This window comes from Mastacembelus armatus, chromosome 13 (genome assembly GCF_900324485.2).
Source record: "Mastacembelus armatus chromosome 13, fMasArm1.2, whole genome shotgun sequence".
Lineage (NCBI taxonomy): Eukaryota > Metazoa > Chordata > Actinopteri > Synbranchiformes > Mastacembelidae > Mastacembelus > Mastacembelus armatus.
The window spans coordinates 25,232,976-25,356,664 of record NC_046645.1 but is presented as its reverse complement, the minus strand read 5'-3'; the positions used below and the strand labels follow the sequence as shown (position 1 = coordinate 25,356,664).

Sequence of the window (123,689 nt, the reverse complement as noted above, 5' to 3'; positions counted from 1 at the left end):
ATCACAGTGAACATCACGCCTGTGCTCCGCCGGCAGCTGCCTGCAAAGATCACAGGCCACGTTCTGCCTGCTGCGTTTGTTTGGGAATAATGTTGGTGCTCTGCCTCTAACAGTGATGTCATAAATCCTGCAGACACATCCAGGTGTACACAGGTTCAGCGTGACAGACTGTGCACAGGTAAGGAACAAAAAGTACAGTTTTACAGTTTTCATACCCGATTAAAGCATACAGAGTCCGTACAGTACAGAATACTGCAGATTAAACTACAGTGTACAGAGTACTGAAACAAAGATCTCCAGTACTGCGCATAACTTTAAAGGAGATGTGTTAAACCGCAATTACATTTATATGTTCTGTATTTACTGCAGTAATTTATGACAGCCACAGATTTACACACAAATCATTCACCGGTATGGTAGTACTGCAGCAACTACCAGAAGTTTCTAAACTTAAATGCACTATTTACCAGCTAAAAGCCAAAAAACTGTAACCCTGACAGGAGCCATTCTGTCACCTAACGAGTTACCCACAATACCTTAAATACATTTTACCGACAGTCCTATAGGGAAAGTTACTAATACAGGACTTATACATGTAATGCAGTACTTTGATATTGCAGTAGTTTTGGTAATTGTTCCACCACTAATCAGAGAAAGTTTGCAGTTAGAAGCTTTTACAAAATGGTTTAGAGTCAAACATGAAGTTTTTCAATTTTTATTAAAGATTTTACTGAAGTTTCTCTGTAAATAGTCGATATATGATCTGCAGGGTGAAATACTGCAGTACAGTAGCACACGGGTCTGTAGTACAGTGAGTAAAAGTACTCCGTTACTTCCCCTCAGCTCATTAACGCTAATTAACATCCGCCGATAATTATAAGTTATTTAACCGCTAATTAACATGAACAACTGATGATCGATCCACAGGTGGCTCAAAGCCCACGCGCACAGAGCAGCTCAGGTGAGTCACACAGGTGTTCCTTACCTGAAGGTCTCGAGCTCAGTCCGGAGCTTCACGCGCTTTTCATGTCAGAGTCGCAAACAGAAAAGTCTCACCTTTACCCGCTAAACTGAATCCGCGGAGCTGCACGCGGAAAAAAAGCAAAGAGCGGCAAACTCTGCAAAATCTCACTTCCGGTCCGCCTTCTAAACAAAAGCGTGATTTGTAAAGTAAGTACTTGTATTCAATTACTGTATTTAAGATGGGTATATTTCTTGGGTTTTGTACTTTACTTGGGTATTTCGATTTTTAGGTACTTCATACTTTGACTTTACTGCATTTTGAAGCCAAATTTTATGTCGTAATTCTGATGTATTCAGATTTACGAGGTCAAGTCAAACTTCAGCAGAACGTAGATTACTTTAGTTTTACTTATGCTTTATTTTGCCTTTTGAACCAGAAGCTTATGCTTTTCTAAATATGTTGCATTTAGAATATTTTTCTTTTATAACATTTATTATCACATACAGCATGAAGTGCTCAGATCCTTTACTCAATAACAGAAACAATCCCACTGTGGATAAATCACCTGTTCAAATTCTACTTAAAAGTCCAAATGTATTAGCAGTAAATACTTATATGTATACAGGGACAGAGTGGCCCATAGTTTTAATCGTATGAGCACAATTAGCCTCCAACTAGTTTTTATTTTTCAGCTGTATCTGGTTTGCTGGTACAGGAAGACCTCAGGTAAACCAGATGTTTTGCGTGTAAAATCAAAGTGAGCTGTTAGGAAACTGTAGTTGGTCAAAGTATAGTTCAGTCCCCGGACCAGCGGGATTAAATCTGGGTGGGATCTTAATCAGAGTTGAGCACATCAGAGTGCGTGAGAGACATTTATTTTGAAGAGCAGGAGCGGAAGTCCCTGTAATGGATGTTGCGGTTTTGATTGAGCACACTCTATACACATTCCGCAACAAGTTGTAGAGGGTGCCGGACCAGTCGCAAAGACCCCCCCCCCCCCCCCCCCCCTATGTGGACTGCACCGAGCCGGACTCAGCCGAAGTAAGGAGCCGAGCCGAGCCGAGTCCTGCGGGGAGTCAGCCTGAACAGCGTGGAGTCTCCAGGCGTCTGTCCGACCATGGAGGCTCCGGACGTCCCGAGGTGGAGGAGCGTCCCGCTGCTGGTTCTGCTGCTCTGCTGCTCCGCCGCTCCGGAATACGCAGAGGGGGTAAGTGAACACACCCCGCCGCATGCACACACGCGTACACGCGCTCACGCACATGTACACATACAAGCTTGTCTTAGGGTGTCTTCATATTGACTTCCACACAGCAAATGTTCACCCTAAAATGTACTGATTCGCATGCATTGCTGGAGATTTATAACTTTTTGGCAGTTTGAAGAAAACACTGATGTGAACAATGATGGTTGAATTCAGTCCTGACCCTCGTTCACGTGGTCTTGGTCCGTGCTAAACTGTGACCTGAAGAGCATGGTACATGTCTGCATGATCAGCACATGTTTAAAACTGACAGTACTGTATTGTGGTACTTCATTTGTACTGCATCAGATGCAGTAGAGCTGCAGGTTCAACAGCATCTCTGCCTCGTTATTGTCAGACTCAGAAATTAGATGAGACAAGTAAAAAAAGTGAGTTTGTGCTGGAGACTGTCAGATCTAAATTTAAAAAAAAAATAGAACGAAGTACAATATATACTACAACTCAGAACTGCTTGAGTAGCATTCTCTGTTCTTCTACTGCACTATGTGTGATGTTTCAGCTTGGACTTAGTACAGTAAAATTTTAAAATGTCCCCCAGCTCTGGCAGATACAACCTAACATTAGCTTTATCTATTGGCTTCACTGGACGACTTCTTTTATGTCTGACATTTTAGGTATTTTACTGATAATACTCATGTACTTTTACTGAAGTGACATTTAGCTTGTAGGACTTTTACTTGTGCTGTTCTGCAGTCACACACAGTCTGGGCTGTTGTTTTTAGTCTGTTTTCAGTTTCAGCCTTTTGTCCTGATCTGTTGTTATTACTGAGGCAGACACACACACACACACACACACACACACACACACACACACACGCACACGCACGCACACACACATACACAGAGTGAAGTCAGATTAGATCTTGTGCACAGAAAGCAGCAGAAAAAGTGGAAATGATCATCTCTTCTGTTTTCTAAGGCCACTGCAACCTGTGTGCAACAGGCCATGAGGGTCAGGTACCTGGTACATCATGTGATGCACAAATCAAGTTCAGGCACAGAGAGCGCAGCTCGTGAAACGGCAGAATCATCAGAGTGGGCACGTCCTGCCACCGAGGCTTCATGAGACAGGAATGGAGATAATGAAGCCTCCATCCGCCTGTCTGTGAGGCTGGCTGCTGGTTCAGGTTATCGCAGCATGTTACACCTGTAGGATACATAAAGATGTTTGGGTTAAAGATGCAGAAATATGTCTGACAGATAAAGACATCATGAAGCAACATGTTGAACAACAGTGCTACAGTCCACATCTGAGCTGAACTTCAGTCTGGCCTGAAACGGGAACATGTTTGTCTTTAAACCTGGGGACGTTTTTTTGGAATAGTAGGTCGATAAATTTGTTAAAGTTTGTTTACAGCAGCTACAAACCTTCTCCACCTTTCAGTCTTGTTCGCCCTTTAACCTGCTTTTATTTTTCTCTCACGGATATGTCTGGTTCACAGAACAAATTCTGATTGAATGTACAATTAGATTAGATTAGATAAACTTTATTGATCCACAAGGGAAATTCCTTGGTCACAATAGCTCAGTTACACACAGGCACTCTTGAAAAATTTTAAATAATGAGAATAGAATAGAATAATAAAGCAGAAAATACAATATTTTCATATGTACAATATACACACAGATAGAAATAAATATATACTGTATACAAACATAAACAGTCAACACCACCGAAGAGACTGCAGTGGAGGAAATGCAACTAGAATCAATGATTTTATTATTATGTTATTATTTTAAGAAGTATTTTCGACTTTTGTTTTGCAGCGTTCCGTGAGTTTGTGATTGTGGTGATGCTAGAGACTCAGCTCAGGGCTGACCCAGGTCCACAAGGTCCCACATAAAGATGAATATAAACTCTTCCTCTCTTTTGTTTCTCTGCAGCTGTCTCACTGCAGCGGGAAGTCTTTCTGCCACTGTAGCGGGGTCAAAGGTCATAAGGTGAGAAGATCTCAGCCTGAACACATATGTTTATCTTAATCTGCCCATAGATTGTGTATAATTATATATTAAGTAGGGATGTGACGACACCTAACTCTCACAGAGACAATATATTAACAGACTGGAAAATCTGTTTTATTCCACTGAAAGTGATGAAAGACAAAACAAATCAGGTGCATTTTGAAATGTTAACAAATCTTCTTGTACTGGATGTCACTTCAGGTCTGTTGTCTAAGATTATCATATGCAGTAAAAGACAGACCAGTCTGCATCTTCTGTGCTATTTCTCTGCAGCTTAAACAAGTTCATCTTTTGAGTACCACTAATGTGATGGAAACACAGACATCAGCTGAGAGTGAACGTGGTTCTTAATACATCACACTCCAAACATGATGCCTATGAGAAGTGTGTGTTTATTACACACGTCGCGTTTTACTTCTCCTGTAATTAAAATCATGTTTGATTGTCAGACTCCAGAGACACTTGTCCTTTGCTGCTTCATGCTGCACTGACGAGAACATTCACTGTGAAGTAAAACCCACATGAAATGTGGTTCTACTCCCTGGTCATAGACCAGTTAGTGTTGATACTAGACTGCCCCTCTGTGGCGACCTACTGTCACTGCAGTCTGAACATGGGCTCTCAGAGTCTGGGTTTTAATGTGGGTCTGGATGGATCTGTTGTAGGCCTGATGTGGGTTTCAGTGTTTACTGGGGTCTAATTTATGTCGGCACAGGGGTTCTGTGGGTTTGACTAGTCTAACAGGCTCTCTGACTTTCTCAGTCTGTATTTTTAATTTTTAAATCAAGCTTTTATGTGCTTTTTGACAGGAACAACATAAATTTCCAGCAACAAGACACACTGGTCTAAAAACTACACATCTGACCTACAACCATGATACATAACTACACTAATAATAATTGCATATATTGTACATAGGTATAGTATAGTGGGAGTATAAAAGACATACATACATATCCAGTATGACTCCATAAATACAACATTTATATAAGAAACTACAGTCGCCACTGATGCAACAAATCAACATTTGTTAGAGGAGACAGGAATAAAGAGAAAATAAATATTAATTAAAAATAATAATGATAAAAAAGTGATTGTCATTCTTCTGCCTTCCTGCCACTGTAAGCTGCATTTTATCATATCATCTTTGTGTTTGTGGGTGTTTAATATCAAAAACATGTATAAGAATAACAAATATAAGAAATGGTCCACTCTGTGTTTTGTCTGTCTTTGAGGTTTTATTTGTTTCGTCGGTGAAGCACTTTGTTCTGTGAAATAATGACGTTTACATACTGACCTTTTTCTGCTTTAACAGGTTTTATGGGTGAAAACTGTGGTCAATACAACCTTAAAAACAACAGTATTGGTAAAAATACAATTAGGCCTAAGTAATGAAATAATTCAATGAATAATATAAAATAGCAAGCTTGTTTGTGAACAAACAGAATGTGTTGTTCATTGGCTTTACTGGAAAACTCAGATTTGTGCACAGCTTGTCAGTGTTCGACTCGCCTGTAAAATGTTTTCAGTTCAGCTGCAGTGTAGTCTGAAGTCTTTGTGTGCTGCTTCAGCCTGATGTGGTGCAGGTGCGGCACCTGAGACCACCCAGGTATGTTCGTCAACAGGAGAAGAAAGGCTGGTTCCTCATTGCTGAACATGAAACATCCATCTGTTCACAAATGAACCTGAATGCACCTGGAACCCTGCCAAGATCACTGATACACCTGAACTTACCTGAGTTTGAGACCCACAGGCAGAAAACTGTCCAATCCTCACATCATCTGAGCTCTACCTGTGTCTTGTCCCCCACAGGGTGAACCTGGTTTACCTGGATTTGACGGATCTCCTGGAATAGCTGGTTACCCTGGAATCGAGGGTCCCCAGGGTTTACCAGGAGAAAAGGTAATGGCTGATTATTATCTTTATCCATCCATCCATTATCTATACCCCCTTATTCCTATTTAGGGTCACAGGAATCTGCTGGAGCCTATTCCAGCTCTCTTTGGGTGACAGGCAGGGGTACACCCTGGACAGGTCACTAGTCCATTACAGGGCATTATCATTGTTATTTCTATTATTATTATTTTTAATTGAGTACAGACCTTGACGTTCCTCAGGGTTCTCTCCTGGTCCTCTTTTTATTTTGAAAATGGTTTTGCTATTCTTCTCTTCACCTGTTGGATTGAACTGTGATCTAAGACCCTAAAAACAGCCTCTGATGTGTATGAACTTGACTACACTGATGTTTTACAGCTGTTTGTCACCGGCTGTTATTATTATCATAGTGAGTGAACTCTGCAGTTATTGGCTATTGAAAGGAAAATGTAAAAAGATAAAGTTTAACTCATCGCTGTTTATAGCAGAAGACTTGTGATGCATCGTAGGCTATAGCTTTATCTGAAATCCACTCTAAATGGATTAATGAACTGTGTTTACTTACTGGACCACTGTTTTTTTACTGGCAATCAATGCCAGTCTATATTTATACAGTCCTGAGGTATCACTCAGGCCTGGGGTTTCTAAGAAAAGGATTCTCAGCCCCCAAAACTCTTGCTGATGTGCTGGTGATATAAAGTATCTGACTAGTTTTCCATCCAAAGTCCCTTCAGGACAGTGAGCTGGTTGGTTTCCACTGCTGATCCTTTAGTTTTCCCATGATTCTTCACACCCTAAAGTTTACTTCTACTTCCCATTTTTCTTTGAAATAGGATGTGTTCACCCTGCTTAGCTCTAACAGGCATCTATGTAATTCTGAAACCTATTTAAAACCTATGTCGCCCCAACTTTCCAACATGTCTCACCTGTAGGAATCTTTTGTTGTTCTTGTGTTTCCAGGGTGAGCAGGGACATGGAGGATTTCAAGGTCAGAAAGGCTCTCTGGTACGACTGATGAAGACAAGTTCTTAATTTTTCAGCCTTCTTTATCTCATTTCCCATGGAACCAACCACAAACAACATGTTCTAACTTTTCTGAAATATCTGGTATCTGAACACAAAGATCCGACATGTGGAGCTAAACATGAGTCATTCAGTAACAGTCTGTCTCTATATTCTCCAGGGTCTTCCAGGAAAAACAGGTTATCCAGGACCTCCAGGACTGCCGGTAAAAACATTTCTACAACAATCACAGATGGAAACAAGTTGAACTACTCTCACAGCAATGACTGATTTTTTTGTTGCTTTTTAGGAAAATAAGACTTAATAACATTTTCTTGTTTCGTGTTTTTTCTCAGGGGCTGCCCGGACATGAAGGACCTATCGGCCGACATGGATTCCCAGGATGCAATGGGACAAAGGTAGAGCTTACCTGCTGAATCATCATATTTTTAGCAGTGTGAACGCTGCCTATCTGAAATCATGGAGTGGCGCATTGATTCTTGCCTTCCAGGGGGATACTGGTTACCCAGGATTCCCTGGGCCTACAGGACCTGTTGGCCCTCGAGTAAGTCCTGCCTACTTCCTGTACAAAGCATTGATCGGATGATCTGTGGCTGTTTATCTGTCACTCGTGCCGACATTTTAATCACTGCAGGTTGAAACTAAGCTATGCCTTAAGAAGCTAGAGCTAACTGAGTTCATGTGTTTCAGGGTTACCCTGGACCGCGAGGTGCAAAGGTAGGAGAGCAAAATGTTTTTATCTTGTCTGAGCCATAGATGCAGTTAATACTGAGAGAGAGCAAACACCATGGGGTGCGAGAACTTGTGTTGTGACATTTATAAAAGTATTCATGGTACAAAGTTCTTGGTATGTTTTTTAATCTGTCAGAAGTATTTTTGCAGACTCCTTCATTGCTTGGGAGCTAGTGAGCAGGAATTTGTTCAACATGACGCCGCAGAACATCATTTGTTATACGAACATGGAGCTCTTTCAAGTCATTACTCTTTGAAACCCTGTGTGGAAAAAGCTTGTTGCTTGTTTCAGGATGACAAATAGGAGACGAGAGATGAAAGTGATATCAAGCTCCTCATCTGTTTCTTTGAATCTGGTTTCAGGGAGACTCGTTTGTGTTTCCTGACACTGAGAGTATTAAAGGAGCAATAGGGTCACGAGGACCAGATGGAGAAAAGGTCAGTTTCTATTAGATGCTTTATCTTTTCCTGTGGAATGCCATATTTAGATGTGAGTATAATATCGCAGCACCTGTTTGCCATAATGACCGGTTGATTGTCTCTATTACAAAACATTTTTATGATATGTGTAAACCAATCTACTGATTAAGCCCAGCAGCCTGCTGTGGTACCAAAAATTAGATGTTCTTTCTGGTTGGCTGGTCGAGAGTGTGCTCTGATTGGCTGTTTGTGTTTTAGGGGCCGAATGGAGCTCCAGGTTGTCAAGGCCAGCAAGGACCACCAGGACCTGCTGGATATCCTGTAATCTTATCTGTCAAGCTTTACTTAAAGATCTGTAATGATCAGCAGTTTCTTTTTTTTTTTTTTTTTGTAATTCTTTTTTTTTATTGACTTTTCTCTCAAACATTGTTACACTTTACACATCGGTTATCTTTCAACAAAATGCATGTATATCTAAGCACACATACATCTGTTAGACTTGTGCGTACCTACATCATTACATCTTTATGTGCGTATTAGGGCTACTGTGTACATTCAAAAGCAAAAGAATTAAAAGAAAAACAGAATACAAGAAAATTATTAATAATAAGGAAAACATAGTCAAAAGTAAAACTATGCACAGACAGAGAGTGATCAGCTAAAGTCAAGAGTTTTCTAAAAATTGAGATCAGGTCTGTGGGATGCTATATATTTAGTCTATTTGTCCCAGTGTGATTCAAACTGTTCGGTTTTTTGGTTTATAAATGCTGTTATTTGCTCTATTTTGAAAATTTCCAGCTCAGCAGTTTCAACTGTTGTTTTTTTATTGATTTTGTTTCAGGGCAACCCAGGTGAACCGGGACTACCAGGAGAGAAGGTCAGTGTGCTGAGGCTGAACAGATATGAGAGCAGTTTGTACTTCATTTATTTTCACAGCTTATTATCTAAATCAAGTCTTTCATGTTTTACTTCTTCTTCTTTTCATTTTGGCTGCTCCCTTCAGTGGTCGCCACAGCGAATCATCTGCCTCCACTTAACCCTATCCTCTGTATCCTCCTCACCCACACCAACTATCCTCATGTCCTCCTTCACTACATCCAAGAACCTCCTCTTTGGTCTTTCTCTAGGCCTCCTTCCTGGCAGCTCTAACCTCAGTATCCTTTTACCAATGTATTCACTGTCCCTCCTCTGAACGTGTCCAAACCATCTCAATCTGGCTTCCCTGGCTTTTTCTCCAAAACATCTAACATGAGCTGTCCCTCTGATGGACTCATTCCTGATCCTATCCATGCCATCACTCCCAGAGAGAACCTCAACATCTTCAGCTCTGCTACCTCCAGCTCTGCCTCCTGTCTTTTTCTCAGTGCCACTGTCTCTAAACCAGACAACATTGCTGGTCTCACCACTGTCTTGTCCACCTTTCCTTTCATTCTTGCTGACACTCTTTTGTCACACATCACACCTGACACTTTCCTCCACCTGTTCCAACCTGCTTGCACACGTCTCTTCTCTTCTTTTCCACACTCTCCGTTGCTCTGGACTGTTGACCCTAGGTACTTAAAATCCTCCACCTTCTTCACCTCTACTCCCTGTAACCTCACCGTTCTACTTGAGTCCCTCTCATTTACACACATGTACTCTGTTTTCCTGCATCTAGCCTTCATTCCTCTCCTTTCCAGAGCAAACCTCCACCTCTCTAGATTTTTCTCCACTTGCTCTCTGCTCTCACTACAGATGACAATGTCGTCTGCAAACATCATGGTCCATGGAGATTCCTGTCTAACCTCATCTGTCAGCCTGTCCATCATCACAGCAAACAAGAAGGGGCTCAAAGCCGATCCTTGGTGCGGTCCCACCTCCACCTTGAACTCCTCTGTCACCCCTACAGCACACCTCACCACTGTCTTACAGCTCTCATACATGTCCTGCACCACTCGAACATACTTCTCTGCCACTCCAGACTTCCTCATACAAAACCACAGCTCCACTCTCGGCACCCTGTCATACGCTTTTTCCAAATCTACAAAGACACAATGCAGCTCCTTCTGGCCTTCTCTGTACTTCTCCATCAGCATTCTCAAAGCAAATATTGCATCTGTGGTTCTCTTTCTTGGCATGAAACCATACTGCTGCTCACAAATGCTCACATCTGACCTCAGCCTAGCCTCCACTACTCTTTCCCATAACTTCATTGTGTGACTTTTCTGCTTTATTCCTCTGTAGTTTCCACAACTCTACACGTCTCCCTTGTTCTTAAAAATGGGCACCAGTACACTTCTCCTCCATTCCTCAGGCATCCGCTCACTCTCCAGGATTTTGTTAAGTAGCCCAGTCAAAAACTCTACTGCCGCGGCCCTTTGTTCGGCCTTTGCCACCTCTACTTTCACCTTACACTGCATCTCCCTGTACTCCTGTCTGTTCTCTTCTGTCCTCTCAGTGTCCCACTTCTTCTTAGCTAACCTTTTCCTCTTAACACACTCCTGAACTTCCTCATTCAAGTCTCCTTATCTGCTTTCCTCTTTCCAGATGACACACCAAGTACCCTCCTACCTGTCTCCCTGATCACTTTTAGCCTGTTTCAGCTCCTCCCTGAAAGCCACACAACACTCCTCCTTTTTCAACTTCCACCACTTGGTCCTCTGCTCTGCCCTTGTCCTCTTCATCTTACTCACCACCAGAGTCATCCTACACACCACCATCCTATGCTGTCTGGCTACACTCTCCCCAGCCACTACTTTGCAGTCACTGATCTCTTTCAGGTTGAAATGTCTGCACAAGATGTAATCAACTTGTGTGCTCCTGCCTCCACTCTTGTATGTCACCCTATGCTCCTCCCTTTTCTGGAAAAATGTGTTCACTACAGCCATTTCCATCCTTTTTGCGAAGTCTACCACCATCTGTCCTTCTGTATTCTTGTCCTACATACCAAAATTACCCATCACTTCCTCGTCACCTCTGTTTCCCTCACCAACATGTCCGTTGAAGCCTGCCCCAATCACCACTCTCTCACCACTAGGGATACCCTGAATCACCTCATCCATCTCCCTCCAGAATTTCTCCTTCTCTTCTAACTCACATCCTACCTGTGGGGCATAACCACTGACAACATTCAACATCACACCTTCAACTTCCAGCTTCAGACTCATCACCCTATCTGACACTCTCTTCACCTCCAGAACATTCCTAGCAAAATCCTCCTTCAGGATAATTCCTACTCCATTCCTCCATGGCACCCTGTAGGTCAACAGCACCAGTGGCGGTCGTTGTTAACCCAGGCTGCGACGGATTCAGTATGGAAGTCATGCTTGTGATTCGCATGTTTGATTTGGCTTAAATTTTATGTCGGATGCCCTTCCTGACACAAGTCTCTGCATTTACCAGGACCTGGAATCGGCACATGAAGACACTGGATTGTGCCCCCCTGTGGTTGCATTAAATCTTTCATGTTTTACAGCACACTATTATTCTCTTCACGTGGAGCAGTTTTCGAATCAAAAATATTTCTCTGCACTTTGGCGGCTCTGAGGGATTTTATTTATTTCAGGAATTATGATTAAATCCAGCTGATGTTTGATGGACTAAGGAGCTCTGTTTGGTCATGTGACTTTAGCGATGATTTGGTCCTGATGATGCTGTGTTCATGTTTCAGGGTCAGGAGGGTCTCAGTTCAGTGATCTTGGGTCCCAGAGGACAAAAGGTGGGCCAGCTGGTCCTTGTTTAAATTTACTGACAGTCACATCTCACACTGATTGAAATGATTGTAAACATTTAGGATGTCATTCATAATTACAAATGTACCAACATTTCTAACCTGTGAAACACCCTCTTCACCATCATCATCGCCACCACTATCGGCTGTGTTTGGTTTTCAGGGTGAACGTGGACCTCCAGGGATCCCCGGAAAGAAAGGAATCAAACTGTACTTGGAAGGACCCAAAGAACTGAAGGTCTGTCAGTCTTTCTGTCTCTGTATGTGTCTGTCTCTGTTATCACTGATCAGAGATGCTCACAAGTCATTTCCTGCAAGTCCAAGTTCAAGTCAAGTCTCATATTGTTGAAATGAGTATTCTGTCACCTGCTACCTGCTGTCCAGTCCGCTCAGAAAACTGCAATGATGTATCCAAGGAGCTCAAAGGATGCACTGCATTATCACCACTCCTTCATCTATTAGAAACACTGTCAGCACTGATCAGTAGGTGATCAGTGTAAACAGGCTGCTTCAAAAACACACAGTCTCACACACAGGTAAAGGATGAACAGAAAATGTTCACCTGATTTCACCTGTAATGTTTTCTTCCTCTGCATCTTGGTGCTCAGAAGTTAACTCTGGTCAGTGTGTGGAATTGACGCATCGTGTCTGTGACAACTGGCACTCGGCTCATCACGCTACAAAAAATATTAAAAAGTCAAATAAAAGATTGTTCCCAAGTCCCATATCTGGATTCTAAGTCCAGGCCCAAGTCTTCTGAGGACAAGTCAGAACTCAAGTCTCAAGTCACTGTGTGGAACTTAAATGGCGTCCAAGTTTCAAGTCCACATCCCCATCTCTGTTTCTGATATTTTGTTGTTATATTTCAGGGAGAACCGGGTGACATTGGATTGAAAGGTTCTCTTGGATATCCTGTAAGTCATCACAGGCCACCTGACTCTGTCCCTCTGTGTGTCTGACAGAATCCATACTGTAACTTATCAGCAACAGCAACGCACTAAACCCATTTTTACTGTTTTTTGGCATCATCAGAGTTGCAGACTGATGTGTGTGTTTGTTTTCTCTTCCAGGGAGTGCCAGGAAAACCAGGGTATAAAGGAGAGACGGGCTATCAAGGTGACCCTGGCTCACTAGTAAGAGACAGAGAACCCAGAGCTCTATAATCAGATCGGTCTTTAACTCATGACCTACAGCAGAAATTAAGAGATTATTGATAAATCCACAAACAGGTTTAATAATTGGTCTCATGACTGTGTTTCAGGGAAAACCAGGAAAGGATGGATTCAATGGAAACTCTGGACAAAAGGTAACCAACCTGTGCTAATGTTAGCTTAGCATTCAGTTTAAAAGACAACCAAAACTCAAATCTGTGAAATGTTTGTGTGTTTCAGTAACTAAATATTTCTCATGTACTGTGCTTGGATATTAAGATATTAAGATATCCATTATCACCAAAAAGTTGGAAAACTGGTTGTAAACGTATTAAACTCTTGTCCCTAAACACTTATGTGCGTAATGTACCTTGACCACACAGCAACTACAGTCACTGCATCAGTTTCATTTTGATTTATTAAAAACATGAATCCAAGCAACTGTTTCATCACAGCGAAACAGACGGCAGAAATTCAGAACATAATTCATCAGTCACTGGTCAAAACATAAGACCAGACAAGTTAAATATCTTGCATTACAGCATTTTCAAGGTTTTCAATACAAACAAACTAACACACTTCATGACTGATCCTCTGTTCCCATCTGAACATGAGAATATTTCAGGGTTTAGTCGAAAACTGGTTATGGGCTGTGGAAATGAAACTGATATTTGTGGTGTGTGTCTACAGGGAGAACCAGGGAATCGTGGGAGCTGTGGTCCTCCAGGTATTGAAGGAACCCGGGTGAGTATTGTATGAAGTACAGTAAGTACTATTGCAGTACTACAAACAGTATTGTTTCACACTGTACTTTGCAGTGCTTAGAGTGTTTGTGTTTTTAGGGGCAGAAAGGTGACTCTGGACCTGCAGGTCTTCCAGGAGAGGTCAGTCTGAAGTTTTACTGGTTTTGTGCTCTATATTTGTGTGTGTGTGTGTGTGTGTGTGTGTGTGTGTGTGTGTGTGTGTGCGTGCGTGTGCGTGTGTGTGTGTAAGGAAGCATGTAAGCACCGAAGGACTGAATAACATTTTTTTGTCAGGCGATCTACAAACCCAAATACCTGAAGGGCCAGGTTGGTGTCCCCGGGACTCGTGGACCTCCAGGTGCCCCTGGAGAACAAGGTATCACAATATGAAGGGCTAAAAACACACAAAGGTTCAGGTTTAAAGGAATTTAAACTTTTATGTATATTTGCCAATATCCATTCATTGTGTTTAACAAAGGTTCATCTGTATAAATTAAAAACTGATGGATGCTATGTTAGCCCAAATTGTGTTTATAAAATTCCATCATAAAAATGAATTCACAGTTGGACCTTATTTAGGAGAAATTGTGAGGTTTTCATTTTATTTATAAAACAACTTAAAAGCAAAATGGTCCTGAAATTAGATTTAAAAGATGAAAAATTTGCTAAATAAATTATTTGAATTTCTATTTTAGTCTTACCAGTAGCACAATTCAGAACCCAATGGATACATTTTAAACTGTATCAGGGATTTAAAAATATTTGACCTCAAAAAATGTTTATGAATCAATATGTTCTACTTTCAGTCTGTCAGTCTGCCTGTTGCAAAAGAAATGTTTTGTTTAACCAGATAATCATCGTATCTTTTTAGACACCAGATGTTTGTTTTTTTAATCTGATCAGTAATGTTCTTTTTCTCTGCTTTCTTTCAGGCCCCATTGGTTCTCCTGGACTGCAGGGTGACCCAGGTATAGCCCATCTAAATCATTATTATTATTAATACTGACAGTTATTAATCAGATAACCATCATTAATAATAATAATAAGATCACATGATGGCTTGAACTATTTAGTCCAGTGTATATGTAATTAACACAAAAGTAATTCAGTAGTTAGTGTTCGGGTGCTTGTCTGCTGCACTGATGACAGGAAGACTGTGAATAAAGTGTGTTCTTTTCTCCAGGTGTGGCTCATAAAGGGGCACCTGGTACCACTGGACCACCTGGTTCAAGTGGCCCCAAAGGAGAACCAGGCAACCCTGGGCCCAGCATCAATGGCCCCCCAGGAGTGCCTGGAAAGGGAGGGGGTTATGGACCAGAAGGAGAACCAGGAGAACCAGGAATCCCAGGTGATATTTAAACTTTATTCATAATAACATCATCAAAAAAACAGAAATTACAAAATGCTTTAGGTGAGAAAAAAGTTTGGAAATTGTTTCCTAAACATATTTAAGCTAGAAGACCATTGAAGTAATGAAGACATGAGGAAATTAAGACATGAATTATTCTCAAAACATTTCTCCATTTTCATTAAGAAAAAAATCCGTCAGTAAATCCTCTCTCTCTTCAGTAGCACGTGGAGTCCCTCAGGGAAGCATCATGGAGATGAATGAGAAAGTCAGTATGGTGCAGATGTGTTTAGCCTAGTTTAGCCTAGCATAGCACAAAGACTGGAAGTAGGGGACACTGCCAATCTACCTTGATTAAAACCACTGTCTGATACTGTTTTCTGTCTGTCAGATTCAAGGCTGGGAAGTATTGGTCTTCCAGGGGCTAAAGGGTCTAAAGGTATGGTGGGAAATCCTGGGACCAGAGGGCAAGAAGGACCAACAGGTGAGAGTAGAGGGGAACTACTGACATTGGTTACCAATAGAAAGAAAACACTCAGTTTTCAGTTGAGGGTTTAGGATATTAGTTGCTTTTTAATAGATGTACAGTAGTTGTATAAACTTTTTTATGACAAATGATCTGTATATGTGGCGTATACAGTACAGTCCAAACGAGACTGTAATGAAAAACCCCACAAGTCATTATGTTACTTTTTGATATTGGAGTGTTTTGAATAAATTGATTGATTCATTAATTGGCATTTGTCAGGTGAGAAGGGGGAGATGTGCTTGGTCTGTGCTATTGTTGGCTCTCCTGGATCTCGAGGTAAACCAGGAGAGCAAGGTGAAAATGGAGTGGCAGGTAAGAACCACAAAACACCTGTCATACTGATTGTTTGCTCTGATCATTAGAGTATTGATCCTGAAGGAGTGAAAATTTCAAACTGATCAAACCACAAGACAGCAGGATCTGATCTGACCCAGTGTCCAGTGATGAGCAGGTAAAACTCACCTGTCTGTGTGATGTCATTCTGTTTCCAGGTCCTAATGGATTTCCTGGACCTAAAGGTCACAAAGGGGTTAAGGGCATCCCAGGACCACCTGGCCAAGAGGTGATGATGATTAAACTCACAATTTGTCACAAACCCCAAAAAGAAATGAATGAGCTCATAGAATCAAACCCTGGTCCATTTTGATCAATAGGATTTGTGTAAAATAAATTAAGAGCTGTGTAGAATACTGATGCAGAATAAAACTTGTACAATGCACATAAACCTGAGCTTTGAGTCTGCTGAGCTGACTATGACAAACCAATGACAACATTGTTTCCTCTCCAATCAGAAGGAGCTTGCTGTAAATCCACCTAACAGAAGTTCCTAATAGAGCGTTGTCTGACTGGCCGGTTAGTGTGATTGCCTTATCACTTTATATCTGTCTTCAGGGAGCGTTTGGATTACCAGGCCTCCCAGGGCCCCCAGGACCTGTTGGTGACCCAGGAATCATGTGGAAAGTGGGACAGAAAGGTGAAAAAGGGGCTCTGGGAGATTCTGGTCCACCAGGTGTTTTAGGAAAAGATGGACCTCAAGGAATTCCAGGACTGAAAGGTGTTCAGGGACAGAAAGGAAATCCTGTAAGTATCAGATTCATCATCTGTCAATCAAAAAATACATTTCTATCTGTAACAAGTTGTGGGACCACAGACAGGACTCTGAAAGGATGGTTTGTTCTTTCTCTACAGGGGCCTGTGGGTCCAAAAGGAGACAGGGGACTGCCGGGCGAGACTGGTCCTCAAGGACGAACTGGACAGAGGGGATCATCAGGACCTCCTGGTATTGGTGCTCCAGGGCCTGCAGGGCCTCAAGGCAATGTTGGAGTACAGGGACAACAAGGAGATCCTGGAAAACCAGGTGAGACTGTTAGGCTGAGTCTGTACAAGTGAGTCCATCTAGGGGAGTCCCTCCAGGTTACAGTATACAGGTGAGTCTTACCAGGTGAGTCTATCCAGGTGAGAGTGGCCTGGTGAATCTATCCAGGTGAGAGTGCCCATGTGAGTCTGTCCAGGGGTGCTAAGAAGCAGTCTGTCTGTGTCTTCATCCAGGTGAAAGAGGCTCTCTGGGTGAAATAAGAACCTTTCCAGGAGATCGAGGACAGAAAGGAGAGAAAGGTGTATCAGGAAACCCTGGACCTGTAGGTGAGATAGCAGCACACCTGTCTACCGACTGTCTCTGTATGTCATCTGACTTATTCATTTTTATAATGTGAATCATCTTCTTAGCTACAATGCAACCTCTAGCTGCAAACGTATGTGATCTCTGACTGCAGCAGGAAGTGTTCTGGCGGTCTGGACTCTTCATTTTAAACAACTGTTGATCCACAGTGTGTCTGTTCCAGCTTTGATTCTATTTCTCTTTCTGGTGACCTTCTAATTTACCTGCTTTCTGTTGGTCTCAGGAGGGACAGGACCTCAAGGTGTCCCAGGAGGTGTTGGTCCAGTTGGACAAAAAGGAAAAATAGGGTTTTCAGTCCAGGGGCCCCCAGGCTTCCCAGGGGTCAAAGGTCAGTTTAGTGAAGAGAACTCCTAGGGGTTTAGGTGAACTGAAGATGCTAAATAACATGAATACTTTCATTTTTACCTGGCCTCAGGACTGAAGGGACTTCCAGGAGCTCCAGGTTTACCAAGTTTTGGTGTGAAGGGACGAGCAGGGCCATCAGGTCCCCCAGGGATACCAGGCCCTAAGGTAACATGACTCAAACAGACAGGAAGTCTTCATCATAAAAATCCAGTTGATATCAGATGGATCTCCTGATTTTGTGTTTTCTTTTTTATATATCTGATGTCATGTTATCATGTGAATGCATCACCTCTTAAAGCACAAATCTTCCCTAATTTCATGATGATGATCTGTGAGTGTTCAGGGAACCAGACAGCTGAAGGTTGTGTGTCTGCAAAATTGGACATGTGGGGGTGAAAATCTTGTGGGTTCACAATAAAAAAGTTGATCTGGAAAAAAGGTGTCCATCTTTAGACCCAGTCGGATGGTGCACAGGATTCAGAAACATCAGAGGACCATTAAGATTAATCAGCTTTCTGCCAGTATGACATGAACACAGCATCACACTGCTTCCTGTTTTGGTTTTGGAGAAAAACAGAAGTCATGTTTAACAGTTTGAACTAACGTTGCCGTCTTCCTCCTCCTGTCTCCTTGTCTCCTGTGACCACAGGGTGACAGGGGTATTGGTTTCCCAGGTCAGCGGGGTCAGTTGGGCCCTCAGGGAGACACTGGTTGTTTGGGGCCTCAAGGACACGCAGGACCACAAGGAGCAGATGGAGCTCCAGGGCCTCCAGGACAAGAAGGTCCACCAGGACAGAAAGGTAGCTCTACTAGCTAGAAGTAAATCCACTGATGTCACTGAGAGACTCCTAGAAGTCCTCATAGAGACCATTACTGATTCACCTCTTCATTGACATGTTGGGTACATACTAGACTGTTTCTCATATCACACCAGTTCATGTTGCAGATGTTGTAGAGTAAGTAGTGCCTTGTGGCAAAGAACTATTGCGAGACAACCCAGGTCAAAAGCATGAAACTGAAGCTTTGGTCCGAATCAGTGGAGGAGTCGCTAAACCTGTTATGCTTTGGTTTACTTTCACACAGAAAAAATTAGTTCTCATAGGCTAGATATGTCTGTGGTGAGAAGGCAGCACCAGAAGAAAGTTCGGAAGAAGCTTCTCTGTGAAATATAGTCCAGGTCAAACTTAACATCTAGCAACTGATTTCCCTGGATGCAAAGCACAACTGGCAACATAAACATGTTTAAGCCTGTAGAATACACCTTGTATTTAAGTCAGTTTGAGGTTCAGTAACGCAGACGACCACTAGACCCAAATGAATCGTACAAGGGGAAAAACTGAATCAGATTCAATCAGACTGAACAACACAGGTTTGAAAATCCCCAAACTGAATCAAAGTGAACTGAACTGGTGTATCTCTCAGGTGATAGTGGTCCAGATGGTCCACCTGGTCCTGCTGGTATTGTTGGAGACTGTTCACCTGGAGTTCCTGGACCTAAAGGAGAGAAAGGACCAATGGGCGTCACTGGAATGCCAGGTGCCAACTTTGAGTTCATAGCCCAACACTGAAATATCTGACCACCTGTCTGTCAGACTCACAGGTATCTTGTCTTGCCAGGTGTCTGTGGCCTAAAGGGCTTGCAGGGTCACCCGGGGCTTCCAGGTGTGGGGGCTATGGGGTCTCAGGGACCTAAGGGGGCCCCAGGGTTTTATGGACCTCGTGGGCTGGTAGGTGGAGTTGGACTGAAGGGCATGAGAGGGGACAATGGGAAGTCAGGAACCCCAGGTGAGTAGATATATTAATATTTCTGGTATTTTTTCTGCTTAGAGTCAAACCTTCACAGGGATGAGTCATGAATATCATAATTCCTGGTTTGTTTCCGGTTTAGCGTTCAGCGTTCATTTTTTTAATGAACATTCTGATGAAAAATTCACATTGCCAATCGTTTCTGGGGGAAAATACCTCAATAAACCCTAGATTTAAAGTGACATTAGTTAAGAACAGTGTTAAACTGCATCACATTTCCCATCAGTGCATAAAAATGAAATGAAAGGACAAGTGAATAAATTGTGACTTTATGAAGATCTATGCATCAAACAGTTTAGCTCCGGATTAGTTCTTCACTAACCGAAGTCCAGGTGTCTTGTTTCACCTGTAGCATAAGTCTCTGTGTCTGACAATAGTAACAGATTTGTGTCAAAATGAATTTGACAAGTAGCAGCAACAAAACATAACAGAACAAAATGCACAGACAGCATGCTAATATTTCTACAAAGGTACAATAATGTACCTTATCAGGTGCTGTGGCTGTGCCTTCAGTCCAACATATTTCACATTGGTATTAGAAGGAATGATTCCAAGACTAATATTAATCATGTAAAGCTGTATTTTAGTGAATCACCTTCTGAATGATCAGCTGCTCTGTTGAAACTGTTGAAACTGGTTTATATTTCAGCTTTTGACTGAGTTGTGATTGTAAGTCTGCAGTCTCCTTGTAAATATCGTAACATCAACATATTTGTGTATTGCAGGTGTCAGAGGGGACATGGGTCCTCCAGGACCTCCAGGGGGTCCAGGGTGTGATGGGAAAGCAGGAGAGCCAGGACGACCAGGACCAAAAGGTTTAATCTATAATCTGTTTATCCATCAACCAACCAATTGCTTAGTCAGTCAGTCTGGCAGGTCTGACAGTAACCTGTAATCTGTTTCTCAGGTCAGATGGGTATAGATGGGGCCAGGGGCTCACATGGGCCTCCAGGGCCTCAAGGGGACCCAGGAGAACCTGGACCAAAAGGAGTCCTGACGACTGTGGAGATTTGTGGAGTTCCCGGAGATCCCGGAGAGCCTGGTGCTCTATTTATTTTTCTGTTTAATTTAATCTGTTTACCTGTTTTAGTTTTTACTTGGGGTGGGCAATAAAGCCTCAGTAGGCCCACTTTGTTCCTCAGAATTTTGTGCTGGGGCCCATTTTATTACCCATTTGTACCTTTTTCACTTTACTTTTTACTGTCCTTTACTTAAAGCTACAGCAATCAGCAGGTTAACTTATCTTACCATAAATACAGGAAGCAGGGAAACAGCTAGCCTGACTTTGTCCACCACTTCAAACATGTAAAAACCCCATTTTGTGGTTTTACCTGGGGTTAAACAAACCCAAGGTAAAAGAGATTAAACATCTGCATTTCATGGATCACTGTCAATATAGCTGTCTGTGATCTATCTGATTCTTGTCTCACTCAGGAAACATAGGTCACACTGGTGCTAAAGGAGACATGGGCCTCCCAGGACCTCAAGGACCTGATGGCAGCAATGGTATACTTGGAATCATTGGGCCACAAGGTGATTACAACTGCTAATACTGAGGTCTACAGCAAACCTAAAAGTAACACATAGCCCCTAGAACATTTACAGCTCGTTAATGTGTTTCTTCCTCAGGACTTCCTGGAGACCCTGGTAGAGATGGAGAGAGAGGTCCTCCTGGTTTGAATGGTCTCACTGGTGACCGGGGACAGATGGGGATGCCAGGTAATAACCCTTGATCACGAATACAGGCTGCATGCAGGGATTGAATCGTTTGTTGCTCAGTTATGAGATAATACTATTGCACCTGTAGATAGTTTACCTTTCACACCACAGTAATTAAATAACATTATTAAGATTCTTATTATTTCTAAACTGGAACTAAATTCTAAGGCAACATGAAAGGTCCAATCCAAAGCACAAACTTTACAGGGAGCAGAACAGAGCCAGAGTGCAGAAACAGGTTTGTAAATCCATACAGACATAAACATGAGGGACACTATGGGAGAGTGGTGAGAAGTCTAAGGCCATGGAGAGCACATCAGACAAAGACAAAGAGTTAGGAGAAACCTGCTGGAATAAGTGCTAGGCAGAGATGTAAGACTGAGGACAGAGGAGAAGGCAAGAAGTCTGTGGACATCTGGAGACTGAATGATGGAATGATGGCAGGAAATAATGAAGACCAAAACAAAAGTGTATACTTCTGTCCATGACAAACAGAATCTCACTTTAATTCACTTTAACTAACAGTATTTTCTGTCCAGGTTCTAAAGGTGAGAAAGGTTGTACAGGGCCTTCTGGGGAACCTGGTTCAGAGGGAAAAAAAGGACCAGGAGGAGCTAAAGGCCTTAAAGGAGAACCAAGTCCACGTGGACCAGGAACTAAAGGAACTACAGGAGAGAAGGTACCATACAAATAGTGACAAATAAAGATGCCTAATCCTAATCTGTTTTTATCATTGATGTCATCTTAACAAATAGCACCAATATCAAACCAACACTTATGTTTTTTATTCCTGAGTTGAAATTTGTGCTGTTAGTCTCACTGTCAAACTAGAATTCTAACTGTTAAAATGAGCTGCAAATAAGGAATGTGATTGGTACCAGATTCAATATTTATGGAGTTACCAATAATTAAAAAAATAATAACAAGTGAATTTTAACGTTCTTTTACCACAAACCTCCTATACCTGTACAGAGACATTCTGCCTACAGTTGCCATTACCCTGCATTCTTTACCAGTCAGTCCACAAAAAGAAACAGTCTGTTCATTTTTTATGCATTAGCTAGTGTAAATAGCCCCTTTAATAAAATTGTAAAATGTTTCCTCTTTTACACGTCCATGGTTCCCTTCTTCTAATTCATCCTCATTCTCTTACCTGATCTGCTAGCTCTCATTCCCACCAATAAAGACTGTATGGCATTCAAGATCAAGTTTAGTAAAAGAGGATTTAGGTTTTTGACACAGTGCCTTGAAGTCCTTTAAATAAATGGCCAATGATACAAAACATATTTAAATTATTCAGTGTCTTCATCTGCTCTCTCTTCCTCTCAGGGTGAGACAGGATATCCAGGATTTCCAGGTTCAAAGGGGAAACCAGGAGACTTTGGAAACTGTGGTCCTCCGGGAGGTTGTGGCCCCTGTGGTCCAAAAGGACCCCCTGGGCCCCCCGGATGTAGAGGTGTGATCTTTTACAGTTTCTACATCAAATATCTGCAGCTTATGAAGTCTGTATTTTATTCTGTGATACATACTGTATAGGTAAGGTGTATACAGATTGAGGCATCCTAAGTGTGTCCAAAGTCAGAATTATTTTGGTTTTGTGTGTCTACATGTGTTATATTTAATCAATTTGTGTTGTATGACAGAAATAAAAGAAAACTTGATGAACAGGTGTCATATGTCTGTGTGTAAGGTTTTTTTTTTCTCGTAACAGTTTAGCTGGGTAATAGGTTGGAATAGTTGTGAGAAGGACAGGGTATTCATATAGCATCTAGAATGTTTTACTCTACTACTACTGCAATTTAGTGTCCTTGCCTTGTACTTTGGTCTGCAAAACCAGTAAATTCATATTGAAGCTGGAATACATATCACTACGTTTTGCACAGCTTGGCTAACCTGTGTGCTGGTCTGCCTCAGGTCCTCCTGGACTTCTTGGTGAAAAGGGTCGTGATGGTCCTACAGGGAATGATGGCCCGCCAGGATCCACTGGGCTCACAGGTATAGAAACCAGAGCTTCACTATTAAATGTCATCTGGTGGCAGTACTAGTCACCCGCTGCAGGAACAATTCAACTAATCCAGAGGTTTCATTGTGGTGCCAGTGATCACTCTGCTTCCTGCCAGACTAATACCTGAGTACTGCACAATGGTTTTTTTAGGTAACAGGGGGGCTCCTGGAGATCCTGGTCTACCTGGTCCAAGGGGAAACCAAGGACAAGATGGAATACCCGGACGTCCTGGAGAGAAAGGAGCCATGGGAGGTAGGTGACCAAACTGGATGGAGCTGAATCTGATTGGACAGCGATTCACCAGCATCTTTATTCTGAATGAAGGAAAGTTTTGTAGCTTCAGCTCATGATCCAGATTGGGTTTCTTCCCCCAGTTCCCTTCGTCGGACCCCAGGGCCCAGAGGGAAATAAAGGTCCACCTGGTGAGTCCTTGGGTGTGATTATGAGTTCAGTTAGAATGACAAACAGACAAAGAAATAAAACACTCTGTACATCGTCTGGTCTCCTCAGGGCCTCCTGGGGAGAAGGGTTGTCCTGGTCCCTATGGCCCTCCTGGTCCCTGTGGTCCTGCAGGAGACTCTGGTTTTCCGGGTCTACCTGGATGTTTGGGTCCTCCTGGTTATCCTGGAAAAGAGGGATTCTGTATTCAAGGAAGCAAAGGAGAAAATGGCACCCCTGGAGGACAAGGACCAAAAGGTGAGGATATAGTTCATTATGAGTCAATGATAAAACGATCTTGGGGTTTATTTAGCAGCTGATCTGGAGCTTTTAACCATAATGTTTAATTACCTATAGCTCTTAGAAGAATTCTCATCTGTTTAGAAATTTAGAAGTTTAGACAATGGGAGAACGTCATGTGGCTGAGGTCTGCTGGTGACTCCTGAAAATCCTTGCGGATATATGTTGTTCATATACTGGTTAAAAATCTACTCTTTTGCTTGATTCTTTACACATGCCTTCTATTGCAGTTCTCTTTGTCCTGAGAGAGGGTTTCTTCCTCTGTTGCTCCTATTGATGATCCTTACAGGATTTTTTTCCTCATTTGAATCAAGATTGAGTGTCTCTTTGTAAATAAAAAATATTTCTGAAATATCTCAGCAACTACTGGATGTATTGCACTGAAATACGGTTCAGACATTCATGTTTCCCTGAGGATGAATTGTAATAACTTTTGATTGTCTGACTTTCCATCACCAGGTCAAAGATTTGTGTAATAGTTTGGTTGACTTTTGTCAGTGTTGACCACAGGTGTCAAAAGGAGGTCCTCGTGGTCCAGTCCTCGTGGGCCACTGCCTTGCTTCTTTTCCAACTATCCCTGCTCTACCCGCTGCTGATTACCAGGATCTAGTGTGTTCAGTCAGTCAAAGCTGCAAGATAGTTGGAAAACGTATAAAATTTTCTGTGCCCTGAGAAGATCAGATGTTGAGGAGGTCCACAGGGGAATGAGTGCAGCATCAGGATAGTAGGACATGGTCAGAAATGATGATACAGAGCTTGTTGTGTACTCTTAGAGGTAGTAGTTTCACCCGTCATTCAAGCATTCATGCTGCTTGGTATCATGGTGGTGATAAGCAGGGGAGTTATGAGGAACACATCACAGGACCTCAGATGGCTCTGGATCACCTAAGTCAAGAAAGGATAAATAACTCATTGTGGGTCCCTGTGCATTGCTGGACATAGCTCAAAAGCTAATTTTCGACCAAATGCCTGCAAAGCTAATGACATTCCCATCAGCCTTTTAACAGTACTGTAGTTGAAGCGCTGTTGTGCAGCTTCACTGAGCATTTGGCTGTAGACTCTAAAGTTTCAGATTAGTCTAGACTAAGAAAATAGCTGCTATTGTTGCCTTTAAATTTGGTCCAGGCTAAGCCAGCATAAATCACATACTCATAAATCACTGTCATCTGCATAAAGGTTGACACGTTTCCGAAACAGTGCTGAGTAAAGCCTTATGTGGGACTAAATATGTCTCTGTTATGGCTTCAGCTGTTTTGGCAGGAATTGAAGGTACATGTAGTGTCATGTGTAAGTATGTTGGAGAGAGCTGACATCTGCACTGAAGGGAGTAGACACAGCCTCCCCAACAATTCTGGACTTTCAGGACTTTGTAGAAAGTTTCCTAGAGTGACCTGTTGTGGCTATGAATTAATCTGCCACTGTTCCTCGTCTTGTATTAGATGTTAACTCACTGTTTTGTAGAGCTGCTGTGTGTTTGTATAGACTGTAGATGTGTAGCTGTGAATGGTCAACTCATAGGACACTAGATTTGTTGATCCTTTGTACTGTGTTTGTATGAACTTTGATTGTTTTGGTTTTTTTTGTTTGTCTGTTTTGGTAGGCCACCCTTGAGGTCATCAGGCCCAGTGCAGCCTTGCTCTGGGTTATCCTTTTGTCAGGCACATGGTCGTTGTGTGTTTGTTTCTTTTCATTGTCTGCTCTCTAAGTTATGTTTTCTTGGCTTGTTATTTCCATAGCAGTCACTTTTCACGTTTATTACTCCTGGTAATACACCTGGGTTATAATATTCTCTCACTCTCTCTGTAGGTCCCACTGGTTGTCGGGGTCCTCCTGGTCCTCCAGGTCCTGGTTATAAAGGAGATAAGGGATTTAAAGGCTCAACAGGTAACCAAGGAAAACCCGGCTGCCCTGGGGACCAGGGCCAAGAAGGCAAACTGGTCAGTTCATCATATCGCTACAACATACAATGAAAGATTCAACTTAATCTAAATGCACTTTGTGTCCAGTCTATCTTAGATCCAAGGACTGAACATATCTAGTACTTTGTGAACAGAAAGTGAGATTTAATACTGAATGCAGTTTCTGTTGGATTAATACTGAGTATTTAATACAGTTGTTGCTATTGACAGGGTGAAGATGGACCACGAGGCCCATCTGGACAGAAAGGCCTGTCTGGAGAAACTGGTATCCCAGGACCTGTCGGTGAGAACTCCAGCCAAATAACCAGTATACGCTACAGTAAAACTACTAACCAACAGTCAGCTCTGCCAGCGCTCCGCTTCATTTGTGGATTCTGAGCTCCTTGTGTGTGTTTCAGGTTTGAAGGGAGAGGAAGGACCACCAGGTAACGCTGGCTTACAAGGACCTCCAGGGATACCTGGGAAGCCAGGTAACACAGTAACATCACAGTAACCTTTGACTCACAGCTGCCAGACATCCAAGTGTTGACCCTCAATGACTGTGATTTACAATGTGCTGGTACTGCTCATACCTGTAGTACTCTCCTGTGCTAAGTACTCTGTGCTCGTAGATGTACTGCAAGTAGTCCTGAATATTTCCCCTGCAGGACAAAGGGGGGAGAGTGTAGATGCTATAATACATGCAGTGCCTGGACACAAAGGCGAACCTGGAGAATCAGGGCCCCTAGGACCACAAGGACACCCAGGGCTATATGGAGCACCTGGAGCCCCAGGTGAGTCTGGAATGATATTTCACTCTCAGAGCTACCAGCTTTCATTTTTAGACACAACTGTACAAACAGTGGAACAAAGAAACAAAATGGAGTTTCAGAAGAGCTGCTGTCTATTGTGGCTGCAGGTTGTAAGGGCAGCCAAGGGCAGGCTGGTAAAAAAGGACCAATTGGTAATCCTGGATTGAAAGGGGATCAGGGGGATCGAGGATTTCCTGGATTACATGGTACAAAAATCTGATCTACAAAAAACATTTTTTTTGTTGTGATACTTCTGGTTCTTCACATCGGGGACTGCTCTGTGTTGACAGGTGCCACAGGTGCACGTGGTACAGTTGGTATTAAAGGTATTCGAGGTCCACCGGGTCCCTGTGAAGAGACACGAAAGGGAGGCAGTTTCCTGTTCACCAAACACAGCCAAAGACACTTAATACCAGAATGCCCTACAGGGTCTGAGAGAGTGTACAGCGGATACTCACTGCTGTTCATCAACGGGAACAACCGAGCTCATGGACAAGACCTGGGTAATATTTTTACTGCTGGTGACATATGATCATTGTATCAAACAGAAATAGATAAAACAAAAAACTATGACTTTACATCACAAAGCACAAAACTGGCCTTGTCCTTGTGTCTCTCTGTCCCCAGGTACGTTGGGTAGTTGTCTGCCTCATTTTTCCACCATGCCCTTCCTGTTCTGTAACACTGAACACACCTGCCGCTACGCCTCCCGCAACGACTACTCCTATTGGTTGTCCACTGACACACCTCTGCCTGACGGCGTCCCATTCATCTCTGAGCAGGGTCTGAAAGATTACATAAGCCGGTAACACACACACGCACACACATGCACACACACAAAGACCAACACAAAAGCAACATGAACGTGTTTTACCCAGCGCTTCCATGTCACAGGTGCACTGTATGTGAGGCCACAGCCAACGTGATCGCTATCCACAGTCAGACCACTTTCATTCCCGACTGTCCCTCTGGGTGGGACTCTCTTTGGTCTGGGTACTCCTTCGTTATGGTGAGCTAATATTGTTGACTCAGGCCAATCATTATTTGATCAAAAACACGTTACTGGTTTTGATTATCAATAACCATCAGCCATAAACCAGAACCAGACATCACTGTTGTACTTTGTGTGTTGCTGCCTTGACCTCTGACCCCTGCTCACCCCAGGAAACAGGAGTGGGGGCGGAGGGGTCTGGTCAGCCTCTGGCCTCTCCTGGATCCTGTCTGGAACACTTCAGGAAGATTCCTTTCATCGAGTGTCACGGCAGAGGAACCTGCAACTACTTCATCGATGCGTACAGCTACTGGCTGGCTGCTCTCAACCCCTACGACATGTTCAGGTATGAGCACTGTACACATTTACCAGCAACACACTTTCACCACCATCTACTGAATATACATCAGCATTTAGATGTGTGGCTTTGGTTTTATTTAGTGAAGCTTCTGAAATCCTAAATTAATATCTGAAATATTCAACAAGCAATTTACTCTGGGAGTTCTTTTTGTCAGAGCTTTCTTGTCGGTAATTATCTGCTGGAGGCACTAACACATCCTCAGCTCATGTCTGGATTCAGGTGTTTTTGTAATCTGGGGTGTTTCTGTAGTTTAGGTTTTTTTTTAATCAAAAAGAGCAGATTTTTTTTTAAATTGTGTCTTCAGGACACTTTTAAAAAGTACAAAAGAAAAAACATCACAATGGATCAAATTTGGAGGTTTTGCAGTTTAGCCTGAAGAGGTGCAGGATGTAACGCAGCTGCAGTCCTCTGAAGCTCCAACAGAGGGCAGGGTCCCTGTTTAACCACAAGCCCAGGATGTTTAAACCTGTTGTTGTAACACATTTCAGTTTGTTCATGTTTCAGGAAGCTTCAGCACCAGCCTCTAAACTCTAAACTGTACTGAAGTATTTGGTTTATAATATCAGAATATTTTTATTATCCGGTACCAGCGTGTCTGTGTCTCCTCCTGCAGCAAACCGATGCCTCAGATCAATAAAGACAATCCAGCCAGTCTGATCAGCCACTGTCGAGTCTGCATGAAGAGGCTGTAAACACCGACGCTGCTGCTGAGAATGCTACTACTGTAAATACTACTAATGTAATACTGCTAACACTACTAATACTACTGCTACTGCAGTGCTGTTTCACACCAGCAGTGGGAGAAGAGTTTTAATTGTGATGTGTGACAGATTCACCCTCTGCTATAGTAATGTAAAGTACTGTGTAGTACAGGGGTTGGAACACTGCAAAACCTGCCTGAGAAATATCAGGTTTTTAAGTTTTCTTCAGTATCAGAGGTACTCACTGTTCGTTATCAGTACAGTCAATAGTACATTGCTAGAAATAGCAGTGAATATGTAGTTCGGCATATTTAATGTTCCACCGTGTAAACAAGTATAAGTGAAAAATGGGACCAATGTGGAAGAAAAGGTGTTTGTCCTGGTCTGAGCAACATGAACAGATTCTAGCAGGTTTAACTGCAACATCACCTGTAGCTGCAGTTTTTTACACAACTGAACATGATTAACAGGCGAAGGAAAAAATGTGACTGGCTAAAGGTTTTAATTTCTGATCAATTGTTCATTGAGACCCTTTAGTTTTACATAAGAACACCTCAGAGTGTAGTATAGTCTCTTCTGGTACTACTACAGTAACTACTGCAAATTCACCTGATACTCCTCTTGAAAATGCTTCTGATACTACCACTGATGGAAAATGTACTGCAGTCATTTAAATGACAGTAACAGTACTTTATTCTGCATATTTTTACTTCTACATTGACATTCTTGCACTGTAGAAGTAAAGTAGTACCTCTAAAGTGTACTCAGGTATTCAAAGTAAAAGTATCCATTCAGGGGATGTGTTCAGAGTAAAACTACTGATGTGTTGGAATAACAATCTACGCAGTTCTGAAAGTAAAACTACTACCTGGTAACATATACATGTACTACAATAAAAAGTACTAGTAAAAAGTACTTCCTTGTGAGATGTACTAGAGAAAAATTTTAAATACTTTACTGAGTAACTGTACCTGCTTATTTACTTCCACTATTACCAGCACTGCAGTAATACTGGTACTACTACCAGTAGGCATTAGTACTAGTAGTACTGCTTCTACTCATGGTACTAGTATTGTGGGAGTAATACGACTAGTATTACTAGTATTAGTATCACTCTGATACTAACAGGGCAATGAACAGGTGTAGTACTATGAGCTGCTATTACAGCTACAGTAAGGTGGTATTTTGTGTACAATACACGCCGTGAGTTTTTTTAATTTAAACAGTAATTTTTTGATATTCACCACAGTTGTTGATATAATCTACACAACCTTTTACTACTACTTCAATATAAGCACTGTCACTGCAGCCAGTACTACTACCATTAGTATTAATCCTAATTTAACTACTACTACTACAACTGCTACTATTATTTACTAGTTACAATTTCAAAGTACTCTAACTGCTACTTTGTTTGTTGACTTTTTTTTAACTTTTAAATACTATAAACGCTGGTCCTGCTAGTACCACTGGTAATACTACTGTAAGTCCAGCTACTGCTAGTACTTACACTCCTTATGCTTGACTATTTGGTACTGGACATAGTTCACCATTGTATCTCTAAATCTGTCAGAGCAACAGAGTCCTACTTTTTCTCTCATTATCTAGTATGTAGTTATAACTACTGCTACTGTAGTACTATTTCTCCCTCTACTGTCAACATTACTAATACTTCAGTACCAGTAGCACTGCTGCGGTGCTGCAGTTCCTCTTTTTGCCAGACGAGGGCAGCAACACCACAGAAGAAGATGATTTGCTGCAGCTGCAGTTTCTCTTAGAGCTACGAGGGGGAGCGCCAAGAAAACTTGAAGTTAACTAAGAAACTTAGAAAAACAAGATTTGTACTTTTTAATTTGCTGCACAGCAACAGAGGCTGGAGCTGTCTGATTGGATGTTTCTCAGACCAGTGCATCCTGGGATCTGTAGTCTTCATTATAAAGTATTTTTTCCCTTTCAGTCAAACAGAACCACAGATTTCAAAGCTTGTTTGTTTTCAGGTGTAAATATCCTTGCTCTGTGACTGTTAGACGTCAGAATTAGAGATAATTAAGCTTTACCTGTTTTGTAAAAATGATTTTTGTTGAGTTTAATAAAGGATTTTGTTTTACAGAATCAGATCAGTTTTTGGTCATACTTCAGAAAACAAAAACACTAATGGAGATGAGTCAGGGTGAAGGAAACACATCTTTCTCAGTCAGGTGTCCAGATGCACTTTCACAGAACTTTTTCTTCCTGTTCATACTGCACATTAACTCAATATTTGACTTGTCTGACTCCTGCTGGTCGAAACAGAGTTTGGAAGTGAAATTTAATTTAATATTCATTTATCATTCATCCATCCATCCATCCATCCATCCATCATCTATACCTGCTTGTTCATAACAAGGGTCACATGGATCTGCTGGAGCCTATTCCAGCTCTCTTTGGGTGAAAGGCACATTATTTATCATTCATTTACAGTTTAAATAACAACAATAAAAAAATAATACAGAATGAATGAATGAAAACTAAAACAGTCTATGAAGAACCTTCATTTCTCATATTTAAAATATAGTATTTACATATTATTTTCTACAGAGATAAAACTAAAGAATAACATTTTCCACAGAAATAGTTCAAACCCTGAAAAAAGCAGTTTCAGTTTTCACATGTAAATCCCATACATGCTGATGTTGAATATCTGGAAACTACGTCACATATGAAATAATGTTTGAAATGTATCTTCACGTTATTTTAACAATGTTTTCACATTGTTTTATACAGTACTTTAACTTTACAAGCACACTGACTTTTCCATGTACAAATATCACTTTCTTTGCTCCTACACACCATCAAACCTGTGACTGTCAACTTACAGTAAGAATCACAGCTTGTTTAGATAATAATAATAATAATAATAATCCCTAATCCCTATTATGATATTTGTGTGTATTTAGCTGCAGGCCTTTCTGAGCTGTACTGTAATAATGAGCAGTAATATTTAACAAATGCTTCAGGTAAATAAAAAACATGTTGCAGCTGAATCACTTTAAAGCTGAGTTTTAACTTCAGGTTAAGGAAATCATCATTTAATGATTGTGTGTCTTTGTTTTCACTCATTCTCATGTTTGTGCCGTCGTGACAGTGTGGAAAAAAAGTACACATCACAGAGAGGAAGAGTGAAATTCATTGCTTTCCCATCATGTCCCTGTGTATGTGTGTGTGTGTGTGTGTTCATTCCAGTGGCTCCTTAGCAGCGGCTGCTTGCGGTTAATATGTTACTATGGCAATCAGCTGTTAATGTGTTGTGTATTAGCATCCAGAGAAGAAGACAATGATGGTGTGAAGTCAGATTTATTTCTGCAGTCCAGACTCACTGAGGGTCCTGCCCAGGACGTCTTAAGAGCCTCGACCCAGAAACTGAAAACCTTAAAAACTGGTTGAAAGTTCAGGAAGATGAGTAGACATCACAGGAAACATGTTCACCGGAAGATCCAAACTTCGATGTATCTTCATCACATTCACACACCTGCTGGTCATAGTTTTCATGTTGGTCCCATGTGAAATGAAACTCATGTTTCCAAAGAGCAGCATGAGGGGACCAGAACCAGAGACGAACCCAGAACCAGGCTATGGAAGAACACAAAGTTTTTTTTTGTTTTGGCATAAAACATGCAGCGTCCATCTGGATTCAGATCAGCTGCACAGTCACTCAAGTCCAGTCACTTGAACCAGAAGTACATTTGACCTTTGGCTCAAAACTCTAAGAGTTCTGGAAAATGTTGAATTAGTATCAACTCTGAGCAGAGCTGATGAGCTCTCACCATCAAAATTTAAATATTAAGTCTATCCATCAATATTATGATTCCATCCTCAGGTTTTTCTAGACTATAAAAACAGGACTTTGGTTTTGATCAAATAATCAGGAGAATTTATAGGTTCAGGTACTGAAACTGTTTAGTGCGTCCAAATGAAATTGAAGGCTAATTTATTCAGGATCTAAATTCAAGAAACATTCAATGTTTAAATGCAGGTAATGAGTTAAACCTCTTCTGTTCTTCAGACTGTAAGACAACACGTCACCACTCACCATCACTGTGCTGATCTGAAGTCAAAATACAAAAAATACAGCAGCAGCCATCTTGTTTGTCTCACATATTGTCCCACCAGATTCTGAGCAGCAGTATCAGGTATCAGGCTGCCAATCACAGCTGTCAGTCATCTGAAATCCAGCTGCTTTTATACTAATGTCGCTGTAAAAATGACAGAAACCAGCTTTGGGAAAATGTGTTTGATTTGTACTTTGAATTTTTAGTTTGGCTCATGTCTTAGCTGCTGACATGGAGGGGGCAGGGTTTATGACCCCTAGTCTCTGCAAGCAGACTTATGGTGACTTCGCTTCTCGGAGCTGTCACTCATTCTCAGCTGTCTTCTTTTGAGGTTTTTGAGTAAAAGTGAAGGATTTTAAATTTATTTTTCATTAAAGTCTAAAATTCTTCTCTCAGCAGTTTGATCAAAGTAGTTTTGGTGGATGACAAACAACATATATCACAGATACATTGTGCTGCAACATTAAGTGACATGTTCATTTGTTAGCATCCAGTCTGGTGTTTGCTTCTAAAACTGCTGCAGATCAGAATATCCCTGTGTTTTTAGGTGGAACGGTTAGTGTCTGTCAACCCAATGTGAGTCTAGGCACATTAACTGACTGTTGGTAGGTATCATTCCCTTCTCAGGTCAGTACTTTTAGAAGTTTTCCTGGAGCTCATTCAGGTGTTTGACCTTTTTAACTCTTATTTGACACAAACATGAGTCATTCCTGTGACTGACTTTTGGGATTCCCTGATGTCATTTCCACTCCGTCTCTCTGCAGCAGAACATTTTAAACCAACACAAAGTCGTGTTGAGTGGGCGACTGCTGCTGCTGCCGCCTCTTTGTTTAATGGAGATATCAGCAAGTGCTAATGAAGTCTACTAATCCTCTGAATGCTTCGTTAATTCCTCCCCTCTTCAGCCTGACATTCTGCCGTTGTATTTGTTGTAGATGAACGCCAGAGGCTGTGAGACGCTGCTGCTGCTGATAGTTTTATTGTTTTACTGTTCAGACTCCATTTAAAGCCAATAAGGACTAATGGACGTCTGTTTAACTTGAATGTCTGCGTTCTTTCATCACCTTGCAGCCCGCCAGCTGTCAGTCAAACACACTGCATCATATGACTTGCAGGAGGAGGAGATTTAGGCTTGAAAAGAGCAGCACCACAGGACCAAATCCAGAGACAAGCCCAGAACCAGGACAGGACCAGCAGAAGACTCCAGACCAGCAGACAGTAGGAACTTCTTTTTGTCTTTCACACTTTGTTTCTGAAGCTTTTCTGCCCACAGTTGTAAACATTTTCTTCTCCTGATATTTCGGCAGGTATGCAGTGTGTACGTTGCCCCACCATCTTGGTTCTTGTGGCTTTTGTTCTGTGCGGTGTTTCCTCTCAGCCTGACAGAGACCAGGATCAGTACCAGGACCAGGACTTGGACCTGCAGCTGCGTCACCATCGGCTGCTGCAAAGAGCTCGGAGTGCGGGACTCCTGTCACAGGTGAGTTGTCCAACAACCAATCAGAAACATTAAAACAAAACACAAAGTAATCATAGACCTTTATTGATCCTCAGTAGGAAATTCCCAAACTTAGCTAAGCAAAGAATCTCAGTACCTCTTTCACCGCTGCTGACTTAAAAAAAAAGGTTTCACATTTTGGGAAATACAAAACCATGTGCCATACTTTTTGCAGCTTTAAGTCTTTGTTGGTTGATGGGCAGCTAAAAAATAACCTCTTACTGTCATTTTTACTTTTTTATTAAGTTTTTGTACAGATTAACAAAAAAGAACTAACATGGATATCAATGAGGCTTAGTGATGCAGGGATGTTGATTTTGTAACATTTGAATAGAACCAGACTAGCTGTTTCCCCTGTTTATTGTCAATCTTAATGCTAAACTAGGCCAACAAGACACAAGGAAGGATTTCACTAAATGCTGAACTAGTCATTCTGTTGGTACAAACCAAAGAGTCCAGGTTTACATATGGGGAGGACCCATAATCAAACCCTGAGGTTCTCCATTACCAAACGTGCTGAGGATAGTTTGACATATTTATTTGCACCCTGTGTTTAAAACTGTACAAATATAATTTGTACCTCTTGATTACTATATTTTATTCTATTTGTATCATCATGGATGTGACTAACTTGGACAATCTGTTCTGTTCACATGTATAAAATCTGTAAATCTGTTTGCTTATTGTTCGATCTTATTCACACACTTACATAAAGTCTTCAATCATTTTATGCAGTATACATTTTATTTTAGTGATTTGATGCTGCACATATGAACAAACATATTTCTCACTAACTTCTTGACATGAACACAATTCATGGGCAGGCAGGCGGCAGAATAGCAGTGAGGATGCAGCTCGTTCTCGTGTCAGTTTGAATCAGTGCTAAATGATGATATGTGCCAACTGTGGTGAGAGATACATGTTTTCTAGGATATATGGAATATGTGATTATAAAGTAATTTCCAGCCTGAACTACAGCGGGCTCCATCTGTCGTGATGGTTTACCATCTGGTTTGTGGCTTGAAAAGTTTTGTTTTCAACCCATTTTCTTCAAACACCAGTTAAAAGTAAACTTTGTACATAAAGCATATAGTGTATGTGTCTAATATTTATGTGTGTTTCATTTAATCTGTAATATTTTAAACATGTATGTAGAAAAGATACAACAAGCAGCTGTTCTGAAAACTTTTCAGTCATACAGATGGTCCCAGTTTTTCAGAAAATGTACAGAACAGCAACAGAGACTGACACCACCTACAACCTTATCTGGATGATCATGTGATACCATGGAAAGCTCCAGAACAGCTATGAAGTATGTTATGATTGAGGCAGGACAAAGTCTATACTCTGACATTTCCCAACCCAAACTGGTCTGAACTGTTCTGAGCTGGTGTAAACTGGTGGAGACCCGTTGCATGTTGTTATTTTTCAGGAGTGGAGTAAACGTGCGGTGGAGGACCTGCTGGCTCAGATGTCTTTGCCAGAGGCCGATGCCCAGCGTGAAGCTGAGATTGTTTCCATGGCAACAGGAGGGAGGATGAACCTGGAGCGGTCTGTGGACCCCTCTGACAACCTGCCACCCCGCGAACGCAAAGCTGGCTGCAAGAACTTTTACTGGAAAGGCTTTACTTCCTGTTAAAGCCCTGCCCAGGTATCTGACTACCTGTTTAAGACCCGCACATGTAATCTGGGTTCAGTTTCTCACCTGTCTTCTTTCTTTATGTGTCCATTTGAGGCCATACCTGTACTGGACCAATCCAGAGCCCCTGCTCTTCACCTGAGTGACTGCACGGACCAATCAGCAGCTGTGTGGCTGCAGTGTACCTGAATAATTCATGTAATTATAAATTAAAGAGAGAAATCAGTCAGATGTGTGGCTCCGGCTCCATTTGTCCCGAACAAGCATGAAAACAAAAAGGTGCACGTTAAATAAAAACACATCATTTATCACAGATCATAGAGCCAAGATCACTAAAAGCTTCAGAATAAAGACATCTCACATATTCACATTTTTCTATACTAAATATACACCAGTAAGATAAAAGGACGTGATGTGGTCATGACGTGTTCACATGCTGAAAATGTGTCCCAGCATGCAGGACTGGGAGCACTGGGAGTGATCAGTGTGTGGAGACAGCAGCACACTTCAGTGTTTGGACAGCAGCTCCAGTCTAATCAGCCTTTAATGGAGCTCAGAGAGAGAGAGCAAATATTGCTTGAAGACATTAAACACTGCTGAGTGTGTGTCAGAGCACTTACGGTGAAATATTAACTCAAACCAAAAGTGCCAGATTACTTAGATCAGTGCTTTATCATCCCACTCAATTTTCATTTCCAAATATAAGCTGAGTGTTCAGGGCTATTATTTATATATACACAGTATAATAAGTAAGTCAAGATTTATTTATACAGCCAAATATTACAACATACTTCACAATAAAAGCATTAAACATCAAGCAGCAAGAAGCAAAAAACGGACTGGCAGCTGATGGAGACAGGGCACACATACTGGACCATCTGTTTATCCACAGCTTTGGCAGGACTGTCTGTAAGGTCCACAGTGCACACTGCATGTCAGTACAGAAACCAGGACTTGAAGTCCGGGAACTCTCTGTGGTCTCTGTGATCAGACTCTGCTGAGACAGAGATCAGATAAACCTAGGCCTAAAGCTCTGAGTGATTCCAGAAGGACTGTCAGCCTTTTCATCTGCTTCTGCTTTCCTTACCTGTTGCCTTACCTGGCCTGCAGTAACCCCTAAGCTCACCCACTCATACACCTGTTTCCACTGGCCTTCGTTAACCACTCAGTATTTACACTAACCTGCACACTGTCATGCACCCACATGTTTTAGAGATGAGATGAGATCATCTGAGATGATGAGGTAAACTTTATACATCCTGAGGGTTAACTCAGGGGTTTTTGTTCGTTTTTTTCTCATCTTTTTTTACTGTGGACTTCTTCCACACCCGCCTGTGATCTGCTCAGTTTCTGTGGATCTGACCCTGAACCTGTTCATGTGCCTGCTTCAATATCTGGACTCGATTCTAACATCAAATGTAAAAGAAAATGTGCCTTCCACATCTCGTTAAGCTGTTTTTTTGTGCTTTGTGTTTCAGTGTTGTGTTGCGATGAGCGTCTGTCACTCAGCAGGTGATGGGGGAGCGGAGGTGATTACTGGGAGGGATGGCCTGTTTGTTTTCTGGAAAATTAAAAACAAAGACACAGCAGGCGTTTATCTTTTAATTCATCCTCAGGAAGCATGTTCTTTTTATTCGCCTTTTTAAAACCTTTTTTTTTTTTCATTTTTACTGCACTTAATTTGTGTAAATGTGTCAGCATCTGTGTGTGTGTGTGTGTGTGTGTGTGTGTGTCTGTCTGTGTGTCTGTGCGTGTGTGTCTGTGCGTGTGTGTGTGGACACTTTGGTTCATGTCCATCTGAAATAATGTGAAATGTTTTTCTGTGTGAACGTATTAAATCTTTAGTTTCCTCATCCCATGTCGGTTTAAAGGAAATGAATCACTGTGAGAGGAAGAATCACATCAGGATTGTATTGAAATGTGGGTTTTTCAGTAACAGTTTGTGCTTGTTGTGCAGTCTGTTGTGGTAAAATATGACTTATAACTACCTTTGAGCACAGAGCAGCTGTGTTTTTATATGATTTTGCTCTCTTGTCTGCACACAGGTCCAGAGTCACACAGATCTACACGCTTTTAATGACACGTTCACATGTGCATCATGGCTTCCTCACCGATTCTTCGTTTCATGTAAGTATTGGTTGTGCAGAAAGATGCAAGTCAGCACCTGAGGGGGGCAGAGAGTCCTGTCTGGACTGTCTATAATCTCTCTTTCTTCCAATGTTGTCAGGGATTCTGAGGGATTGAGGCCCTAAGCATGTGCATAGCAAACCACTGGTGAAAAGCAATGGCCTTACCATTAGACCTGACATGTGCCTTATTTTCAGGAGTGTCAGCAGCAGTGGCGTCTGCAGTGTTAAAGCTGGAGGTGACCTGGTGCTGCAGGAGGAAAGTCCTTCCCCTTCCCCCCCAGGGGCCCAAGAGGAAAACCCCAAACTTGACCAGCAGGTGAGACTGCTGCACTGGTTTTACTGGGCAGCTCCTTTGTAAATGTTTAGCTCCCGGGCTGACAGCAGTGAATTAACAGCTTGGATTCAGTGTCACAGACATGGCGGCATGATGCTGAGAGCGCTTCCTGTCTGCTGATCTGTCCTCACTCACTCTGTCCTCTCCCAGCTCAACTAATCAACATGTAAATATGGGTGACACACTCCTTTAATGGGTTCAAGGTGGGTGAGGGGACAGCAGGAGGTTCTGCGTCCTGCTGACACTTGGCCGAGGAGTTGACCAATAAAACGTTTCGCTGCAGGCCGACCAATCAAACGCACGGCTGGAAGTGAATGTATCTGTCAGTCCAGACTAATCAATGAGCATAGACACAGCAGGCGAGTGTCCAACACACACACACACACACACACACACACACACTCATACTAATTCACCTCATCCACATGATTAGCAGGTCAGCACACGCCATGGCTCCCCCACACTAACACCCAGGGGGTTCTGGGAAAGCTGTTTAGACAGTGAGAGAGGAAACATCCTGACATAAAGTTAGTCACACAGTGATCTGAAGAAGGAAAGAGAAGACAAGGAGAGAGGAAATGTCCTAGCACTCCTCATTACTGCAGAACTTCATTCAGAGTCCTGCTGTTTTTCACTTTCCTTAAGTATCACAGTGATCCAGGGACAGTTGTCTGTACATCCATGGCTTCACTGCAAACAGCAGCTGATCACATTGAATAACTTCAATAAATGGAGAAACAGAGCAGAGATCTACAGCACAGACCAATAAGCTGAACCAGGTCTGTACAGAACTGAAAATAAAACTAGTGATAAGTGTTACACTACTTCAGCAGAGCAGAACCAGAGGTTTCAGTGCAGTAACGATGAATGAATAATAATTTGAAATTAAAAACTCTGATTTGCTGCATATGTTCTCTCTGTCTCCCTGTCATCCTATAACTAAGCTCAACAGGCTGAACAAAGCAGCCATCAGAACCAGACAGCCTCTGTAATCCAACCAGTCACAGAATTGTTTCCGTGGTAACAGAGTCTGACAGGCGTGAAATGTGTCCTGTCACCTGCTGTTAGCTACCTGACAGCTGAAGTCTGGCCTGTCGACTGAGAACAGTCCGGACAGTGAAAACAAACAGTAGTTCTCAGTCTTTGTGGTTACTGTGTATCATCACTGTATTTGTTTTCTGTGTGTCTGTAGTATTGTTGTGTCTCCTTGGAGTTGCTTGTGTGGATGTTATGTGTCTCTTTGTGGTCAGTCTGCTTTGAGTCTTGGTGCTCAGACGGAGGTGAAGGAGAATAGAGCTTCAGCTCTGTGGTTCTGACTGTGTAATTCACAAAATGTCACTATAATATACCAGTTTATGCTTAAAGGAAAGTAGTGGAATCTGTGGAGCATCATTTCCAATCCAGTCTTCAGTTTCCCCAGGTTTCCCTCTGGTGCTGCCCAGCACACCTGCTACTCATTCCCTTGTCATCCAGTTCCCCCACTCACACCACACCTGTCTCTACTCCAGCCATCAGCTCCATCACTGAACATACTGGTCTCTTTCCTTTGTTTTGTTGCCTGTTTGACTTTAGTGCTGCTTGGTTCGAGCCCCTTGTGTTTTGGACTCTCGACTGCTCCTCAGGTATATTGGTTGGTTTCTGATGCTCTGTTTAAATAATCAGATTTTTTTTCTTAAAAGACCTGTTTCATATATTCTGACAGTTCTTTAAAAATTCATGTACCTGTTGTCTGGAAAATATGAATTTCAACCTCTTCCTCAAACTTTCCAGCATCTTTTCTCAAAATGTTTCTGCCTTTTTTAGTTTACAGTCCAACTTTAAATAATAAGTCAAATAATTCCAGTTTTTTTAAATATTCGTATAGATCAGTGATCTGGCAGACGACCAGACACTACATGCCCATGGCTCACCTGTCCTGATGTCCCTCAGGTAACCAGTTGTCCATCATTAGCAGAGGTTGTGTTTCATTGGTCAGGTTGAGGACAGACATCAGCTGTTGTTGGTCCAACTGAAGTGAGTAAAAAGACGTTGGGAGCAGGAATATTTCAGTAAATGCTACAGAAACAGTGACATAATAATTTGTGGAAGAATCTGTGCATAAATTCTGACACAGAAAAGAACCGATCAGAGGACGATCCTCAGTATGATGCTCACAGAGCAGAGGTGTGATTAGTGTTTGCAGTGAAACAGCAGGAAACTCTTTGTACATTTTCACTGCTGTGACTGAAGTTTCATTATTGAGACTCCCACAGACTGAACATATGAATGAGTATTATGACCTCAACAGGGTGGTCATATGGGTTCACTGGAGCAAAGAGAAGCTTGGAATATGCAAAATATCCTGGAACATATAAGTCAGGCTGTTAAAGAAAAGATCAGAGCTCCACACTCCGCTGCTGACAGGGATTGCCTTTCTCAACAAATTCTGGTCCTGTTTCCTTTCTTGTGCTGGTGTGTTCTACGGGCAGCATGGTGGCTTAGTGCTTAGTGCTTAGCATCGTTGCCTCACAGCAAGAAGGTTCCTGGTTTGAAACCCATCAGGGGCCTTTCTGTGTGGAGTTTGCATGTTCTCCCTGTGCTTGTGTGGGTTTTCTCCAGGTACTCTGGTTTCCTCCCACAGTCCAAAAACATGCATGTCAGGTTGATTGGTGACTCTAAATTGCCCATAGGAGTGAGTGTGAGTGTGTGAGGTTGCTTGTCTCTATGTGGCCCTGTGATGGACTGGTGACCTGTCCAGGGTGTACCCCTGCCTTGTAGGTGGTTCAGTCAGAGCAGGACAGCCGACTCCTCACACTTTGTCCTAGAACTATGGTCCCATCCCTTCTTCAGTAAGAGGAGCAACGCACAGACATGAAGAGTCCGAGCGTCTTTGTTTCTGCTGTGGTCAGGAGTCCGCGTGCAGCTCTAACCTGGTTCACCGGGATAACGCGACCCTGTCACTGCAGCAGTAACAGCGTCAGATCAGTTAATATGATCAACAACGTGCACACATACTGTACAGCTGCTGAGAGGCATGGATGCTTTCTTAGACAGAAGGCCCTGAGACTCTGTAGTTGTCTCTGTGGTGGTTTTGAGGAATATTTTGCAGGAGAAGCCCTGGCCCCCCCTGTCCTCTCAGGTCTCCAGGCCTGTACCCTGTAGGCCATTACAGGACTCCAGCCACGGTGACAGGATCTTCTGATTATCTGTGCACATTTCATAGGACATATTATATTATCTAATTTCTTTAGTGAAAAAGATTCCTGAAAAAGGTTGATAAAATCCTGGGAAATAATCAATTTCAAATGACAAGAAAACTGAAAACCCTTCTTCCAAACTTTAACTGATGAGCTGGGGTTTATGGGAAATGGAGTTCAATAAAGGCCTATACAGCAGAACATTAAATCAATACTAGATCATATTAGACCCATCTGGACCAGGACAATACCTTTCATGAGGATGGTTTTGGGTCCATGGTCAAAACTTATTATTATTATTATTATTATTTCTTTTTCCTGTTCCCTTTTCGTTCATGACCATTGAAAGCTGGATTGTATGACGTTTTGTATTTTGTGGGTAAAATGAAAAGAGAAGTACAATGTTATGTTTATAATATTGAAATGACATGAACATCCATCCATCCATCTTCTATATCCGCTTTTTCCTGAAAGCCAGGGTCACAGGGATCTGCTGGAGCCCATCCCAGCTCTCTCTTGGGTGAAAGGCAGGGGTACACCCTGGACAGGTCACCAGTCCATCACAGGGCCACATAGAGACACACAAAGACAGACAACCTCACACACTCACACTCACTCCTACGGGCAATTTTAGAGTCACCAATCAACCTAACATGCATGTTTTTGGAGTATGGGAGTAAACCCACGCAAGCACGGGGAGAACATGCAAACTCCACACAGAAAGGCCGGGTTGCAAACCCACGACCTTCTTGCTGTGAGGCAACAGTGCTAACCACTCACCCACCATGCTGCCTATGTCATGAACAAAATAAACAAATTCAATTCAGTTCAAGTATTATTATTAGATTAAGTGATTTGAGATTAATTTTTACTGAACCATGATTCAGTTAAACACACACACATCCTGTAGCTGTTCATTTATTATACAAACAAATGTGAGGAAACAATTAGCAGCTATATATGTGTGTGTGTGTGTGTGTGTGTGTGTGTGTGTGAGAGAGCAGGTTAACAGTGACACACCTACAGGCAGCAGGATGACAACATGCTGTGACGTGACAAACTGCTGTCATCAGTGCTGTGATAGGCCCCGCCCACAGACAACAAAAAAAGACGAAATTAATTTCACTTATTTAAAACTGATATTATTTAAGTGGTTGAGTCAGACATGGATGAAAATAAGCAAAACTGAGACATAATCGTGCCCACCACCCGTCCATGACTCTCTGCTACCTAGAGCCTTTCTGTTGTTATTCCAGCTTCTCTACCCTGTGTTGACAAAATCCGCTCCGTCAGTGAGCCCCCCCTGCCACGTGGCCAGGGTCAGAAGAAGCCAATAGTGGTTTCCAACAGCAGCCATGGAGGAGTCTCAGCAGCTCAAAGTGGGAAACAGTGGCTGCCAGAGCCAAGAGGCGGCGTTCTTTAGCACAACCAGGGTTAACATGGCTTTGGCTTTTTCACATGGAGACTGTTCAAAGCAGCCAAAGGACTCACACTGGATTCACATGTGGCCTTCTTCCTTCTGGATGTGTTAGCATCTAAAGCTAACCTGTTGGTTCTGGTAGCATTAGACACCTAGCATGGTCCTGATTGGACCTTTGGAGTGAATGAATCTGGACACTTAGACCCAACCAGGACTCCGTAGCTACAGGAAGCAGGATGGGATGGGAGGGGCAAAGAGCGGGAAGGAGGGCTTATGGTGGGATTTAGTTTGCTGTCATTAGACCCTCTAGAGGCCGAGGAGACATGAGCACCTTTAAAGACCTGAACTTGGTTTGATCCAATAAAACCGAAGCTGAGTCGACTCTTCATTTCATTTGGCCTCTGTAAAGGTAGAATTATGAACAAACCTGAACAGTGTGCCCAGGGCTCATCAACCTTTGCAGCATTTGAAATAAAAAGATGCACAAAATATTCAGTCTGAAACGTCACGGCTGCGGACCGCGAGCCTCGGGCTGAGAAACTCTGTCAGCGGAGCAGCAGGAAGGAAAGTGTCTCACAACGGGTCATTTCACTAAAGGGAGGACGTGAAAACATCATCATCATCATCACCCCCCCCCCCCCCCCCCAATCACACGCTGATCAGTGACGTTAGCAGGGCTTTATAAGAGCCGGTGTACCGGGACCGACTCAGAAGATCCGAGACCACAGACACGAGCAGACAGACAGGTGATGAAGATGCTGTCCTCCCCGCGACTCCGCTGCTTCTTCCTGCTCCTCCTCTCCCTCAGCGCCTCCATCAGCTGCTCCTCCGCCGCGCAGAGAGACTCCAAACTCCGCCTGCTGCTGCACCGGACCCCGCTGCTGGGCTCCAAACAGGTCCGACATCTGCACTCACCCACACCATCACCTACACATTTGAACAACTAAACACCAGAGCTCGTTTATTAATCACTGATTCAAACCAGGTTTGGCACAAAACACTGAAAGGAAAGTTTCCGTTCATGAATTAAACTTAACTCTTCTGTTAAACTCATAAAATATTTCTTACAAATACTGGAAACTGGTTTTCGGCAACAGGAACATGAGGATTTGAACATGTGAAAATCTGCTCATTTCTTTTCCAAAATGTCTTAATATTTAAATTCTAAACGCAGCTTCATCCATTTTCATCACTGACTGTATTTTGTTGGATTCATCTGATTCTGAAAAGGAACTAAAGTTATCAGATAAATGCAGAGCAGGAAAAAGTACAAGGTTTGGCTCTGACATGTAGTGAAGTCCAAGGATGAAGTAGCACAACATGGAAATACTCAGATGAAGTACTAATGCCTCAGGACTGCACTGAAATACAGCATTGGAGTAAATGTACACACTGACCTGAGACTTAAGGCTTTGGGTGAATATGATTTTCAGTTTTTTCATTTGGATCATTTGAATTCCTCTGCTGAAAACCTTTTCACTGAAGTTTTTATTCTACTGTCGACTACAGGACATAATTGAACTTATTAGTAGGTTAGTGACGACATCATTTATCATTCACCATGTGAAGCCCTGAGCTGAAAAGTTTCCATCTTCAATCAGGAAAATTCAAATGAGATTTTTGACATCAAATATGTTAAAACGAGCACACATCACATGTTGATCCGTCAGCGTTAAGAAAATAAAAACGATAAGTTCTTTGTTTAATATGAACTTCATTTTACCAGCAGCGATGAAAACAGGAAACAGACACGTACCCATCAAGCTTTAGGCAAACAATAAAACTTCTAACATTAAAATAATAAGATTAAAATAAACAACTTAATCACTTTGTTAAACAATTGAAAAGTTGGATCTGATTACAGTTTTGTGTACCTGAGCAGGTGTCTGAGCTCCAGCCAAAACTGAGGACGCTTTGTTTTTCATGATGATAATGAAACTGAGACTGAATCAAAAGAATTTTGGAAACAAGAACCAAGATGAAGTTTTACACTTTTGTTGACAAACAGAAACTAATCAATAATACAGATATAACATAACGACCATGTTGTCATGTAACCTGCAGCATGTGTGGAGCCATTTGGGTGCTTGGGCTGGGTCCTGCCCACACCAGGTTCACCAGATTCAGGGTCCATGACACTGTTCTCTGCATCTTTGACAGAGATAAATTCAAAAGATGAGTCTGTTCAAACTTTATTTTTGTTTTGGAGCAAATATTTGACTTCTAATCTTTAACATTGTTCTCGTTCAATTGTTTTGATTGTTTCAGGTTATTTTATTTCCTCTTACTCATATTTAAACTTTACTGTACTCCAGTATGTTCCAGTACATTTCAGTAGTGTTATTAGCATTTCCATATATGAAAACCACAGTATTTTTACAGAAATGTTGTGTTTGCAGGACATGTCTCGGCCTTCGCTGGCGGAGCTGCTCCTGTCCGACATCCTGCAGGTGGAGAATGAGGCTCTGGAGGAGGAGAACTTCCCTCTGGCCGAAGGAGAACCTGAAGATATCCGTGTGGATCTGGAACGAGCTGCCGGCAGCGGGCCACTGCTCGCCCCCCGAGAGAGGAAAGCCGGTTGCAAGAACTTCTTCTGGAAGACCTTCACCTCCTGCTGAGAACCTCCTTCAGCCTCCTTCTCCTCCAGGCCCTGTACAGACACTGGTCCATGATTAGTTTGGATGAGTTGTTTAGAGTTTTGATTCTTTCTGAATGTGAACTTGATGAAACTATTTTTAAATGTTGGTTTGAATAAAATGAGTTTGAGACAAACGCTCGCTCCTGTCTGCTGCTGGAGGAGAAGGAGAGGAAATAAAAACCTTCATCAGGACGAAGAGCTGCAGCTTTTTATTGGAGCTGATTAAAGTCAGAGTTGGGGGGACGGGGGACAGCAATAAAACAACAGTTAATGAAGGTTCATAACCACAAAGGAGACGTTTGTTTTTCTCATCCCTTCTTTGTGCCTGAACGTCACTTACAACAGATCAGATTATAAAATGAGATTTTGTTGATTGTCCTGTTGCAGCAGCACAGAGACAGAGCAAAATTAAAAACCTCACACACATTTCCTTGAAACAGGAAAGGCTTTCACATATGTTTTTTCTTTTGGACAAAAACATTTTTCTCATATATTTACATAAAAACACATAGTTGATGTATATAACAACAGAAAAGGACCAGAGAGACCAGTTACTGCCCAGTTACTGTCCAGTTACTGCCAAGGTACTGCCCGGTTACTGTCAGTAAGCCCAGTTATTATCAGGTTACTGCCTCGTTACTGCTCACTTAGTGCCAGGTTACTACCCAGTTACTGCCCAGTTACTGCCCAGTTACTGCCTGGTTACTGCACGGTTACTGTCTGGTTACTGCCCAGTTACTATCAGGTTACTACCTGGTTACTGCTCACTTACTGTCAGGTGACTGTCTGGTTACTGCCCAGTTACTACTTAGTTACTACTAGATTACTGCCCAGTTACTATCAGGTTACTGCCTGGTTACTGCTCAGTTACTATCAGGTTACTGCCCAGTTACTGTCAGGTTACTGCCCCATTACTGTCCGGTTACTGCTCAGTTACTGCCCAGTTACTGCATAGTTACTGCCTAGTCACTGCCTACTTACTGCCCAGTGGTATAATTAAATAAGAGGTGCCATGACGAAGAAATTAGGCAAAACATAAAAACCCAAATGAGACCCAGAACAGATCTGAACCACATTTCAAATCAGATCTGATGTTTTTACGCTGCTGAGCTCCAACTGTGTGACACTTGTCACAATGTCTGAAATGGAGGCAACTTTTTTATCCAGAAATATTCAAAGATACACGTCAGATATGAATAATTAAATTGTATGACACTGATAATTACATCTTTACGACATGCAGGATGAAGTTTATGGTGCAGGGCACAAAAATACAGTTTTACCATCATCAACGACTTGAGGATCTATGTCAGTTTCCATATTTTCCACTTCCATGACAGTAGGGAGTTATTGTTCTACAGGTTTAAATAAAATGGAGATGAATGACAGACAGGGAGGTGGCAGGAAGCCACCTGCTAAAATTAAAATTCAGTTTGCAATCACACATCACATTCACTAAAAATCCTCTCAAGGCATTTTACATAGAAATCCAAGTAGAAAAGCTGTTAGGATTCAGTCTTACCACGGTTTTTGGAAAAAGAACGGGCCTCCCATTGTTGGTGAGGAAGAACCATGTGAGCCAGGTCAGTGGTGTGGCTCCCTGCTGTTTTTAATAGTTTTTGGACAACAATGGAGGTCTACGGCACAGACCGATGAGCTGAACCAGGTTCTGGATTCACACACATTACACTGAGGACACCACATTCATTGCTGCCGTCAGTCTCTGAATGGGATCTGGACTCAGTGACACACAGAGTCAGCAGCTGTGTCCTTTAGACATTACATTTCCTTTAAACATTACATTTACAACTTGTACTTAGCATCACACAACTGTGTTTAGCGGTATAATAAAATATATGCAAAATCAAGCATGCAAACATTTTGCAGCACATACAGGGACTGATTGTCACCATCCTTCTTAAACCAAGAGGCATCAGACCATCACACACACACACACACACGCATGTGTGTGCGTGCATGCATGCGTGCACATGTCTAGCAGCTGCTGCAGTCAGATTAGCAGCTCCTTCCATTCATTAGCTTTTTGTTAAGAAAAGCTTTCAGGAATTAAAGCTTAATGAGAGCTGATGACTGACAGCTCAGACACACACACCTGACACTTAGATCATGTGACAGCATCTGAGGTCACATGACAGGTATGTGTTATGTGTGTTACAATGTGTGTGGGTAGCACTGCACAGAATTGTCTTGATGACTCAATAAAAATATTGATTGGAAATGTAAACGTTATCATCATGTAGAGTCTCATCACTGGAGGTTTCTCAGACAGGACTGTACAGGTATTTGAAGGATGTAAAGACAAAGTGACAAGAGTGAGTTACATTGTGAGCTTCAAATTGAGCCATGTTTATTTTGTCCTGTATTATCACAGTGTCTCCAGGTCAGCAGCAGAACTGACGGTGATCAGCTGCTGTTTAGATGTAGACACAACAGTCCAGGGATCACTGTGATACTGAAGGAAGCTGAAAAACACCAGGACTCTGAATGAGGTTCTGCAGCCTCTGTTTCCTCTGGTTTCTAAGTGGATTTCTGGAGGTTTATTGTGGAGGGACATCACAGGAAGCGCAGGTCACACTGAATCACATCCACATGTGTTTCATGTCTGTGTGACAAATTGAATCAGCCTCCAGGTGTTCTCATCACCTGACTCACCTGCACACCTGGTTTCTATTTCCTCATCAGCCTCAAGGTTCAAATAACCACCTGTTTCCTTTGTTCCCAGCCAGATCATCATGTGTGCTCTTTGAATCCTCACCATTTCAGAAACCTGTTCCCATATTCCCATGTTCAAGTTACTCACCTGTGTTTGGACTTTACCTAGGTTTTGGACTGTTTACCTGCTACTGGCCTCTCTACCTCTGGTTGTCCCTGCTCAGCTGTGTTTGCCTCATGGTAAGATTTATTCCTCTACTGTTGTTAAACTGCATCTGTCAGCACTGTGTGTCCTCCATTCTTAGTAGAAACACAACATGGTCTGAAAATCTGTGCTGTGAACAAAGCTGTTGCTAAGCAGCTATCAGACCACTTACACAGGAATGAACTATTTGAAGATTTCCAATCAGGATTTAGAGCACATCATAGTACAGAAACAGCACTGTTGAAAGTTACCAACGATCTTCTCTTAGCCTCAGATAATGGACTTGTTTCGATACTAGTCCTCCTAGACCTTAGTGCAGCATTCGACACCATTGACCACAACATCTTATTACAGAGACTGGAGCATGTGATTGGTATCAGAGGAACAGCGTTAAAGTGGTTCCAATCCTATTTATCGGACAGATTCCAGTTTGTTCATGTCCATGATGAACCTTCCACACGAACAAAAGTTAGTTATGGAGTTCCACAAGGTTCTGTGCTAGGACCGATTCTGTTCACCCTGTACATGCTTCCTTTAGGATATATCATTAGGAAGCACTCTATTAATTACCACTGCTATGCGGATGACACTCAGTTATATCTATCTATTAAACCTGTTAACACAAACCAGTTAACCAGACTTCAAGCCTGTCTAACTGACATAAAGGCTTGGATGACCAGTAACTTTTTACTTTTAAACTCAGAGAAAACAGAAGTCATTATATTTGGGCCTAAAAATCTCAGAAATAACTTTTCTAAAATTATAGCTACTCTAGATGGCATAGCCCTGGCCTCCAGCACTACTGTAAAAAACCTTGGAGTTATTTTTGACCAGGACATGTCCTTTAACTCACACATAAAACAAATTTCTAGAACTGCATTCTTTCACCTGCGCAACATTTCCAAAATTAGGAACATCCTGTCTCAAAATGATGCAGAAAAACTAGTCCATGCGTTTGTTTCCTCAAGGCTAGATTACTGTAACTCATTACTATCTGGATGTCCTAATATCTTAATAAAAAGCCTCCAATTAATCCAGAATGCCGCAGCCAGAGTCCTGACAGGAACTAGCAAGAGAGATCATATTTCTCCTATATTGGCTTCTCTTCATTGGCTCCCTGTAAAATATAGAATAGAATTTAAAATCCTTCTTCTCACATACAAATGCCTTCATAATCAAGCTCCTTCATACCTTAAAGACCTCATAGTACCATATTATCCCAATAGACCACTTCGCTCTCAGAGTGCAGGCCTACTTGTGGTTCCCAGGTTCTCAAAAGCAGAATGGGAGGCAGAGCCTTTAGCTATCAAGCTCCTCTCCTGTGGAACCAGCTCTCAGCCTGGGTTCAGGAGGCAGACACTCTCTGTACTTTTAAGGCTAGACTTAAAACCTTCCTCTTTGACAAAGCATATAGTTAGGGCTGGCTTCAGGCAACCCTGAACCATCCCTTAGTTAGTTATGCTGCTATAGGCCTAGACTGCCCGAGGACCATCGGTGCACTGAGCTCCCCTACCCTAACCCCCCCCCCTTCTCTCCCACCTCATGTATATTCCACCATTGAATGTTACTAACCTTGTGCTCTCTCTCTCCACTAGTTTGTGCTCTCTCCCTCTCTCTCTCTCTCTCTGTACCTTCTGCAGGTGTCCCTGGTCCTGGAGCTGTTTATCGCTGATGTGTAGTTACTGGCCCCACCAACTTGCAGTGTCTATTTGTTGTTTATTGTTGCTGTTCTTTTCTCTCTGCTCTATCCACTCACCCCAACCGGTCGAGGCAGATGGCCGCCCAAACTGAGCCCGGTTCTGCTGGAGGTTTTTTTCTTCCGTTAAAGGGAGTTTTTTCCTCTCCACTGTCGCCAAGTGCTTGCTCATAAGGGAATTGTTGGGTTTTTAGTTTTAGTTTTTGTAAAGTGCCTTGAGATGATTTGTATTGTGATTTGGCGCTATACAAATAAAATTGAATTGAATTGAATATGTTAAGACCCAACTGAGAAACAGCACAACATCTATTTATTTCAGCAAAAGTTAAGCCTTGAAGTTATGTCACTGATTTAACTCTACTATGCAATAGAACAGACAAAAATGAGACAGATCCAAACAGTGTAACTCAGACAAATGGACACAAAGTCTGTTGTTTAGTGTTCATGAAGCAGTTTACTGTCTGCAGTGTTGCAGTCATTCTCTGCCTCTACAGCATTTTGTCCTTTACTGTGATGAGAAGTTCTGGTCGTGTTGTTTCAGGCACAGTTCACATTTTTCAAACAGTCTGAGAACTACAGCGATGAAGAAGCAGTTTGCTGAGATGCTGTTACACCGATCCTACAGATGTTCGGTGAAAAATCGGTTCTGTCAATGCATTTGGCCATACATGACTCAGACAGTCCTGTAGTGACCTTCGACCCCTGCAGCAGCCGTTTGGGTCCTTGTGCAGGTGTCCTCAGCCTCCCACAGGAAGCTGTGATGTCATATACCTCTCCGTCTTGTTAAGAAGTTTCTTTAATGAACGAGAAGCAGCAGCTGTGGCAGCACAAAGAGCCAGGCAGCCAATGAGATGCCGGCGTTTAAACGGCTTCAATAAACGTAAATGAGGTCTAATTACAGCTGAAAGCTTCTCTGGAACACAACGTTCGCTGCCTTTTAGCTGAGCGCGTCTGAATGGAGGCTGATTCCACCTGAAAAAGACGAGTCATTGAAAACACAAAGACAAATCAGCTGCAACACACACACACACACACACACACACACACACACACACACACACACACACACATAAGCAGTTGAAGAGGTCAGAGGTCAAACAGCCATCCACAGGTGTGGACCAATCACAGAGTGACTGATAAAGCAGAGAGACAAAGCTTGTTGTCGTAGTAATGTTATCAACCGGCTCCAGGTCCGGAGGGGAAGTCAGAATGTCCCTAGTCTTTGTTGAGCCCAGTGCATGATGGGTAGACTCAGTGTGTCCAGGGTCCAGTCTGCAGGCGGCTGATACAGCCTGTGGGAGGGGATCCATGATCAATGCAACCTGCTGTGACTCATCTATCAGCTCTTATGTAACTGGGACTTTGAAAGTACCACTCTGAAGTTTGTACTTCCATTTGGTACAACTTTGTACTTTCTACTTCATCCTTGGACTTCACTGCATGTCAGAGCCAAACCTATACTGTACTTTTTGCTGCTCCACATTTATCTGATAACTTTAGTTCCTTCTCAGAATCAGATGGCTCAAACAAAATACAGCAGTATATAAAGTACTTCAAATTAGAAGTATATAAGGTAGTTAACATAAGCTACCCAGCAGTATATAAAGTACTTCAAATTAGAAGTATATAAGGTAGTTAACGTCAGCTACCCAGCAGTATTTAAAGTACTTCAAATTAGAAGTATATAAGGTCGTTAACGTAAGCTACCCAGCAGTATATAAAGTACTTAAAATTAGAAGTATATAAGGTAGTTAACGTCAGCTAAACAGCAGTATTTAAAGTACTTCAAATTAGAAGTATATAAGGTAGTTAACGTAAGCTACCCAGCAGTATATAAAGTACTTCAAATTAGAAGTATATAAGGTCGTTAACGTCAGCTACCCAGCAGTATATAAAGTACTTAAAATTAGAAGTATATAAGGTAGTTAACGTCAGCTAAACAGCAGTATATAAAGTACTTCAAATTAGAAGTACATAAGGTAGTTAACATCAGCTACCCGGCGGTATATAAAGTACTTCAAATTAGAAGTATATAAGGTAGTTAATGTTAGCTACTTCAAATTAGAAGTATATAAGGTAGTTAACGTCAGCTACCCAGCAGTATTTAAAGTACTTCAAATTAGAAGTATATAAGGTCGTTAACGTCAGCTACCCAGCAGTATATAAAGTACTTCAAATTAGAAGTATATAAGGTAGTTAACATAAGCTACCCAGCAGTATATAAAGTACTTCAAATTAGAAGTATATAAGGTAGTTAACATAAGCTACCCAGCAGTATATAAAGTACTTCAAATTAGAAGTATATAAGGTAGTTAACATCAGCTACCCAGCAGTATATAAAGTACTTCAAATTCGAAGCATATAAGGTCATTAATATTAGCTACTTCAAATTAGAAGTATATAAGGAAATTAACTTCAGCTACCCAGCGGTATATAAAGTACTTCAAATTAGAAGTATATAAGGTAGTTAATATTAGCTACTTCAAATTAGAAGTATATAAGGCAGTTAACATTAGCTACACAGCAGTATGGAAAGTACTTCAAATTAGAAGCATATAAGGTCATTAATATTAGCTACTTCAAATTAGAAGTATATAAGGTAGTTAACGTCAGCTACCCAGCAGTATATAAAGTACTTCAAATTAGAAGCATATGAGGTAGTTAACGTCAGCTACCCAGCAATATATAAAGTACTTCAAATTAGAAGTATATAAGGTAGTTAACGTCAGCTACCCAGCGGTATATAAAGTACTTCAAATTATAAGTGTATAACGTAGTTAACGTCAGCTACCCAGCGGTATATAAAGTACTTCAAATTAGAAGTATATAAGGTAGTTAACATCAGCTACTTCAAATTAGAAGGATATGAGGTAGTTAACGTCAGCTACCCAGCAATATATAAAGTACTTCAAATTAGAAGTATATAAGGTAGTTAACGTCAGCTACCCAGCGGTATATAAAGTACTTCAAATTATAAGTGTATAACGTAGTTAACGTCAGCTACCCAGCGGTATATAAAGTACTTCAAATTAGAAGTATATAAGGTAGTTAACATCAGCTACTTCAAATTAGAAGGATATGAGGTAGTTAACGTCAGCTACCCAGCAATATATAAAGTACTTCAAATTAGAAGTATATAAGGTAGTTAACGTCAGCTACCCAGCAGTATATAAAGTACTTCAAATTAGAAGTATATAAGCTAGTTAACATTAGCTACTCAGCAGTATATAAAGTACTTCAAATTAGAAGTATATAAGGTAGTTAACATAAGCTACCCAGCAGTATATAAAGTACTTCAAATTAGAAGTATATAAGGTAGTTAACATCAGCTACCCAGCAGTATATAAAGTACTTCAAATTAGAAGCATATAAGGTCATTAATATTAGCTACTTCAAATTAGAAGTATATAAGGTAGTTAACGTCAGCTACCCAGCGGTATATAAAGTACTTCAAATTAGAAGTATATAAGGTAGTTAATATTAGCTACTTCAAATTAGAAGTATATAAGGTAGTTAACATCAGCTACCCAGCGGTATATAAAGTACTTCAAATTAGAAGTATATGAGGTAGTTGACATCAGCTAACCAGCAGTATATAAAGTACTTCAAATTAGAAGTATATAAGGTAGTTAACGTCAGCTACCCAGCAATACATAAAGTACTTCAAATTAGAAGTATATAAGGTAGTTGACATCAGCTAACCAGCAGTATATAAAGTACTTCAAATTAGAAGTATATAAGGTAGTTAACGTCAGCTACCCAGCAATACATAAAGTACTTCAAATTAGAAGTATATAAGGTAGTTAACGTCAGCTACCCAGCAGTATATAAAATACTTCAAATTAGAAGCATATGAGGTAGTTAACGTCAGCTACCCAGCAATATATACAGTATTTCGAATTAGAAGCATATGAGGTAGTTAACGTCAGCTACCCAGCAATATATAAAGTACTTCAAATTAGAAGTATATAAGGTAGTTAACGTCAGCTACCCAGCGGTATATAAAGTACTTCAAATTAGAAGTATATAAGGTAGTTAACATCAGCTACTTCAAATTAGAAGGATATGAGGTAGTTAACGTCAGCTACCCAGCAATATATAAAGTACTTCAAATTAGAAGTATATAAGGTAGTTAACGTCAGCTACCCAGCAGTATATAAAGTACTTCAAATTAGAAGTATATAAGCTAGTTAACATTAGCTACTCAGCAGTATATAAAGTACTTCAAATTAGAAGTATATAAGGTAGTTAACGTCAGCTACCCAGCAGTATATAAAGTACTTCAAATTAGAAGTATATAAGCTAGTTAACATTAGCTACTCAGCAGTATATAAAGTACTTCAAATTAGAAGTATATAAGGTAGTTAACATAAGCTACCCAGCAGTATATAAAGTACTTCAAATTAGAAGTATATAAGGTAGTTAACATCAGCTACCCAGCAGTATATAAAGTACTTCAAATTAGAAGCATATAAGGTCATTAATATTAGCTACTTCAAATTAGAAGTATATAAGGTAGTTAACGTCAGCTACCCAGCGGTATATAAAGTACTTCAAATTAGAAGTATATAAGGTAGTTAACATAAGCTACCCAGCAGTATATAAAGTACTTCAAATTAGAAGTATATAAGGTAGTTAACATCAGCTACCCAGGAGTATATAAAGTACTTTAAATTAGAAGCATATAAGGTCATTAATATTAGCTACTTCAAATTAGAAGTATATAAGGTAGTTAACGTCAGCTACCCAGCGGTATATAAAGTACTTCAAATTAGAAGTATATAAGGTAGTTAATATTAGCTACTTCAAATTAGAAGTATATAAGGTAGTTAACATCAGTTACCCAGCGGTATATAAAGTACTTCAAATTAGAAGTATATGAGGTAGTTGACATCAGCTAACCAGCAGTATATAAAGTACTTCAAATTAGAAGTATATAAGGTAGTTAATGTCAGCTACCCAGCAATACATAAAGTACTTCAAATTAGAAGTATATAAGGTAGTTAACGACAGCTACCCAGCGGTATATAAAGTGCTTCAAATTAGAAGTATATAAGGTAGTTAACGTCAGCTACCCAGCGGTATATAAAGTACTTCAAATTAGAAGTATATACAGTGGGTACAGAAAGTATTCAGACCCCTTTAAATTTTTCACTCTTTGTGTCATTGCAGCCATTTGCCAAAATCAAAAAAGTTCATTTTATTTCTCATTAATGTACACTCAGCACCCCATCTTGACAGAAAAAAACAGAAATGTAGACATTTTTGCAAATTTATTAAAAAAGAAAACCTGAAATATCACATGGTCATAAGTATTCAGACCCTGTGCTCAGTATTGAGTAGAAGCACCCTTTTGAGCTAGTACAGCCATGAGTCTTCTTGGGAATGATGCAACAAGTGTCTCACACCTGGATTTGGGGATCCTCTGCCATTCTTCCTTGCAGATCCTCTCCAGTTCTGTCAGGTTGGATGGTGAACGTTGGTGGACAGCCATTTTCAGGTCTCTCCAGAGATGCTCAATTGGGTTTAGGTCAGGGTTCTGGCTGGGCCAGTCAAGAACGGTCACAGAGTTGTTCCGAAGCCACTCCTTTGTTATTTTAGCTGTGTGCTTAGGGTCATTGTCCTGTTGAAAGGTGAACCTTCGGCCCAGTCTGAGGTCCTGAGCACTCTGGAAGAGGTTTTCTTCCAGGATATCTCTGTACTTGGCCACATTCATCTTTCCTTCAATTGCAACCAGTCGTCCTGTCCCTGCAGCTGAAAAACACCCCCACAACATGATGCTCCCACCACCATGTTTCACTGTAGGGATTGTATTGGGCAGGTGATGAGCAGTGCCTGGTTTTCTCCACACATACTGCTTACAATTAACGCCAAAAAGTTCAATCTTGGTCTCATCAGACCAGAGAATCTTATTTCTCATAGTCTGGGAGTCCTTCATGTGTTTTTTGGCAAACTCTATGTGGGCATTCATGTGTCTTGCACTGAGGAGAGGCTTCCGTCGGGCCACTCTGCCATAAAGCCCCGACTGGTGGAGGGCTGCAGTGATAGTTGACTTTGTGGAACTTTCTCCCATCTCCCTACTGCATCTCTGGAGCTCAGCCACAGTGATCTTTGGGTTCTTCTTTACCTCTCTCACCAAGGCTCTTCTCCCACGATTGCTGTTTGGCTGGACGGCCAGGTCTAGGAAGAGTTCTGGTCGTCCCAAACTTTTTCTATTTGAGGATTATGGAGGCCACTGTGCTCTTAGGAACCTTGAGTGCTGCAGAAATTCTTTTGTAACCTTGGCCAGATCTGTGCCTTGCCACAGTTCTGTCTCTGAGCTCCTTGGGAGGTTCCTTCGACCTCATGATTCTCATTTGCTCTGACATGCACTGTGAGCTGTAAGGTCTTATATAGACAGGTGTGTGCCTTTCCTAATCAAGTCCAATCAGTTTAATTAAACACAGCTGGACTCCAATGAAGGAGCAGAACCATCTCAAGGAGGATCAGAAGAAATGGACAGCATGTGAGTTAAATATGAGTGTCACTGCAAAGGGTCTGAATACTTATGACCATGTGATATTTCAGTTTTTCTTTTTTAATAAATTTGCAAAAATTTCTACATTTCTGTTTTTTTCTGTCAAGATGGGGTGCTGAGTGTACATTAATGAGAAATAAAATGAACTTTTTTGATTTTGGCAAATGGCTGCAATGACACAAAGAGTGAAAAATTTAAAGGGGTCTGAATACTTTCCATACCCACTGTAAGATAGTTAACATCATCTACCCAGCGGTATATAAAGTACTTCAAATTAGAAGTATATAAGGTAGTTAACATCATCTACCCAGCGGTATATAAAGTACTTCAAATTAGAAGTATATAAGGTAGTTAACATCATCTACCCAGCAGTATATAAAGTACTTCAAATTAGAAGTATATAAGGTAGTTAACATCATCTACCCAGCGGTATATAAAGTACTTCAAATTAGAAGTATATAAGGTAGTTAACATCAGCTACCCAGCAGTATATAAAGTACTTCAAATTAGAAGTATATAAGGTAGTTAACGTCAGCTACCCAGCAGTATATAAAGTACTTCAAATTAGAAGTATATAAGGTAGTTAACATCAGCTTCCCAGCAGTATATAAAGTACTTCAAATTAGAAGTATATAAGGTAGTTAACATCAGCTCCATCTTTACCAGCTCCAACATTAAAGTGATCAACACAATAATCCATCAATAATTAGAATCCAATAATATCAGATACATTCATGTGAAATGGGCCATTCTGCACAATGACTACTTTTACTTTGGATACTTCAAGTACAATTGGATGATGGTACTTTTGGACTTTTAACAGGTTCAGCTCCAGATGTGAATATTTGTTGCAGGCCTCACTCTGGTTTTAATTTTTTATATTTTGAAGTACAACAGTGTGTTGGCTCTTCATTAGGTGCTGAGTTGTTCCTGTCAGAGACAAAGATCCACAGTGTCGGGGCCCAGAGGACAGAAGAGGCAACGGACGCAAGCAGCATCACATCAATAGTTTTCTGACTTTTTACACAGGTTTCAATGACCATGTGGTTTCAGGTGATATGAACACAGCTCATCTTCCTGACTTCTCTCAGCTCGTCCTGCTGCAGGTGTCCAACATCGTCGTCTTCTCCCTGAATCAAATCTGCCTGAATCAGAGGAGGGTTTTCATCTGAATTCAAGTGGAATAAAAAGAAAATTCATCTTTCATTCAGAGTCACAGCTGCTGGGAAGCTCACGCAGAGACAGGTTCACTTCACCTCCTCGCTGACAGCACGGGAGGGAGGAAGACGAGGAGAGATGAAGAAAGGAGGAAGACAATGATTTACTGGTTGACCTGTGCAAAACCAATAAACCCGAGAGAAGAGGGAACCAGCCCAGTCAGGGATGAATCACCATCCTCTTCATCATCTTTATCACCATCATCAGATGATGATGGTGGTGAGGATGATGAAGAAGATGGTGATTCATCAGCCTCCTCCTGTTTCCTGCCCCCCCGCCCCTTGTTTTTTGGATATTTGCAGGCCACCTTCATTATCTTCATCACCACCATCGATATCATCAGTCTGTCAGGTTGTGTTTGGGTTATTAAACAATAACAGAAAGACATTATCTCTGTGGATGCACATACTGAGCCTGTAAACCAAGTCCTGGTCCTGGTTCAGGTTTTACAGTCTGATGTGTTTCTGCCTCCTGCTGGACAAACTCTATATTACATCACCACCAATGATACACCGAGAGTGAATAAGATTATAAATCTTGTTTTTATTCTAACACACAAACATGTTTATTTTACATTTACCTCTGCATTCCTTTGCTGTTTGTATGAGGAAAAACAGAGTAAACGTGGACATATATATAAAAACATCTGCCTATGAATTAACATCTAAATTATGTTACTTATTATATTAACTGTATTATATAAATAAATATTTGAAAAAATATAAAAAATCTAGAAAATATTAATTACACTATTTAAAGTCCTCATGAAATATTTAAAAATATTTCTAGGCTAAAAATATTAGTACAATAAACAAAAACTACCATAAAATATTAGTAAATCTGAAATTTGAACATGTAGGAAAAACATATGAATCCAGAGATTTGATCGATCGATCGATATTGATCATTTTATTGGCACTGTATAGTTTTTGCTGAGGAGGCTGTACTGTGCATGCAATGGCAGCAGGTGGAGCTGTTGGCCAACACTGCACACAGCACAGACTTTCAGGACGAGATGGTTTGTCCTCACAGAAACAACAGGAAGGTATATAAGGAACAAAATAATTTGAACAAGAACAGGAGGAAACTCTACAACATTAAAATAATTCATATTAAAATTGTTTTCATTTTTTAAATATTGTTAAACATTAGCATTAAAAAATAAATATTACATTCAAATACTGTTTTAAAAATCATTAGTGACACTTTTGAAAAATATTGATTAAAAAATAGCAACTATTTTGAAAATAAATAGTGTAATGATACACTGCACAAATATTTTGAGAAAGTAAAGAAGGCATCAAAATATACTAAAAGTACTAAAAGTAAAAGTACTCATTGGGCAGAACGGCCCATTATTGATATGTAACATTAATTAATGTTGGGCAGCTGTTGTACTTATACTACAATAATCCTTGATCACGTGATACTAGTTTGTTATATATTCATAACTGAATCCGCAGAAAGTACAATACTGAGAGTTGTACTTCGGTACAGTAGTAGAGTGACTGCAGTTAGTGAGTGTCCAGATTTACAGTTTCCTGTGAAAAAGGAGTATTTTATACCTGATCCCCGTGGAACCAGTGGAACCAGTTCGCTGTGACCTGTGTTCACGAACAGATTTCAAACTGCTCCACCTGCGCCAGGTAACAGGAAACAATCCCACAATGCTGTGCGGTAAACCTCACTGAACTGTTCCGTCCAGTGTTTCACTTGATTTTGGTTGAACCACTGCACCAAAAACTTTCAGCTGAGAAAATCAGCACAACAAAGACCTGCCATCAACTCGTACCTTGAATACCCCGGTAGTACTGCTGTACTGAGAGGACCCCAGAGTACTGAAGTACAAATCAATGTATTTTACTTTCTGCCCATTTGGATGGACGGACTCACTGATCGATCGCCACGTGGATAGATGCATTTATCGACTGATAGATGAGATGGATGGAGGAGCTGGAGGAGGTGACGTAACGCCGTGCTGGTGACGTCAGTCCTCTGTGTCTCGGGGTGTGTTTGTTTGTGAAAGGAAGAGGTTGGTTGGATGTTGGGCGGGGTCTGAGGAGACACGGAGAGAAACGTCCCGATTCTCCTGCTGCTGCTGGACGGACTAAACCAGGAGGACAGTCAGCCAGTCAGCCAGTCAGTCAGTCAACCAGTCAGTCAGTCACAGAGGAGCGGACAGAGGGACAGACAGGCGGAACCGGGGAGGATGGGCCGGCGGAGCGGCCGTCGGTAGCGCTCTGTTTTCGGGGACGGAGCTCCAGGATGAGCGTAGCGCTGCAGGACCTCCGGAACACCGTGAGTACACGCACATACCCACCACAAGCACGCGCAGGGCCGCGTGCCCCGGGGCCACCGGGTCCGGGTCTGCTCCGTCTGCGGGCACTCGCGGATGCTGATAACTTGTTAATCACTGTGATTGATTGACAGGCGGCTGTGGCTGAAAGGTGGGAAAGCGCACAGCTCCGTGCGCGTGTGTTTGGTTGTATGAAGGTGTGTTTGATGTTTAAAAGCCTGACGCCAGGGTTCACCTCCTGATGACGTCACTGATCAGTTACCTGATCGATAGCAGTGCAGGCCGTTTAACACGGAGGCTGCGCGTCACAGGCCTGAAACAGATGTCTCTGCAGTTTCAGAACCACAGAAGAAGAGCCTTCCTGTCCACAGAATAAAAGCCTGTTCTTCACGTTATTGATCCTGTGGAGAAGAAACGTGTTGCCTGACAGGACACCACGACCTCATCATTTATTCATCACAGCAGACGAAACGAAGACTCTGTCTCTGCCAAAATTTTATTCTCTGAGAAGATGAAAATCAGCTTCTTCTCCTGATTCCAACTCAAATCGGCCTCTCTACTTAAACTCAGTCACACTAACGCGAAACAATGTGGTGAGGAACCGCTCAGGTCCTGTTTAGATTTTCTCAGATCTTCACTTTCATTGTCTTCATGTTTCAGCTTGTAGACGTAAAACGATGCTTTTCAAAGACTTAAGGTCAGATTGTCTCCTGACCTCCTGTAGGGCCCTGCCCCTTAGTTTGGATACCACTGTGTACTGTAGTACTTGCTGTTTGAAGTAAAACTGCAGCACTGTTAGATCAGATCTGTGATGAACTGAATCTCTGACAAAAATCCTGTTTCCAAAAAAACTGCTACAGTGGAAATGGGAGTAAATTTGACCCGTTTGTCTGTTCGATTAGTCTGAATTATTTGATTATCATTATTATAATCCCACTCAGACTAAAGCTTCAGCCTTGACAGCACAACAGAAAGGTTTCTACACAAGCTCCAACATAAACCTGCACCTTCTCCTCTGGTTCTACCATCAGCCTGGTCTCTGCTGAATGCTGACTCTCCATTTACAACCTAAAAGTCCAAAAAAGCAGCAGAGAAGCTGAACCAGGGTCACAGAGACACAGACGTGGGACAGATGGAAGTTTGGTTGTTTTTTGGCAGAATAAAGAAAATCAGGCTTGTAGGAGAAGCTTTGGTTTGGAGAACACTTTGGACTCTGGACCAGTTCTGGGTCAGTATCCGGGATGGACTGAAGCAGAGCTGCAGAGAACACAGGCTTTGAAAGGGTTAACATCTTAGTCTGAAACAATTCCCTCAACATTATTACAATCATTCAAAAAAAAGCAGCAAAACTTCAACTGAAGAACTGGAACCACTTCATGGTTTCAGTTCAGCTTGTGTTTACTGTGAAGACTTAGAGTCAAGGGGCAGCACGGTGGCTTGGTGGTTAGCACTGTTGCAGAGTCAAATTAGATATCTTCAGATGGATGCAGTGCAGCAGAACGAACAGCAATTCCCTCTGAGCTGTGGTGCAGGACAAGTGAACGTTCATAGATGGAAGAATCAATAACTATCAGATGTACTGATGATGGCAGAGAAACCCTCCTTTTGTACCAGGTTAAAAATCACAGACTGACCCTTTAATTTCACATTAAGTGAGGCGAACACACATTGTGCACGCACAGTTTCTCACTGGGTTGAGTGTGAACGCTGCACGTCTGCTAATGTGTCTGCAGCCAGGGACAAAGGCGGCGGCTCAGTCCTGATGACGAATTTCCTTCCAGACAAATGCTGCCTGTTTGTTTGGGCACTAAATGCCACAGACCAGCTCCATAAGGCCGGTCCAGGTTTCTGCTCACGGCCTGATGAGACCAGCTCATGGGCATAAAAACCTTCTGGAAATTTATTCTGAGAAACATCTGGCCCAAATAATGAGAAGACCTCATTAATTTACACGTCTACATTCAGTCTTCCATCACTGTTAATGACATGCTCCATTGGCACCAATGAATTTGGTGTCCTCAATGTAATGTGTGTGAATCCAGAACCTGGTTGAGCTTATCAGTCTGTGCCATAGACCTCCATTGTTGTCCAAAATCTATTAAATACACAGCAGGGAGCCACACTGCTGACCTGGCTCACATGGTTCTTCCTCACTTTTTTCTCTTTGCTTTCAGTCTCTGGATGTGAGTCGTGCAAAATAACAGAGAAAAACACAGGACTGATCCTTTAAGAACAAACAGAGGCTGTTTGTGTGTGTGTGTTTGTGTGTGTTTGTGTGTGTGTTTGTGTGTTTGTGTGTGTGTGTGTGTTTACAGGTTTACAGCTTCCTGACACTCAGTTTCCATCTGAGCAATAAAACAATCCCAGACGCCCTCAGTGACCTTTGCTACAACGCTTCTGTGTCACATGATCTTTGTACCTTCATCTTCATCATGATCATGAGCTGAAGCATTGTGTTGTTTCCCTTCCTGATCCTTTTCAACTTAGTCTGTTTTCCTCATCTTCATCATCCTCATGGTTGTTGTCATTTAAAACTGTAAACATCAACTTTATTATCTGTATTTTCATCCTATTTTTGGTTTTTATCATCCTCCTCATCCTCATCGTTTCAGAACCACAGAATGTTTCTTTCTTTTCTTCTTTATCTTCATTGTATTTATTTTTCATCTCCATGATGTGAAGTTTGGTAACAATCCATAATTATCAATCAACTGATTCAACTCATCATTTGTAAAATCTCAGTCACAGTTTCTCATGTTTCAAATATTTGTTTTTGTCCAGAGCTAAAAAAAAATCAGTTTATTGTAAAATCACAGAAAGAGCAGCTGTATTTAATATGTTTCTGTTAACCATCAGGATGTAAAGCTCCAACTGGTCTCTGTTGCTTCAATGAGTGGCCTGTGGAGGTGGGGCTCTCAGGGGGGTTGTGTTTGAGGTCAGAAGTCACGGAGATGGGAGGTGAGCCATTGCCATGGTGATGACTTGCAGGTGCTGATGGAGGAGGGTCAATTTTGAGGCAGCAATGACTCAGTCCTGATGTTCCCACAGTGTGAACAGACCAAACCAGATGTTCTCAGATCAGATCTGGTCCACCTGCATATGTGGTGTTAGATCCGATTCCTATCCGATGTGTGAGTGTGCGAGCGCCGGTCGGATCAGAATCCTTTGTGGTTGTTTTAATGTCTCCCTCCTCTGCACATATCGCCTGTCATCATCATTCAGGGTGGGAAACATCAACATGTAGGAGGGGAGCAGTGGAGAGACCAGGATGCTTTACATAGGTTGGACATTTATGGAGAAGCTTCTGATGGAGCCAAACTGGAAGGAACATATGGGAACCCAGCAGCTTTGGAGGAACAACGTTTTTGTCCTTCACATTTCAGTTCAGTCTGTGCATGGTGGCAGTTTAGGAGCTCAGGGTGTTCACACCGGAGCCTGATACATGTCCCTGACAAACATGGATCAAGTAGCAGATTTGATGGGAACAGCAGGGTGTTCTGGGATGTGGACGCAGCCTTGTCCACATTCTCACTTCCTCTTCTGGACCATCTAGTTTTACTTTTCTCCTTCCAGCCACAAGAGGTCACCGGGCTCTCCCTCCATTTCTTGTCACCTGACTGTTCCCGCCCCCTCACACACCTGTTCCAGGTTTCCTCATCACTTCCCTGTGTTTAACATGCCTGTCCCCCTGTTACCTGGTGGACTGTGCCAGACTTGATGTTCACTGTGGACTCTTGGTTTTTCTGTATTGTGCTCCTGAACCTGCTGGCTCCCCTGGGCCTGTTTACCTGCCCACCTGCTCGTCTGTAAGTTCTGTAACAGACATATCACTGGATCCACCTGTAAAGGCTGGTCCTATTCAAAAGACGACAGGGGGACCTAATAAGGAAAAATGTCCACTAATTTCATTAGAAACAGTTCAGTTTTCTTTGTATAGTGTCAACGCACCATAAAATGAAAATATGTCATTCTGCGATTAGATTGTGGTTCAGAAGATGTTTTCTTCAGTAAACCCAGTTGTTGTCTGTTCCCATGGTTTCAGTACAATAGTGGCTGCTCCTGGTTAGCATTCACCAAACCTAAAACAGTACAACTGTACAAGCTGCACATCCTGTGCAGCCTCAGGAAGTGTTCACCACATCTTCTCTTTACCTTCTGATCGTGAACTGGACCCTGGCTTTCTGAGCTCTGCTGCTGCCTGTAAACAGGGTGAAATGTTATTGTGTGGGGGCCAGGATTTATTGATGCTGAAGGTCCACATGTGTACACAGAGTCCTGCCTGCCTGGCTCAGCGTGGGCTGAAGTCATAAATGTGCAGCAGCTGCTGCAGTGGGATGTTTGTCTGCACATGCTCAGTGACACAGTGTCCTCACGCCTCGGTCTGAGCTTTTATCACAGTCAGTCTGACCTTTTCTGTTGTATAAGTCTGATGGTGACAGTGACGCATTTTCACACACACACATTTCCACACTTCTGTTCTGTTGGTTTGTCTCATGCACAAGTAGTGACGCTCCTGCTGACCTGCTGTCCTGCAGGCCACATGTTAGTGAACACATAGGTGTAAACAATGTTGGATTCAAAGGTGGAAGAAAATGACCGTAAATGTTTTGAGGAGAAAGGAAGCAGATTTAAACCTCAGGTTAGTGCATGTGATGGGACACTGGCTGCAAACAGAAACAGCTTTCATTTTTGTGCTTCAGCTAAAAAACTTCACAGATTCCTTCTCATGGTGGTCATTTCCTTTAAAGCCAGAGATCAGATAATTGTTATGCTGAAATTAAGTTTTTAGCTCTTTCACAAAAAGATTCTTTGAAGTTTAAAAGCCATGTAGATGTGTTCACATGCTGCGCAGTGAATATTTAGTTTGCAGGTTGCAGGACGGTGGTGACCCAGGATCTTAGCTAATGTCTCCAACAGTCTGATGCTATCGACTAACACTAGCTAACGTGCAGATCTCCGGCTGATGTTGACAAACGAAGCAGGGGAATCTGTTTCTGAGCTCAGACTGATCAGTGAAGTCTGTGTAGGAGAACATTCACCTTTTAAGCTCTGCAGAGTGATCGTCCTGTTATTGGTGGGTTTTTATTCTTTCTGCCCACCTGTTTTGCACATGTATGTATAAAAATATAGATGGATAATTTTAGGTGCATTTGCAGAGGAAAATAAATCCTTAGTCCACAGTTTAATAACTAGGAAATGTGTTTTCAGAAAAGAAAACATTCAGATCAATGGGAATGTGTGTCCAAACTTTTGACTGGTAGTGTTGTTACATTGTTTGTTTCTCTGACTGCTGTACAGATACAAATGTGATTGTAGCAGCAGTTTGTGAAGAAACTTCCAGCATTTGTGCTAAGCTAGGCTAACAGTTAGCCTTGCTTCCAACCTTTCTGCTAAGCTAGGCTAACAACTCACCTTCTTTCCAGGCTTTGTGATAAGCTAGGCTCACAGTTCACCTTGTTTCTGGCCTTTGTGCTAAGCTAGGCTCACGGTTCACCTTGGTTCCAGCCTTTGTGCTAAGCTAGGCTCACGGTTCACCTTGTTTCCAGCCTTTGTGCTAAGCTAGGCTAACAATTTGCCTCGTTTCTGGCCTTTGTGCTAAGCTAGGCTAAAAGTTTGCCTTTCTGTTAAGCTAGGCTAACAGTTCACCTTGCTTCCACCCTTTGTGCTAAGCTAGGCTAACCACATTGAGGCTGCAGCGATGAACCTAATGATTTACTGAATGTTTTGTGGTTTTTCAATGGTGCTGGGGCTCTGGAGGCTGTGAGGGGACAAAAGAGCAGGTTTTACAGGCAGGACAGACAGACAGATGTTATATAAGCTGCAGTGAAGTTAGAGCTGAATGGAGATGATTCATACACATTATCTAATTACACACACACACACACACACACACACACACACACACACACACACACACACACACACACACAGTGACATCAGCTTCCACTGAGAGATATAACACACACTCCTGTCTCCTAGCAACACCCCCTAACTCCCCCTCTGTGTGCGTCATCAATTAAAGTGAACAGAGCTGGGCGAGAGACACCAACACGAGTGAGACCCAGAGAGAAGGAGACAGGTTTCAATGAGGGTGTTGCGGAAGGAAACAGTTGGAAACCTTCAGCTTCCTGCAGGACACTGAGACTCTCAGACTCGGGGGCGGTCAGGAAGACACCTCCACCCTCCTGAACCTGCTGCTCTTTCAGACCAGGAGCTATCTGAGGTCCAGTGTTGATGTAGTCCAGTCTGGATGGGGTTAAGGACAGGGGTTCTAAATAGGCCAGTTAAGGCCTTCCACATTAAACTGCGAAAGCTGTGTTTCTGTGGACCTGGTTTTGTATACAGGACTGGTGTGCATGGACTGGTCTGGCCTTAGTCCTGTCCCAAGGCTGTTTTGACTTGAGCCTGTGGGTGTTTTGACCTGTCTCAGACTTGAGTTTGGTGGTTTTGACTAAAGTCTTGAGTGTCTTGTTGAAACAGGAAATGTTTCTTTCCAAACTCTTGTCACCACTGTTTTCTGACCTCCAGAGCTTTAACTGCCTCCTACAAAAAAAACTGAAAAGCCTCTGAAGTCCTGAGAGGTGAGACATTTTCTTCTGTGTTTCAGGATGTTGGAGAGTTTTTAAAGTAGCAGTGGAGCAGCAGTGCAGTGCATGATGTGGATGGGGGACTCCGTTTGGTGCAGCTGAACGATCTCAGTGCTGGGATCACAGCCCTGCAGACGTCCTCCTCTAGCAGAGCAAAAGTGCTACATGGTATCAGCTGCAGCAGCGTCTGCACTGCTGTGCGCTGCAGTGGTTTCCACGGTGACCAAATGCAGCGTAGGAGGTGGCGTTGTGGGGGAACAATGTGGACTCTGCAGCTGGTTTAGTTTATATGACTGGTTTCTGCAGCTGATCCAAGACCAGTGAGTCTGTATCCCTGCAGGGTGGAGCACTGCACTGTTTATATTTCTGCCTAACAATGAGTGAGGGAGGGGGGCAGAGAGACACAGGCAGAGAGAGAGGAGGAGCTGGTTGTAAACAGAGGAAGTGGAGATTTATTTGGTCACAGTGAAATATCTCCTCACGCTGAGCTGCAGCCGATTCTTCAGTCTCTGCCACGACTCACATCAGCAGCAGCTCCCTCAGAAACTCAGTGAAGTTTGGTTTTTATTTCTGCCAAACCCTCCACTGCACACGGTATGTCCCGGTGACAGAACTGTGATGATTAACCATAATAAACACATACAGAACATAAAGTGGCTGTAATATGAACAGAACATGATAAATGGTACATGACTTATGATCAGGAACACAGATCTTGGCTCATACAACATGAGGAGAAATTCAAGTTTCTCCTGAGAAAAAGCTTTTGTTCCCTAATTAAAAGTCCATTTACACAATCAGTTACTGAGTACAGACAGATGGAAAACAATAAAACCCAAAGATTTGCCTTTAGATAAACGATGAGGCAGAATTCTCAGTAGCGTATTTATCGACTGTTGTCCTAAATGTACACAGATGTGGTTTTTCCTCACTGGTCTACTGTTGTTGGCTAATACATCTCTGACTAGATCTGTTCAGTATCAACAGTAACCAAAGTAAACAGCCAAGTATGTAAACAATGGTGCTAGTATTACAGTTCTTTACAAGTACGCAGTGGAAAAAGTAAATATGTCATGAGCCTGATGGGACAATGAGGAAGCCAAATAATTTCTAAGTGTAAACACTCAACTTCTAAAACATATTTAATTTAGTTCTTAAGTGTTTGGATTTCTACGTGTGAGTTGTTATCTTATTCTGACAGTACTGTTTCCTGTGGTGTTCAATAGCCAATCAAAGGGAAGTATAAGGCTGAGCTGGTGGTTTGTAGGCTTTTGTTAAAGTGTCTGTGCAGATTCTTTATGGAGTTGTCTCAGAGGACCACTTGGAGTAAAGACAGCATGAATATTTAATGCAAAGAAGTGCAACAATCAATAGAAACAACAATGAGTAAAGTGCACAGGTTAACAAATGCATTAGCTTGTCCAGGGTTCAGTCTGACTGAGGACTCAAGAGACAATGGGCCCCTGGACACAGACATAAAAGGCCCCTGAGACCTCTGCAGGAACAAGGCACCTGGACTCAGACACCTGACACAAGTCATGTCGCTGTAGCTGTTTTGCATCTTTATGTCTATTTTGCATCTTTTGCATCCAGGCAGTAGTTTGTATATTTGACTTCATCACAAGTCAAATCAGCAGCTTGTGACAGAACCAGTGAATTGGCCATGGTCCAAACCAACTGACGAAGCGGAGAACAGGGTTTGTCAGTGGTTCTGAAACTCAGCTATCACCAGCACTAGTTCATTCAGTCATCAGAACAGACAACATGAGGCTTAATTTGTGCCTGTTCCAGCCATCTCTCATCAGTTTATCCTTGTTGGTGTGATACGGCAGACTTCTGCAGATGTTTATCTGTGTTTGTGAGGACGTTACTGACCGTCTGTCTGCCTGTCTGTCTCTGTAGATGTCCAGCTATAAACGAGCTACATTGGAGGAGGAGGAAGTTTCGGACGCTCCAGCTGACGTAGCCTCATCTTCTGACAGATTGGAAGTAAGTGAACGCAGCACACACACACACACACCCACACACACACACTCACTCACACTCACTCACTCTCTCTCATTCTGACAGGCTGACAGAGGCAGTAGCAAAAGGTTTGTACAGAAATAAAAACAGAATTGAGTTTGTGAAAGAGGAACAGAGCAGTAAGGGTGGACTCTGGGTATGATTCGGTTTGTTTTTCAAAGGGAAAAAGAAAAGGACAGGAATACACGTTGCCTGATATTCAGTCTGTTTCTTGTCACAGCAACAGGACTGACCTCCTAGCAGCCTGAGGCAGGTGTACTGCTGCGCTCAGTTCAGTGTTTCATGACTAATGAAGCTAAATGTCCTAGCAGGCAGCAGCTGGATATTTGGTGCTAACGAAACAGGAGGATAAGCGGAACAGTCAAATATAGAACATCACACGCTGCTGGACTGATGACTGACCACTGATGTCCATAGATGCTCTGTCACACTTCTCCATGTAGATGGTTGGAAATTTAGGGTTGAAGTTGTCTGGAACTCAGGACAACGCCTGAACACCACCTGTTGGAACTGAGAGCACAAAGACGTCAAGCTATGTCAGAAAAAGCATGTACCAGTACTGTTAGGATCTGTATGACAAATTTCTTGTCGGACAGAAAAGGTGCAAGCACAGTTTACAGAACAGACATGACAGAGCTGAAGTTTTGAGATTTATAAGCATAAAGTCTAACTTCAGTCGTGTCATCAGGAAATCTGCATAAACCTTCCATGGTCGATGGGTCCTGGATTCCTAGTGGTTTTAAAACTCAGGACAGAGTCAGAGGCCCCCTCCTGAAGACCGACCTACGGGGGGGTTAAACTGATAGTACAAAGAAGGTCAGAACTCTGTGTGGGTCCACCACCCACAAAGACACTTCCAGCAGTGGGTCAGGAGTTGGCCAAATGCATTATTCAAGACATGTCTGTTCTCTGGAGGAGGAGGGGCTTTCCACTGTTTTCACCTCTGCTCTCTGAATGTTGTCAGCATCTTACAGAGACAAGAGCAGGGTCCTGAAGTCCGGTTCATTTCTGTTCATGCTTCAAACAGGGTGTATGTGCATGAGTATTCCACACGTGCAATAGAGAAGGACTTGGGGACCTTTGTCATCTTCTTTTCATTTCAGCTGCTCCCTTCAGGGGTCTCCACAGCGAATCATCTGCCTCCATTTAACCCTATCCTCTGTATCCTCACCCACACCAACTATCCTCATGTCCTCCTCCACTACATCCATGAACCTCCTCTTTGGTCTTCCTCTAGGCCTCCTTCCTGGCAGCTCTAACCTCAGCATCCTTTTACCAATGTATTCACTGTCCCTCCTCTGAACATGTCCAAACCATCTCAATCTGGCTTCCCTGGCTTTTTCTCCAAAACATCTAACATGAGCTGTCCCTCTGATGTCCTCATTCCTGATCCTATCCATCCTCGTCACTCCCAGAGAGAACCTCAACATCTTCAGCTCTGCCACCTCCAGCTCTGCCTCCTGTCTTTGTCTCAGTACCACTGTCTCTAAACGAGACAACATTGCTGGTCTCACCACTGTCTTGTCCACCTTTCCTTTCATTCTTGCTGACACTCTTTTATCACACATCACACCTGACACTTTCCTCCACCCGTTCCAACCTGCTTGCACACGTCTCTTCACTTCTTTTCCACACCCTCCGTTGCTCTGGACTGTTGACCCTAGGTACTTAAAATCCTCCACCTTCTTCACCTCTACTCCCTGTAACCTCACCGTTCTACTTGAATCCCTCTCATTTTCACACATGTACTCTGTTTTACTGGAGGACCTTTGTCATACTTGTGTCAACATAAAAAAACATGATGGGAAATAAATACTCTGTACATACTGAGCCCAGTTCAGTTGAGTTCCTGAAGACTGGGGCAGATTACAACATTTACCTCATGGGATCAAAGCATAAATTGGCCTAACAGGAACTATCCTACTGTGACCGTTGCAATGGCAGCCATTTCCAGTCGAGTCCAGCGCGCACTGAACAGATATAGAAACTAAAGCACTGCAGGGATGGAGCTCGTCCAGGTGGGTCCACATTGTACAAGACCTTCTTCTTGAGGTTGGCAGCTGATCAAAACACATTTCAATGGGGGAGTGTTTTATTGCATCCATCTCTAAAATGGGATTCAATGGTTTGGGGTCTGTGTGTCTCAGGTGGGCTTCAGGAAGGGAGGTGTGGACATTCTGGGAAGGAGGACTCAACTGGAGGTGGTGCTGTCAGTCCTGCTCCTGGCTGCTCTGCTGGCTCTGTTTGTCTGTCTGCTGGTCCTGGGACTGGGACTTAGCTCAGGTAGCACACACCTGCCTCCTTTAACCTTCTACAACTCCTCCTTCTATACATCCTCCCTTTCCTCTCTTCTCCCCTCCTTCTTTCCCTTTTACAACTTCCTTTGCTCCCCCCATCCTTCTCTTCTTTCTTTGATTTGATTTTTTTTTTCCATACACTCCTTTTCCATTCTACCTCCTCCTTTCCTTCTGTACGCCATTGTTTCCTTCTCTTCTTCTCTGCCGCCACCTTTCCTTTCCTGCCCTTCTGTCCTTCCCTCTTTAACCTTCTTCACCTCTCCCCTTCCTTGTCTACCTCCTCCTTTCCTTCTCAGCCCTTCCCTTCCTTCCATTTGTCCTATTCTTTCTTTTTTTTCTACCCATCCCTCCCTGTCTTTCCTTCCACTTTGCCTCCTCCTCTCTTTTTCTACCACCACCTTTTGCTTCTTTTATGCCCTAAAAGTTTATTATAGAACCTCCCACAGCTTCACTTTTGACCTCTCCCCTTCACCCTCACTTGTTTATTGTTTTTTCTCTCCCATGATGCTGTACAGACAGTGGACGTGGCCTGTGCTTGTCAGAGGCATGCATCACGGTCGCCAGTCAGATGGTGGAGGCAATGGACCGTAGCGCTGACCCGTGCCAGGACTTCTACCAGTTCGCATGTGGAGGCTGGATGAGGAAGAACCCACTGCCTGATGGAAGGTCGCGCTGGTCCACCTTCAACAGCATCTGGGAGCAGAACCAGGCTCTGCTCAAACACCTGCTGGGTGAGACAGACAGACTGACAACACTAACAAATCCCAGTTCTGCCAGTTCTGACCAGTCCCCCTATCCCTGTTTGTTTTCTGTAAACATTCTGTGGCCATAAAGCAGTTGATTTAAAAAAAAAATTGATTTTCAAAATAATCGTCCAGCAGGTGTGAACAGTAGTATCAAGCAGTTTATTAAGCAGTATTTTTAGTCTCTGATTGTGTGTGTACTTTATTTTGTAGAGAATGGGACTTTTAACAGCAGCAGCGAGGCGGAGAGGAAGACTCAGTCCTACTACCTGTCCTGTCTCAACACCCAGAGGATCGAGGAGTTGGGGGCCCAGCCTCTCATAGACCTCATTGCCAAGGTAACCACTCAGATGGCCCTGCAGATATTTAGTCTGGTTCTGACATCTCTTGATCTCCTTTCTGCTTTTCAGAAGACAAACCCTTTATGGAATATGGAGATTTCCTGTTTTGGAATAAGGTTTAGGGAGGCGAATATGAGCAAACGAATCATAGGTGAACTGGAGTTATGGATGAAAAGTGAATTACTACTCTAAAATAAGAAACAGGGTATCGTCAGCAAACAGGTCTAGCACATGTTAAAGATCATTTAGTAAAGGAACAGTGTTAGCAGTTAAAGTACTCCATTATAAATATAAATCCTGCATTACTACAATCAGAAACATGTAGTTGAAATAAAAACCACATATACTAAATACAGAAAAATGGAACAGGGACTGATGTTATATTATCTTATTATTCATGCTGTATATGGTACGGTATATCAGTCTGCATATTTTCACAATTTCTCAACTGTCTGCTTTGTAAAAATCCTGATAACAGATGATGGAAGGCAGTGTTTTTGTCCCACCAACAGTCCAAACATCAAAATCATTAAAAAATAATTGAATTAAAAGCAAAAATCCTGACATGTCAAAAGCTGGAGCTTGTTTTTTTTTTTTTTTTTTCACTTTGTTGCTTTCTGTCACTGCTGTTTAGACTGTGAAGAAAGTTGAGTATGAACATGTTGACTCTCTCTCCAGATCGGGGGCTGGAACATGACCGGACCCTGGGAGAAGGAGAACTTCATGGAGGTTCTGAAGGTGGTTTCTGGTCCCTACAGAGCTCAGCCTTTCTTCAGTGTCGGAGTCAGTGCTGATCCCAAAAACTCCAACAGCAATGTCATCCAGGTAAGAATATCAAAGGAGCCTTTTGTATCTGGTGATATCTGGTCAAATTTGACTCACCTGTCAATCTCCTCAGGTGGACCAATCAGGGCTCTTCCTGCCGTCACGAGACTATTACCTCAACAAGACAGCCAATGAGAAGGTGAGAATTCTTCAAGTCAAGTTTACTGAACTATGTTCAGAGTATTTGTGGCTTTGGTGACTGTAGCTGATCTGGTTTTACTGATGTGTTTCCACCTCTGCTCTGCTGGTCCCAGGTGCTGGTGGCATACCTGGACTACATGGTGGAGCTGGGGATGCTGCTCGGAGGGGAGAGGAGCTCCACCCAGCTGCAGATGCAACAGATACTGGACTTTGAGACGGCGCTTGCCAACATTACTGTCCCACAGGACCAACGCCGTGACGAAGAGAAGATTTACCACAAGGTCACCATCGCTGAGCTGCAGGTGAGGACCAACCAAGGGGCTCTGACACACTGACCAGGTGTTTCAGCAGGTGAAGATCACAAACAGCAGAAATATGGTGGTCCATGCATTTCTTTTGTGCATTTGTGCATTTCTTCTCAGCTGGCTCAGTAGGGGTCCTTCACTTTTATAACCCATGACTGAATGCACATCGTATAATGAAGCTGTTTTGATTTGGAGAGTGAAGTAGTCCCTTTAACACTTTAAAGACTGTTAAAGACACAGTCTGTGGTTCATAGATGTTAATGTTTGCTATTTTTCCAATTTTCTGACTGTTGATCAGAAAAAAATCTTTTGAACATGTTCAGTTGGGCTTCAGGGAAAATATGTGGTCATTTTCAGTATTTTCTGATGTTTTATTCACTAAATTCATGGATCAGTAAAGACACTAATGGTCTGATGGATCGATCAAATATAATGGAGAAATACGACTCAAAATACCAGATACAGGAAGAATGAAATCAGTCTGTTTAAAAACCCAACTTCATAAGAGAAAAGCAACAGTTAAAGAACAATGACTTCTTAAAGCTAGATTTGGACTGTGCTGTATCTCCTACGCAGTCTGGGTAGAGCTTTGGAAAAGCTTTGTTTTCAGTTGGAACATTAGGCTGAAACAAAAAAATAGATTTTCTCTGTTTAGTTTATTAATTTCAGTGTAGCGCTCCTCCTGGGACCTCTTTTTCAGGCTGCTTCCTTCTGTCCTAACAGCCTCACGCTAATGAACTGGATCATTACTTTCTCCACCTGTGCAGCAGATTTCAATCAACGTATAATGTGGTGTTTTTTTAAGGGTCTCAGTTATGGACTGAAAAACAGTGTTGTCTTCACTAGTGTTGCTCTGATATTGTGGTCTCTCTTTGCTGCAGCTCTCTATCCTTCAGTGTTGCAGATGCTTCTGGGGGTCACCATAGCGACAGTTGCCATGAGCTGTTGCTATGAGCCTGCATCTCTGAGAGGGGTTAGATAACAGGTTATTATATAAACATGGCTGATATGAACATGGAGGAGTCTTCAGAAAGATGAATCCTGGTTGTTCTTTGTCCTGAATTCTTCTTTGTTTATTTTTCCATGGGACAGTGCACATTAATCCGCACAGACGTCGGAAACACCAGAGAAATGTGCTGGGCTATGACCAGCAGCTAATTTTCTAAAGTCACCAACCAACCAAACCTGCATATGTTTGGACTATGGGAGTGGAAAACCCATACAAACACAGCGACAACATGCAGACTCCACACAGAAAGGCCCCGGGTCCACTGAGGTTCAAACAACACGACACCACTGGCTCGCTGTGCCACTTTCACATTATTGTATATTATTTTACAAACCTCAGTCATCTGCCTGTGGAGCAGCTTCTGTGGTTTTATAATTGATAAATATTTCATAATATTTATTAGTAATTTGTCCAGTGGATCAGTGAATCAGTGGCCTCTGTTTGTGACTGATGGTTACTGGACCTGAAGAGACATGTAAAAATATGATTTGAAAACAAAGTCAGAGCTTTAAACCTGGTGGTAATATCACACATTAAAGGAGTTTAAGAACAAATTAAATCAGGTAATTTCTAGTCTGGACCAAAGCCAAGGGATTCGGTTTTCATCTCTCCATCCCCCGGGTGGTGCACACTGAGGATTAGTGCTGACAGACAGATGTGGTCTAGGCTGAGATACCTCTTCAACTATTGCTCAGATTTCCAGTTTCCAGGATGTTAGAGATTCAGAGCGATGTGAAACTGCTGTGGTTTTTCGAAAATACCTGACACCTGTCATATCCTCCCTTAGCTCCTGGCTCCGGCAGTAGACTGGTTGGACTACCTGTCGTCCTCTCTGTCTCCTCTGGAGCTGAACGACACTGAACCTGTCGTCCTGTATGCCAGAGAGTACCTACAGCAGGTGTCTGACCTCATCAACAGAACCGACCGCAGGTCTGTAGGTTTATATGTCCTCATATACAGTCTGGAGAGACCTTATTCAAGTGTCATTGGAAAACCATATGGGCAACACAAAATGCATCCTCTGCATATATTCCCTAGATGATCAAATCAGCAGTAATAATAAACAATCAGGAGCAGACACAGCTGTGTCCGTGTGGCCAGTGAGGTCTGCACGGACCCCTGTGGGACTGTCGGCTGCAGCATATTACAGTTCCCAACAATTCCGTGAAACATCACAAATCAGTGACCTGTTAACCTGATGAGAAATATGTGACTGATTGATTGATGTTAAAGGAGAATATAATCAGCATATTAAATAGTGCTAGACTGTGTTAACAAACTTTACAGCTCTGAGCCTGAACCAGCCTGGAGTCTGAGCAGTGAGGATGAAAACAGGATTTCCCTGACGTTCATGTTACAGCTCGTCCTGACTTTTCATTCCCATCAGCCTCAGTTCAACTCTTGAGTGCTAATTAGCTAATGTTAGCATGCTAACATGCTAAGCTAAGATGGGTAAAGGTTACTGTGTCTCTGTGTTCAGTCTGCTGAATAACTACATGATGTGGACGCTGGTTCAGAAGAGCGTGGCCAGTTTGGACCAACGCTTTGAGAATGCTCAGGACAAACTGCTGGAAAGTCTGTATGGGACCAAGAAGGTAATTCTACTACAAATACTGCTGTTAATACTGCTACTACTGTTTTGACCATTGTTGTTACTGATACCATTATTTCTTTTACTACAGCAGGTATAAATACTTCAGTAACTGCGGTTGGTAATCTTCTAATCTAGATGGTGCACCAACTGGTTCTGAAATGTCTTAGCTAGCTTGGATTGGTACTAACTGGAGGTAACTGGTTGAAGGTCACATTAAATGGCCGTAACTTTCTTTGTGATAAGGTGATTCAAACTTGCTTTTAATGGTTCTGGACTCCACCTGTGCCAGGGCTAATGGGAATCTATTGGAAAATGCAGCTACGTAACTGTATGCAGCTCTGACTGGTTCAAGCTTTTAGTCATTTTCTGTCTGTTACCTCCAGCTAATTCTACCTAACTGTAATGGGAACTAACTGGTTGTAACTGGTTTGTCACAGATTCTAGCCAGCTGACTGCTTCTAATGGTGGTGGATGTCAGAAAACTACTTCTGTGCTGGTGATAATGGGGAAACAAGTTCTTACTAGTCTGCTCTAGCTGGTTCTGACCTGCTGTAACTGGCTTCAGCTTTAACTGGTTCTAGCTGGTTGTAACTGGTTGAGTTTGTTGCAGTCCTGTACCCCGCGCTGGCAGACATGTATTGGGAACACTGACGACACTCTGGGCTTCGCTCTGGGAGCGCTGTTTGTAAAGGCAACCTTCGACAAACACAGCAAAGAGATTGTGAGTCGTTGCACCATCGGCATCAGAAATAAAGATCAGAAACTGGTTCCTGTAGCAGGGACAGGTGGTCCCTGGTCTGATACAGGTCTGCTTACCTGTCTCTCTGTTTACTTCTCTCTCTCTCTCAGGCTGAGGAGATGATCAACGCAATCCGCTCAGCATTTAAAGAAGCTCTGGACCGACTCAACTGGATGGACGAGCAGACGAGACAAGCTGCAAAAGACAAGGTACACAGAGGGTGACAGATGGGTAGCGTTAAAGATGCTGATTGGCCTAACTGTTTATGCCTGTCCCTCATTAGGCAGATGCAATCTATGATATGATCGGATTCCCGGAATTCATCCTGGACCCCAAAGAGCTGGACGACGTTTATGACGGGGTGAGTGACAGCTGTCAGTATTCACTTGTTCACCTGCAGACAGGTAGGACAACATGGGTCCTTGAGAGCAGAGTGTTGTGTCGAAAGTGATATTTGATGTGTGTTTGGGTCTGCAGCTGGTGCTCTGCTGCCCCCCGCTGGTAAACACAATGTTACATGTGTTACAGCAGCTCTGTTGTGTTGTTTCAGTATGAGGTGTCCGACGACAGCTTCTTCCAGAACATGCTGAACTTCTACAACTTCTCTGCCCGTGTGATGGCCGACCAGCTGCGAAAGACTCCCAACAAAGACCAGTAATACTGACACACACCAGTAACACTCACAGACAACCAGGTCCTGTGACTCTTCCACACTCTGCACAGAGGTTTCTTCATTTGATATTTGATGCTCTGATTTTAGAGTTCACTAAAAAACACCTGTGAAAACACCCGTACAGAATTTTAGTGAATAGATCTGAGACTTCTTGATGGAGAGGCAGGTCCATGTATTAACTCCTCCTCCCCTTGTTTCCTTCCCTCTCCTCGTCTCCTTGTAACCTGTCCTCCTCCAGGTGGAGTATGACTCCTCCTACAGTTAATGCCTACTACATGCCCACTAAGAACGGCATCGTCTTCCCTGCAGGGATCCTACAAGCTCCTTTCTACGCCCACGACCACCCCAAGTCTGTTTACCTCTCTATCTACCTGTCTGTGTGTCCACCTGTCCATCAGTAATTGATGACTTACTACACCTTAGACAGTTTTTACAGAAGTGATAATTCTGATGTCCTGAATGAGGAAAGCATTGATTGGGTAAACACATATCTTTTAACAACAGCTGAGATTGTGATGAAAGTACATCATGATCTCAAAGCAGCTTTTCGGAAAATTTCGGAGATTCCTTTAGTTTTAATGACTCCATGATCTCATCTCTTTGAGCGCTGCAGCCTCTATAGCACAGTAGCAGGACGTTAGACATTGGTTTCTGGACTTTTCAGGTTTTAGAAAACCATTGTCGTGTACATACTGAATGTTTATGTGTGTTTTCAGGGCGTTGAATTTTGGTGGGATTGGGGTAGTGATGGGTCACGAGCTCACTCATGCCTTCGATGATCAAGGTGGGTCTGGATCTCTGGTCCTGTCAACTGTCAGGCCCCCTGGACGTCATGATGTGTGATTTCTCTTGCTGGTTATTTGGGCCAGATGTTGAATTACACTTGAAATGTGAAGCAGTGATCTTTGGTTTACACATACCTCAGCATTAGTTAGAACTGGATATACTTGTAACTTCACACCACATTGAAACAATGCTCCATTTTTCCTTAAATGGTAAAAGCATTTTCATCATGCATACCTGCAGCCTTTGGTTTGCCATAAAAAGCTAAATTCTTGATCTTCTAAAATGGCCTGAACAACCTGATGTGAACAGTGATTAGAAGCAACAATCACACGGAGTGCAGCAAAAGCTTTAGCATGAATGAAAGCATGTGACGGTGAAGTTGTCTGTTTTATCGTTGAGATGTCCTCCACCTCTCCCTGCATCAGGTCGTGAGTATGACAAAGATGGTAACTTGAGGCCGTGGTGGCAGAACTCATCTGTGGAGGCATTCCGTCAGAGGACAGAGTGTATGGTGGATCAGTACAGCCACTACACCATCAACGGAGAGCATGTCAATGGAAAACAGACGTTGGGGGAAAACATCGCTGACAACGGAGGGCTGAAGGCTGCATACCATGTATGAACATATCACATCAAAATGAACTGAACCGTCTGAAACTACTGGACTGCCACGTTGTTCCACACATATAAACATTACTTTATTGTTTTTTCTCCTTCAGGCCTATCGGTCGTGGGTTCAGAAAAATGGAGAAGAGAAGAAACTTCCTGCTCTCAACCTGACCAATGGCCAGCTCTTTTTCCTGGGATTTGCTCAGGTTAGCAACAGTTACCTTCTCAGAAGGAAGTTGTCCCACAGGGATCTAGACTAGGACCACTTCTGATTTTATTAATGAATGATTGCTTTCTGCTCTTTCAATCATATTGATGCTGATGACACTGTGACTTATGTGCCTGCTGGAACCAAACTCAGCAGCACAACAAACCATACCACAACATGGTGATTTTGTCATGCCTTTTATTAAATGCAACATACTGTCATTATGTTCCTCTTCTGTACAACTCCTGAACCAGGTGGACTGATAAAGGACTTGAAACAAAGGCAACTATCTATACTCAAATGATCAGTGTCTTTAATCCCCTGAATACTGGACACCTACTCTTTGTAGCTTTCTGGAACAAATATCATGCTATTTGAAGTTCTGCCTTTTACCATCTGGGCAGGGACAATGAAAAAGAAAAGAAAATTACCTTTGAAGACTAAACCTGATATATTAAATTATAAATTTTTATTAAAGCAGCAGTCTGAGTGAAACTCTCAGCATCAGATTTATTTTCAATTCTAACTTAATTTCCGCTTCCTGTTTTTTTTTTTTTTTTTTTTTTTTTTTTCAGGTGTGGTGTTCAGTACGAACACCAGAGAGCGCTCACGAGGGCCTGGTGACAGACCCCCACAGCCCCCCCAGATACAGAGTCATTGGCACGCTTGCAAATTCTCCAGACTTCAGCCACCACTTCAACTGTCCTGCAGGGACACCAATGAACCCCGGGAGGCGCTGTGAGGTCTGGTAGATGGACTGAAAAGGCCTAGGTCTGGGGAGGGCGTGGCAGTTAGTTAGTTCAGTCTGTTAGTTAGGAAACATCTGTTATTTTACAAAAAATATTTAGTTTAACAGGTAAGTTTCTTAATTAACAGCCTGGTTAGTGTCTTAAGTAGAGGAGTTAATTATCTGCAGGTCATTAGGAGGCGATCAGGTCTTAGGGGCATTGCAGGTGAACTCTTCAGTTTCATACTGTTAATATACATCTGTTCATTAGTGACGATCAGACTGACTTCCTGTCTGGAAACTTAAAGGACTCATTGGACTTCACACAGACATGAAGGACCGATGATGGTGATGAAGCCATATGGGATGATTCCTGCTTTATTATTATTATTATTATTATTGTTATCATGGGTTTTGATTTGTAGGTGTTGTATGAAAGAGCTCTGTTACTGTCTCTTTCTGATGACATCACTGTGATGACCTCATCCCAACTGTCACATCAAAAGTTGCGTCAGTGTGTTTATGTACTCGCTCTGTCTGGATTATCCGACCATTAATCCAGGACAGGTATTCCCAGTCCAGGATCCAGGACTGTCTGACCAATTTTTCATCTGAACAATGTTGGAAATACAAACTGAACAATGACAGGAAGTCTGCTTAGTGACTTTTAAGGTGGACAAAAGGATAGTGAGCTACATGGATCGATTTTTGGACCTACCCCAACCCAACGTCCTTACACACTTTTTTTTTTCCCCCAAAAAAAAGACAGACCTGAATTAAAGGGGTAGAGATCAGTCAGCCCTGATAATGCCCTAAAAATGAATGTAAACTCATAGAAACTAAAGTAATTTGTTTAAATATTTTGAAGAAAAGTGTATACAATTGTAAAATCCTGTTTCCACCTCCTGCACCAACAATAAAACACTGGAGCCAACTGTGCGACAGATAAGACACCGCTGATTTTAATATCTGTGAATCTGATTCCAAAATCCATTTCCGTTTAACAGCCATAATCTTGTTGGCAACTGATTTTCCTAAAACAAACTCAGCTATCTCATCAGTCACACTTCATATCCACTTAGGTGTTGGACATACAAACACCAGACCCAAAGCAGTAAAACCAGTACTAACTCAGATCCATGGTCAGGTCTCAGTTCCTTAGAACTGACTCAACACACAACAGGTCAGTTTCAGTAAGGTCGAGACAAACATGAAGTCGCTGTATGTCAGAGTTGACGTTTAAACCAAAATTTTGTTGTGGTTTAAAGGACTGATTCTGCCTGTTTGGACTCAGATCTTGATCAGCAAAATCGCAGACATTGCAGGATTTCTGCAGCTGCCTGTCTTTAAGACCTTAATACAAGGGAACTCTCTAGGTCTAAATAGATCCTGTTTTTGTTTTAAGCTGTAGTCACATCACTGTGGAAAAACAGCTGGGCGTGTCTCTCCGTTGACCTTTGCCCTGAGCTGCTCTGCTCATTTGTGGGCAAACCCAGTCACTGATTGAAAGACCGATTATCCTGCTCGTGTTTTATCATCCACAGCCTGCTCACTTAGTGAGGCAGCAGCTGCAGATGTATCAGCCAAGTCCGCTGAACACTGAGCCTGAATTGTAGTGATCTGATGTCAGCAAGGTTAGCTGATTCCAGTTTTATTGTGAGGAAGACAATATGTCTTTATGTGTAAATGCTTTAGAGATACTGATTAGTTATTCTTAAGAAGAATCCCTTTAATTAATCCTTTACTGTAACAAAGTTAACCCTTCATTTTACACTAAACCCTTTAAAACTCCTTAAGCTTTGGATGGTTTATGTTCATGTTCTTGAATATTTTTGGCTGCAACTGAGAGATATGTAAATATGTTTTTATCAAGTATTCAGGTTTTTACTGTACCCAAAGTTTGTACAGTCAGTGGCTCAGAATAAATGTAATGGGTCTGCAGCATGAGTAACTTAACATTAATGGTGTGTGGCAGCTGTTCTGGAGTTTAACAGGAAAATTATATTAGAAATTCATTTTTTTTCAGCTTTAATGAGCTTTAGGTTTAATGGTTGATTTTTGTCAAAACCATTTGAAATAGAAAACGTTCTGATCCATAATTTTTCCCTGTAGGTGATGAAAAATTAGTCAGTGGTCTCAGTACATGTTAACTCTTTAACCAGCTATACCAGTATATTGGTGTTGTCATGGTAACCAGCCTGTTCAGTGTTGGTGACATTAGTGCCTGCAGTAGTGTTGAACAAAAAAGCCATAACATGTAGACATTGTTAGGAGCTGCATTTGGAAAGCTGCCTTAATTATGGGCTGTTTGAGCTCTGACGCTCCATCACACGTCCTGACTTCAGTCTGATCGGGTCAAACGGTCGCAGGGCTTTAGGGAGCCGAGCGCGGGGCGTTCAAGGGACTAAAGTAAATGTTGGCATTGACAGTTTCTGGTTTTATCCTGTGTAGTGTGAAAAACATAAAAATAAGTCTGTGATTCAAAGTGAAACAGCTTTACTTTTGATAAATGCAGGAAACTCCGTCTGGAACATAAACCACCGACCAGCGATTTAAAAAAATGATTATGTTAGTGTAAGAGTGTCAGCAACACACCATCACAACACAAACTGTTTAAAGATACCTCAGCCTTTATTACCCAGAATTCCTGTGTTATTGTTCAGTGCAGGTACCTGGTTCTGACAGCAGGTGGTGTTCTCGGCCTGTTCTCCTGGACTTCAACTGAAAGACAAACTCAGTATTTAGATATCAAAGTGACATTACACACTGTATGGTGTGTGTGTGTGTGTGTGTGTGTGTGTGTGTGTGTGTGCGTGCGTGCGCGTGCGTGCTTGCACATGTGCTTTGCTCCTGATGGCATCACTGTTTTGATGATGTCACCATCTTAATGACATCACCGTTCAGTCCTGTGCAGCTCCTGTGTATGTCGTTGTTCATTGAGCAGAAGAAAAAGCTGCTTCCTGCCAAAGATGTTTCAGTTCTGTGTGTGTTGTCCTTCTGACTGTGTGGGGACTCGTGACTTTTAAACCATTGTCGTGGGGACTTTCCAACCTTTTGGCGGGGGGGGGGGGGGGGGGGGGGTTTACAGTAAGAGTCACTGTTACTGGCTGGACAATGCTTTAACATTAATCAGGTCCTCACATGTATGGAAGGACAGGTGTTGGGGTAATAATGTGTAGAATAACCTCATTGTAAGCTCAGACTGTGTCCTGAGAAGGTATCGCCCCTTTGCTCACCCAATCAGAGAGCAGCATTACTGCCACATGTCTGAGGGAGGATTTGCTGGATTTTGTTAAATTGTGAGAAGATGTGATGGAAACATGAATCAGAAATAAAACCAACATTAAACACGAGTTGCACCGTCCTGCTGTGATTACAAACTGCACCATTTATAGTAACTGTAATTCAAAACAATAGATCTGAGTACTTCAAGTATCAAACGGAAAAGTACTTATTATCCAGAATGACTGAGGATAAATTACACACAGAAGAGGTTAAACCCAAAAATACCAAGCCCAGTGATCACAAAGTTCCTAACCCTGCACACTGGTCCAGCTGTGCAACCGTCAGATGTTGCTGCAGATGACATCTCATGCCATCAAAACATTTCCTATCCTCCCCTTTTACCTGCGATAGACTAAGATGTCAGTGAAGGAAACAAGCCCCGATACTCTGTAGAATTTGATCCATCTTGTGTAAAGATCAGAGCAACCAGCTGGCACTGAGGCTGAGTGGACTGAGAAATATTTGTTCATTCTACCTGAGGGGGGCACCAGTGAAACAGCAGGTCAGTGTGAAGAGTCCAGCACCACCCGTGATTCAAACTGGCTATCAGACTAGCTGCAACCGGACAACAAGTGGCCAGTGGATGGACCTTCTCTTCTGGGAATACACTGAAGAGGTGAAGCTGGGGATCAATAAAGTTTGATGATCAGACTGTATTTTGTTGGATTCATCTGATTCTGAAAATGAACTAAAGTTATCAGATAAATGTAGAGCAGGAAAAAGTACAAGGTTTAGTTCTGACATGTAGTAAAGTCCAAGGATGAAGTAGCACAACATGGAAATACTCAGGTAAAGTACTAATACCTCAGGACTGGATTGCAGTGGACTGCACCATATGAACCAATGTATTGAGTTATCGCCCTCTACTGGCTTTTCTGATGTCAGCAGCTGGGTCACAGCTGGATCAGGTGCCAGTCCGGTTTTGCAGTTCTGTGGAAGTTTGTGTTTACACTCTGTCCACATGATAGCGAGGCGGGTTGAACGTGTTTAAACTGCACGTTAATAACGAAGCTCACTGCTCGCACAGTGGATGTGGTCTGCATTTCTGAAGTAAGTATTTACTAATTTGACCTGTTTCCTACAAATGATCTTTGAAGATTTTTAGATGAAACGTTAGCTGAAAATAACTGGGAGGAAAACCCCGTTCAGCTGCTCGTGGTTGGACAAATCAACAGTCAGCAACAAATTAAAAACGGCCGCACCTCCGAGCAACACTGCGGAGATGCTCTGACACGGGTTCGGTTGCAGGTTTCTGAGTCCGGTGAAAATCTCCTGACGCCCCAGACCAGCACTTAGACCGGGACCGGAACGACTTCCGGTCGCGCAAGGAAAGAGGATCAAATAGGCGAACTGGGCTGTTCCTAGAGACAGAAAGCAGCAGACAGACACCGGAGCTTCACCTGAGCCCTAACACGCCCAGGTAAGTCCAACAGCACCAACGCGAACCAGTGAACTTCAGTGCTGAGTTCGGTTCAGACACAAATTTTACAGTTGTAGAAGTCACAGTTATTCAAGTACTTTATTCCACTTTTGAGATATTTGTACTTCACCTGCGTATTTCCATGTAGTGCTACTTTCACACTCCTTGGACTTCACTACATGTCAGAGCTAAACCTTGTACTTTTTCCTGCTCTACATTTATCTGATAACTTTAGTTCCTTTTCAGAATCAGATGGATCCAACAAAATACAGACTGATCATCAAACTTTATTGATCCCTGGTGGGAAATTCCCAAGATACCCAGCGGTATATAAAGTACTTCAAATTAGAAGTAAATAAGGTAGTTAACGTCAGCTACCCAGCGGTATATAAAGTACTTCAAATTAGAAGTAAATAAGGTAGTTAACATCAGCTACCCAGCGGTATATAAAGTACTTCAAATTAGAAGTAAATAAGGTAGTTAACGTCAGCTACCCAGCGGTATATAAAGTACTTCAAATTAGAAGTATAGAAGGCAGTTAACATCATCTACCCAGCAGTATATAAAGTACTTCAAATTAGAAGTGTATAAGGTAGTTAACGTCAGCTACCCAGCAGTACATAAAGTACTTCAAATTAGAAGTATATAAGGTAGTTAACATCAGCTACCCAGCGGTATATAAAGTACTTCAAATTAGAAGTATATAAGGTAGTTAACATCATCTACCCAGCAGTATATAAAGTACTTCAAATTAGAAGTATATAATGTAGTTAACATCAGCTCCATCTTTACCAGCTCAACACAATAATCCATCAATAATTAGAATCCAATAATATCAGATCCATTCATGTAAAATGGGCCATTCTGCACAATGACTACTTTTACTTTGGATACTTCAAGTACATTTGGATGATGGTACTTTTGGACTTTTACAGCAGTAATACTTGAAATACAGAACTTTTATTGGGAACATAGGATTTTTACTGATACTGCAGTAAAGGAGTTGAGTACTTCTGGCTGCCTGTAGAAATGATTTCAAAGTCCATTTCCTGTTGCATGGTATATTTGATGTTCATTTATTACAGTGAAGAAACTGTGTACATTAAGCTTTACTAATGTTATAACTGCAGAGAACCTGCAGCTTCTGGCAGCAGCGCCGGTATTTGGACTGTAACTTAGTTCAACAGGTTGAACCATGTAGCTCTTTAGAGTTTAGTTAAACAGAACACCTCCCCTGACAGGGGAAGGCTGTTTTATTCAGTGCTTGAACATTTTCAGGTTAGTTCATTAAACCTACATGTTTCATATGTGCAGCTGCAGAGTCAGAGTTCTTATCTAGTGTGACTTTTTTAACTGGACAGTTGTGTGGCGCTCCAAAGCAGTTACGGTTGCCTGTAAATCAACCTGCAGATTATTTGCTGCAATTGAGCCTAAGGCATGTTCATCTGTTTTCAGCTTAAAACTGCACTGACCCTGGTTCAGTTCCAGCTGAAGAGCATTTCTGCTGTCATTACATTTTCTGTCTGTACTGTGTCAAATAATCGCAAAATGTCCTAAAAAAGCAGTTATAGTGAGGACATTTGTGTAGATTACACAAAGCAGTTTCATTACATGCAAATCTATCTTTATCCAAAAACCAGCTCCAGCGGCTGAGAACGGCCGTCACAAGCTCTGCTTCCACTGCAGTGTCTGGAGCTGGTTTTTGGAAAAAGATGTTAGTGAGGAAGAACCATGTGAGCCAGTACAGCGGGTGTGGCTCCCTGTTGTGTTTATAATAGTTTTTGGACAACAATGGAGGTCTACGGCACAGACCAATAAGCTGAACCAGGTTCTGGATTCACACACGTTACACTGAGGACACCACATTGATTGGTGCTGTCAGTCTCTGGATGGGATCTGGACTCAGTGACACACACACACACACACACACAGAATCAGCAGCTGTGTTTTGTAAGTACAAACACATTTATGTCCAGGCAGATGTAAATATAATAACGGTGCATGTAATAAAACTAGATTTTGAAGCAGGGACTCATTTGAAAATGCCCCGTGAATGTACCTGTACTCTGTATAATTCCCTGCATATCTGTCTGTCTGTACATCTGAAGAAGGTGAGAGGATGAAAAAGAGAGGGGAGCAAATGGAGGATGCCACCACACTTATCGCCATGGAAATGAAGCCAGAGAACAACTATGGCACCATCACCATGGTAACTATCTGTGTATATGTGTGAGCTGATCAGTAAGAGACTAATCATTAGAAAAAGTCCACAACAGAGATGGAGATTAATAAAAATGTGGAGCTGGTGCCATGTGAAGTAGGGTTAGGGCTTGATCCTGGAGACTTCTTTACTAACACTTTAGTAAAGGCTCTTATTCTTTGTCAAAATCCCTTAAATGTGGAGTTTGTGATATTTAGAGGGCTCTATTGGCAAATATGGATCAGTATTAATATTCATAAATATGTTGTCATTAGTGTGTAAATCACCAGAACATACCAACCATTGCATTTTCTTAATCCTAGAATGATTAGCCTTTTAACTCTACATAGGGCACAGGTCTTCTTTCACAGAGGCAGCCATTTTATTATGTCACAACCACAGTTCTTCATGTTCATTGAGCTGATGTTTTCAGAAATGTTTTCGAATATTCTGTCAATCAAAAAGTTGAAAGGCCCTCAACAACTGGAAATAAATTCCACAGTAAATATTTGACCTTAATATTGATATGTGTGTAAGTTAAAGCTGTGAGTCCAGGGTGTGCATCATCCTAGCTAAGCATAGAGACTGTAAACAGGTGGAAAACTGTTAGCCTGTCTCCATTAAAAGTTAAAACATGATGAGAGATCAGGAGCGCCCGTGTTTCAGACTCTACGCTGGTCCTGAAAGAATCTCAGGGTGTGTTGTTTTCCTGTGGCTGCAGCAGAAACAGGAAGTGTATGTTGAAGTGAGTCAGAGCGGCTCCACACAATTTAAAAGCAACTGAGTGATACAACTTTAGAGAACAGTTGATGCTTGCTTTGTTCTTCCTCTAATCACTGTGTTTGTCTTAAGTCTCATTAAGAACAATAGCAGGAAGTGTAAAATCTACAAAATAAAAGCACAGAATTTGCTAATGAGAATTAAAAACAGGTGATGATGGAAAATAAACTTAATTGTACTTATGCAAAAACTGCAACAACAGACTCATGCCCTATTAAATTTTTTTTTGTTTGTTTTTTGATTTGTCTTTCTTCACCTTCTTTGTCCTTGTTCAACTTTCCTGTTCTGGTTCTCTGTCAGCACTCTCACAGCCTGGTTCTGGGCCTCAGTGTTTCAGCAGCTGTTTCAGAGCTGCAGCTGGTGAACATAGTGGAGCATTTAGCAGCTAATGACATTTAGCCAGACATTTTCCTCAGGAGGTGGTGGAGACCAAACCCAGAGCTCAAACTGAGGAAACACTAGGTTGAATGCAAGTAGCTGCTGCTGAATGTGGAGTTTAGTGTTTGACGTTTTCTCGTGATTATGACATGTGGAGACCGTATTCTCCAAAAAGATTACAGTGCTTGAGTTAACAGATTCAGTTGTCTCTATAAGCTATGTGTGTGATGAATATCAGCTTAAAAATTGTGAGAAATGTTTTTAAATGAATAAATGTCAATTTAAAAGTTTCCACCCAGTGAGAAAATTTTATTTTATTTGTATTTATTTATGTGCTGAAACATTCACTCAGCTACTAACACTTAATTTGTTCATGTTGTGTACTGTGAGATGTACTGACCACTATCACTAAATTACCTAAATGATGATCCTCAGGCAGCTTCCAACCCTTTCATCATTTACTGTACATCATTTCTGAATTATAAGGTAGTACATCATAATTATTTTCTGTGAATACAGGACATTTTGAGACAAATGATGTGAGAGAATTTGTCATATTTCCATCCTAATTCAGTCGAATCAGTTTGTCTCTTATTTTCAGTTTTGATTTTTTTTTTGGTGACTTATCTTCCTGTTTGACTAAAATCAGTCTTGAGTACTCAGAATAATTCTGACAGGTGAGCACAAAGGTGAAGTGTTTTACTTGTGTTTTTACTTCCCAGAATGCATCTGTTCAGCCTTGGGACAGGAATGTGTTCAGTGACGGATCAACTCGAGTTGGTGAGTAAAACAGACGTGCTGCTGTGTCTGTATTTTGTGAGGGGACAGGACGACACAGTGTGAGGAGGAGTGGACTGAGTAGTCACCCCTCCCACCTGAACAGGTGACAGCAGGAATAAACGCAGGCAACAATCACAGGTTTAGTGTTTCTGAATGTCCAGCAGTTAATTTTACACAAATCTTTCTTGGCAGTGTTTTTTATTTTGAAGGGATGAATTTTCTTTATCAACAAAACATCCATTTTATGAAATACTGTGACATCATCACAGGACAGCCAATGGAAGATGGGTTGGTTTGAGTGCTGTGCTTCTATTGGACAGATTTTGTGTTGGTGTGGGAGGAGCCTTACAGTTTGCATAAGGAGGAGAGTACAGGTGTTAACCCCACCCACCTGAAATGGAGGGAGGAGTTTTTGAACAGGCTGAGAAACTCTGGTTTGCTGCTGGAACAGGTGAGCAGAACAAACACACCTCTAAACATAATGGAAGATCTTTCAGTTGTAACAGAGCATTTCTAGTGTTTTGATACTTTTACAAAAAAGTAAAAGTCCTTCATTCTGCATCTTATTTAATTAGCTGCAAAGTATAGTTCAAGTACCAAAAAAACTACAAATGCATAATGACTTACTTTTAAAATAGAATTATTAATGCATTAGGTGTTCATCACTTTAATGTTGTAGCTGATTGTAGCTCATTTTTATACAGAACTGAGTAGTTGTGTCACTGAACCTAGATCCCTGGGATCTTATAGTAACATGTAGTTTATTTGTTAATTTTATTTCGCTTTATGAACTATAGCTTTCTGAAAAATATAGCAGAGTAAAATGTACAGTGTTTCCCTCTGAAATACAGTAAATATTTAAAATGAAATGACTAAAATTAAGCACTGTATTTAAGTACAGTACTTGAGTAAATGTACTCAGTTAAGGTAAAAATACTGCTACAAGTAAAAGTCCTGCTTTTATAATCCTACGTTATTAAAAGTACTTTATTGAAAATTAAAGGTCTCATGCAGAATGGCTCCTTTCAGATTTACAATATTATATGTTTTCTTATCAGTTTATTAACTTGTAAGAAGAAGCTTTATTGCACTTGGTCAAGGTCAAACAAATATTCTGTCCTTTTTGCTGCAGATACAATTATTTACCTTCAATGATTTAGTTTTTTTAATACCACAGAAACAGTGTAAAATGTCTGTTTGAGGTTTCGTCTAAACAGTATTCCAAGTACAGCGGTATCTGTAGATATCTGTAGTAGACAATTGTAATGTAGTTGAAGTATAAAATAGCACAAAATTGAAATACTGAACAAAAATAGAAGTACCTCAAGACTGAGTTATAATGTGGGATGAGGCTCCAACTCCTGAATTTTTTTGTACCTGTGGACTGTACCTGATTCAAAGGCAGGATATTCACTGTACACTGTGGGGGTGTTATTATGGTCTGTAGGGGAGGTGGGTATGTCTGCTCAGCCAACATAATGTTTATTCATTGTGTGACTCAGTAGGCATGCATAAGGAGAGAAAAGGAGTGGGTCCATGGCAGAGCCCTGAAGGACACCATGACAATAAGTGACCTGTGAAGGATGAAAAGTAACTCAACACTGAAGAAGTTCTGTTGCACAGAGAAGATTGAATTAGTCTCTCTGTGATTATGTCTACAGAAGGAAGTTCTCCAGACAAAGAAGAAGATCTGCTTTGTCCTGTTGAGTACTCCGTGGAGTGTCCTCTGTTATTATGCTGAGGAGATCGGTCTGAGAGCCCCTCTGGAGGTAAAACATGCATGAAAATTCTGCCTGTCATTTCATCACAGTCTTATCATGGTTCAGAAAAAGCCAAAGTAGAGAAATGAGAATGAATCCATTAAAGTTCCTGGCCATGGATATTTGCTGCTGAAGGTGGAGTGATTTCACAAGATGCACAGCGCCCCCCTGTGACATCACAAAGTACCTGAAGGCACCCTGATGCTCTCCCAGAAGTTTCCTCAATTTTATCACATTTTAAATGTTAAAAATGATATGTGTAGAGGAGGGAGACATTAAAGCAACACATGGATTCTGATCTGACCATTCTGATGGCACTTGCACAGTCATACATTAGATAGGAATTGGATCTAGGACCACATATGCAAGAGGCCCAGATCGGATCTGAGATCAACTGGTTTGGTCTGTTGACACGCCAGGTAAAGTCTGACAGAGTGGAGAAGACCAGCTCCTCAGGACCCCACATGGACTGGCCCTCCCTGAGCTGGTTTCTTCACAGTGTGTCCTCTGTCCTCCTGCAGGTGGTCACTGCTCCAATTGTTAACTGGTCTGAGGAGCTCCTGTCCCAGCTGTCCCTCCCCAGCCCTCTGTCCCAGGATGTCCCCAACCCCCCACCTGACTACTACACCTGTCAGTTCAGGGCCAACAAGCTAGAGAGGTTCACACACACACACACACACACACACACACACACACACACACACACACACACACACACACACACACACACACACACACACAAACACACACACACACTGAAAATGTCCATGGTCCTAGTGGTTTGATGATTTTCAAGTTCAGATGTCATTGCTCCTCTTTCTGCTGTTGTTTTCTGCCTGCACTCAGCTTTCAAATAAAGGCCTGATCTGCTTTAGTTTTTCCTCTTTTCTGCCTGCAGGTTTCTGGGCAGCGACAACAAGGACACGTTCTTCAAGACGACTCAGAGACACCAGGTGGTGAGTGCACATGCTGTAAAATATCTGAGTCTGTGTGAAGATTCAATCATTCCTGTGTTGACGATATGTGAAGCCATTTTCTTCTTGTCTATTTACATGTTGTTCTTGTTGCAGCGCATTAAAAATGTTTTTTATGTTTATTCCATTGAATAAAATAATCAAAAGAACAGAAAACACATGGATCCAAAAAATTAAAACAAAAAATTAAAAGTTAGTTCAGTTTTATTTTTCTCTGCTTCACTAATTACACAATGAAACTATCAAACAGCAACTATGAATATAAAGTCTGACATGCCTGGAAACTTTAATGGATAAATTGGACTGGAGTTTTTGCAATGGAAAGTTGAAACTGCAGAAATCTCATCCCGAGATCCTGGTTCTGCTCTAAGGGGTTTACAGAGTCTGCATGTAGGCTCTTCTGATTGGCTCAGAAACAGGAACCTGGGGACGGCTGAGATTCCAGGATGTTTCAGTCAACAGACTGTTTTAGGTGGCAACGCCTCCAACTCAAACACAGACATCCTTGAGTACAAGCACACACATCCTCAAACACACTTATCTACAAACACACAGGAATCAGACCGGAACGAACTTAATCATTTTGGGACTCGTGAAAGATCAGAGTTGAAATGAAAAATACAATACAACTGAAATGATCATTGAATGGATCCAAATGCAAACACACAGCTCACATGGAATACACATGGAGTGTAGTAAAAGTACAACATTTACTCTGGACACATGGAGTGTAGTAAAAGTACAACATTTATTCTCGACACATGGAGTGTAGTAAAAGTACAATATCTGTCTCTCGACACATGGAGGGTAGTAAAATTACAATATCTGTCTCTGGACACATGGAGGGTAGTAAAAGTACAATATCTGTCTCTGGACACATGGAGTGTAGTAAAAGTACAATATCTGACTCTGGACACATGGAGTGTAGTAAAAGTACAATATCTGTCTTTGGACACATGGAGTGTAGTAAAAGTACAATATCTGTCTCTGGACACATGGAGTGTAGTAAAAGTACAATATCTGACTCTGGACACATGGAGGGCAGTAAAAGTACATTATCTGTCAATGGGATGTAGTGGAGTGTAAGTATAAAGTTGCAGAAAGTGTAAATAGTCAAGTAAAGTAGAAAGTGAAGTCATCAGGAGTGACAGGCTCATAGTGCTAAGTTTGTTTCAGTGCAGTCTGTGTCCCTGCAGTGACTGTGTCCTGTTTCTCCAGGTGTACGAGATTCTGGCCAGGACGCCGTATGGGTCGGTGGAGACGGGGCAGGTGGGAATCAACCGACTGCTGAGTGAACAGGTTTTCACTGCTGCCTACCCTCTGCACGAGGTGAGGTCTGGGAGGTACACCCTGTACAGATCTGGTTCCACCATGCTGCCCCACGTAAAATGAAATAAAAAGTTTAGCTGTGTCTCTGCACCAAATGTTTTATTATTCTGTGCTTGCAGGGTGGTTTTCAGCCCCCAGCACCCCCAGCTTCCCCCGAGTCTTTAGGTTTGAGACAGATCCTGTATGTGTACTGGGCCAAGTGGTCCTGCTGGAGGCGCTACCAACCTCTGGACCACATCAGGGAGTACTTCGGAGAGAAGATAGCACTTTACTTTGCCTGGCTTGGTAACTATAGCAACAACACTGCTAACTACTGCTAACTTCGTTTTCAGCTGTTTCAGTAGTTCGGCAGTAACCTTTTCTGCAGGTTTGTATAGTAACCATGTCCAACTGTAGGCTTCTACACTGGCTGGCTGTTACCAGCGTCATTCGTTGGGACTGTGATCTTCCTGTTTGGGTTTTGGCTCGTGGCCACTGATGTTCCAGCGTGAGTATAAACTGTTATCAGTTGTCAGATCTGATCAGTCAGGTGATGATCACCTTCTGTATTAACACTGCTGGGAAAATCCTCCAGAAGCATCGTGATGTCAATTAATTATAATGTGTGACCTGAGGCAACGTTGCTATTTTAAACACCTGGAACCTTCTTATTGGTGTTTGTGTCTGTGATTGTGTTTGTGTTTATTTGTTCTTGTGTCTGTGATTATTTCTGTTTGTGTCTGTGATTGTGTTTTTTTGTGCTTGTGTCTGTGATTATTTGTGTCTGTTTGTTTGTGTTTGTGTCTGTATTGTGTTTCTTTGTGTTTGTGTCTGATTATTTGTGTTTGTGTCTGTGTCTGATTGTGTTTATTTGTGTTTTTTCTGTTTGTGTCTGAGTTTGTGTCTGTGTTTGTGTGTGTCTGTGCTGGGATTGTGTTTCTTTGTGCTTGTGTCTGTGATTATTTGTGTCTGTTTGTGTTTGTGTCTGTGCTTGTGTCTGTGTCTGTAATTGTGTTTATTTGTGTCTGTGTTTGTGATTGTGTTTATTATTTGTTTGTGTTAACTTGTAGGAAGGAACTGTGTGACAGTGGAAACAACTTCATCATGTGTCCGATCTGTAACATCTGCTCCTATTGGAACTACTCCAGCATCTGTGTCACCTACAAGGTACCTGTCTCTCTGACCGCTTGTCAGTCTCTCTGACCGCCTGTCAGTCTCTCTGACCGCCTGTCTGTCTCTCTGACCACCTGTCATTTTTTCTGACCGCCTGTCTATCTCTGTGTAGGCAGGTCTTCTGTTTGATAACGGGGGGACAGTGTTTCTCAGTGTCTTTATGTCTCTCTGGGCCGTCACCTTCCTGGAGTACTGGAAGAGAACCTGTTCAGCTCTGTCTCACCGCTGGGACTGCTCTGAATTCGAGGCCACTGAGGTACCTGCCCCACAAAATGAACCAATCACAGGCTTTTAAGGCTTTTAAAAGCTTCTATCCACATGCTGTGGCCTCTTTAAACTTTTATGAACCTGTGTTGTTGTTCCTAAGGATGAGCATGAAGTTGTTTTATCTTTCTGTTAAAAAGAAAAAGGGCTGCTCAGTGATCTACCCATAGTCTGAACTGTATTGATTTATGTAGTGCTAAATCACAACCAAAGTTGGCCAAAACACTTGAACAACACAACAACACACAGCATAGGATAGAATCCAACATAGTTAACATGAGTGATTTCTTTTTTTCTTGAAACAGTGGCTGCAGTGATTGGGTTTAATGAAATTGTGTCCTATTACCAGTGTCTCCTCCACTAACCCTCCTCGTCCTCCTCAGGAGCGACCTCGCCCAGAGTTCACTGCCATGGCACCAATGACCACAAGGAACCCAGTGACCGGGGCAGAGGAACCTTACTTTCCTGAAAACAAACGGTTCAAGAGAATTTTGACTGGCTGCATGGCAATCATCATCATGGTGAGTCTGTTGGCCTCTGACTGCTCTGGGGACAATTTGAGACAATCAGGGTGAGCGTGAGTGTGTTGGCAACAACATGGAGCAAAGGTTTGATATAGGTGAATTTAAAAGTATTGTGTCAGCTGATGTTTGTGCGTATTATTGTTTTGTTTTATGTCTCTGCATAGTAACTTTGAATCTATGTGTATGGTTTGCAATTTTTTGCTGGGATATGAATCAACATATTCCTACAGGTTGTGTTTGGGAAGCAGCAATGAGTTGACCTTCCTGTTTACAGATTGCTGTGGTGTTGATGTTCCTCATTGGCATCATTCTGTATCGCACCATCCTCAGCATCATCATCTCCAAGGCTGAAAACAGCTTACTCATCTTCTCTGTGCGTACAACAAAACACAGCTACAGTGTTTCTGTACATTTGTATAAGGTTTCATCAAAAGAACATAGGCTCCAGGACGCTGCCCTGAGGGGCTCCACAGGTTTTTGAGTTCACATTTCTGTTTTTATACCTACCCCATGTGAAAAAGCTGTTTTCTGTGTTCAGGCTGGGAGGATAGCCAGTATTACAGGATCAGTGTTGAACCTATTGGTCATCCTCATGTTGTCCAGAGTTTATATCACACTGGCCCAAGTACTCACCAGCTGGGGTGAGTCACAAGTTCATCCTCACATTTAGCTTTGGACTGTTAACAAATGTCAGTCATGTTGTAATTCAATCAAGTGTTGTTGTCCTAAACTGCACTACAGTCAGAGGTGTTCCAAATATTCTGACCCCTTCACATATGTAAACAAATAGGAAAGTAAATAGACACGACTGAATAAGAATGTCCAGGACAACACCACTGTTTACTCAGTAACATCAATAATAAACATGCAGCTGAACGGATTGCAAACAGTTGTACAGATTTACCTAATAAAGTGGTCAGTAACTGCAGATGTGTCATGTGATGCTGATGTTAAAACGTTTCTCTGTGGGTTTCTGTCAGAGATGCATCGCACTCAGACTAAATATGAAGACATGTTCACCCTCAAAGTTTTCATCTTCCAGTTTGTCAACTTCTACTCGTCTCCAGTTTATATCGCCTTCTTCAAAGGCAGGTGAGAACTCTTCCGGCCAGTCAGAACAGGCCTCTTGGGCTCATCAGCAGAGGCTTGTTTTTTAATCATTTTCTTATCCATTCTTCTCATATTATGTCTTCCCTTTATCCTGTCTTCTTTCATGCTTCTTTGCCTATTTTGTCTCATTGCTGTATGTTTGGGGATAAAGGACAAGTAGGCAGGTGCAGGGACTAACTTTACAAAAGACGCAAAATGACCAAAGCCAACAGGCAGACAGGCACAGGTAGGCTACTAGAGCAGGTAACAGGTAAATGGCAAGAACTGGAGACCAAAGCACAACAACATGAGAAATAAAATGATCAGATGAGGGTCCAGTAGAAATGGGTTTGTGTGAAGAGAGGAACTGATGAGGAGAGAACAGGCGAGTGAGTGTGTGGTGAGTCAGGTCATCTGGTGAGTAGATGGAATAGATGGAGGACAGCAGAGAAATGCAGCAAGTGGGAACATGGCAGGACAGGAGCTGTGACCGATGAAGGTAACTCTGATTGGCTGCAGTCGAGACTTGTTAAATTAAAGCTTGTCTCAGGATGTTTTGTCCGTTTGGGAACCAGAGATGAGATCAGAGGCCACAGCGCCTCCTGCAGGCTAATGATGAAAACATTCAGCTATTTGTTCTCAAGCTACAGAAACATATTTACGCATCAGTTTTACTGAATGTTATGCAGCCAAACACAGGCTAAACCTAAAGAACCTCTGGTGAAGATCTTAAAGTTTCCAAAGATCCTGAATCTGTCAGGTTTAATTTCTGAGATTTTTGTCAAATGAAGCATGAGAATATTTCATAAAAGCATCATAGAGCTGCAGCAACACGATGCAGAGAATAAATAATAACTGATGAACACAATTATTTTTCCAACCTTTAAAAGGGGAAAAGTGACAGTTGACAGCAGTTTTCTTGTGTCTCTTCAGGTTTGTTGGTTACCCTGGAAACTACAATACGCTGTTTGGGGTTCGCAATGAAGACGTGAGTCCATCACTTTGTGTTTCTGATAGAAAATATTATAGACAATCAGTTCTCCCCATAATAAAATGAAACCTAAAAGATTAATTCATTCACCTGGCTACTTCCTGGAAACATTACCTCATAAATTCATATGAAAATGGGAAAGATGTGACTTTTAAATGACACAGACACAATTTTCTGGACATCACGATCATTGTAATGACACATCAAAAGGTGGTCCAAGGAGCCACAGTCTTCCCAACAATAAGACTGTGGGTGTAGATATTTATATATTTATTTCTATTTCTTTATTGGTTATTATTTGTTGAACAGGGACTATGTACATCACATTTATTGCAGCAGAAATAGCTGAGATCTGGTTTTCATCTGAACGATTACCTATAAAGATGGACAGGTTGCAGAATTAGATAACAGAAAATCTCACACACACAATAAATGGATTAAAACAATACAAAATCTAAAAAAGACATACAGAATAACAGAAAAGCAAGCCCTTTAATTATTTATTTGATTTGATTATTAATGAAATAAAAATCAATTTAATTTGGTGTAATACTGGTTACATTTAGGAGTTTAGTTACAACAGAGGTTGCCGCTTCTTCAATGCTAGGTGTCCAACAGGATGATTTCATGTGTGGCTCAGTTTCTTACTTGTTTGCGGCTGAAACCACAGCTGGCTCTTTGTGCTTTGTGTCACAGTGTGGAGCAGGTGGTTGTCTGATTGAACTGGCTCAGGAGATGCTGGTCATCATGGTGGGAAAACAGTTGATCAACAACATCCAGGAGTTCATTGTCCCGTAAACAAAAAACACACACACACAAACACAGAGAGGGTATCAATCAAATATATTATTGTCATGTTGTAGCGATGTAATGTCTGAGAAGAGAAAGACAGGATCATATCAAAGACAATATCAAAGGTATTTGCAGACAGTGTGCTTGAAATGATTCATTTTATTTAAGTTCCTTTATTTATTTCACAGTTTCCACAGGAAATGTTTTTGGCATTTGAAAAAACCTGTGTGCTGCTTTGTCAGTGTACAGACAGTTAATAACTAATAATAATTAATATGAGACATGGGACATAGGAAACAAAGGAAGCATGACATAATGTGTGAGTGCAAAAACACCCTGTGAGATTTAAGTAATGTCAATATTAGATCATATAGTAGAAAAAGCCATTTGAGAGAAATGAATGCCTGAAGGAAAGAGAACTTGTGAGAATGTGATATCTTAACTAATCTTTATCATTTATGGCAGCAAGACAGAAACCTGAGAGCGAAGTGTAATAATTTGTGAGAAGATGTTTCAACTTTCTGACTTAAACTGAAGCCTCATTATTTGGCAGGAAGTTGAAGTCATGGTGGCAGAAGAGGAAGATGAGTCCTCGGCTGAAGGAGGTGAACAAGGAGGGAGTTGAGGAGGCTCATGTGAAGCAGCAGGAGGAGGTCGTCTCTCCCTGGGAGGCAGACTACCAGCTGCTGGTCTGTGAGGGACTCTTCAGCGAGTACCTGGAGATGGGTGAGTCCTTTATCCTGTCCAGGCTCCTAGCTAGATGCATGTGTTGCAGTTTATATAAATCTGGTCACAGAAAATCCTTGTTCTTCTCAGTAATTCAGTTTGGTTTCATCACCATCTTCGTGGCGGCGTGTCCTCTCGCTCCTCTCTTCGCTCTTTTTAATAACTGGGTGGAGATGCGATTGGACGCTCAGAAGTTTGTGACTGAATATCGACGTCCTGTGGCGGAGCGAGCTCAGGACATCGGCATCTGGTTCCCCATCCTGCAGTTCATCACTCACACGGCAGTCCTCAGCAACGTAAGGGTCCTGATCTTCTAGGTGTGTCGGAGTGACCAGCTCCTCAAAGAACTCAGTCTGAATTTCTCCAAATCTGTGTTCTCAGGCTTTCCTCATAGCGTTCACCTCGTCCTTTGTGCCTCGTCTGTACTATCGCTACACCAGAGACAACATGCTGAGCGGCTACATCAACTTCACTCTGGCAACATCCCCACGCAACTACAGCCAGCAACACCAACACACCTCCTGCAGGTAGGCAACATCACTGCACCTACAACAGCAACACACCTCCTGCAGGCAGGCAACATCACTGCACCTACAACAGCAACACACCTCCTGCAGGTAGTAACATCACTGCACCTACAACACCAACACACCTCCTGCAGGCAGGCAACATCACTGCACCTGCAACACCAACACACCTCCTGCAGGCAGGCAACATCACTGCACCTACAACAGCAACACACCTCCTGCAGGTAGGCAACATCACTGCACCTACAACAGCAACACACCCCCTGCAGGCAGGCAACATCACTGCACCTACAACACCAACACACCTCCTGCAGGTAGGCAACATCACTGCATCTACAACACCAACACACCTCCTGCAGGTAGGCAACATCACTGCACCTACAACACCAACACACCTCCTGCAGGTAGGCAACATCACTGCACCTACAACACCAACACACCTCCTGCAGGTAGTAACATCACTGCACCTACAACACCAACACACCTCCTGCAGGCAGGCAACATCACTGCACCTACAACACCAACACACCTCCTGCAGGCAAGCAACATCACTGCACCTACAACACCAACACACCTCCTGCAGGCAGGCAACATCACTGCACCTACAACAGCAACACACCCCCTGCAGGCAGGCAACATCACTGCACCTACAACACCAACACACCTCCTGCAGGCAGGCAACATCACTGCATCTACAACACCAACACACCTCCTGCAGGTAGGCAACATCACTGCACCTACAACACCAACACACCTCCTGCAGGTAGGCAACATCACTGCACCTACAACACCAACACACCTCCTGCAGGTAGTAACATCACTGCACCTACAACACCAACACACCTCCTGCAGGTAGGCAACATCACTGCACCTACAACACCAACACACCTCCTGCAGGTAGTAACATCACTGCACCTACAACACCAACACACCTCCTGCAGGCAGGCAACATCACTGCACCTACAACACCAACACACCTCCTGCAGGCAGGCAACATCACTGCACCTACAACACCAACACACCTCCTGCAGGCAGGCAACATCACTGCACCTACAACACCAACACACCTCCTGCAGGTTGGCAACATCACTGCACCTACAACACCAACACACCTCCTGCAGGTAGCAACATGACTGCAGACGTCTCTTGCGCTGATGTTGCTACCAGCAGAAACACTGCAGGAGTTTGTTGCTTGGCCTGTTTGAATCAGTCACATTGCTTTGCCTGATCTAGCATAGCAGGGGGAGTGTATTGTTATTATATCATATCACAGTTCTTTTTGGGTGATGATGTGTTGCTTTGCTGTTCTTTGCAGGTACCTGGGTTTCCGGGATGAAAACGGTAAATACCTGCCTGAGTTCTTTCACCTCCTCGCCATCCAGCTCAGTTTCGTCATCATCTTTGAGGTCGGGTTTCCCACAGGTTTAAAGAAAACACTTGAACTGTTTCAGCAACATAAGAGTCTCCTTGTTTCAGGGTTCTTGTTGTAAAATGTACAGAAAAAACACTGAAATAAAAAATATCCAATGCATGTACATGCAGGGGTAAGCAGTGGAGAAAAGGAACATATATTCAAGTACTGTGCTTACAAAGGTTTACTGTACTAGTTATCTGCCAACTTCACAATGGTGAAGTAAATGCAGGTCTTTGTCCTGGCGAGTCTCAGCTGTGACCTGAGGCTCTTCCTGTCTTTCTCCCTCAGCATGTGGTCTTCCTCATTGGCAATCTGATTGACATGATGGTCCCTGACATCCCGGAGGAGGTGGAGTTGAAGATGAAGAGGGAGCACTACATGGCTAAAGAGGCTCTGGCTGAGAACCAGGTACAATGAAGCAGATCACAGCTATCAGACTTTCAACTGTCACATGTTTTGTGTGGGTGTGTGTTTGGTATAATGTCATGTGCAGTTGGTTGTGTTTCTGTGCAGTTTGAAATCATCAGTGTACTTTTTCACAAGCATAGTTAAAGTTGCAGTGCTGTGTTGTATACTTCCAGACTTTTGGGAAAGCCATGTCTCCTGGTGATATGAACTCTACTTCCAGCAACTTGCGCTGGCGAGGATCTAGGGCGCAACAACCACCGCACAGTGACTCCCCGCCACCAAACCTGAAAGACATCCCTGAGGAAGCCAGCCCACCAGACAGCTGCTGAGATTAAGTGGATTCTGTGCTGGATGCCGTCCCACTACCTCAATGTGCTCATCTACATGACTGATCTCCCCTGACTGCTCTGCAGAACCACTGAGACCTTTGCAAGATCTACAAGATCTGTGACCTTTATGTGGAGTGGACAACTATAATCACCCAAATCATCCAAATAGAAAATCAAAGTTAGATTTAACAAAGATCCCTGATCAGATTTATATGTATGTATTTTTTATACAATTATAATTGTCCATATTATAACAGACATCTAAAGAAATATCTTGTCAATACATGAATGTTGATATATCTGGAGCTGGCTGAATGAAGTAAGTGATGTAAATAAATTTCTTCACGTTTTTGTGTTTGTTCACTTATCTTAATCAGGTTGTTATAGAAGAGCTGCTGCTCTTTATGTTGGAGAAACAGAAAATCTGTACAGCCTGTTATTGTGTATTTGATTCGTGCTGTCCATTTCTTGGATTACAAGTTGAATTTTATTGTCTTACATTTATATTGATCCAAATCTTTCTTCTTATATGTCTACAATTTTCTTTTTTTTAAAGACCTCCAGCAGCTCTTCTGATACCCGTCTGTTTCTGATTTTAATGACTTTCACTGCCCTTTTCCACTTAATAATCCATCTTGAATAACTTGTGTAAGAGCAGCAGCTCACATAGTTTATATTAGTTTATTCTTGTTACAGTAATGTGTTGTTCGGATTGCAATTATTCCATTCATTAAATCAATGTGATGAATTTCACCGTCTGTCTTCATTATCTATTACAAAACGACCTCAAATCATAAGCGATTACTAATTCATTAATAATTACCCATTATTAGTAATTACTAATTCATTAGTAATTAATACAATTATTTTATTTTTTCTTTTTTAAATCAACGGTCCCTCCTGGTGTTTTCGTTATTATTTTTTTTTTTAATCAGTATGATTAATCAATAACGCTGTCGCTGGACTTCTGTCATAACAAACTTTAAATTAAATGTCGGTGTTCCGCTCAGGCACTTTGTGGGCAACTGAATCCGCGCCGTGTGACGTGAAGGACCTCCTCCTCCGACACACAGCAGCAGTAATGGCGGATTACGACAGCTACGACGAGCGGGACCGGGCCTACGGCAGCTTTGGCGGCGGCAGAGGGTGAGTCCACGCTCCGCAGGGCAAATGCGCCGTGCGCTTCAAACGCTAATCCAGCCCGGATAGTCGCCGTGTTTCCTGCTGCTGTCCGCGCCGAGCTTCGATGCACAGTGGCCAGGCCCCGGGGCTCCTCCCGCCCCGCGCCTGCGGAGTGTGCCGGGCCGGAGTGAGGGGAGACCGGCTAGGGTGGCTAAGAAACGCCGCGGTCCCAGAGCTAACAGGCTAACGGATAGCAGTGGGTTAGCTGCGCATAGACCGTGAAATAATCGCACCCATGTGGCGGGGGTCGCGCCGGTTCTCGGTAACGGGAATCCGGTCGGTGCCTGTAATAACGACCCGATGTCGGTGATCGGTTGGGCTGGAGGAGGTTGCGGAGCTTCAGCTGCAGGCTACCCGCATGGCTGCATCATGTGTCCGCAGCTGCACATTCATCCACGTAGTAACCAGACTGGAGGCTGCGTATCAATCAGGACTATTGGTTATTGATACGCTGTGATGCGTGTGGCTGCTGTTTTCTGGTTTTTAACCTGTGTGTTGGCTGATGCTCGGTGAATGAAGCTTTTGTCCAGGATCGCGTTGTTTTTGTTTCTCCTCAGCAGCACAGCCCGGAGTTTCACTGAAACACCTGAAGCTGATGAAGCTTTAAGGCTGAAACTGTTATTTGCTCTGCCAGTTATCGCCCCCATCAGTTTCTCGGTGAAAAGAAAACAAATGTGCATCTCGTCTCATCTTTAAATATCGTCCAACCATCAAAAACACTTCCCTCAGAGGTTAAACAAAATCTGAGGCAGTGTAGAAACTGACTCCAGAGGAAAGGAAGGTTTAATTCATTAATTTAATAAAGGTGAATAAATTCCAGACTGGTTGTGTCAGAGTATGTATCTTATTTCTCCACAGTCACCAGACAGTGAAGAGCACCATCTGTTAAATGTGACATCATGAGACATGTCCCTGAGCAGAGAGTGCCCTTTTTGTCAAATCTGCACAAATTTAAAAACAAAGTGAAATATTATAAATTTGAGGTAAAAATTTCAGTGTGTATTGTCATCAGTAGAAATTCATAAAAACATCGAAGTGTACAAATCAGGAGAAAGATGCCTGCGATTCCTGTAATAATCATATTAATATGACGTAATTAATAAATGTCTTTTTGTTTTGCTGTATATGAACATTGCTGACCAGGGCAGAGCAGAGCTGATGTTTGAGCTGAGATTCTGATTAGTCGGCCCACAGAGAAATAATCAAACTATTGATATTTCAGTTGTTTGGCAGGTAAAAAGCTCAGATGTTCTGTTTGTTCGTGAAGAAAGTTTGCTGAACATTTTCCTCTTATTTATGATGTTTTGTGTGAGCAGATGGCTGCATCAGCAGCTGCAGGTTGACAGATTAAAGCTGTCTGTTAGAGCTGATGTTTGACCTCCTGTGTAACTGACCTGTGTATCATGGCTGAGACTCAGTTCATCACAGAGTTGGTTATGAAACTAAGTTTCATCTGTTATCACAAGACAAGCAGAGGATGGTACAAAAGAGCACAAATCATCACAGAATAAATGATGTGATAGCATCAATAAAATCCCAAACATTGTTCTGTAGTAGCCTAAAGGTGAGATCACATTCTCAATAATAAATGAGAGTACAAGTAAATGGCATAGTAATAAAAATAGTTATAATAATATATAAGATAACACAATATGTAGAGTAACAAAATCTGTTTGCTTTAATCTTATTTTCAGGTCTGACTTGAGTTGTGTCAGACTGAGCCCTTGTTGGCACCATCTGGTTTCACATGAACAAATCCTGAGTGTTTGTGTCTTCACACTGAAGAGGGTCTTGTTTGTCTGATGGTCCCTCAGCACGATGGCACAAGTTTGTTGGTGGTGGTGTAAGATTAACAGTTTTCTGCACTGAACAGCAGCTGCAGAGGTTAGCTGCATTAGAAGATGTAGAAAGAGTTTAACGTTCAGTTTCTGTTGGAATGAATTGGGATCATGTTGCGGCTGAGTCTGACTGTGGCTTTGATTCCAAACCAGAATCATGTGGTGTTTTTACCAACCTGCTGTGACTGGTGACGTTGGCCATCTGTCGCTTTGTCATTTGATTGGTTAAACTACATCAGTTCTTCACTCACTTTCATATTGAGAAAACATGTTTATATTGTTAACTCGTGTCCATCAGTGTTAGGGTAGTGATTCATATCTTCTACAATCCTGCATTGACTCACTAATGCTAAAAATCGATTTTTGTAATAACGCGAAAGGTGGGAATGGTTTTAATGACTCCATATTGAGCTTTCAAAGACGTGTGTTGGAGAATTCTGACAGTACTTCATAACCGATCACCGACAGAGGAATGTGAACGGAGATTCCCGCCTATTAACTAAATGTGTTTGATAGACAATACAACACAGTAACACAATAAACAAACATGTTTAACCATATGTATTAACTATAAAAACACAAAGAGTTATTGTCTTCTCCATTTGTCAACATTGCAACTAATTAAACTAATGTGCACAGACGATTATTGTTAACCAGTGAGGTTAACTCAGGGGCATCAGCTTGTCTTTTTCAACTCTATAAGTTATTGTAGTCTGACAGTTACACCAGCAATCGTATTATTTCTCACATCACTGACTAAACTAACACCTGGAGCCTCATATTTTTAATTCCTACAGGTCAATGTTTGTGTTATAACTATTGTTAATATGGAAGCTGACAACTGTAAACAACTAAACTGCAGGGAGGACATGTTTCCTTACAGTCAGTGAGATACACTGTTAAACCCAGTTTTTCTGCAGCAGAGTTAACTGTGACCAGCTGCTGTTTGCAGTCACTGGATTACTGTGATACTGAAGAAAACTTACACAGTACTGCAGTTCTGACTTCTAAGCAGATTTATTGACGTCCCCAATGAAAAACCTGACACTGGTTTGTACCCCATATCCCATAATGCTCTTTGTTCATGCCCACTGCAGTTGCAGTTTCTCTGGTAAAGAACTCTGAGAGAACAGAGACGATGTCTTAATGGGAGTTTCATACGTGTTGACAAAGTATACAGGCCAACCTCGCTCAGTCTGACTGCAGCTGTGCTGATGAGCACACAACAGTGTTAGGGACATTGTTGAGACATTTGCTGCACATTGTTAAAGGAAATCAAATGAACAAACATGCAAGAAGAAGCAGAAATACAAGCACACACTTGGTATCATTCACCACCGTGCCCATGCCCCATCATCCTCACTGTTCTCTCTGCACCATTAAGGCCCCGTGGCGGTAGCGGCCCCGGAGGCCCCAGGAAGCAGAAGGAGCTGCCGTCAGAGCCTCCGTTCACAGCATACGTGGGAAACCTGCCGTTCAACACAGTGCAGGGCGACATCGACATTATCTTCAAAGAGCTCAACATCCGCAGCGTCCGATTGGTCAGAGACAAAGAGACAGACAAGTTCAAAGGTCAGAGGATTTTGTTTCCTGCGGAAGTCCACCTGAAAAGTTTAGTTTAGGTCAGACAGATCTTTATCTCAATCATCCACAGGGTGCTGGAGCTTTCAGTCACAGCTCATGGTCTTCACGAGCAGATGGAGTCAAAGGTTGTTAAAGTGGATGAAACCTTAAGTTTTAAACCCACGGTAAAAAGAGCTCAAACCGAAACTGAATGATCTACATTCCCACAATGACCAGGCTCTGTCTGCAGAGGAAGATCATGATATGAGTAAAAGATACAGACTTTAAGGTTTTGACAGGGACTAATTATTTTAGACGAGGTGAAGAAACAGACAAAGACAGAAGAAAAAATGATTTTTCTCACCTCAGGTCAAAACCTGATGATGTGAACAGTTTTAATAACGAATGATGACGTCTTTAGTCCAGGTACAGTGACGTTTACAGAAATGTGCACTACAGAGAGTTTTTGCATAATCTGAGCTCTCACCCATAAATGAACAGGTTTTTCCTCTTTCAGGTTTTTGTTATGTTGAGTTTGAAGATTTGGAGTCTTTAAAAGAAGCTTTGATGTACGATGGAGCTGTGAGTATCTGAATCGCACATTTTCATTCTGTAGTCTGATTTTAATTCAGAGGGATTGGCATTTACCCTGTGGGTTAGGGGAGTAGTTTCAGTCAGGTCTTTGAACGGTTCAGTCCAGTCCGCAGCAGGTCGTGTATCCTATCTGTGCTTCTAATGTGACCTCTGACCCTGCAGTTGCTAGGTGACAGGTCACTGAGGGTGGATATCGCAGAGGGACGGAGGCAAGAGCGAGGAGGCGGCGGCTTCGGCTTCAGGAAAGACGACGGCAGAGGTACGAGAACGGTGACAGGAAGTAGGTCACTAATAGTTGTGTGCCTGAACGTAGACCTGCTCCGTCTGGAGTCTCTCACACCATGGAATGATCCAGCTTTTGAAACTGAATTGATATAAACACAGTCTGAACTCACTTTACCTGAGTGTCCCCAACAAACTGAACCACATCTGATGACTGATTTGACAGTCATCAGTGTTTTGGTCCCAACTACATGTCAGTCACCTCACACCTCTGATCCGGTTCCCTGTAGTGAACCCAGCAACCCAGTTTTAGAAAATTTCTGGAATAAATGTGGTTTAGTTTACGGCAGACCAAACCCCGAACCAGACCCCCCCCCTCCCCAGCTGTGTTGAACATGTTCATTTTCAAAACCTTGAAATTTCTATGTGGATAAAAGAAATCTGCTCAGGAGGGAGGAATCTTTATCTTTTGTTCTTCATCTTCCATCATTTCATCTACACCTGCACAGCAACCTGCCCCTTCTTTTCTTCTGATTGGTCCACACTGACAGGTAACAGGAGGGTCACCTGGTGTGTCTCCACCCGTTGAGCCTATGTAGGAAAATAAAACTAATCAAACTGAGATTTCACCTCCTGCAGTGGCTGCTTCTTCTCTCTAACATCTCCTCTCTGATTGGCTGATAAGCCCCTAACAAGCTCCACCCCTTCAGCCTTGTGCTTCCAGCTTCTTCCAGTACGAGGTGCTGTACTTCCTCCTCTTCGTTTCCTCTCTTCCCCTCCTTTCGTCTGTTTTCTTTTTTGTTTGTTTGTTTGTTTCCTTACTTACTCCTCATGTCTCCTTACTCCTCTCCTCTCACTCCTGTCCTCTCCTCCTTCCCTTCTCTGCTCTCTCCTCCTCTTGGTGTTAAATTCCCCGTGTCCTCTGCAGGACGAGGAGGTTCTCGAGGAGCTCCCAGAGGAGGAGGAGGACGTGACTCCCGTGAGGACTTCTACGAACAACCAGGAGGAGGTGCGGTCAGAGAGTTCAGCAGCAGACCCCAGCCGACCAATCAGAGCTGATGGGCTGCAGCCAATTAGATGGCAAGAAAATGTGCCCCAAACTACTTTAATCAGTTAAAGCCGAACTTAAATTTCTTAAGATTCATAAACACGAACAACAATTAGAATGCGTTAAATTAAAACTTTCCCACACTAAAGGTACACGACAATAAAAACCATAGCAGCTAAAAGTTGCGGTGTGTTTGCACCACAAACTCCTCTGGCCCGTTAGCAAACACAACATTGTCGTTTTTCTTCTTCAATAGGTAGTGTTGGAGAAAACAGCATCAACACAAGTTTTGTGCGGGACATTTCGCAATAGGGCCAACAAAGAAAAGGTGTGAGGTGGGAAAAGTTTGATCCCATGAGTTTCTCACTTGTGGTTGTGAAATCTCGTATCTGTGGAATCACCAATGTTTAATTGTTACTACAAACATCAGGTGTGTGCTCTCCTGGTCTGATTTAATAGTGTGTGTGTTTGGAGCATTATAATATAAAATCAGTTGAAACTGTCCTTCCATCTGTGGTCTCCCACTTTTTTAAAATCGGTGAATATGTCAGGAATAATCGGGAATTTGTCCAGCCTATAGCCAGCCTGACTTTGATGCCGCCTTGTAGAGACACGTATCGACGGCCTATGGAGACATGGTCTCTTAAAGACAGGTGATATATTGACTGTTGTTAAAGTAGTGTTTGATTTGTGTTTGGTGTGGTCCAGATAGTGTGAACAAGGTTTGGAGATGACCAGAAATCTGTAGAAGTGGAGCAGGTGTTTGAGTAGTGAAGTGGAAGGTGTGTGTGGGTGTGTTTTTCTCCAGAAAACAAAATGCATAAAACTCGTATTGATGCTTTAAGAAACACGTGCACCATGTTTGATTTCTTTGCGGTGTCTAGTATTTGAGATGTTAGTTGAGAAGCACGAGACATCCCCACTTAGTGTCTGGTTCAAAGATTCAACAGTTTCCAGAAGAAGCACAGAGTCTATGTGGAACCAAATAGGCCCTGAAAAGGTGGGGGAAAGTAGGAATTCGTTGGCAGGGTTATAACAGTTGAAAGGTGGTTGCCAGTGCACCTGACTCCACTAAATGTCAGTGAAAACCAGCTGGGTAATGGGCACACAGACTGGACAGGACCCATTGACTGACTGTTTCCACCAACGTGCAGGTTTTTACTCATTGGCGGTCAGAGGGAACACAAGGGCAACACACTGAACCACTGTCCTGGAACATCTGGCAGCAGATGAACCAACGTATCCCTCAGGCGACACTAAGTTTCATCATTGATCACAAATACTGGAGTTATTTAAATATAACACGTCTAAAACCTGTCTGAGAACAGAAGACTGACTCACACACCGCAGGACTGACACAGCCTCGTTGTGTGTGTCCCCACCTGTAGCTGTCGCTCTGTGTGTGTAACGAAGTGAAGTCACAAAACCAAAACACTTTGGAATCACTAAACTGATCGGAGCTAAAGATCCAATTGAACCTTTCTGATTACACTTGGTCGTCCTGCAGGTGCCAGGTAGAGGCCGTCTTTCACTTTTTTTTTTAATCCGTGTTGACCTTTGACCCCAGAGCCTGGATTCGCCTCTCGATGCAGCTGGACCTCACCCTGAATTTTTTTTTTTTTTTTCTCAATCATTCTTTTCACCTTGATCATCTCATGCTCAGTGGTCACCTTTCAGGTTCCAGACGCTGCAGGACACCAGAGGCCGTGTGTCTGCTCGCTTACCTGTCTGTACCTCCACCTGTCTGTGTCTGCAGGCTTTAGAGATGACGACTATGTGGGGGGGCGGAGTCGAGGCAGCGGCAGTCGCCCCGGCGACAGAAGGGGGGGAGGTGGAGGGATGGGGCGCTTCAGAGATGGACCCCCCCGCGGAGGAACAACAGACTTCAGGGAACCATCTGAAGGTGACACAACTTCCAATTTGTCACTAGCAAATTTAACATAAATAAATAAATTGTCACCTAATTCTTAACTTTGTGCGATTCTTATATGAGTTGTCATGTAGTTTGGGTGTTTATGGGTTGATTTAGTGATTGATTAACTTATTGATTGATTGATAACTAACTTTTGTTACTTGTAGGTGTTTTAATTAGTGAATAATTGTAGTTATTTGTGAATTCATCATGTTTAGACCTTTATTCATATAAAAACTTTAAACGTTGAAGAAACCAGAAACATCCTATTGGCATCAGTGCGTAACCACATCCCTCTCTGTGTGTGTGTGTGTGCGTGTATGTGTGCGTTTTGCGTGCGTGCGCGGTGTGTGTGGTGTGTGTGTGTCCAGAGGAGCGTGCACAGCGGCCTCGGCTGCAGCTGAAGCCTCGGACGGTTTCTGAGCCGCTCAACCAGGTCGCCAACCCGAATTCTGCCATCTTCGGCGGAGCCAAGCCACGAGAGGAGGTGATCTCCAGAGAAAAACCATAAGAGACTGAAGGCCGCGAAGGCCGGGGGGAGGTGGGAGGGGGGGAGAGAGGGAGAGCAGGGGGCAAGAGCGAATGGATAGAGAACTTTGAGGAAAAACAAAAAGGAAGAAAGAAACGCCAACAAGATGAGTTTTAACGCCACAGTTAGCATTCCTTCCTGCCAGACAGACAGTGAGCGAGCGGACGCCGCCCTCCTCTTCTTCTTCTACTTCTACTTCTTCTTCTACTTCTTCTCCTTCCTGTTTGAGTTCAGTTTGAGCAGAATATTTATTCTTAGTCGGAATAAAGATGAAACACTGACACTGATAATAAACCTGTAAACACAAACACAGCGAGCAGCTTGTGAATGCATGCCCTGACTTTGATTTTCTCGGCCCCACCCCCTTACCTCTGCTTTCTGTGATGTTGTACCTGCTTTGCCCTGCCCCCTCCTCTTCTGGGCCAGAGGTCACGCCCTCCCACTCCTCTGTGGGTTAAAGGTTACCCACTATTTACTCTCAGCAGAAAGAAGCCCAGGGTTTCACCTGTAAAGTCTTTTTTTTTTTTTTTTTTTTCCTTATATTTTGTAGTCACTCACCCGCAGCTCCACCCTTCACCCTGATTAGTCCCGTTTCAACCAAGCTTTTTACTTTCTTTGGTGCCACTTGTTTCCGTGGTGACCCGTCACTCAGATTTTATTGGTTTTTGATTTATGAAACCAATCCTTTTGTGTTTGATTTGATCTACTTGGCAGCCAGGGTGGGCGGAGTTTAACTGCATCAGGATAGACTTCCTGCTCTTCACAAGCTCCGCCCTCCCAGGTGTCTGCAGCAGATCTTTTCTGATGGAACCAAACCTGACACCTGAAGCTTTAGAGCAATGATGGTCTGATTCCTGTTCCCATGATGCATTGCTGCTAGGATGACCTGGTTGTCAGAAGTGAAGAGCTGAGAAGCAAGCAGGTGTTGAGTTTACTGTCTGCTGGATTTTCCTTAATTTAGCTATTTGGCTGTAATGCTGCATTCGGGGTGTGAGGAAAAAAAATGATTTTCTCATAGAAAACTGCTGGAGATTAATTTGTTATGAATAGAATGAAATTTAGGATAAACCAATGTTTTATCCCTAACTTTCCTCTTCTTACTTTGTTTTTTACTTCGTATTTCTGCTTTTGTGTTTCCACCCTCAGCTGAACATATTTCCGCTTTTTCCAGTGTTTAACATTTTAAGGAAGAGTGGATGGACATTTTAAAAAGAGAAAATGGGAAAAAAGCACGACTTGTTTTTTCCTTGTATCCTTAATTCATTCACTTTCATGTTTTTTATGCATTTTTCTTTTCAGCTGTTGGACAACAGAAAAGGTGACTTTAAAGAAAGTCACGGGAAAGAAAGGTGAAGAAAAAGGGAAAATACAACAAACATTAGTGTAGAAAGGGAGTGTTCCCATCTTTTCTAATTTCTTTTTTTTAATTCCTGTCTTTCATGTTCCATCCTTCGTTTCTCATATCTTGTTTCTTCTTCGGTGGTAAGACTATTTCTCAGACAAAATGTAGATGTATTTGAAAACAGGTGATGCTAGGAAGGGAAGGATGAGGGGGGAAATAAAAAGACAGAAGTCAGGGTGACAAAATGCTTTACTTCCCTAATTTTATATTTTTGCTTTTTGCTCCCCATTTTTCTCCCTCTTTCTGTTTTTTGTGCCCATCCCCTTCTCTTCCACCTGTCTTTGAATGCAGCACTGACTCGTTTAAAGGTGCAGCCACAGGCTATCGACCAGACGGTGGCGCTAACACTGCAGGTTGCCAGCAGAACAGAAGAAATGTCAGAAAGGATTAATATTTTTTGTTAATTCAAAGTGGATCACGTGCAAGCCGACTCCCGCCAACATGTTGTGAAACCGATGAAAAGTTTTGAATAACCTGCAAAAGTCCAAAAGATTATTTCTCAATGTAAGAAGTTTGGTTTGTAGTTAAAGCTGTAATGTGTGTGTTCCTTCACTGTCACTTTTAATCTGTAGGAAAACTCTGAAAACTGTATGTGGACCTGGAAAACCTGGTCCAGGTGGATCAGGATCAGGAGAAACTTTTCTCAGTTTTCCTGGACGTTAAATGGAGGAACTTTTTCTGACTGTACTATAGAATAAAAACAGCTGTTTTAACGTTTTTCTTCTTTTTTTCTCCTTCACTGTTTATGGCAATAAAACTGTATCATCGTTGTACATCAGCCCGAATGTGTTTAATTTCAGGGGGGAGGAAATTCCTCATTCTGATTTTTACTTTTTCTTCCGATTGACAGAAGGTGAAATAATAAAGCTCGTTCTGTTCTGCCTGTTGCTCTGTCTGCTGAGACCCAGTTTGATTTTCAAGTCAGAAAATCTGAGTTTATCACACTAATATAGAGGCATTCATTCACTGTGCTACAGTAAAAGTACTTATACAAAGGTACAAATACTTCATCCAAAAATAAAGGTCCTGTATTTAAAACATGTTAACTACTAATGTTAAGAGCAGTACTATCATGTAATACATTATTATTATGCATTAAAAGCAGAGTTTCATGGTTGCAGGTGAAAAAACTTATGCTGTATTTGATTATATTTTCTAACTAAAGTTATGTTGTAAATGTTGTGAAGTAAAAAGCATAAGATTGGCTCTGACAGGTAGTGAAGTAACAAATGGAAATAAAGTACAAATACTTAAGAGTTGGACTGAAGTACAGCATATAAATAAATGTACTTGGTTGTAATAGTTACTGCTACAGTTGATCATAATACTGGGTTGTGAGTATTGTATTTTCATGGTTTATTTCAGTCACAGTTTATTATGGAACTAACTTGTATGAGACTTTGGTTGTTGCTGTGTTTACATAGTTGAGCACTTCCTGGTTCGGCGGTGTCGTCATCTGTCTACACTTTGGCTCGTTTCTTTTTATTTCTTTATTTCTACTTTCACCATGAGCCGCAGACCCGACATACTGCTCACACACTGACAGTCGGAGCTTTCTACCGTCATTTCGCAGGTTTTCATCAGCTGGCTCGGTTAGCCGCCTGCTAGCAGCAGCGGCAGCACGGTGACAGGTAAGACGGTTCTTTGTGCTGGTACTAGTTAGTTAAACTGGGAAACTAACCAGTTTAACCTGCTCTGGTTGTTCCTGTGGTTGTTTTTTGTGTCGGTGTGCGCTTGTTTTACTCTCCGGGCTCTTTAAACTTCAAATTTATCCACTTTACTAACTAGCCAAATGTTAGCCTAGCCTCTAGCCTTCTAGCAGCTGGGGTACTTTCCTGGCTCCATTAACACTTGGATGAATTGAAGGCGTTCAGACCCACCGCTAAACACCTGTTCTTCTGAAAACACAACAAAAGGCCCGATATGTTTTATTTAGACACACCTGGTCATTCGGCAAGGAGTTAACATAAAATTGTATTTGTTTTAGTTTTATGTAAACTTGACCAATTTTCCATCTAGCGTTAGGTTAAGTTCCAAACAGACGCTCTCTGTGTAGTTACACTTCATTTTTACACGTTTCGCAAACAGGAGTCCTGCTTTGTTAAAATAAATAACGCCGAATAATATCATACGGTCCAATGTTTAATGTTAGAAGCTTGTTAGAAGATGTTATTATTTATATTCTATGTGTCTGATGACAGATATGTAGTTTTTACTACGTAGTTGGCCAACACTAACGAAAGTGACGAATAAACTAAGTTTCTGATTTTCTTTTCTTTTTGTCGAGTGAACATCTTCAGACTTTATACATGACGATGCTAAGCATAAGTTCAGTCACACATCTTCAGGTGTCCTGTCTGAACCGTCGGGCACGATCCTCCGTTAACGTGTCGCTGAATTTAAGGGGACTGGGCTCTTCGGTTAACGGCAGCTCATGTTACAAGACAACTGAACATTTTCTACGACTCAACCAAGATACTTGTCTGTTCGGCTGATATTTACCACGACACAGTATGTGTTTTAACTGAAGATTTTACATATGACTCAGAACCCATGCCCACATTCACCCTCTCCACCTTCAATACCACGATTGAGGTAAGACCCTTGAGCAAGGCACCGGACCCCCAACCGCCCCCCGGGCGCAGCAGCAATGGCTGCCCACTGCTCCGGGTGTGTGTTCACTCAGGGTGGTAATGGAATTTCCCCATTGTGGGACTAGTAAGGGTAATAACTTAACAACACCTGTAGGCCTTTAACCAGGTATGGTGCTTTAGAGAGTGAAAGGAATAAAGTTATTTCAGTGAGTTTTTATTTTTAACAGTGTCGTCTGAAATAGATTTTTATCAATATTATGAGTGTAGTCCACCTATACAACCCCCTGCTTTTTACTATCTGATCAATAAATTAACAATTAACTTAAATCAGAGTTTTAATAATAAAATGCAGGTCATATTAATACAAAATGCATTTTTTATAGTTAATTGAGATCATGAGACATTCTTTACTTCAGTGTGTAGAAGACAATAATCTGATTCTTTATAAAAACACTTCATTCAAAATCTTAGTGACAGCGACCGTAGTTTCACATTGCGTTGTGTGTGTTTCTCAGATTTGTGTTTCTGTGTCTCCGCAGATATGTGGGCGTCCTGCTGTAACTGGATGTGCATGGACTCGACTGAAAATGAACAGCCTAATGAAGAGAGACGTCATCAGTCGTACACTAACTCAGCCTTCAGTAATCAGCCATCTCCTTCTCTACCCGAACACACCTGTAAGGCTTGTGGGGGGTGCTTCGACACATCTGCCAAGAAGGTACGTCCACCTAGCTGTGCCTCAGCTGTAAAGACAGAGGCATGCAGAGGGTCAGACTGGTGAAGCACTGGTTTTCAGAGCAGGATGGGGACATCTCCTCCAAGTTAAATAAAAAATAAACTTTAGTTTGATTGCTGTGTTGGAGTAAAAACAGTCTGAATCTCCTAAGTTTGTTAAAAACAGATGTTTCTTCACTTTCACCTGCAACCTGGATACACCTTTGCACAGGGTTCCTGCAGGTTCTTAAAACGTTTCAAATCCTGTTGTGATTTTTTTGGCCTTAAAAGGTCTTAAATATGATTTTGACATGCTTGACATTATTGATCACGTTGAGGTGAAGGTGATTATTTGAAGTTATTAACTTCAGCCATGTTTTTATGGAGAAATGACAAGACACGGTCGTCCTGTCTGTGCTCTGGTTTTGGTTCCATGTTGTAGTTCTTTCTCTCATGACAGAGAATAAAACCACAGAATCAAGCCATCCTGGAAGCAGAACATGTGAGACTTTGCAGTGTGGTCAGAATTTATCATTAGAATATGATCATCATCATATTTATTGTTTTGTTATCATCCCACACAGCAGGGATATTCCACTTCTTTTTTTTTTTTTGTCATGTGCTTCTGGTTCTGCTTTTTCTTATTTGTTTTCATTTTATCAAACGCTCTATAGTTGGATGTTTTTTTTTTTTTAGTGCACATCTCCTTCTGTTCACTCATCTGCCCAGGTACAGCTCACCTGGTCAGGGCTGTGGGAGTGGTTAATAACTCCAGACACACCCACACACACACTGCAGCCTGGTGACAGATCACCACAGGGTTGCAGTCTGGAGGCTATAAGGCACCGACTGTAAATGACATCACATCATCAGAGTGTAAACTTGTTTCTGGCAGATCCTTCTGTTTATCTTTTGTTTGTCTTAGACTTTCCCTGCCGTCATTGCTGGTGCTGAGGCACTGTGGGTAATTCCTTGGTCTCCAGTGTGTGGGATGATCAGTCATGAGCATAAATGCTCATTTGTAGTTTCATGTTGTCATGTGTCCACCCTGAGGACTGGTGTTTGTTTAGCTGTCCGGGCTCTGACTCTGCCGTCCTCTTCGTTGTCCTCCTCCTCACCAGTCTGCAGCAGGTTGTGCTGGAGGTTTAGGTTTCCTGGCCGCTTTCTTGCTCCGCTGCTTTAGTCTCTGTTCTAATCCTTGTGTCAGAGTGGGAACATGTGGTTACCTGTGTCCACCTGTCTGTCCCTCAGCATGTCTGCGTCGACTGTAAGAAGAACTACTGCAGCCGTTGCTCTGCCCAGCAAGAGCGCCGTCCCCGCCTCTGTCACACCTGCCAGCGTTTCTATGGAAACCTGCTGGAGCGGGCAGAGCTTATGAAGCTGAAAGTGAAGGAACTCAGAGACTACCTGCACCTGCATGAGGTCTCCACGCATCTGTGCAGAGAGAAGGTGAGGCCATATACCATCCGAGCAAACCAGTGATCACACACACACACACACACACACACACCAGTGCAAACAGTATAACCAGTGTTTCCTGTTGTTCAGGAGGAGCTGGTGGAGCTGGTTCTGGGTCAGCAGTCTTCACCATCCAGCGGGTCCGCCGCTGAGACTCCGACCACTGACCCCCCCTCTGTGACCTCTGAGCAGCCTGATTTGACCCCTCACATCTCCATTATGACCCCTGATGCCCCCCCACTCACCCCAGTGCTAATTCCAAACCCCCCTGCTGCAGAGCCTGAAGCCCCAGCCCCAGCCCCTAACTCGGCCCCACCCACAGAGACCACCCCTGCTGAACCACAGGTTCAGGATGATGACCAGGTAAGACCAGAACAGGTATTATATCTGTGTGGCCATGGGAACCAGTCCTAGGATGTTTTTTTTCGGGTTTTTGTCTATAAGTTATCAGTTCACACATGAAACGTACAGGATGTGAGCTTACATGAGTCAGAATATTATTAAAACCACTGGTGGGACTGTGACTTGCTGGAACCGTTAGTTTGGGTCTGTACCTTTACACTGACGAAACCAGTGATCTGTCCTGGAACAGATCAGCATCCTTAGATAAAGTTTTCACAGAGGTTCATTAACAGTTTTCAGAGATTTAGTTTCAGTCTGTTGTTTGAGTTTGTGTCTTGTGACCCTCTTTGTCTGTCTGGTGCAGATCTGGGACCCAGAGGAGGCCCCAGATGAGGCCCTGGCATCGGGCCGCAGGGCCTCTCTGTCCGACCTGAGCTGCCTGGATGACATCGTGGCACTAAGTGTCCGACAGCTGAAGGAAATCCTTGTCAGAAACTTTGTCAACTACAAAGGCTGTTGTGAGAAGTGGGAGCTGATGGAGAGAGTGAGCCGGCTCTACCAGGACCAGCAGAATTTACTGGGTGAGAGTTCTGGGACTGTATGGGGTCAGTACTGGGACTAGCAGCACCTACTGGGTGAGTCAGAAAGTCTCAACATTTGCTAACATGCTAAAAAAAGATTTAATGAAACCAGCGATTCAAGCAGCACCGTCTTTGTCCTGCAGCAACACAAATAGGCTGAATAAACAGACAGCTCCACCTGCAGGACAGCAGCATGAGTTAGCTATGTCAGGATGAACTGCATCATTCAATTCAGTTCAATTAAATTTTATTTGTATAGCACCAAATCATAATACAATCATCTCAAGGCACTTTACAAAAAACAAACACAAAAAATCCAACAAATCCCTTATGAGCAGCACTTGGCGACAGTGGAGAGGAAAAACTCCCTTTAACAGAAGAAAAAACCTCCAGCAGAACTGGGCTCAGTTTGGGCGGCCATCTGCCTCGACCGGTTGGGGTGAGTGGATAGAGCAGAGAGAAAAGAACAGCAACAATAAACAACAAATAAACACTTCAGGTTGGTGGGGACAGTAACTGCACATCAGCAATATACAGCTCCAGGATCAGGGACACCCGCAGGGGAGGGAGAGAGAGAGAGAGAGAGAGAGAGCGAGAGCGAGAGCGAGAGAGAGAGAGACACACTGAGAGAGACACTGAGAGAGAGACTGAGAGACTTTGTCATTTGTCTCATTTGCTTTGTCAAAAAGGAAGGTTTTAAGTCTAGCCTTAAAAGTACACAGAGTATCTGCCTCCTGAACCCAGGCTGGGAGCTGGTTCCACAGGAGAGGAGCTTGATAGCTAAAGGCTACAGACTTCACCTACATTCACACATGTAGGTGAAGTCTGTAGCCTGGAAGGATGGGTCATGCACATTGTGCAGAATTTGCATGAGGAAAACCAGATCTGCATATGTTCTTGGCTCCAGGAGGATCAGGACTTTCAGATTGTGCAGCTGCTATTTACTGGCTGCTGCTATTTACTGGCTGTGTAAACATCCTCTGTCCTATTCACTTCGATGTTTGCATTTGTAGGTCCGGAACTGTGCACTTATCGGAAACTGTGCAGGCAGCCTCTCCTTCAGTATCTCACCAAACTGTTGTTGTAGATGATTCCATGAAGATGTTTCTGCAGTTTATTTAGCTCAGACTAAATGTGGAGGTTTGAATGTTTGCACATTGAGACCATCAGAGTTACAGTGGGTACGGAAATTATTCAGACCCCTTTTAAATTTTTCACTCTTTGTGTCATTGCAGCCATTTGCCAAAATCAAAAAAGTTCATTTTATTTCTCTTTACTGTACACTCAGCACCCCATCTTGACAGAAAAAAACAGAAATGTAGAAATTTTTGCAAATTTATTAAAAAGGAAAAACTGAAATATCACATGGTCATAAGTATTCAGACCCTTTGCAGTGACACTCATATTTAACTCACATGTTGTCCATTTCTTCTGATCCTCCTTGAGATGGTTCTGCTCCTTCATTGGAGTCCAGCTGTGTTTAATTAAACTGATTGGACTTGATTAGGAAAGGCACACACCTGTCTATATAAGACCTTACAGCTCACAGTGCATGTCAGAGCAAATGAGAATCATGAGGTCGAAGGAACTGCCCAAGGAGCTCAGAGACAGAATTGTGGCAAGGCACAGATCTGGCCAAGGTTACAAAAGAATTTCTGCAGCACTCAAGGTTCCTAAGAGCACAGTAGCCTCCATAATCCTCAAATGGAAAAAGTTTGGGACGACCAGAACTCTTCCTAGACCTGGCCGTCCAGCCAAACTGAGCAATCGTGGGAGAAGAGCCTTGGTGAGAGAGGTGAAGAAGAACCCAAAGATCACTGTGGCTGAGCTCCAGAGATGCAGTAGGGAGATGGGAGAAAGTTCCATAAAGTCAACTATCACTGCAGCCCTCCACCAGTCGGGGCTTTATGGCAGAGTGGCCCGACGGAAGCCTCTCCTCAGTGCAAGACACATGAAAGCCCGCATAGAGTTTGCCAAAAAACACATGAAGGACTCCCAGACTATGAGAAATAAGATTCTCTGGTCTGATGAGACCAAGATTGAACTTTTTGGCGTTAATTCTAAGCGGTATGTGTGGAGAAAACCAGGCACTGCTCATCACCTGCCCAATACAATCCCTACAGTGAAACATGGTGGTGGGAGCATCATGTTGTGGGGGTGTTTTTCAGCTGCAGGGACAGGACGACTGGTTGCAATTGAAGGAAATATGAATGCGGCCAAGTACAGAGATATCCTGGAAGAAAACCTCTTCCAGAGTGCTCAGGACCTCAGGCTGGGCTGAAGGTTCACCTTTCAACAGGACAATGACCCTAAGCACACAGCTAAAATAACAAAGGAGTGGCTTCGGAACAACTCTGTGACCGTTCTTGACTGGCCCAGCGAGAGCCCTGACCTAGACCCAATTGAGCATCTCTGGAGAGACCTGAAAATGGCTGCCCACCAACGTTCACCATCCAACTTGACAGAACTGGAGAGGATCTGCAAGGAAGAATGGCAGAGGATCCCCAAATCCAGGTGTGAAAAACTTGTTGCATCATTCCCAAGAAGACTCATGGCTGTACTAGCTCAAAAGGGTGCTTCTACTCAATACTGAGCACAGGGTCTGAATACTTATGACCATGTGATATTTCAGTTTTTCTTTTTTAATACATGTGCAAAAATTTCTACATTTCTGTTTTTTTCTGTCAAGATGGGGTGCTGAGTGTACATTAATGAGAAATAAAATGAACTTTTTTGATTTTGGCAAATGGCTGCAATGACACAAAGAGTGAAAAATTTAAAGGGGTCTGAATACTTTCCGTACCCACTGTAAGTCCTTCAGACATGAGCTGCAAACATGTTTCATTCTGCTGTAAAACAGTGAGCATGGAGCAGGTGTTTACAGCAGAAATGAGTCAGAACAAACAGCTGGAAAACCAGAACATCTGAACCATGATTGAGGTGAGACAGTAATACTTCAGTCTGATTAGTAGAATGGTTCCAGAGAAGCAGCAGCAGAGTGTTTCCATTAAACTCCCGTGCAGTGTTAATTTTGTTGACGAAGTATTTTCATTATAGTTTTCGTCAACAAGTTTTCACAGACGAAAATGAGACGTTAACTAAATAAAAATTAACTGATGACGACGAAAACTAAATAACAATATACTGACATTTTTGTTGACTAATAAAAACGAGACGAAAATGTGAGTGAGGGACGTTTTTAGAAAAGATCCAATCAGAATTAATCTTCTTAGACGCACATTTGAAAAGTAACTGATCCACCTAGTGACGCGGGATGCGTGAGTACAGGACATCATCATAGCCTACACTGGGTTTGTGTCTGACTTAAACTATAATGAAATGGAAACAGCTGGAGAAAACAAAGAGAAGATATATGGGTCAATTTCACATTATGCAAGTTATAAACAATGCATATCTAATTTTTGGTCTTTTATGGAAAGGCCATATTTCATATATATTTAATGAAACTTGTTTTTCATTTAATTTTAATTTAGAATATTTTGCATATTACAGTAGTTTAACTAAATTACACTTAAATTAAACCCAATATATTTTAGTCAACTAAATCTACAGTAGATTTAGTTGACTAAAATCTTATGCTATTTAGTCGACTAAAACTAAAACAAAGCAGATGACTAAAATATGACTAAAACTAAAATTGCATTTTAGTCAAAAGACTACGACTAAAACTAAATTAAAATCTGCTGTCAAAATTAACACTGCTCCTGTGTTAAAGTGCTGACTTCTTCTGTAGTTTAAAAACTGTTTTCTGTCTTTCAGCTGCCAATACTGTGAACACTTTAGGTGAGTTTGTGGTTGCTCTGAACTGTCTGAGTTAATAGACCAGAGTCGTCCTCACACCATCACATTACGACAATGAACTGATAAAACACCACCAGATAAAACAAATGATAGAAAAGCTGTTCAAAATGTGGGAAACCAATGACTTTAGTCTTATGGCTTTATTTTTATTAGTCTATTTATCTATCTAATTGATAGTGGTTAGTTGTTTAAAAGAAAATGAACCTGCAAATACTTTGCTAATTAATCATTTAAACAATTTATTTTGCGTCAGTGTTTGTCTTTTCAGTATAAATATGTCCTGGTCTTCACTTTTCCATCATCTAATATGAATAGTTTGGTGTTTTGGACTGTTGGTCAGACAGAAACACATACACATGACATAAACTTACATTATCTGTGCAGTTATTGCTCTTATTTGTCGATAGTGTGGAAATTCAGTGCTCTGTGTGTGGCCCTCTAGAGTCCAGCGGTGGAGGTGCAGGTCTGGAGGAGAACCTCTGTAAGATCTGTATGGACTCTCCCATCGACTGTGTCCTGCTGGAATGTGGTCACATGATCACCTGCACCAAGTGCGGTAAGAGGATGAGTGAGTGTCCCATCTGCCGCCAGTACGTTATCCGAGCTGTCCACGTCTTCCGGTCCTGAACGCACCACCCTTGACCTGAATCCAGGTACACCAGACCCAGACCAGTCTGGTCCCACTTTACCCAATAATCTTTTTCCATTCCCAGTTTAACCAATCAGTCCAGTATACCCACTGACAACCTGCTTCCAGTCCTTATTTATTGGAAATAGTAAAACTTTTACTTATGATCCTTATTTGTAGTTTTAGTTTAGTTTTTTTTTAAATCTAGCTTTTGCTAATGAGGTTAACAAATATTTGTCATCCTAGTTTTTGTTAAAATCTCAACCCAGCTCTGTTTTAAATCGTATTCAGTCATTTGACAGATGTATACGAACACATTGCTCTGACCCTGACTGTCTTCTTTCTCTGTAGGACCAGTCATCTTGAAGCAATAAACTGCAAACAAATCTTCCCCGAGGGACCTTTTACAGTGACAGAATGCTTTTATTTTGTTAACTCTATTTTTCTAGTGTAAATAATTTGTGTGGTTCGCTTGTGTTGAAGGATGTAGGAAGTGACCTTATCTGACCCTCAGACTGCAGAGCTGCTGATTGGGCACCAAAAGTGAATGTAGTGACACCAGAGCCAGATCACGTCTGATTTCTGAACTTTAACTTGCCGACCAAGAATCCTCTGTGCCTTCATCAACTGGTCACCATCTTCGTCTGTCCTGTAAACTGTCAGTCCTGCGAAAGGTGAAAGTGGGGAAAAACAGGCTGATACAGCAAAGAGTGGAAGGGCAAAGTTCTTCCAAAGAGAAACGTGGCCCAGCAAAAGATTGGGGTCCAGTCACAATATTAGCCTTCTGAAAGTTACAAAGAGCACATCCTGTGCTCTTATTTCAGCCAGTACTTTGTTTACAGTGTGCTTTGAGTTTAAAACCTGCAGCAGTGGGTGAGTGCGTAATATACACTGTAGGCCACATCAGCAGAGTGTTCAGGTTGAATGTTTTCCACAGGCCTGGTGCAGCTTGTTTAGGCCAAGTTTACAAGTCTGAGACCATCTGAGTCCTTAAACCAAAACTGAAAGTTTCTTCAGCTTTCACATATCAGCCCATTTCACACCACCTACGCCTGACAGGCAAACCTTTGCCTGAGATCCTAAGGTCTGACAGATCTGATGCTGCTGTTTTCCCTTCAGATCTTCACTGTGACAAACTGAAACCCACTTCCACTTTAAAACTGAGCTGATCTAAAAGAAAACTTAAAAAGTCATGATTAATGTTTAAAGAAACTGATCAGTATGTTTTTGAATTTTCAGCTTTTACACAACCGCATGTAATGTTTGTATTTTATACTTTACCAAACCTTAGATGTTTAGGTTTAGATGGATGTGTGAATGTGCATATGTTCACAGTTTGTGACCGATTCAACCAAACGGTGGTTGTTTCTGCTCAAATAAATTTATTTAGCAATTCCTAAGGAAAATGGAGGATTATTGGAGAAAAACTCTGGAAAAAGATGCTGAAATTGTATTTTTCCACTTTTATGGTCTTTACGTTCCTTGGTCTGGGAGCTTCATGTGACTCCCAGGTTTAATAAATTTTATTTTGTGTGAATCCTGGGATGAATAATATTATCTGGTGCTGATGAGGGGAAAACAAAGTTGAGAATTTTTTTTTTTTTTTTTTTGTCCAGTTTTAGACGCTAAGAAAGTTTCAGAAAATGTAAAGGAACTGCTTATCGTCTATCCCCATATCTGCACTGTACCTTCATTCTCTCACCTCGTTCTGGAAGAAGAAAAATGTATTTAAATGTTTTACTGTATTTTTAAATCTATATCAGGGTTATTAAAAACTTGACACTTCCCTGAGGGACTCCATGTTATTAAAGAGAGAACAAGGTGACCTGCTAATCTGTACCAGCAGACTCTGTGTGTGTTGTTCAGCAGTTAAACTCCTGATTTGAAGTTGACTTTGTGTCTTGTTTAAACTGATTGCACTAATTTATTGATGCTGAAACATTTTTAACTTCTTTCACTGATTTGGTCAAATAAAAACCTGTTTAGAGATGATGACGCTGGAGGAAGATTTTGTCCTTGTTTTTGTTGTGAGATTATTAAATTTGATTTTTGGTGTGGATATTTTTGATTTTCTGTGAAGTGAGGATTGATATTTAAGGAGTTTTTTTGTAATTTTTTGCCTTTTGGTCATTTAGCAGGATCATGGCAGGTCGGTCTGTATGCTGCACTATCGTGATCTTTTGTCTTCTTCATGTTAGCATCATCAGCTGCCTTCACAACACAAACACAGT

At 42.2% G+C, this 123,689-nt stretch overlaps 7 protein-coding genes across 13 annotated transcripts; all 7 read left to right on the top strand.

Annotated features, from left to right (window-relative positions):
• Positions 1-2,066: 2,066 nt before the first annotated feature.
• Positions 2,067-34,043, top strand: col4a3 (collagen, type IV, alpha 3). Of its 2 annotated transcripts, none has more exons than XM_026299366.1 (52): positions 2,067-2,171; positions 4,110-4,166; positions 6,000-6,089; positions 7,023-7,067; positions 7,246-7,290; positions 7,421-7,483; positions 7,576-7,629; positions 7,776-7,802; positions 8,181-8,255; positions 8,496-8,558; positions 9,079-9,114; positions 11,887-11,934; positions 12,110-12,184; positions 12,816-12,860; positions 13,017-13,079; positions 13,208-13,252; positions 13,788-13,841; positions 13,940-13,981; positions 14,135-14,216; positions 14,773-14,808; positions 15,024-15,188; positions 15,580-15,672; positions 15,937-16,029; positions 16,209-16,279; positions 16,609-16,797; positions 16,906-17,074; positions 17,266-17,358; positions 17,619-17,723; positions 17,811-17,905; positions 18,390-18,540; positions 19,163-19,276; positions 19,358-19,525; positions 20,272-20,361; positions 20,454-20,588; positions 20,981-21,079; positions 21,176-21,265; positions 21,805-21,944; positions 22,595-22,721; positions 23,180-23,260; positions 23,421-23,522; positions 23,645-23,692; positions 23,781-23,966; positions 25,815-25,945; positions 26,138-26,210; positions 26,326-26,397; positions 26,575-26,700; positions 26,826-26,924; positions 27,009-27,221; positions 27,346-27,523; positions 27,613-27,727; positions 27,883-28,055; positions 33,931-34,043. In XM_026299366.1, the coding sequence occupies exons 1-52, from the start codon at positions 2,082-2,084 to the stop codon at positions 33,965-33,967; spliced, it is 4,956 nt and encodes a 1,651-aa protein (XP_026155151.1). In that variant the 5' UTR covers positions 2,067-2,081; the 3' UTR covers positions 33,968-34,043. The 2 variants fall into 2 exon arrangements, with proteins under 2 accessions (XP_026155151.1, XP_026155150.1); XM_026299365.1 differs by lacking the exon at positions 33,931-34,043 and adding an exon at positions 28,684-29,128.
• Positions 33,986-36,227, top strand: sst1.2 (somatostatin 1, tandem duplicate 2). Its single transcript, XM_026299367.1, has 4 exons — positions 33,986-34,077; positions 34,167-34,339; positions 35,790-36,008; positions 36,093-36,227. Exons 2-3 carry the CDS (start codon positions 34,169-34,171, stop codon positions 35,994-35,996), a joined length of 378 nt encoding a protein of 125 aa, XP_026155152.1. The 5' UTR covers positions 33,986-34,077; positions 34,167-34,168; the 3' UTR covers positions 35,997-36,008; positions 36,093-36,227.
• Positions 36,228-43,785: 7,558 nt separating this feature from the next.
• Positions 43,786-45,885, top strand: sst1.1 (somatostatin 1, tandem duplicate 1). The gene is made up of 2 exons (XM_026296646.1): positions 43,786-43,951; positions 45,455-45,885. The coding sequence occupies exons 1-2, from the start codon at positions 43,805-43,807 to the stop codon at positions 45,671-45,673; spliced, it is 366 nt and encodes a 121-aa protein (XP_026152431.1). The 5' UTR covers positions 43,786-43,804; the 3' UTR covers positions 45,674-45,885.
• A 14,148-nt stretch (positions 45,886-60,033) lies between these two features.
• ece2b (endothelin converting enzyme 2b) lies at positions 60,034-80,861 on the top strand. Of its 2 annotated transcripts, none has more exons than XM_026295769.1 (19): positions 60,034-60,300; positions 68,788-68,874; positions 71,058-71,193; positions 71,723-71,938; positions 72,164-72,288; positions 72,970-73,116; positions 73,190-73,255; positions 73,371-73,559; positions 75,359-75,501; positions 76,052-76,166; positions 76,776-76,886; positions 77,015-77,113; positions 77,188-77,265; positions 77,455-77,558; positions 77,816-77,926; positions 78,294-78,361; positions 78,789-78,979; positions 79,083-79,178; positions 79,756-80,861. In XM_026295769.1, the coding sequence occupies exons 1-19, from the start codon at positions 60,268-60,270 to the stop codon at positions 79,930-79,932; spliced, it is 2,292 nt and encodes a 763-aa protein (XP_026151554.1). In that variant the 5' UTR covers positions 60,034-60,267; the 3' UTR covers positions 79,933-80,861. The 2 variants fall into 2 exon arrangements, with proteins under 2 accessions (XP_026151554.1, XP_026151547.1); XM_026295762.1 differs by having other exon boundaries at positions 76,773-76,886.
• A 3,238-nt stretch (positions 80,862-84,099) lies between these two features.
• Positions 84,100-101,782, top strand: ano7 (anoctamin 7). 3 transcript variants are annotated; one of them, XR_003296463.1, is made up of 25 exons: positions 84,100-84,242; positions 84,441-84,612; positions 86,721-86,821; positions 88,693-88,750; positions 89,071-89,201; positions 90,412-90,519; positions 91,032-91,168; positions 91,409-91,466; positions 92,703-92,813; positions 92,933-93,098; positions 93,210-93,300; positions 93,863-93,959; positions 94,078-94,221; positions 94,613-94,750; positions 95,028-95,126; positions 95,292-95,394; positions 95,734-95,845; positions 96,776-96,830; positions 97,530-97,627; positions 98,179-98,351; positions 98,442-98,647; positions 98,733-98,878; positions 100,194-100,219; positions 100,581-100,700; positions 100,874-101,013. XR_003296463.1 is itself a non-coding variant. In XM_026320939.2 (25 exons), exons 3-25 carry the CDS (start codon positions 86,732-86,734, stop codon positions 101,027-101,029), a joined length of 2,688 nt encoding a protein of 895 aa, XP_026176724.1. In that variant the 5' UTR covers positions 84,100-84,242; positions 84,441-84,612; positions 86,721-86,731; the 3' UTR covers positions 101,030-101,782. The 3 variants fall into 3 exon arrangements, 1 of the variants encoding a protein (XP_026176724.1); XR_003296462.1 differs by having other exon boundaries at positions 100,194-100,300; XM_026320939.2 differs by having other exon boundaries at positions 100,194-100,284; positions 100,874-101,782.
• Positions 101,783-102,057: 275 nt separating this feature from the next.
• eif4h (eukaryotic translation initiation factor 4h) lies at positions 102,058-112,092 on the top strand. 3 transcript variants are annotated; one of them, XM_026320965.1, is made up of 8 exons: positions 102,058-102,175; positions 105,434-105,621; positions 106,130-106,194; positions 106,369-106,465; positions 107,357-107,437; positions 109,233-109,379; positions 109,760-109,875; positions 111,611-112,092. In XM_026320965.1, the coding sequence occupies exons 1-8, from the start codon at positions 102,111-102,113 to the stop codon at positions 111,614-111,616; spliced, it is 765 nt and encodes a 254-aa protein (XP_026176750.1). In that variant the 5' UTR covers positions 102,058-102,110; the 3' UTR covers positions 111,617-112,092. The 3 variants fall into 3 exon arrangements, with proteins under 3 accessions (XP_026176750.1, XP_026176760.1, XP_026176744.1); XM_026320975.1 differs by lacking the exon at positions 107,357-107,437; XM_026320959.1 differs by lacking the exon at positions 111,611-112,092 and having other exon boundaries at positions 109,760-109,899.
• A 635-nt stretch (positions 112,093-112,727) lies between these two features.
• On the top strand, positions 112,728-123,450 carry rffl (ring finger and FYVE-like domain containing E3 ubiquitin protein ligase). The gene is made up of 8 exons (XM_026299077.1): positions 112,728-112,950; positions 114,453-114,631; positions 115,879-116,076; positions 116,176-116,448; positions 116,792-117,008; positions 120,789-120,812; positions 121,273-121,483; positions 121,810-123,450. The coding sequence occupies exons 2-7, from the start codon at positions 114,455-114,457 to the stop codon at positions 121,455-121,457; spliced, it is 1,074 nt and encodes a 357-aa protein (XP_026154862.1). The 5' UTR covers positions 112,728-112,950; positions 114,453-114,454; the 3' UTR covers positions 121,458-121,483; positions 121,810-123,450.
• The last annotated feature ends 239 nt before the right edge of the window (positions 123,451-123,689 follow it).

Excerpts from the sequence above, each read along its gene's own strand:
- col4a3 (XM_026299365.1), top strand. The coding sequence starts at position 2,082 with ATGGAGGCTCCGGACGTCCCGAGGTGGAGGAGCGTCCCGCTGCTGGTT. Across the intron at positions 27,222-27,345 it reads AGCTCATGGACAAGACCTGG|GTACGTTGGGTAGTTGTCTG; the intron begins GTAATATTTTTA and ends CTCTGTCCCCAG. Across the intron at positions 27,524-27,612 it reads CTGAAAGATTACATAAGCCG|GTGCACTGTATGTGAGGCCA; the intron begins GTAACACACACA and ends TCCATGTCACAG.
- sst1.2 (XM_026299367.1), top strand. The coding sequence starts at position 34,169 with ATGCAGTGTGTACGTTGCCCCACCATCTTGGTTCTTGTGGCTTTTGTT. Across the intron at positions 34,340-35,789 it reads GTGCGGGACTCCTGTCACAG|GAGTGGAGTAAACGTGCGGT; the intron begins GTGAGTTGTCCA and ends GTTATTTTTCAG.
- sst1.1 (XM_026296646.1), top strand. The coding sequence starts at position 43,805 with ATGAAGATGCTGTCCTCCCCGCGACTCCGCTGCTTCTTCCTGCTCCTC. Across the intron at positions 43,952-45,454 it reads CGCTGCTGGGCTCCAAACAG|GACATGTCTCGGCCTTCGCT; the intron begins GTCCGACATCTG and ends TTGTGTTTGCAG.
- ece2b (XM_026295762.1), top strand. The coding sequence starts at position 60,268 with ATGAGCGTAGCGCTGCAGGACCTCCGGAACACC. Across the intron at positions 71,939-72,163 it reads TCTGCTCAAACACCTGCTGG|AGAATGGGACTTTTAACAGC; the intron begins GTGAGACAGACA and ends TTTATTTTGTAG. Across the intron at positions 73,560-75,358 it reads TCACCATCGCTGAGCTGCAG|CTCCTGGCTCCGGCAGTAGA; the intron begins GTGAGGACCAAC and ends ATCCTCCCTTAG.
- ano7 (XM_026320939.2), top strand. The coding sequence starts at position 86,732 with ATGAAAAAGAGAGGGGAGCAAATGGAGGATGCCACCACACTTATCGCC. Across the intron at positions 97,628-98,178 it reads ATCCAGGAGTTCATTGTCCC|GAAGTTGAAGTCATGGTGGC; the intron begins GTAAACAAAAAA and ends ATTATTTGGCAG. Across the intron at positions 98,879-100,193 it reads CACCAACACACCTCCTGCAG|GTACCTGGGTTTCCGGGATG; the intron begins GTAGGCAACATC and ends TGTTCTTTGCAG.
- eif4h (XM_026320959.1), top strand. The coding sequence starts at position 102,111 with ATGGCGGATTACGACAGCTACGACGAGCGGGACCGGGCCTACGGCAGC. Across the intron at positions 102,176-105,433 it reads AGCTTTGGCGGCGGCAGAGG|GCCCCGTGGCGGTAGCGGCC; the intron begins GTGAGTCCACGC and ends TGCACCATTAAG. Across the intron at positions 106,466-107,356 it reads CAGGAAAGACGACGGCAGAG|GACGAGGAGGTTCTCGAGGA; the intron begins GTACGAGAACGG and ends TGTCCTCTGCAG.
- rffl (XM_026299077.1), top strand. The coding sequence starts at position 114,455 with ATGTGGGCGTCCTGCTGTAACTGGATGTGCATGGACTCGACTGAAAAT. Across the intron at positions 116,449-116,791 it reads AGGTTCAGGATGATGACCAG|ATCTGGGACCCAGAGGAGGC; the intron begins GTAAGACCAGAA and ends TGTCTGGTGCAG. Across the intron at positions 120,813-121,272 it reads CAATACTGTGAACACTTTAG|AGTCCAGCGGTGGAGGTGCA; the intron begins GTGAGTTTGTGG and ends GTGGCCCTCTAG.